At 40.7% G+C, this 136,508-nt stretch overlaps 1 protein-coding gene and 1 long non-coding RNA gene across 5 annotated transcripts; one reads left to right on the top strand and one right to left on the bottom strand.

Moving 5' to 3' along the window:
- Positions 1-4,172: 4,172 nt before the first annotated feature.
- VIRMA (vir like m6A methyltransferase associated) lies at positions 4,173-68,548 on the bottom strand. 4 transcript variants are annotated; one of them, XM_034966360.2, is made up of 25 exons: positions 68,405-68,482; positions 62,807-62,856; positions 58,818-58,933; positions 53,253-53,339; positions 52,098-52,146; positions 49,833-50,001; positions 45,974-46,096; positions 44,023-44,295; positions 41,187-42,327; positions 33,932-34,423; positions 32,740-32,894; positions 29,825-29,907; positions 27,585-27,678; positions 26,777-27,321; positions 26,009-26,244; positions 25,280-25,532; positions 22,071-22,288; positions 15,005-15,137; positions 11,979-12,131; positions 11,383-11,543; positions 10,507-10,603; positions 8,303-8,469; positions 7,226-7,557; positions 5,590-5,733; positions 4,173-4,513 (listed from the first exon to the last, which is right to left on the bottom strand). In XM_034966360.2, exons 2-25 carry the CDS (start codon positions 62,852-62,854, stop codon positions 4,359-4,361), a joined length of 5,424 nt encoding a protein of 1,807 aa, XP_034822251.2. In that variant the 5' UTR covers positions 62,855-62,856; positions 68,405-68,482; the 3' UTR covers positions 4,173-4,358. The 4 variants fall into 4 exon arrangements, with proteins under 4 accessions (XP_034822251.2, XP_003821149.3, XP_054972713.2 ...); XM_003821101.6 differs by lacking the exon at positions 62,807-62,856 and having other exon boundaries at positions 68,405-68,548; XM_055116738.2 differs by lacking the exon at positions 62,807-62,856 and having other exon boundaries at positions 64,798-68,483.
- Positions 68,549-68,686: 138 nt separating this feature from the next.
- LOC134730993 (uncharacterized) lies at positions 68,687-90,143 on the top strand. Its single transcript, XR_010112990.1, has 2 exons — positions 68,687-68,940; positions 83,205-90,143. It is a non-coding gene; the product is annotated as an uncharacterized LOC134730993 (long non-coding RNA).
- The last annotated feature ends 46,365 nt before the right edge of the window (positions 90,144-136,508 follow it).

Below are 136,508 nucleotides of genomic sequence, written 5' to 3' on the forward strand. Positions count from 1 at the left end.
GCAGAGGTTGCAGTGAGCCGAGATCATGCCACTGCACTCCAGCCTGGGTGACAGAGTGAGATTCTGTCTCAAAAAAACAAAACAAAACAAAACAAAAAACAAAAAACTAGTCTTTATGCAAAAGCAATTCCAAAAAGATTTTATACAATTTTAATGCCAAGATTTCCTTTTCTTAAAATACTATTTTAAAAATAGTTACTTTTGAAAACCTACAATAAAATGTTAGAAATGTAATGGTTGGATTATTCAAGAATTCTGAATTGTTCCACATACACTTCATACACTTAAGATCTCATTAACTTTTCTTTTAAAAAAATGATGTGGCCAGGCACGGTGGCTCATGCCTGTAATCCCAGAACTTTGGGAGGCTGAGGAGGGCAGATCATGAGGTCAGGAGATCGAGACCATCCTGGCTAACATGATGAAACCCCCATCTCTACTAAAAATATAAAAAATTAGCCAGGCCTGGTGGGACCCCACTGTAGTCCCAGCCACTCAGGAGGCTGAGGCAGGAGAATCACTTGAACCCGGGAGGCGGAGGTTGCAGTGAGCCAAGATCACACCACTGCACTCCAGCCTGGGCGACAGAGCGAGACTCCGTCTCAAAAAAAAAAAAAAGACGTTTACATAATTGTTTCCTTTATTAGACTGTGAGTTTCCTGAGGGCAAAAAATATCTTAGTCACCCTTATATTCCCCACACTGTACTAGGGTATCTGGAACACAGAAGATGCGTAGGAGACATACTCTAGTTCCTACATTCTCACATTCTCATCCCGCAGGTTTTTGCAATTACTTTTTTAAAAAGAAATAAAGCTAATCTAACTGTGCCTACTACTCCTTCACACAGAATACTACCTGCAACATTCTTTTTAAATAAAGCATAACAATATTTCATAGTATTTTTTCTTATTCTTAGGAAATAAACACAAATCATTCTATCAACTCCTCTTCTACAGATTAAATTTGTCCTCAAAGGAATTCTGCATCTTTCATTAATTTCTAAATGCCGCTCAAAACTTACCCTGAAATAGGCCGGGTGTAGTTGTTCATGCCTGTAATCCCAGCACTTTGGGAGGCTGAGGCAGGTGGATCACTTGAGATCGGGAGTTCAAGACCAGCCTGGCTACCATGGTGAAACCCAGTCTGTACTAAAAATACAAAAATTAGCAGGGCATAGTGGTGGGTGCCCATAATGCCAGCTACTCGGGAGGCTGAGGCAGGAGAATCGCTTGAACCCAGGAGGCAGAGGTTGCAGTAAACCGGGAAAGCACCACTGCACCCCAGCCTGGGTGACAGTGAGACTCTGTCTCAAACAAACAAACAAACAAACAAAAATTTTCCCTGAAATGTCTTCTTTGAGGCTCACTTCTGAAATAACTAAAATACAGTGTTGGGTCTCTGAAACTCCACTGCCTTATGATGAATTACTAATTTTGATCTCTAACACACTTAACCTGAAAAGTCGCTTCTTCTCCAAGATGGAGAGGTAAGGAATTAGGGGCTAGCCAACCTGATTTTATTATTATTTCTTAGAGATGGGGGTCTTGCTCTTGTTGCCCAGGATGGACATGAACTCCTGGGCCTAAGCAATCCTCCCACCTCAGCCTCCTGAGTAGCTGAGACCACAAGTGCCCACCACTGTGCCCTGCTCCAATCTGATTTTTTTTTCCACTCTGTCACCCAGGCTGGAGTACAGTGGCGCAATCATGGCTCACTGCAGCCTTGACCTCCTGGGCTTAAGTGATCCTCCTGCCTCAGTCTCCCAAGTAGCTGAGACTACAGGCATGCACCATCACACTCAGCTAATTTTTTCTTTATTATTATTTTTTGAGATAGAGTCTTGCTCTGTCCCCCAAGCTGGAGTATAGTGGCTTGATCTCTGCTCACTGCAACCTCCACTTCCTGGGTTCAAGCAATTCTCCTGTCTCAGCCTCCTGAGTAGCTGGGATTACAGGCGCGTGCCACCATGTCCAGCTAATTTTTTTTATTTTTAGTAGAGACAGGGTTTCACTATGTTGGTAAGGCTGATCTCAAACTCCCGACCTCAGGTGATTCGCCCGCCTAGGCCTCCCAAAGTGCTGGGATTACAGGCATGAGCCACCACGCCCAGCTTCACTCAGCTAATTTTTAAATTTTCTGTAGAGACAGGGTCTCACTATATTGCCAGGGCTAGTCTCGAACTCCTGGGCTTAAGTGATCCTCTTGCCTTAGCCTCCCAAAGTGCTGGGATTACAGGCATGAACCACCCAACCTGATTTTAAATCCTGTTTCTACCATGCTTGAGTCAAGCTCTTCAACTTTCTCCATCTGTAAAATTAGGATAATACCACCTATGCTGGATTGTTATAAGGACTAAGTGATTTTTGCATGTAAGGGCTGGTCAACATGGTGGATTCCTTCCCTTCTCATTTATCTAGGACTTGTAGTCACTCAAGACATTTTAAATTTGCCTGGCATTAATTTGTTTCTACACTAATAATTTATTACCTTTATTGGCCTGAATTACTGGGTATTAACTCAAACAGCAAAAACAGCTTTCTGATATTTCTCAAAGATCATATCCAGCCTAATGCTAAAAAACAAACCAAGAAATTACGTTTCTATATATGGCCATGTTCTTATTTAAGAAACACAGTTACTTAAGAAACATTAACTATTTTTTACATGTATTTGTGTCAGACATTGGGGCAAATTTCGAATTTTACCTAATGTGTAAAATATATCTTTGGGGAAAATGAGCCTATTAGGTTTCAGGATCAAAGGGGATTTAAGTTATCTTGATGCAATGAGCTGGGTCTTGTGTTTCCCTAAATTCATATATTGAACTCCTAACCCTCAGTGTGGTAGTACTAAAAGGGTGGGTCCTTTGGGAGGTACTGTGATTTAGATTAGATCATGAGGATGAGACTTGCATGGTAGGAACAGTGCCTTTGTAAGAAGAAAAAGACCCAAGAGCTCGCTCTCTCTCCAAGCAAGCACCAAGGAAAGACTATGTGAGCACTTAAGAAGGTAGCTGCATACAAGCCAGGAAGAGAGCCCTCACTGGAACCCAACCATGCTGACACCCTGATCTTGGACTTCCAAGCCTCCAGAACTTTGAGAAATAAATTTTTATTGTTTAAGCCACCCAGTCTATGGTATTTTCTTACAGCAGCTCAAGACTTGGGTTTTTCAAGGCCACTAGTTATGAAAAGATTGCCATAACCTTTCACCTAAACCTCTGATTCTTTACAGCTAAGCTTTTCTTCAAAGTGTTTTCTTAATGAAGATTGTATTCACTCACAAATAGTTCTCCAAAACAGAGATTGATAAAAGGATGGAATGAGACTCATACACTCCTTTTCTGATTAAGATAACTCTATATTTTATGCCACTTATATAGACTCAGTGTGTTAAGACGTATCTTGGGGAAAATATGGCTACTTTCTCAAAGTTGTAAGCTTTATTTCTATGTATAAAGTCCGGCTTTATTAGATGTTTCTGATTCCCAAAATAATAGTATTAGGATATTCCTTATTTTAGGCTTTAAATAATTTGTATAATAAAATAGTGTCAGTAGGTCCAAAGCTGAAATGCAAAGTTCAGATTTCTAATACAAAGGAGAGGAGTATTTTGTTTCTTTTGGTACAGCCATGGTTCCCAAACTGTGTAGCAGGGCACCTTAGCAAATTAACATGGGTGCCACACAATATTTTAAAATTTTTGAGAAAAACACAGCAACACCTGTTGGACATCACATAAACTACTACTTTGAGGTAGTTTACATTTTCAACATTAAATAGCATTATATTCCTTTCTATAACAACATATCTTTACAAAACTGGGTTTTCAGCAGTTTGATAAAAAGTACTGTGCAAGAAGCAGAGAGGAAAAGAAAATCATACTGATTCCAAGGTTTGAGACATGCAGTGTCCACAGTTACTAGTAGTGATGATGTACATTCTTATTAAGCTGTTGGATCTAACTGCTTAATAAACACAAGTATTAGATATTTCTTTTGGACCAGGTATGCTGTGAAAAAAGTACTGAGGCACTAAATAGTGTCATGAGCTGAGAAAGTTTGAGAATATCTGTGCTATAGGCAAGAAAAATACAAAACATCATTTAGTTTTTCACCTAGAAATTTTCTAAATAAATAGTCATACAAAAAAGGGAAAATATATACAAACGTACATACAAAGTTTGGATTTTTATTGAAATCTTGTTAGGTATCAAACAAAATCTGCTTTCTTCAGATAAAAATATTCTCTCAGATGTCTCCAGATAACTGCTAAGTCTAAATTGGTCCTTCAATGTCTTATTTTTATTGTCCTCGTGAAATGTTCATATACAGTTAAGATGTTCCCAAAAGGATTTTTATCGTGTAAAGGAGCGTACATGACGACCTCTACCACTGCCTCCACTAACAAACTTTCCTCTTGAGCCTCCACTGCCGCTATTTGCACTAGCCCAGGAAGGTCCAAGTCCCCCACGACCTCTAGAAGCACGGTCCCGAGGACTTGGGCGGTAACCTGTAAAAGAAAGAATACAGTTTTTAGTTCCAATGTCCTTTCTTTTCCAAGATTATAAATACTAATCTACGACAGTGAGCTCAAACCAAGAATTACTCTATTCTCTTTTAAAGCTCACGTGCAAGCACGGTGAATGGGCCAAAGATTTTTTAATTATACATTTTAAACAGGTAAACTATATGGTATATGAGAATTATATCCTAAATAAAACTATTATTTTTTTAAAATGTGCATTTGAAACCAAAAGCTACTTCTGATAAGTAAAATTCTGGACTAGATAAATGTTTTAAAAAAAAAGGTTATGTGCTTACACACCTAAGACAATACTATAACCAAAAAAAATATGCTGTATAAAGGTATCTCTGTTATTAAAATACTTTGTGGTCAGAAAGATACCTTAAGCATTGGCTTTCATTACTGAAACATAAAAATAAGCGCACATCACCATGAAACTGTTCAGATTATACAAACAGTTCAGAAACTAAACATTTGATTATTTTTATAGAAGATGTATATTGGGCATTCATTCAAGGATATAAACTTTAGAACTTTAAGTCTATACTCTAAAATATTCTCTTCCAGAATGAGAGTACAGTTGACCCTTGAACAACATGGGTTTCAACTGCCTGGGTCCACTTATATGAGGATTTTCTTCCACCTCTGCTGCTCCTAAGAAAGTAAGACCTCCCCTCCTCTTCCTCAGCCTATGGAATGTTATGACCTTTATGAAGATCCACTTCCACTTAATAGTAAATGTATTTTCTCTTCCTTATGATTTTCTTAATAACATTTTCTTTTCTCCAGCTTATTTAATTGTAACACATTATATAATATATATATAACATATAAAATATGTGTCAATCAACTGTTTATGTTATCTGTAAGGCTTCCAGTCAACAGCATACTAGGAGTAGTTAAGTTTTGGGGAAGTCAAAGTTATACTTAGATTTTTGACTGTGTGGAGCAAGGAGATGGGGAGATTAGCACCCCAGCCCCCTCTGTATATGATATCAACAATTTTAAAGGAGGAATTTACTCCCCTTCTCTCAGCAATATCAAGTAGCAAGGATGTATACCTGTAGAACTAAGGGGTCGTAATGGTGGAAGAGGGCCTCTGTTAAAATTGCTCTGGCCTCCACGACTTTCATTGTAATTTCCTCGAGGAGTATTCTGAGCACTCCAACTGGAGCCTCTTGTTCCTTCCCGACGACTGTAGTTTCCTAAACACAAACAGCACAATCAAAATCACTTTTATCACAACTTCAGTTGGATTCTTTTAAATGACAGATTTTTCTTAATCTTCAAAAGAATGGAAAAGAAACTGAAATTCTGCAAACTGACTGTACTATATAGTGGCAAGAGCAGAGGCTCTAGAGCCAAACTGCCAGGGATCAAATACTGGTTCTACCACTTGTATTTATGTGCCCTGGTCAGCTGACTGACAATTTTCTCTTCTGCAAATTGGGAGTACTAAGAGAACTTGCCTCATGGGGTTGACGTGAGGTTATAATATGTAAAGTGCTTATAACAGTTCCTGACACACCTAATCTAAGTGTTTGTTATTAATATAAACACAGATTCTCTTTCACTCTCACCCTCCTAACTCAGCAGGTATGAAAACACGTTTATCAATCCACTACTAAAGTATAATTTCTGTAAGTATCCCTAGTTTCTAAAATCTTGTAAGGCCAGGTGCAGTAGCTCACGCCTGTAATCCCTGCACTTTGGGAGGCTGAGGTGGGTGGATCACCTGAGGTCAGGAGTTCGAGACCAGCCCGGCCAACATGGTGAGACCCCGTCTCTACTAATAATATAAAAATTAGCCGGGTGTGGTGGCGCATGCCTATAATCCCAGTTACTTGGGAGGTTGAAGCAGGAGAATCGCTTGAACCCAGGAGGCAGAGGCTGTAGTGAGCCGAGATTGCGCCATTGCACTCCAGCCTGGGCAACAAGAGCGAAACTCTGTCTCCAAAAAAAAAAAAAAAAAAAAAAATCTTGTAACAATTTCAAACAGACTAAATAGAACACTAGAAAACAAGCAGATTAGGCAGATTAATGGTGAACTGCACAGAACAATCTTAAGAAAACTGTTAAGTATAATTGTGAAAATAATGTAAGGGTATTACTCAGAAAATGTATAATTCTCAATGTAAAAAGGAAAATAAGGCTGAGCACGGTGGTTCATGCCTGTAATCCCAGCACTTTGGGAAGCCAAGGGGGGTGAATCACTTGAGGTCAGGAGTTTGAGACTAGCCTGGCATACACGGCGAAAACCCGTCTCTACTAAAAATACAAAAATTACTTGGGCATTGTGGTGCATGCCTGTAGTCCCAGATACTTGGGAGGCTGAGGCAGGAAAATCACTTGAACCAGGGAGGCAGAGTTTGTAGTGAGCTGAGATCACACCACCGCACCCCAACCTGGGCGACAGAGCAAGACTCTTGTCTCAAAAAAAAAAAGGCTGGGGGGAATAATTAGCCAAGACTTCTAAACTCATTATTAAAAGTACAATGCATGAAAGGTTCATTGAAAAAAAGTTTCTTTCTTCTATCCAATAGAGTACTCTGCAAACAGTACCACTAGTCCAGAGGTGGCTCAACTGCAGCAACAGGAAAACGGTTTATCTGAATCTCTTCCATCTAAATCACTTTCATTCAATATTTTAACATTCCAATATTCTAACCCATTAGAAAATACATACTAATTAGTTACCTTTTGAAGCAGGTGGTGTGAAAAACCTATTCTGACTGTGGAAAGCACCCCGTCCTCCTCTATTGCCTGAAAACCCACCACGGGAAGAAATCTTCTGTGATACTTTGAGTGGCCGTTTTGGTGGAGGTATTCCATCTTGAGGAACCACTTCTTTACTTTCAGCAGCAACAAAGTCATCCACATGCATAGATGGTGGTCTACTTGTGTTCTGTTTTCTCTGACGAAAAATATCATGAGGTCGTATACCCTGTCCAAATCCTCCCCTGCCCCTTCCTCTTGGTGGTGGCACAACATGAGCTCTTTTGGCAGGTTCAATGTATTCAGATTTTCCACTATTAAAACAAAAACATGCCATAAAACATTTTTCTTTCAGATTTCTAGCAAAAATAATCTTTATAATACCCAAAATTATATTTCAATTTTTTTGTACTCCAATTCTGTTAACTTTGCAAGTATCTATCATACTTCTGGGATAATATAACAAACTAGCTAAGAAAGGTACTCACATTTCATTGTTATGAATAACAATGTTTTAAAATAATCCAGTTCACTTCTTATTCAAACCTTCCAAAATCTTGTAGAAAACAATATAACAAATGTACTGGGTATATCCTGGCCAAATTATTATGTTTAAATTTAAAAAATCCAAACAATGTTCATGATTCGAATGCTATGTTAATTTCCTTTCTAGTTTAATAGCATGTGTCTTTTTTTTTTTTTTTTTTGAGAGATAGAGTCTTGCTCTGTCGCCCAGGCTGGAGCGCAGTGGCGTGATCTCGGCTCAATGCAATCTCCACCTCCCGGGTTCACACCATTCTCCTGCCTCAGCCTCCTGAGTAGCTGGGACTACAGGCACCCACCACCACCACCAGCTAATTTTTTATTTTTTATTTTTAGTAGAGACAGGGTTTCAACATGTTAGCCAGAATGGTCTCGATCTCCTGACCTCGGCCTCCCAAAGTGCTGGGATTACAGGCGTGAGCCACCGCGCTCGGCCGCATGTGTCTATCTTAAAATACACTAAAATACATAAGCTTATATGATGACATTTGAGATCTTCAGTGGAATAAATTTTACCTTGACGTTATAAAGGTCTCATGCTTGTGCTTCCCAAGTTTGAATCCTTTAGTAGTCTTGGTTCTTCCTGGAGATGATGGTTCTGACAAAAATGAGCGCTCTAATTCTGAGTGCAAATCAAAGTCACTACAGCATTTTTCAGAGAGTTCAATTAAGTCAACCTTTACCTGCAGTCATAATAATGAAACAAAATACATGTTAAATGTAATTATTAGCATAACATTTGACTACAGAAATTCTTATTACCTATAAATTATATTTGCCTCTCATAAGAAATAAATTATAGATCTACCTCTTTCCCTCATCTTTTCAAAAAGCAAATGCCATTGGTAGTTTAAAAACAAACACACACACACACCTTAGTAATGCTACTTTTTTTGTGTGTGGCATTCTTCAAAGCAGGGCTATTAATCCAGGAGACCTTTGATGCCTGAGCAGGAAACTCAGTATTTGTCTATATAAATTAACACTGTAATATCTCCTGAACTTTTCCAAAAAAAGAATCTGAAAATAACATACTCTGCCAGCCTTATATAGTCAACATTTCTATTACAAAAAGATTCTGTGCCACAGATTCCCAAAAGCTCTATGCATTTAATGAGGTTCCCATCTAAGTTTAATTTCAGGGAAATCAACATTCAGTTTACTTAGGTTTTATTCAAATTTATCAAATGTAAGATACCTAAAATTTCTCTAATCCAGAGGGTTACAATTATCATCACAAGACAGTTGTGATTCAACTTAAAGTTAAAAAATTAGTAACTTTTAACAAATATTTTATACCTGTGCTGCCCAACGTGGTAGCCACTAACAACATGTGCCTATCTAAATTAATCAAAATTAAATCAAAATAAAATTCAGTTCCCTAGTCATCCACATTTCAATTGTACAACAGGAACATGAGGCTACTGTTTTGGACAGGGCAGACTACAAAATATTTGCATTATTGCATAAAATTCTACTGGAGAGGACAGTTTTAAAGAACCACTGAACAGCTTGCACTAAAAAGAAATTAATTTTTAATGCACTTTTAATTGAATTGTATGTGGTTTTTTAAAAAAGGAAAAGCAGCCCTCAACACACTAAATACAAATGTGAAGCAAATCATTCTCTTAGTTTTATTGTACATGATGAACACCAGTATGTTTCTTTGATAAAGAAAAGGAACAATGTACTGTATAATAAGATGTGGCTAAAATAATTCTCCTTACCACATCTCTGAGAAGCATAGAACAGACTGCAATAAATTTTAAATAGTTAATTATACTCTTACCTATTCAGCATTATGTTTAAGAATGTCAATTCCCATTCATACTATACTATAACAAATACATTCTTCACAAGTTTCCAAACTGAGAGCCACACCATAGCACAACCATTCCTCTCCTTGAACCCAAATGCAAGAATAAACTGTTGTTTTGTGGGATACTTTTCCCTGTTCTATACCCCGTCAATGTAAGAAAACAAAGTGCTTCATAGAACTTATGCAAAAGTGTGATTTTTCCCTTAAAAAAGTCACATTCTCTGGCCAAATGTGGTGGCTCACGCCTGTAATCCCATCGCTTTGGGAGGCCAAAGAGAGAGGATTGTTTAAGGCTCGGAGTGAGACCAGCCTGGGTAACAGAGTGAGACTTTATCTATATTAAAAAAAAATTTTTTTTTGGCTGGGCATGGTGGCTCACGCCTGTAATCTCAGCACTCTGGGAGGCCAAGGTAGGCAGATCACAAGGTCAGGAGTTTGAGACCAGCCTGACCAACATGGTAAAACCCAGTCTCTACTAAAAATACAAAAAAATTAGCCAGGCGTGGTGGCGCACGCCTGTAATCCCAGCTACTCAGGAGGCTGAGGCAGAAGAATCACTTGAACCTGGGAGGCGGAGGTTGCAGTGAGCTGAGATTGTGCCACTGCACTCCAACCTGGGTGACAGAGTGAGACTCTGTCTCAAAAAAAAAAAAAAAAAAAAAAATTAACAAAAAAGTCACAACCTCAAAATACAGATCACTAACTAGAAAGAAGCAAAAAAAGCAGGAGAAAAAACTTTCTGGATGCCATAAAGTGGGCAAGTGGCATAAAAATAATGTAGGACTTGCTTCCAAGTAGACTTTAACAGCCATAAAATATGGAAACTATTATAATGCTAACAATATATAAAGAAACAGAAAAAACAATAATGTTTTTCTAAATATTTAGTAATAATTTATACCAAATCCAGATCTGTATCAATCTCTTCAGCCTGAAATGGAGTGAACCACATAGATTTCAACTGATCATCCATGACATCAGCAAGCACATAGGCAGTCCTGGAACAAGAAAAGTAGCTGGTGAAAAGCAGAATTCTAAAATCAAATTTCAATTTTTTTTTTTTGAGACACAGTCTTGCTGTTACCCAGCTGGAGCGCAGTGGCATGATCACAGTTCACTGCAACCTTGATCTCCTGGGCTCAAGTGATCCTCCCACCTTAGCCTCCCTAGTAGCTGAGACCACAGGTGTGTACCACCACACCCAGCTAATTAAAAAAAATTTTTTTTGTAGAGATAGGGTCTCCCTATGTTGCCCAGGCTAGTCTCAAACTCCTGAGCTCAAGCTATCTTCCTGCCTCAGCCTTCCGAAGTGCTGGGTTTATAGTCGTGAGCCAACACGCCCAGTCTTTTAGCTTACCTTCAAGTAAAATCTGTGGAAGGTACAATTAAAATTATTACTTTCTGAAGTATTATTAAAAGTAGTACCTAAAAAAGAAACTCCCAAAAGCAATTAAAAATTAAGTATCCTCAAAAACAAATAACTTGAAAACTAATTCTGCTGTAACAAGTTTTGACCTTTCAGTAAAATAAAACAATGCCCTGATTTTATCTGCTAGCTTGTTTCTGTACAGCCTGCAAGCTAGCATGGTTTGTATAAATTAAAAAACAAAAACAAAACTAAACTAAAGAAGAATACTCAACAGAGGCTGTATGGCCTGCAAAGCCTAGAATTCTTACTATCTGGCCCTTTATAGAAAAAAACGTTTGCTGGCACCCCCTAGACTGCAGCCATTTTAAAACCAACAGCTATTCAATCATAAAACATTGTGTATTTTACCTATTGTTAAACAGATTCTGAAGAGATTCTGGAGCTGAAAGTACTGGTTCTACATCCTGGTCACTGAGAGGTAAAGGGTCACCTGATGACTCCAGCATCTGCTTAAGTCCAACTACACTGTCCAACAAAGAATCCAGATTGTCATCATCTTTTGAATGTTCCTAGATACAAATAAAGGCAGAATAAGAAGGTGCAGGTAAAACTTATGTCTGTAAACCTACTGACTCTTTAGTAGAAAAGGCTATATGTATTATTACTAAGAAATTTGGAACACTGTCGAGAAATTATTAACATTAAACACATTAAAATAAAACAAACACCAAAACACTTGTCATTTTATTTCTAAACAATAGCAGCAGAGGGTACCCTGCTTCCAAGGAACAGACAATTCAAAAAGTACTGTCTTCATGTACTCCTTAAAATTCATAACAGGATGGAGGACTTCACTTCAAATTATTAATTCAAAGAGTTATTTGAAATGGTACAAACACCCAGCTAAAGATTCACTATTTTAAAAAAGGTCACTACGAAATACTTGTACTAGTCAAACTGAGAGGAAAATAGGCCTTAGGAACGCTCTGTTTTTTCTTTTTTACCAAAACAAGCTTCTCTAGTTCAAGGAACAAATTTTCTGGACTTTCTTCTTTGCTTTGTAGAAGCTGTTTTAACTCTGCAGCATTAATACTCATCGTCCGTGATGGATGAGCTCCCTCTACTTCCATGAGACCATTATCATCTCCACAGCATCCCTGTAAATGTCACACATAAGTTAAATTTGAGAACAGAGAAATTTACAAAGATGCATCCACACTTATTCATATTATCTAAGCCATATGCTGCAATCTTTCAATGTTTTGATTTTTACATCAGTACAAATGGCTAGTTTTAAGAAGGATTTAGATGAAAGGTGAAGTATGTTTTCTTTGAGTAAGACACACAAAATATTTAAATAAGCAAACATATATTTTACTGGCACCAAGACTTTTCAACAAAATACCGAATGGCAAAACACTGGCAGTTGTAGGACATGTGACACACTGACTGATGCTCAAGAATTAATAAAATGCTTGCTATAACAAAGAACTGATGAAACCTGAAATTATCTTTCTGAAGATAATACAAACAACTAAAGAAAACAGTAACTATCATATTTAAGACTATATTCTGTCACATAGAAAAGTTAATATTTTCTGCTTTAAAAAGTATGCTACATAATAAAGTGAATTCTGGAGTGATAACATTTCAATACCAGAAAATCCTTCTAGCAAAATAAATCTTGCTTCATGATAAGAAAACCATCCATATTGTCACATACACTTATGGTAGAGGGCCGTATGCCTACCTAAACATTGTATAAAATCTTTAGCCTTGTTTTTTTGTTGCTGTTGAGACAGGGTCTCGCTATGTCACCCAGGCTGCAGTACAGGGGCACAATCATAGCTCACTGCAGCCTTGACCTCCCCAGGATCAAGTGATCCTTGCATCTCATCCTCCCAAGTACCTGGGACTGACTACAAGCACGTGCCACCATGCCCAGGTAATTTAAAATTTTTCATATAGATGGGGTCTCACTATGTTACCTAGGTTAATCTCAAATCCTGGGCTCAAGCAATCCTCCCACCTCAACCTCCCAAAATGCTGAGATTACAAGTGTGAGCCACCCTGCCTAACCTGTTTTTCTTTCTTTCTTTCTTTTTCTTTTTTTTGAGATGGAGTCGCACTTTGTTGCCCAGGCTGGAGTGCAATGGCACAATCTCAGCTCACTGCAACCTCTGCCTCCGGGGTTCAAGCACTGGGATACAGGCATCCACCACCAAGCCCAGCTAATTTTTTGTATTTTTAGTAGAGACGAGGTTTCACCATGTTGGCCAGGCTGGTTTCGAACTCCTGACCTCGAGTGATCCACCCACCTTGGCCTCCCAAAGTGCTAGGATTACAGGAGTGAGCCACCATGCCCGGCCTATTTTTCTTATTTTAAGAGACGAGTTGGCCAGGCATGGTGGCTCATGCCTGTAATCCCAGCACTTTTGGAGGCTGAGACAGGTGGATTGCTTGAGCCCAGGAGTTCAAGACCAGCCTGGGCAACATGGCAAAATCCCATCTCTACTAAAAATACAAAAATTAGCCGGGTGTGATGGTGCACATCTATAGTCCCAGCTACTCAGGAGGTTTAGGTGGAAGGATCACCTAAGCCTAAGGAAGTCAAGGCTGCAGTGAGCCATGATCACACCACTGTACTCCAGCCTGGGCACCAGAGTGAGACCTCGTCTCAGGAAAAAAACAGGGAGAGAAAGAGAGCCTCACTCTTTCATCCAAGCTGAAATACACTGGCACGATCATAGCTCACTGCAACCTTGAACTCATAGGTTCAAGTGATTTCCCCAACTCCGCCTCCTGAGCAGCTGGGACTAGAGGCACATGCCACCAAACTAAGTAAGGCAGGCATATTAATGGCTTCTGGAATTGTGCTCATAATATACCATGACTTTGGAAAACACTAATGAGAGAAATCTTAATTAAATTTTAACAATAAGATTTTAGAGTGGGGAAAATAATCTTTAATTCATATTTGTATGATAGACCAAAAATACTAAAGCATAATAAACTTTACAGTTATCCCAAAATCACAACATCCAAAACAATCAGTAAATTAAGTAACAAAAATAAGTAAATAACAAAGAGACTAACAAAACTTCATTATTCTGAGTTGCCCTAGCAAGGTAACTCAATGTCATAAATTTTTTTCTTTTTTGAGACAGTGTCTTGCTCTGTCACCCAGACTAGACTGCAGTGACACAATCATAGCTAAGTTCAGTCTCCAACTCCTGGACTCAAGCTATCCTCCAATCTTAGCCTCTCAAATAGATGGGACTACTGGTGGGCACACCACATCTGGCTAATTTTTGTTGTTTCTAGAGACAGAGTTTTGCTGTGTTGTACAGGTTGATCTCAAACTCCTGGGCTCAAGCGATCCTACCACAGCCTCCCAAAGTGATGGGATTAGAGGCACGTGCCACCACACTCATCTAAGAATTATTTTGAAATGAAGGCACTTGGCCAGGTGCGGTAGCTCATGCCTGTAATCCCAGCACTTTGGGAGGCCGAGGTGGGCAGATCACCTAAGATCAGGAGTTCAAGACCAGCCTGGCCAACATGGTGAAATCCCATCTCTACTAAAAAGGTACAAAAAATTAGCTGGGCATGGCAGCAGGTGCCTGTAATCCCAGCTACTCAGGAGACTGAGGCAGGAGAATCACTTGAACCCAGTATGTGGAGGTTGCAGTGAGCCGAGATCGTGCTACTGCACTCCAGTCTGGATGACAGAGTGAGACTCTATCTAAAATAAAATAAAATAAAATGAACTAAAGTGATCTTTTTTATGTTGGATATTTAATATATAAAGTGATTTAACTTACGGCAAAGTATTTCTCTTTTTTTCGAGACAGGGTCTCACTATTTTGCCCAGGCTGGTCTCAAACTCCTGGCCCCAAGAGATCCTCCCACCTCAGCCCACCAAAGTGCTGAGATTACAGATGTGAGCCACCGTACTTGGCCAAAGATTTCAAATTTAAGAAACACCAAACACATACATACAAATATACACAAACACACACATACTTACAATTGTGTCAGAGTTAAGAATTTGTCTCATAAATTCTAAAAATGAAGATGCAAGCTCTCCTGTGTCCTTACTAAATGTGCTGACCACTCGTTTCAGTAAACTATGCAGAGCACTACTGTTTTTCCTTAAAGAACTGTAAATAAAGAAAATAAAGAGAAGATATTATCTTAAAATATGAGCGTATAAAACTGGTATGATAAATGAACTCACTTCAGACAGAATAAAACTTACTCCATCATTTTTAAAAATGCTAAGAAGTACTTTGGTGTGTCTTTGTACACAAATATAACAAAGAACCGTCAATAGTTACCAACTCCTTTTAAAGCTAAGCTTCAAGATCTTAAAAAAAAAAAATTCCCCCAAATAATCATTTTATAAAATTTAACACAAGAGGCTGGGTGTGGTGGCTCACACCTGTAATCTGGGCGCTTTGGGAGGCCGAAGGTGGTGGATCACTTGAGGTCAGGAGTTTAAGAGCAGCCTGGCCAACATAGGGTAACCCGGTCTCTACTAAAAAAAAATACAAAAATTTACTGGGGGTGGCAGCACACACCTGCAATCCCAGCTAGTCGGGAGGAGGTGAGGCAGAAGAATCACTTAAACGATTGGGAGGCAGAGGTTGCAGTGAGCCGAAATCACGCCACTGCACTCCAGCTTGAAGGACAGAGTGAGGCTTCATCTCAAAAAAAAAAAAAAAAAAAAACTTAACACAGAAAACTTGCCAGTTCCCTATTTATAAACCTTTTGGCCAGGCGCGGTGGCTCACACCTGTAATCCCAGCACTTTGGGAGGTCGAGGCGGGCAGATCACGAGGTCAGGAGATCAAGACCATCCTGGCTAACACAGTGAAACCCCGTCTCTACTAAAAATATAAAAAATTAGCCAGGCGTAGTGGTGCACGCCTGTAATCCCAGCTACTGGGGAGGCTGAGGCAGGAGAATCACTTGAACCCAGGAGATGGAGGTTGCAGTGAGCCGAGATTGCGCCACTGCACTAGGCCTGGGCAACAACAAAGAGAAATAGATTAAATTCAAAAATAAAAATGTTAATGGAAAAAGCATGGGTTCAAAATTGGACTATACCAATTACTAACCACTACACACAATCTTTAAGTGAGTCATACTTCCGTGGTCTATCAAAAACTGGGGACCTATTAGAATGCCTAACATTTAAAAACTTGCAATACCAAGTTCTGGGGAGGATGAGGAGCAACTGGGGCTCTAATACACTGCTAGTGGGAATGAAAAATGGTATCTCTACTTTGGAAAACAGTTCGGTAGTTTCTTTTAAGGTTAAACACACACCTATCATACAACCCAGTAACCCCACTCCTAAGTGTCTACCCAAGAGAAATGAAAACTGAGATTCACACAAAAACCTGTGTGCAAAGCTTTATTCATAACCACCAAAATTTGAAAACAACCCAGATTGCTAGAAAATTAGTCACCAATAAGAACTACATGACTCTAAGCATCTGTCAAAACACATAGAACTGTACACCATAAAACATAAATTTGACTAGATATAATTTTTTAAAAAATCAACAAGGGGTTGGGCGCAGTGGCTCATGACTGTAATCCCAGCACTTTGAGAGGCCGAGGCAGGCGGATCACGAGGTCAGGAGTTCGAGACCAGCCTGGCCAACATAGTGAAACCCTGTCTCCACTAAAAAAACAAAATATATACAAAAAATTAGCCAGGCATGGTGGCAGGCGCCTGTAATCCCAGCTACTCGGGAGGCTGAGGCAGGAGAATCACTTGAACCCAGGAGGCGCAGGTTGCAGTGAGCCGAGATCGCACCATTGCACTCCAGCCCAGGGAACAGTGTGAGATTCCATCTCGAAAAAAAAAAAAAAAAACAACCAATAAGGATATGAGGGAAAAAATAAGAATGCAGACTATGACCAATGAATCTAACTATATTACAAATGAACCATATAACCAAACTGAAGGAGACAGGGAAGAAATAAGCTGACATAAATAACTCTGAAAAACAGTTTTTTGACTAGATACACTAAGGCTAAAGACAAAAAGAACCATATACAAACACTGTACTCCCATTGCTCAATTTGTTTCCCACTGGAGTACGGTTTAGTAATGAGTTTGAGACTGCTACTTCATTTGTAAACTAGGGCTAAACAAATAAGCAAATATAGATAATGAGAGCTGAATTTCTGTTAGAGAATAAAATAATCAAGAAAGGGAAAAGGCTAGAATTCACTTCTGGTACTGGATCAAAGTCAAAGTATTAGTATGGGCCAGGTGTGGTGGCTCACGCCTATAATCCCAGCACTTTGGAAGGCAGAGACAGGTGGATCACTTGAGCCCAGGAGTTCGAGACCAGCCTGGGCACCAGGTGAAACCCCGGCTCTACAAAAGATACAAAAATTAGCCAGGCATGGTGGCTTGTGCCTGTAGTAGTACTTGGAAGGTTGAGGCAGTGCACGAAATTTCCATGCACTATTCAGTAGAATGTATATTCTGTGGTTGTTGGATGGAATGTTCTGTATCTAACTGTTAAGTCCGTTTGTTCCAAGGTATAGTTCAAATCTGTTGTTTCTTTGTTGAGTTTCTATCTTGATGACCTCTCTAATGCTTTCAGTGGAGTATTGAGGTCCCCCACTATTATTGTGTTGCTGTCTATCTTATTTCTTAGGTCTACGATTAATTGTTTTATAAATTTCAAAGCTCCAGTGTTAGGTGCATATATGTTTAGGATTGTAATATTTTCCTATTGGACAAGGCCTTTTATTATTATATAATATCCCTCTTTGTCTTTTTTAACTTGCATGAAATATCTTTTTCATGCAAATAAAGGAGGATCAGGAGAAGTGCTTGAGCCCGGGAGGCAAAGGCTGCAGTGAGCCGAGATCATGCCACTGCACTCCAGCCTAGGCAACAGAGTTAGACCCTATCTCAAAACAAACAAACAGACAAAAAAACCCACCAAGTATTAGTATGAATTAATTTTCTCAAAAACATATATATAAATTAATAAATTTATTGTTTTAAAATAAATTTTATAATTAACAGAACTTTTAATATTTAAATAAATTAATTTTAAAATATGTATCTGTTTTATGTAGATAAAATGTAAAAAGAAAGTAAATGTATGTAAATGTGTGATGAATTAGGATACATACGTATATTTCCCAGCTCTATCCAATGAGACACACCAAAATCAGTGACATCCTAAGAGCAATAAACACACCCAGAGCCCAGATCCTGGTTTCTAAATATTCCCCAATAAAAGGAACCAGGGGCTCCTTGGAGAACAAGTCCATCTTGGCTGGAACAGGGAACATACAAGCTGATCCTGGAACACCTTGTGGTACTAGCAATAGGAAGTACTTAAAAAAAATTTTTTTTTAAGTCAGAGCTATGTAACAAACCGGAACGTTCTGCACATGTATCCCAGAACTTAAAGTAAAATTTTACAAATATATAAATTTAAAAAGTCAAGAGCATATGAAAAGGGCACAGAAGCCAACCTGAAAGATCCCTAGTGGCCAGAGTTGGAATAAGATGAACAACAAAATAAGTAAGGATAGTATTGAATTATATACAATGAAAAAAATTAATGTCTATGAATTCACATTGATATAAATATCTGGATAAACCAATGCAGGAGAAGCAACAACTCTTCCTTATGGAAGGAAAATTAGTAAGTAAAAAGGAATGAAGGGAATAGAAAATCACCATTACACCACCACAGTAATAACTGCCATATCTTGCCAAGATCTACACTGACAGATACTAAAAATGGTGGATGAAAGTTTTTGGCATAAATAGGACATGTGGATATCATAATATCTCAAAGTATAGTCTCCAAAATATTTAGTAATTAAAAATGGGAAATTAATAAGTTTTCAGTGCAGAATCCTAGAAGATAGCACTTCAGCCAAGTGATCAAGGTCAGTATCATCAGTAATATATAGAAACATCATGTATTTCCTGATATGATGCACTGAAAAAGGCACATTGCCTCTGTAATATCCCTATCAACAAAGCATAATGTCAATCTAATTATGAGAAATTATCAGACAAACTCAAATTGAGGGACATTCTACAAAACAAGTGAGCAGTACTCTCCAAAAATGTCAAGGTCATGAAAGATAAGGAAAGGGGAGACAAAGGATGCAATGCAATGTAAGATCTTACATTGGATCCTGGAACAGGAAAAAACATAGTAATAGAAAATTCAAATAAAATCTGTATGTTAGTTAATAGTAGTATGACAACATTAATTTCTTAGTTTTGGTAAGTATTATACAGTTATGTAAGAGGATAATACAAGTGTAAGGTGGGTGAAGGGCACACCTGAACACTACACTATTATTTTTGCAGTTCTTCTGAAAGTCTAAAATTATCTCCAAAAAAACTTTTTAAAAAAGTGTAACCTGCCACAGGACTATATAAGAAAAAGTATATGGTGACCTGTTAATTAAAAAAAAACAAAAAAACAAAAAAAAAAACAGGTTGGGCACAGTGGCTCATGCCTGTAATCCCAACACTTTGTGAGGCCAAGGCAGGAGGATCACCTGAGGTCAGGAGTTCAAGACCAGCCTGGCCAACATGGTGAAACCCGCTCTCTACTAAAAATTCAAAAAATTAACTGGGTGTGGTGGTGCATGCCTGTAGTCCCAGCTACTTGGGAGGCTGAGGCAGGGGAATCGCATGAACCCGGGTGGCAGAGGTTGCTGTGAGCTGAGATTGTGCCACTGCACTCCAACCTGGGCGATAGAGCAAGACTCCATCTCAACAAAAAATAAAATTTAAAAAAAAAAAAAAAACCCAGGTCATGCTGTATCTCTGCTCAAAACCTGACAATGGCCCGTATCATAAGCCTAAAGGCCCTTGATGATCTTTCCCCCATTCTGTACCCCCATTACCTCCATAACCAGACATCCTATCATTTTTCTCCTTGCTCACTCTGAGGGCTCTCACTGTGGCCTCAGAGCTGTTTCTCAGACATATGAAGCATGCTTTTGCAATTGTTCTCCCCAGGATATTAGCATGTTTTGTTCCTCACCTCTTTCAGGTCTTCATCTTTGTTCAAGGGTTTTTAATATCCTGGTGAGCCTTACAGATCATTATAGAGAGTTTGAATTTTAATTGAGGTACAATAGAAAACCATTAGAAGGATTTCAGTAGAAATCCTGTTTAAGTTTTAAAAGATTACTTTGGCTTCTGAGAGAACGAATTTTAGAGAGCCAAATGGTGGAAGCAAGGAGACCAATTAGGAGGCTATTGCAATGGGCTATGCAAGAAATGATAGTGGCCTGGATAAAGGTAATAGCTACGGAGGTGGAGAAGAAGGATCAGATTCAGGATGTATTTTGGAGAAATAAGCCACAGGACTTAATGAGATGCCATTAGATAGTCAAGTAGAAATGTCAAGTAGATTAATGGGTTACTTGGAGCTTAGCAGAGAGATAAGGGCTAAAAGGGAAAAAGGGAATAGGTTAAGAGGACTTAGGACAAGGTTACAGATAAGAAAAAAGGACCAGAAACATTAAGTCTAGGAAACCCAACAAAATCATAGATAATACGATAGCACAGGTATACAAAAAATATTTGTGGGAGTACCTAACCCAACTAGGAAAGCTTTTTGGCTTTTTTGGAAGTGCAGTGTATGAGGTGAGTTTCAAAGGACATGGAGTAAATATCTTGGCAATAGGAAAAAGGTTAAAGGCTTTGGTGAGAGACTGGATGGGGGCAGAGCATGAGGAATGGATGTGAAGCAGGTGCCATCAACTGAGAGCGAATACAGAAGATGCAGGTACATCAGGACAAGGAGATGGAGAAAGGAAGAGCCAGCACCAAACACAGTACCTGCAATGTAAGTTTTCAACCAATGCTGCAAGAATTAATGAGAAAGAGGCAAAAGTATGTTTCCTCCTCCTTACTATCTCATAATCCCATGTAGTTTAATAAATCTAAGCACTAGCCAGGTATCTTCCCTCTTCCTTCTCCCAGCAAAGAAAAACATCAGGGCATGGGCAGAAAAATTAGAGTAGAAATTATACTTGAGACAGTGAGCAGTCTGAGGTTTATATCATTTCTTTTTCTTTTTTTTTTGAGACAAGGTCTCCCTCTGTTGCCCCAACTAGACTGCAGTGGCGTGATCACTGCAGCCTTGACCTTCCAGGCTCAAGCAATCCTCCCACCTCAGCTTCCCAAGTAGTTGGGACTACAGGTGTGTGCCATCATGCCCAACTAATTTGTAAATTTTTTTTATAGAGATAAGTCTCCCTATGTTGCCCAGGCTAAACTTGAACTACTGGGCTCAAGTGATCCTCCCACCTCAGTCTCTTGAAGTGCTGAAATTATAGGTATGAGCCACCATGCTCAGCTATTTATATAATTTCAGATTAATTTTGTCCCAGCCATTCCTCTAGAAAACAAAATATGGTCAGCTCTCCATACCCATGGATTCTGCATCCACGGATTCCACCAACCATGGAATGAAAATATTATAAATAAATAAATAACAATATGAATAAAAAAATACAAATTTTAAGATACAGCAAAAAAATTATTTACATAACATTCACACTGTATTATTAGGTATTATAAGTAATCTAAGGTGATTTCAAGTATACAAGAGAAATACTGTACTGTTTTATATAATGGACTTGAGCACCTGTAGATTTTGATATCCAATTCCCCATAGATACTGAGGAACTGTACACAGAATCTGCATTTTAGCTTTAAGATCTATAAAATCCCTCTAGCATCCATCACTTCTGAGGATACAACAACGAAACAAAGACCTTAAGGCATGAATTACCATCCCTGGAACAGTGAGATTTCCTTCCAGATACTGTACCATGCCCACAGTAATTTGTGTATCTATTCATTTTATATCTTTAATCCAAAAGATTCTATTATTAGCATGACCTTTCATTGCTAATTAATCTTTTCCATACACACAAAATTTCTCCCACGAAAGAAATCATTTCTTCAACTTTCTACAATAGGTATGAATTAATGTGGGGTGAAGGAGCAGTGACAGAATGAAAAAATTAAATCTGAGAGTATATTAAATTAGACAAATCATTACCTTTTTAAATGAAATAATCCATAATCATGCTCTGCAAGAAACATCATTGTTCTGACACATGTCAGTAAACAGTTGTAACTGCTCTCAGAGTTAGCTAGCGTAGCCAACAGACAGTCACAGATTGAGGTCATCAATTCTTTATTTGGTAGAGAATTGGAGAGCTGCTCCAGTTCAGAAATAGAACCTTCAGAAGAGCTTGGTAAGATAAGTGCAATGTCCTGTGGGGAGCAGGGAAAAAAAAATCGATTTTTTAAATAATTATCACCATCACTTAGCACTTTTGAGAAATACATAGCAATGAATATTCAATAACTATCTCATTAAAATATTGTTGCTACTGTCCCATCCCAAACATATAAACACATTAAGAATAATGAAATTACTTTTCCCTTTTAAAGAAGTTAATACAAGGATACACACCTAAAGGAATAAATATTTAAATATTTTGATTTACTTTTACTTTAAAACATCTTTAAAATTTTTTTTCTTTCAGTATTGCAGTAAGTATAGTTTCTGTTTTCAATAGGTTAAAGGTAAAAAGTATTTTGTACTAAAATAATTAACTTACTGTATTATTTATTCATTTGTATCTTTTTTGGTTTATAAAGAAACTTTTCAGAGAAATAAAGTTTTTCTTTTTTTTTTTTTTGAGACGGAGTTTCACTCTTGTTGCCCAGGCTGGAGTACAATGGCATGATCTCGGCTCACTGCAACCTCCGCCTCCCAGGTTCAAGCAATTCTCCTGCCTCAGCCTCCCGAGTAGCTGGGATTATAGGCATGCAGCGCCACACCCGGCTAATTTTGTATTTTTAGTATAGACGGGGTTTCTCCATGTTGGTCAGGCTGGTCTTGAACTCCCGACCTCAGGTGATCCGCCTGCCTCGGCCTCCCAAAGTGCTGGGATTACAGGCATGAGCCACTGTGCCCAGCCAGAAATAAAGTTTAATATACATTAATACTGCAATTTAAGGCTCGGCACAGTGGCTTACACCTGTAATCCCAGCACTTTCGGAGGCCAAGGCAAGTGGATTACTTGAGGCCAGGAGTTCAAGACGAGCCTGGCCAACATGGTGAAACACCCTCTCTACCGAAAATACAAAAATTAGCCAAGCATGGTGGCACACGCATGTAATCCCAACTACTGGGAGGCTGAGGCAGAAGAATCACTTGAACCCAGGAGGCGGAGGTTGCATTGAGCCAAGACTGTGCCACTGCACTCCAGTCTGGGCAACAGAGCCAGACTCCATCTCAAAAACAAACAAACAAAAAAACAAAAAGCCCCCTGCAATTTAAAATATCAGAAAGTTGGATGGATAGAGGAGATGAACATTTAACCACAGTCTTTCAATCAAATATTTCCCTCTACTTTATATATATACATATATGTATATATATGTATATATGTATATACATATATACATATGTGTATATACGTATATACGTGTATATACGTATATACATATGTGTATATATGTATATACGTATATATGTATATATGTGTATATATGTAAGTATATATATATACTTCTAAATTCAAGTTTTCCAGTGCTAAGCAAGTTTAGCTAATGATAACTCTAAAAACTCCCGCTACTCTTTATAGAAGTAAACTGAATTTTTTTTTGAGACGAAGTCTCCCTCTATTGCCCAGGAGTGCAGTGGCGCAATCTCGGCTCATTGCAACCTCCGCCTACTATGAGATTCAAGCAATTCTCCTGCCTCTGCCTCCCAAGTAGCTGGGACTACAGATGCATGCCACCACGCCCAGCTAGTTTTTTTGTAGTAGAGATGGGGTTTCACCATATTGGCCAGGCTGGTCTCAAACTCCTGATCTTGTGATCCACCCATCTCAGCCTCCCAAAGTGCTGGGATTACAGGCGTGAGCCACCATGCCCGGCCAGAAGTAAACTAAATTTTACAAGAGCATTTTTCATTATGTTTTATCATCTTTAATTACTTCAATATACTGCAAACTCGTATTCAACTTGGCTTAAACTATACAACAAGGCTCGAATCAGAAGGAAAACATAGCAAAGTGAGGCCATCAATGAGATTCGTGTGACCAAGGCAGCTAGGATGCCACAGCGCTATTCAATGTAGTCATGCAACCCAAAGTGGATTATACAAGAAATACCAACCAAATGGACACTTTGAGGTACAAGGACTTAGAATACCCTTTCTACCAGGTCCCCTTCTTTGTGAAAACAAGTCATACAAAAAAAAAAAAAAAAAGTTCTTTCTTGCCCTGAGTCTTAAATGTAACCAAACTGAATATTTGTTAAGGTAGAAAAAGACAGTCTTCCAACATGGGACTCTATTCTGCCTGAAAAAAAAAAAATCACATTTGATGACCACTTAGCAAGAGCATTCTGACAAGCTAAAATGCCATTAGGCATAGAAATCTCCAAAGATCTCAATCATAATGGGCTTTAAAAGTTAAAACAATTCTCATTAACCCATGAAACTATAAACTGGAAGTCAATAATATAGACAACAGGAAAAGATACTACTACTTTAGCCAACATCTATAAGCAAAGTAGTCTGAAACACACTAAAAGTGTAGTAGCCTTCAAAGATTGCCCTAACAAGAGAACATATTAATTCAACCAAGCTATGAAATTTAAGAATGACTTGGTGTAGCCAGGCATGGTGGCTCTCGTCTGTAATCCCAGCACTTTGGGAGGCCGAGGCAGGTGGATCACCTGAGGTCAGGAGTTCAAGACCAGCCTGACCAACATGGTGAAACCCTGTCTCTACTAAAAATACAAAAATTAGCCAGGTGTGGTGGTGTGTGCCTGTAATCCCAGCTACTCAGGAGGCTGAGGCAGGAGAATCACTTGAACCCAGTGGGGCAGAGGCTGCAGTGAGCTGAGATCGCGCCATTGCACTCCAGCCTGGGCGACAGAATGAGACCCCATCTCAAAAAAAAAAAGAATGACTTGGTGTGTAACGTAATTGGAAGGAAAATGAATTAGACCCTAAAAAATACAGAAACACTGGCACATAAAGCAATTACCCAAGGTTATGATCTTATAAAGGAAAGAAAAAAGCTCTTCAGAGAAACCCATGAACAATAGCAGGAATAATAAAACATAGATGACAGCTGTTCATTCACAGCCAAAATTTACATCAAGATGCTTAAATACACACACACACACACACACACACACACACACACACAGAGAGAGACTTTATAAAATAACTATAAATACCTGATCACAGAGAGACTGCAAAATGGATGTGACATATTCAACACACTGTTGGCGAATAACACTGTCTCCAGGAGACCGCACCAAAGCTAAAAGATCCTGGAATATCTCTGCATATCTTTCATCACCTTTAATAGTTCCATTAATTAGATGCAAAATAGCTAATTTACAAGCTTTGTGTGAAGCCAGAGCATCAAGAAGAGCAAGCAACCTGGTGGTTTGGCTAGTATACTGTTTTTCTTTATCTTCTGAAGTGCTGAAATAAAATCGATACATTTAGTAAACAAAGTTCTTGACCTTAAGGCATTGTTTAACTAGTATTTATTTCTCAATACACATCAACTTACACAAATTTTGCATAAAACATTTAATTCCTTGGGTATAATGACAAATTCTCTGGAATTTTACAATGACTGCAAAAATTTTATAAATTCAGGTTTCTAATAATATATTTTCTTAAATCAGAGTACTTCTTTAGGATTCACCATTTGAAAATCCCAAATCAAGACCTTCAAGATATCTTGCACATGAAATGATGAAATAAAGCTTTCTAATTTTAAAAGTCTACAAGTATTCATATATACATATGTGTGCATATGTAGGTATATGTGTATATTTACATGTATATATGATATCTGGGCATTCCAAACCCTAGTTTCCAAATTGTAAGGGAAAAAATATATGTGTCAAAAATAATTTGAGGAAAAAATTTTTAATGCAAAATGAAAATACCTTTGCAAGTCTTCTACAATCAAATCCAACACAGTTCTCATAATCAGAAGTGCAGTTGGTGAGGCAAGGTCACACAATTGAACACAAATACGCCGTAACATATGTTGAATGGGCTGGCAGGTTGTGCCAGAGAAAGAGCGAACTATTTCTTGGAGCAACTTTGCTTGAACATGAAGGTGCATGCTCCACAATTTTCGGGTGTTGAGTGCCACTGATATATCATGTGGCTCAATAACCTGTTAAAAAAGTATAATGTGTGTGTATGTAGATTTTTAAATATTTATTTATAGTCACAAAAACTGTTCAGGAAGAAATGTTATGAAAAGAACATTTTTACTGCATGCTTAAAACATTTAATTTTCTATTATACAGTTAAACATTTGCTTGAATTCAATGAGTCTAAAAAATCTTATTGTTCTCAGGTTAGCAGTTAGTTGAGCAGAGTCCATTGGTGAAGCAATCTAGTTATTGGCAAATTCTAACACATGGTAAGGTGCGGGGGAAAGGATTTAAAATAACAGAAATATGTAAGTACAAACATACATAACAGCATAATAAAACTCACTTTAACAAAAATTTATTTAAAATGTTACCCCCATATTTCCTCAATGACCAACTTGTTTCAGTTTTATCTCCCCCTCATCCGGTTATTTTATGTCTTTTTGGGAGGAAGGGAGATGAGGGTTTTTGTTTTTTAACAAAATCACTGGCTTTTTAAAAAGTGTTACTGCAGTCATTTATAAGATGCATGTTATATGGAAGTGATACCTGAGTTGTTTGCATGGGCAATGGAAGAGGCAGCAGCTCTGAAAGGAGTATGAGTCCAGAAAAAAATCCTTCAGGAACCTTCAAGATTGAAGAAAGAACTTCTTTTAACATTAAAGACCAAGTATTATTGGCCAGAGTCTCTTCTGAGATTGTGAGTTTTTCATTAACTCCTTGTGTAAAAGTCAGTAAAATATCAATGATATCATTCTGAATTTTCTGTTCATCACTATCCAAACGACCTGAGAGGGGGATAGAGCACAGGAGCATATGTAAAGTAACAAGCGCTGAAGGAACACGCATGTCCTTAAACTCAAAGGATCCACCTCTCAGGAGTTCCGTTAACATAGTTTTAAGAAGAGTGAGTGTGCAGCGAGCCATTGAAATAGTAGTAACTCTGTGAAGGGTAGTCCCCATGTTGACATGGAGCCTCCAAGGCTGAGTCAGAATACTGTTCAATTTTTGCAGAACTCGAATAAACGTGTCCATTCCTTCAGCAGAAAAAAGCTGAATAACGGCAAGATTCCATTTCAGATCTTTCTGTTGACCTTTATATAGGATAAGGAAAAGAAACAAAACTAATTACTTATATGTTAATAACTGATTAAGAATTATTAATTAAAGTGAATATTTAATATTTATGATAATTATATTTATAATAAATGATTTTTATTATGACAAATATTTAATTACTTTAATTAAAAATGATATTTTTCATTAAATAAATGATGTTTAATAATTAAATATTTAATAAATGATATTTATTCTAGGCTTAAGAATCGTAGTTTTTAAAATATAGTAGCCACATTACCTTCAACAGGAGGTGGTGGGCATGCAACATTACAGAGAACACGTAAGGCAGTGGTAAGGCCAACTCCTTCTGGGGTCATCAAGTTATCGATATTCTTTAAAAATGAAAATGAACAGAATATTTTGTTTCTTAGTACCCATGAGATCAACAGAAAATTCCAGACAAGGAATTACTTGAAAATATGAGCTTCAAGTTAAGAACATACAATATTTTATATTTATTAAGTAAATTTAAAACATGAACAAGGCCCTAGAGTTAAATGAATTTATCAAGATTATTTGATCTCTGGCATATGTTGTACTATATACAATATTATGTAAATAAAAAGAACTGTAATGCACAAATTCACTGAAAAGAACCAACTAGAACAAAGATAACATAAAGAAATATATGAAACTCCCTGTATTATGAGTTTACAATGGCTACTTTCTATATACTCTTTTCATACATCTTCTCTGCCAAAAATGAAGCAATGACTATATTTAAAAAGTCCTGTGGAGGCTGAGTGCAGTGGCTCACACCTATAATTCCAGCACTCTGAGAGGTTGAGGTGGAAGGATTGCTTGAGCCCAGGAGTTAGAGACCAACCTGGGCAACATAGTGAGACCCTGCCTCTACAAAATATTAAAAAATCAGCCAGGCATGACGGTGCGTGCCTATAGTCCCAGCTACTCAGGAGGCTGCGGTGGAAGGATCACTTTAGCCTGGGAGGTCAAGACTAGAGTAAACTGTGATCGTGCCATTGCACTCCAGCCTGGGTGACACAGTGAAACCCTGTCTCAAAAAAAAAAAAAATAAAAAGCGCTGTGAGTACTAAACTTCATTCAAAAGTGAGGAAGCAGCAAGGAATGTTTCTGGCCTACATGGCATACATTTTTTTAAATGCAGATACCAACAGAGTCTAGTATTGTAGCCAAGTGGGGCACAGGTTAGAGGAAAAACAAATACAATTGCCTATGTCCTTAGCACCTGCCTATGCTATGTTTCTAGGTAACAAATAGTTATGTTTCAGTTTTCTTAGCTTTCACAGAACAGCATTATCAATTGTTTAAAAACTTGGGGCTGGGTGTGGTGGCTCATGCCTGTAATCCCAGCACTTCGGGAGGCCGTGGCGGGTGGATCACCTGAGGTTGGGAGTTTGAAAACAGCCTGGCCAACATGGTGGAACCTCGTCTCTACTAAAAATACAAAAATTAGCCAAGCGTGGTAGCACATGCCTGTAATCCCAGCTACTTGGGAGGCTGAGGCAGGGAATTGCTTGAATCTGGAAGATGGAAGTTGCAGTGAGCTGAGATCGAGCCACTGCACTCCAGTCTGGGTGACAGAGCAAGACTCCATCTCAAAACAAAACAAAACAAAACAAAAAAACCTTGGAAGAAATAACATTCAAAAAACGTTACTATCTCTTAGCTCATAGTAGAGTCTAGACCAAAAAAAAAAAAAAAAGTTACTACCTCATTTTAGCTTTTCTTTTATTCTAATCCTTTTCCTTGTAATTCCACAAATTACATAAGGCAGCAGGGAGACACAGAGTGAAGTTTCAGTCTTGGATCAACTTTTTATAGACCATGTTGGGATGAGAACCACTTATAATATCATAATTAATGGGATAAAGATTTACATAAAAATCAACTCTTAACTACAGCATGTAATTCACATTTCTAGAACTAAATTTCTTACTGATTAAATAGTTTTACTCAAACCATCGCCATTTATTGAGCATCTTGTTAATAGTCACTCAACCATGCACAAGTACCCAGAATACATGACCATCTAAATTTACAGGATATTAATTGTACTTCTCCTAAATAAAAGAAAATGTAGTGAAAAGTTCTAGATGTCATTTGAGGTTCAGAGTAAGAACACGGAAGAATATGATGGCACATCATATTCTGAATAGCTGAAACAGTTATATGTTACATGACTACAGCATTTAAAACACTTATAAATGTCATCAAGATGGTAGGTGATACTATTTCCATTTCAGAGGGAAAAAATAGGACAGAATCCAGTAGGGAAAAGTAGTACAGTACACAGGGTTATGTGCACGTGTGTTCACATATGCATATAATCACACGTCCATCTATATGCATATACCAACCTGTACCTACAAAGTCTAATAAATCAATCAAGGACACTTAACAATGTCTACATTATCTACACAAGTGATTCAATGCAGTATCACCATGTACTACCACACAGTTTCAAAAAGTCAAAGCACTTTTAAGTTTTACACTTACCTGCTTAACATACTCAATTAAGTTTGGGATGCAGTTAATTTCAAATCTAAGGTTTTTCAGAGGTTCAAGCCACTTGCCAAGTTCTTAAAAAGAAAAATAATTTATAATATTTTAAAATAGAAGGCTTTATAACAAAGAAAGTAAATATTTTTTCCAAAGAAAATCATTATTAGGTCCATGTTGATTTCAATCATCTAAACTTCATGCAGGGATGGACATGTATCTAATTCTTTTTTTTTTTTTTTTGACGGAGTTTGGCTCTTGTTGCACAGGCTGGAGTACAAAGGCGTAATCTTGGCTCACTGCAACCTCTGCCTTCTGGATGCAAGCAATTCTCCTGCCTCAGCCTCCCGAGTAGCTGGGATTACAGGCACCTGCCACCACACCTGGCCGATTTTTGTATTTTTAGCAGAGACGGGGTTTCACCATGTTGGCCAGGCTGGTCTCGAACTTTTGACCTCGTGATCCGCCCGCCTCAGCCTCCCAAAGTGCTGGGATTACAACTTGTATCTAATTCTTTAAACAAGTTTTTCATTCTGTTGCCCAGGCTGAAGTGCAGCAGTGTGATCACGGCTCACTGCAGTCTCAGCTTCCTCAACTCAATCAATCCTCCTGCTTCAACCTCCAAAGTAGCTGGGACTACAGGCGTGCATTACCACACCTGGCTAATTTTTGTATTTTTTGTAGAGATGGGGTTTCACCATGTTGCCCAGTCTGGTCTCAAACTCCTGGGTTCAAGTGATCCACCTACCTCAGCCTCCCAAAGTGCTGGAATTACAAGTGTGAGCCACCGCGCCCAGCTTAAACAATTTATTTTTAAAATGAAAGAAGTGCCTACTCTTAGTTATCTGGTTTATGCAAATTTAGATGTTTACATGCTTAAATAGTCTATATAATTAAAATGAATTTTTACAACAATTTACAACATTAAAAAATTACAAAATAGGGCTGGGCGTGGTGACTCACGCCTGTAATACCAGCACTTTGGGAGGCTGAGGCGGGTGGATCACGAGATCGACAGATGGAGACCATCCTGGCCAGCATGGTGAAACCCCATCCCTACTTTAGTCCCTACTAAAAATACAAAAATTAGCTGGGCATGGTAGCACGCACCTGTAGTCCCAGCTACTAGGGAGGCTGAGGCAGAAGAATCACTTGAACCCGGGAGGAGGAAGCTGCAGTGAGCCGAGATCACACCACTACACTCCAGCCTGGAGATGGCGCGAGACTCTGTCTCAAAAAAAATGTACATACATACAAAATAGACTGCTTATAAATTAATGTAACATAGTGTTTATTCACCTATCTTTGCCACTGCCTCTCACACCCACCCAAAAAAAGTATAAACAAAATTTATTAATTTCTAAAGGAATGAAACCCAAGGGGAGATATTTTGCTGAGTGCCTTTTCCTCTAACATGAAATTTTAATTCTGTCAACTTCCAAATTTGCCTTTATAAAATTACTATCACCCCAAAAGAATGACAGCAAACTTTGTTTATAGAATAAACACAAATACAATCTGCCATTTACTGCAAACAAACTCAAAACTCTCCCAGAAGCTATACCATAACTCCTATATTCTATCACCAAAAATGTTTCTAGAAAAGCACTCCAATGTAAAAAGTGAAATACCAGTTCCAGATGCCATACAGGAAATAGAAAATAGTAGCCAGGTCTTTCCTTGGTTCTACACTCCTCCACAAGAATTACAGCTGTACAATTTTCCCCATGCATTTTAAAATTAAATCTTTCTTATATATAGAATATATAGCTCAAAGATATAAGAAATAATAATAAAACAAATACCAGAATACCCAACACCCAGAAAAAGTACTAACGCACTAATAATACCTTTGAAGACACTGTGTGCCCTCCTTTTATAAACGCATTCTTCAGGAAAAAAATCTACTCCCAGAATGGAAAGTTGAGTTTACTACCCAACTTTTACTGGAGCTATCACAAGTAAAATTTAGGATTAAAAAGAAAAGAAGAGGCCACATGCTATTTTAAAGCATTTTTACAATATTTACTCAACGTTATCAAATTTTCTACTTGATAAGGTCAGAAAACGAGGAACCAAAATAAAATAATTTAAAACTTATGATTAGGTATATTAAACTTGTCAAGGCTGCCCACATAAGGTTTCCCATAAATGTCATTCAATACACATTTATATACTTTAAAAAATAATATTCATATTTACTATTATTTACTTTTGAGGATAGCACAAATGTGTTACTCCACAACTAGATTTCTAAGTTGTAGTTTGTGTTTCATGTAGAAATACATACACAGCAAAACACACAGAGGAAAACTATACCCAAAACTAAACTTTTGAGTCTTTTTTTTGAGATGGAGTCTTGCTCTGTTGCCCAGGCTGGAGCACAGTGGTGCAATCTTGGCTCACTGCAACCTCCACCTCCCGGGTTCAAGCAATTCTCTTGCCTCAGCCTCCCGAGTAGCTGGAACCACAGGCGTGTGCCAGCACGCCCAGCTAATTTTTGTATTAGTAGAGATGGAGTTTCACCTTGTTGGTCACGCTGGTCTTGAACTCCTGACCTCAGGTGATCCACCCGCCTTGGCCTCCCAAAGTGCTGGGATTACAGGCATGAGCCACTGCACCCGGCCTTGAGTTTGTCTTTAAACTCTTCCATTTTGATTAGAAATTTCAACAAACCACCAATTTTCATGACTTTCCAGAAAAGGTACTTGTAAAAACTATTTTGTTTATATACTAAAACATTTTATCAACCTTTAGTTTTTATAAACTGTCTTCATAAAAAGTAATTTCAGGAAGTTAAAAACAGTATTACTAGGTATATTATCAAAACATGATGAAGGACTAATTACAGATATTCAAAGGTTTGTTCCTTCACATATTACAAATGCTTAAAATAACTTTAAGTACCATACCTTGCAATTTAGCATTATTTTCATCTGCTTTACAAAGCTTCAAGAGAGATGCTGCATGTTGTTCTAGCATTTGAACATCACTGGAAGACTGAACCACCACCAAAATAAGTATGCATGCGTAATTATAAGCTACTGACTTCTTAGATTTGGAATCACTGAAACAAAATAAGGTTTTTAAGTTTTGGATACAAAAACAATTTTTTAGGAACAATTTCTAAAAATTTTCTTCTACTTGGCTTTAAAGAGATCAAGGACATTTACAATAAAACATGACTAATTGTCTGAAGACAAGAAATCAGATTTTACAGTTCATATCCAATTCACCTGAAACCATTACTTAAAAGTATATAAAAAAGCATACATATCACCATGGAAAGTAAAATTCTATTAAGAAATAAGATCAGAAAAACAATGAAATATTAACAAGTATACTTCATTAGTAATGAAAGGTTAGGAAGTATACTTCATTAGTCTCCTTCAAAATATTTGTCCAATCTGGATAAATAAGAACGAGTATGATCACCTGCCTTCAACACTCAGTATTCCACTATAAACCTGTTAAGATACAGCTAGGCATGGAAGTCATTGCTGTTTGCTTTTCATAAGCACCCCACAAAAGATCTGTCACTCAAGGAGTTATACACCCAGTCCTCATAATGAGGGCAGTTATCTGGATGCCATTTGCCTTGTGTGACATGAACCAGAAATAAGGCATGTCTTTCTTCTCATATAATAAAACCCTCTGCCTTACCAAGAAGGCTCTTCAAACCATTATCATTCTCAATTTACCCATCTAGTCAAAGCAATTCTGAATCCAGAGCATGGTTTAGAATGCAAGGGCAGGAGCCAGCAAGAAAGTGTAAGAGGAATAAAAGGAATATATACCTTAAGGTACGTATTCCTGTGCCTTAGAATTCCCCTCTGCATAAAACAGCAGGGGGTACTACAGTTGCAATCTTTAACACCATGGGTTAACTGAAGGAAGGTGCTAAAGAGTCCACTGTATTACTTTATAGCCACATCTTATATTTTAGAGATTTCTGTCACTCTAACCTTTAATTAACAAGTTTTGTGTTATATCAAAACTATAGTTTTTCCCTCTCAAAATAACACCCTCTTTTAAGAAACTAGACCATTAGTTAATCTGATTTTCTAACATCATAGAAAATTTAAGGAGTAAGTAGGAAATTACCCCAAGGCTTCTTTGGAATAGTACTCCATTAGAGTAATAAGACTTTGGAGATTTTTCTCCAGACTAAAAACATGGCCAACAGCTGATCTTCCCACAGGATTAAAAGTAATCAAATAAAGATTGTGCAGGGTTCCCAAGAGATCTGAATGGTCTGTTTCTTCACTGGCTGTACAACGCTGAAAATGGCTGAACAGTTCTGTAATACATTGCAATGTCTGTGTTGAGTCCTGTAGCCACAAGGCAAATGCATCATCAATAACACCATCAGATTGGAGACCTTCCTCCTCATCTTGATCATAAAAGTGACACAGAGCTCGGATCAATAAATTTGTTGCTTCATATTCCGACATAAAAAAAAGAAGACCCTTCTGTGACTGTGCAAGAAACTTCAAAACATCTTTTGTGGCTTGCAGCACACCAGGGTGAGCACTTGTTACTGGAATTGACAGAAGCAAGGTAACCAACTCCAAGAAGTGATGACTGTGAAGATATCTGTGGAAGAGTTAATTGATACATGTCAAGTCAGTGCAAAGCATTCTTCATTTACTCAATATTCAGACAAGACACTGATAAAAATTTTTAATGACCATAATCCTTATCCTCAGTAATATACTGCTTTAACTGAAAACACAATGTGAGTGGCAAGTCTTCTCTAGATGAGGCCAAATAAGAGTGAATGTTCTGTGAGGCTTTGTCCTAGTTAGCACTCAACAGATGTTAAATAAATAATTATTGACAAGCTTTTCTTTAAATTTTGGGCCTTCTTTCCAGGACACTTATCAAATGCTCCTTTTTCACCATGGTCCTACTTTATTCATGGCATATTGGTATATTTAAATTCATGTATCTAGGAAAAATATAGTATATACAGTCAGCACTCCACATCTGCATTTGTGGATTAAGCCAACTGCAAATCGAAAATATTTTTTAAAAGTGCATCTGATGACAGGTGCAGTTGCTCACACTTACAATCCCAAGCACTTTGGGAGGCCGAGGCGGGCAGATCACTTTAGGCCAGGAGCTCAAGACCAGCCTGGGCAACATGGCAAAAACCTGTCTCTACAAAAAATACAAAAATTAGCCAGGTGTGGTGGCGCATGTCTGTAGTCTCAGCTACTGAAGAGACTGAGCCCAGGGAGGTCAATGCTGTGGTGAGCCATGATTGCTCCACTGCACTCCAACCTGAGTGAGACCCTGCATCAAAAAAAAAAAAAAAAGCCTGGGCTGGCTGTGGTGGCTCACACCTGTAATCCCAGCACTCTGGGAGGCCAAGGCTGGAGGATCACTTGAGCGCAGTAATTTCACACCAGCCTGAGCAACATAGTGAGACCCTGTCTCTACAAAAATTTTTTAATTAGCTGGCCATGGCGGCCCATGCCCGTAGTCCCAGCTACTTGGGAGGCTGAGGTGGGAGGATCACTTAAGCCCAGGAGGTTGAGGCTGCAGAAAGCCAAGATCATGCCACCGCACTCCAGCCTGGGCTAGGTGAAAGAGCAAGACTCTGTCTCAAAAAAAAAAGACAGAAAAGAATGTATCTGTACTGACCATGTACAGACTTTTTTCTTACATCATTCCCTACACAATAATAGTATAACAACTATTTACAGAGCATTTATATTGTACTATGTATTATAAGTAATCTAGACATGACTTCAAGTATACAAGAGGATATGCATAGGTTATATGCAAATACTACATCATTTTATATTTTATATCAGAGACTGGAGCATCCTTGGATTTTGGTATCCAAGGGAGGTCTGAGAACCAATTTCGCAGACAGTGAGGGATGACTGTACTATAGAAAAATATAGTATACTCAGATTTACTACAGTAGACTGAATTAGTATCTCTAGGGAAAAAGCTTTCAAATTGTCAATTTGTAACATTTAAGCAGTTAGTATTACCACACATAGCACTCTTTTATGAGACGAAATCTAGCTATGTTGCCCAGGCTGGACTCAAACTCCTGGTCTTAAGCAATTCTCTGGACTCAAGTGATCCTTTTGCCTCATCCTCCCTAAACTCTTTTCCAAAATCTACTTTTTTATCTCTCTTTTTTTTTTTTTTAATTTTTTAGTTCTGGAGTACATGTGCAGAATGTGCAGGCTTGTTACATAGGTAAACGTGTGCCATGGTGGTTTGCTGCACCTATCAACCCATCACCTAGGTATGAAGCCCACATGTATTAGCTATTTGTCCTGATGCTCTCCCCCAACCCTCTGTTCTCCTTCAACAGGCCCCAGTGTGTGTTGCTGCCCTCTCTGTGTCCATGAGTTCTCACCGTTCAGCTCCCACTTGTAAGTGAGAACATGCAGTATTTGGTTTTCTGTTCCTGCATTAGTTTCCTGAGGATAATGGCTTCTAGCTTCATCTATGTCCCTGCAAAGGACATGATCTCATTCCTCAACTTTTTAAAAATGAAACTTAACCAGATTTTAAAGAAAAAAGAACCAAAACATCGTATTTTTTCAAATACTCAAAAATGGGGTAAAAATCTGTCAAAACATCTCTTGACTACAAGATAGAAGCAGCTTAATGAAAACTTAATTTTTAATTAGTAAGAATATCATAATTTTCTGAATGTTAAAAAGAATAAAATTATTTATAATTCTGACTCATTCTCTTCCATTTTAGTCACTGCAAATGGTAACACAATAGCTTTCATAAACCCATCAAAATACTACTAAAAAGTAAATGACAGGCCAGAACTTAATTTTGTCAAAAGCTGAAACTGCTTCTTCAGTCCTATTACTATTTAAACCCAGGCTTCTACTTCACAATAATAAACACCCACCAGTAACTGCTTACTACAAAGGCAAACAGAACCTTCAAGAAGACAAAACTCCAGAATTACTATGCTCCAAGAGCATCCTCCTTATGGACCATTCAGAGAATGGTTAAAATAGCAAGCCTCAGACTGCACATCCTTAGAGGTCTGCTTGCAAGGTTGGCTACTGGCTAACTTCTGGGAACTTAGATTTCGAGAGGGTTCCCGCACCCCTAACTGATAAGAATGGTTCCTTGTGCCTAAATTATTTGTGCAAACAATATGGTTATGCTGAACACCTGCTTTCCTTCTAGGAGTCTGGAATTCTGGTATAAGATAGGCAGTGAGTGCCTACATGACTACCCACAATAAAAAAATTTGCATGCCAATTAGCTTGATATAATTATTCCACAATGTATACATGTATCAAAACATGTCACTGTTGCTATTTAAAAATAAAAAATAAAAAAGCCTGGGTGCCGAGTTTCTAAAGAGCTTCCTCAACAGGCAACACTCCACACATGTCACAACCTGTTGCTGTGAGAATTAGGCAGGCACTATGTGACTCCACTGTGAGAGGATTCTGGAAGCTTGCAACTGGTTTTCCCAACTTCCTCCCAGGTACCTTTTTCCTTTGCTGAGTATTATATGCTGAGTTTTGTGAGTCCTCCTAGAGAATCTTGGTGCTCTTGGGGAACCTGACATAGGACAATAGAGCCTTGCCACCACTTCAAAAACAAACCCTCCAAAGTACAATCATTTTTCCTTTCAAAGTTCACTCTCCTTCCTAATTTACCAGTTTCTGTCAATAAAACCACAGCTCCAATTGCTACCCTGGCTAGAAATCTCTAGCTTCTTCTCACTTTCCTTCGCCTACTAGGTCCTGTTGCCAAGTCCTAGTACTATTATATAATATAATGGCTATTTCACAATCTCTGTCACTATAAGCACAATATTTGCCTTTTCATTACCTGTTAAGGGCAAAGTACTTAAAACCCAGTACCTAGAAACCTCAGACTATCTTATCTTCCTCGTAACTCTAATTTCTTTTCCATTGCAATACATCTTGCAACACAAAATCTGAGAATATTACTCTGATCATATCAGATCTGCTACTCCAAAATATTCAATACCTTTCCGTATTCTACAAATAAAATCCAAATTCCTTAGCACAACCATTCTGGGCCCTTTATTTCCTCTTGTCTGATACCCAAATATACCTCCTCCATATGGTGGGAAAAAAACACTTAGTAAGTATTTAATTACTAGCTTCTTCTCAGTGACTGAAAGCATCACCTATTCTACTAAAAATAAAGTTGTTAGTAAGAAGTATTTAAATTTTTTTACAATCTCCAAGACTACAAATGTATTATATTTGCATACTTACAAGATTCCCTTTCTCCTGCCCAAAACCAAACTCCTACACTTGTACTCTTGTCCTCATCTCCCACCAAGCCTTGCTCCAGGAATTGTTATTGTTTACTCCTACATCATAAACATCTCCCTCTCCACTGACTTTTTATTATAAATGAGTCATTATTCCCAGCCTACAAATATGCTCAAGCCTCTCCCACTCCTAAAAAATAAAAACCTTCCTTTTTGACCCCAACATCTCCTTCTAGCTGCTGCCTTGTCTCTTACTTTTTCTCTTAGCCAAATTTCTTGTTTTGAGACACAGTCTCACTCTGCTGCCCAGACTGGAGTGCAGTGGCACAATCACAGCTCACTGCACCCTTAACCTCGCAGGCTCAAGCAATCCTCCCACCTCAGCCTCCTGAGCAGCTGGGACTACAGGCGCACACTACCATTCCCAGCTAATTTTTTTTTTAATTTTTTATTTTCTGTAGCGGTCTCCCTGTGTTGCCCAGGCTGGCCAAATTTCTTTTTTCTGAGACGGAGTTTCGCTCTTGTCGCCCAGGCAGGAGTGCAGTGGCACGATCTCGGCTCACTGCAACCACTGCCTCCTGGGTTCAAGCGATTCTCCTGCCTCAGCCTCCCGAGTAGCTGGGATTACAGGCATGCGCCACCACACCTGGCTAGTTTTTCTTTTTTTGAGATAGCATCTCACTCTGTTGCCCAGGCTGGAGTGCAATGGCCCGATCTCGGCTCACCAGAACCTCCAACCTCCCGGGTTCAAAGGATTCTCCTGCCTCAGCCTCCCAAGTAGCTGGGTTTACGGGCGCATTCCACCAAAGCCCGGCTAGTTTTTGTGTGTGTCTGTGTGTGTGTGTGTGTGTTTGTTACTTGTTTATTTATTTATTTTTTTGAGACGGAGTTTCGCTCTTGTTGCTTAGGCTGGAGTGCAATGGTGAGATCTCAGCTCACTGCAACCTCTGCCTCCCGAGTTCAAGCAATTCTCCTGCCTCAGCCTCCCAAGTAGCTGAGATTACACCCATGCGCCACCATGCCCCGCTAATTTTGTATTTTTAGTAGAGATGGGGTTTCTCCATGCTGATCAGGCTGGTCTTGAACTCTCGACCTCAGGTGAACCACCTGCCTCAGCCTCCCAAAGTGCTGGGATTATAGGCGTGAGCCACCATGCCCGGCCGGTTTTTGTTTTTTTTCTTTTCTTTTCTTTTCTTTTTTTTTGAGACAGAGTCTCACTCTGTAGCCCAGGCTGGAGTGCAGTGGCCAGATCTTGGCTCACCGCATGCTCTAACCTCCAGGTTCAAATGATTCTCCTGCCTCAGCCTCCCAAGTAGCTGGGATTACAGGCACCTACCACCACACCCGGCTAATTTTTGTATTTTTAGTAGAGACAGGGTTTCATCATATTGGCCAGGCTGGTCTCGAACTCTTGACCTCAGATGATCCGCCTACCTCAGCCTCCCAAAGTGCTGGGATTACAGGCGTGAGCCACCACACCCGGCTCTAGTTTTTTATTTTTAGTAGAGATGGGGTTTTGCCACGTTGGCCAGGCTGGTCTCAAACTCCTGACCTTAAGTGATCCGCCCACATTTCTTAAAACAGTGGCCTACACTGTTTCAAATCCTTACTGACCAGTGGTTTTTCATCCACACTTCCTCTCCCACTGCTACATTAAACTACTTTTGCCAGAGCCCCAGTTGCAATCTATGTTACAAAATATATGATTTCCTATCCTTATCTTCTGAACCTCTGCACAGTATCACAACAAACCATTCACTGGTTCCTAAAACTATTTGCTTCCTTAGTTTCTATTCTCTCCTGCTTCTCATTTTGTCTTTCTATTCCTTCTAAGTATCCTGCCTAAATGCATTCTCTGCCCATCTCTTACATATTACTGCTCCCCAACCTCCCATCACTGACCCATTGATTTCCCAGTACACAATCTGTGAGGGTTGCCAGTATCTGTCCTCAAGTGTTCACTTTGGGCCTCTCTACCTTTCTTTCTCAGGGTTTCCCCCAAAGGGATTAAAGGGTGCTCGGACCACAAGCAGCAACAGCTCAGAAGCATAAAAGAGTTAAAAGTTTCTTGCGGGCATCCTTGAACCAAAGGGGAGAGTTGGTAGACAAATGCCCAGCCTGAATGTTTTAGGAGGATAAGCAGGAGATACACTTTAACCAGTTCTTCGGAGGATCCCCAGTAGGATGAGCCCCAGCTGTCCACGGCAATAAGTATAATAACACTTCCTTTACTGGTTTTTCTCCTTATCTTACTTTCTTCATGCATTTCTGCTTCCTAGGATAATCTTTCAAAGAACCTGCACCCAAGACTTTGACTCAAGTTATCCTTTTAGGAAACTCAAAACTAAGACAAGGTGTAACAGTTTCAGCTAAAAACAGGAACTTGGATAAGTGGAGGTTTTAGACTGGACACATATCCCATCCCCTGGGAATGCACTATGCTCCATCCAAATCAATGAAAATATTAATCACAAAAATAAGTAATAAAATAATTCAAATGCCATTTTTCCATTTTTATGTTAGGAAATTATTTACAGGCAAATGGTAAGAAAGAAAGTCTCAAAACAAAATAAAAAATCTACTAGGGATGCTGGTCCTAACAATGGCAAAACTGTATCAACAGATGAGAGAGGTAGATGGCAGAAACAAGTAGTAATGGAAACTTAAAGACATCTTTAACCAGGACTGTAAAATTAAGCTAGTAAAATATAATTTTAACTTACAATGTATTAAGAGTAGTAAGTATAGACGGGTTCACACAGAAGAGCTCTCTTTCCTACACCATTCCTTTGTACCACCTTCCCAGAAGCAAGTCAACAGTTTCTCATTTATTCTTGCTCATAGACATGCTTATACAAGCATCACTGTTAATTACTAAAATCTTTCACTGAAGTTCCCATTTTCGCTTTAAGAACTAACACAATATAAGCTCACCCACAGTAACATACTTCTCAGTTCCACTACTAAATAACCGTTTTGAAATATCAAGTATCCTTACACATAAATAAGTTACCTACAATCAGATAAAAAGCAAAATCAACCACATAAAATTGTCTCCAATGATTTGTGAAATTTATTTCCCAAAAGGCAAACATGTCTTACCTAAAGAGAACAGGGTACGGATCATCCCTCTCTGGAGGTCCAGTAATTCGTGCCATCGTTGGGAAAGACTTAACAGGTTGTTGGATCATTGTATGAGGGGCAGTTTCCATTAAATGAAAAACTTCTTCTAGGAGGTTAATAAGCCTTTCTATTTCCCCTTCACTTATATTTGAGGATTCCAAAAGATCCATATCCATAGAAGCTTCCACCTCATTTTCATATTCTGGGTTTGTTCTCTCAAGTCCAGCATCTGTGTCGTGATCAGGTTCACTGTGGTTAGGAACAGATGAAGTCTTCTCTGCTAAATGGTCACCAAGTCTTTTAATCTCTGACAAGACTTCATAGAAATGGCATTTTTGGAGAATAGCTGAACCAGCAGTAACAACCCTCACAGTCTGATCTAAAAGTATGAGTTCCAGAAGCTTTTGATAACCACTTTTTTCATTCTGCCTACCTCTTAAAAAAGCTTCCATTCCTTCTGTCATACTAATGACACTGTCCAAAGCTTTAAAAGCATTTAACTTAAGAGAAGATGATACGTGATCAGCAAACAGAAGTTCAAATAATCCATTGATCACTCCTGCTTGTAGCAGTCCCATAACTCCTTGAGCCCCACATTCTGCTAGTGAGGACACTAATTTGGTCCCAGCTTTGAGCTGTCGAACATTTAAGGCGATAGGTTGGCGAAGCGCTACTTGTAAATTTAAAGCTTGCATGGTCCAGTCTACCAACTGGCCAAGGGAGTCTTGTTTTGTGTTTTTCAATTGCAAATAGCTTAACCCTTTTATTATTAAACTTGGAATTTCTTCTAAAGCTGTTACCCATTTTGCACCTCTATCTTCTCTATACAAATCTAAGAGTTCTGTTAACTTCACTGAGGCTTCGACTGCCCCTGAATTTTCTTTATCTGGACCTTGATCCTTCATTCTACTGATTTCAATTTCAAAAGTAGTCTTGTATGGACAACTGAAGTATAAGAGTGGTACAAGCTCCCTGTCATATGGATCATATGTCATAGGAGGAACTGAAGCTAAGTCTTCAGCAGTGTATTCAACATCAAAGTTTGGATACTTAAATGTTTCACGTTCCAAGTCAGCAATTCCATCTTCATCACTGGAAATTTGTTCATAACCATCATCCCCTGAAAATTAGTATGAATAATATTTAAGTATTACATCATCTTTGTCTAATACATAAATTCTGATTGAACAAGAAATAGTTTTAATAAAACATTAAAAATGATTTCCTCAACAAAACCAACTTCTGCCCCAACATCTTACCCACAATTTTACAACATTTTATAATTTCTAATAGAATTATGGACAAACTTCTTTTTTTCCTGAAAGGGGTGAGACCTGAAAACTGGACAAACATTTTAAGCAAATTCCTCTGTATCTGTTCAGTTTTACAACTAACTGTAACAGATATCTTTTCCTCACAGAAATAAAATTAGAAATGCCTCAAAGTAACAAAAATATCTATCTCAGGAGGAAAGAAATTATGCTTGTCCTCTTGAGAGATTATTTTTAAGACCAAAAAAAACTGGTTGTTTTAAGTAAGAACTAATATCATCAGGTTAAACCAAATACTTTCAGCAAAACCATTGTAGATTCGTTTTATAACAATTTCACATTCCAGAATTTTTATTTCTCTGCATTTACCTATCACACAGTTTTGTAGGTCTCCATTATATTTTGATAGAAAATGTGTTCATTTAAAATATGGCTGTGCACAGTGGCTCATGCCTGTAATCCCAGCACTTTGGGAGGCCAAGCCGGGCAGATCACTTGAGGTCAGGAGTCCGAGACCAGCCTGGCCAACATGGAGAAACCCTGATCTCTACTAAAAATACAAAAATTACCTGAGCATAGGGGTGGATGCCTGTAAGCCCAGCTACTCAGAAGGCTGAGGGACGAATCACTTGAACCCTGGAGGTGAAGGTTGCAGTGAAACAAGATCGCACCACTGCGCTCCAGTCTGGGTCATGGAATGAGACTTTGACTCAAAAAAAAAAAAAAGAAAGAAAAAAAGAAAACTGCCTGCCTAACATTTAACTACTTTTGCCAAATACAATAAATCTAGAAATAATTATTTGATAATCTGCGAATGGGGAAAGTTAAAAAAAGTATCACGATAATCTAGCTATTTGATATTTTTTAAAAGAGCCCCTGTGATTCTCAAATGACATTCATTTTTACTATCTGTAGAAAAAAGCCAAGGCAGATTATCTGTTATTCTGCATAAATGCTGTAACATTAAATGCCATTTCTTGGGCAAATTAAGAGCCAATTAGCTTGAATATCTCTCACTTTTTGCTTTCAAAGGAAAAATAAAGCCTAATTAAAGGACTGTATCATACTGCCACATGTACTTGTGTAATTGAGATTTTTCCCTTGAATTTTTAAAAATAATGTAGCATTTGCTAAAATATCTAGGTGGCAGACATCTTTAGGAATTCCACCTAGCTTTACCACTCCTTACTCTGAAAACAGCCACCAAATCCCTAACCAACATGTATTTGCTACATGACCCTGTTTTCCTGGCAAAAGCTGATGCTGTCAAAGGGAAACTCATATTGTAGCAAGTCAAGCAGAAAACTGAGATACAGTCAGGCAGTTTAGGCTGGTTGGTTAAACAGGGGAGATTAAAGCAAACACACAAAGCAGAGGAGAGATGGAAATCTCATTTCTAGTCATGCCTTGAGGCCTAGCTACATTCTGACCCTGGGTTTCTTGGAACCCATTTGTCTTTGCTAGAAATTCTTTTGCATTTTTCAAAGCGGTATCGAGTTAGTTTCTAGTACTTAAACCCCAAAGTCCTAGCTAACATAACCCACCTTCACCTTCTTCATCCTCTTCACCTTCTTCCTCTTCATCTTCCTCTTCCTCCTCAGGAATACTGTCGACTGTATGTCGATCATCCTCGTCCTCATCCTCTTCTTCCTCTACATCCACATCATCTTCATCTTCTTCTCCTTCTTCTTGTTGTTCCTCTTCTACTTCTCCTTCATCAGAATATTGCCCTTCCTGGGGAACAGAATTCCGATCAGGAGAAATGGGCTCAAAGTAATCTTCTCTATGAGGAGCATCCTCTTCCTTGTCACCAGACACTGAAAAATTGAGATTTAAAGCACAGACTATTTTAATGGTTTAAATGACACAAGGCAGCAAGACTGGATATGGCAACTACTTAATATTTTGGATGATACAGTTTATAAATACCCTTAAAAAAAAGAATTACTCACTTTAAAAAATATTGAGTATACACTGTACAACTTCTACAGTGAGCAATAATAAAGTATACTGTTAAGCCATTCCCTTTCTTTTTAGCTTTTAAGTAACTATACACGTTTTTGTCTTTTCCAGTACATACTTATTTTTATTTTATTTTTTATTTTTATTTTTTTTCTTTTTTTGAGACAAGAGTCTCACTCTGTCGGCCAGGCTGGAGTGCAGTGGCATGATCTCGGCTCACTGCAACCTCCGCCTCCCAGGCTCAAGCAATTCTCCTGCCTCAGTCTCCTGAGTAGCTGGGATTACAGGCGTCTACCACCACACCCGGCTAATTTTTGTATTTTTAGTAGAGATGGGGTTTCACCATGTTGGCCAGGCTGGTCTCGAACTCCTGACCTCAGGTAATCCGCCCACCTTGGCCTCCCAAAGTGCTGGGATTACAGGCGTGAGCCACCACGCCCGGCCTACTTTTGTTTTATTTTATTTTTATTTTTAATAGAGACAGGGTCTCCCTATGTTGCCCAGGCTGGTCTCACACTCCTGGGCTCAAGAGGTCCTCCTGCCTCAGCCTTCCAAAGTGCTAGGATTACAGGCATGAGCCACCACACCCAGCCCAATACTACTGATTTTTAACTGGTACTCTTTTGTACATATCACTACAGCAAACTAACACTTTATTTTGGCACAGCTTCAAATGAGTTAACAAATTTTTTTTTAACAAGTTAACTGGCTGACAGAAAGAAAAATACAATTAGTGGCCAGGCACTGTGGGTCACACCTGTAAATCCCAAAACTGTGGGGGGCCAAGGCGGGAGGATCACTTGAGTTCAAGACCAGCCTGAGCAACATAGGAAACTTCTTCTCTATAAAAAATTTAAAAATTAGCCAGGCGTGGTGGTATACACCTGTGGTCCTAGCCACTGGGGAGGATGAGGTGGGAGGATTTCTTGAACCCGGGAATTCAAGGCTGCACTGAGCTGAGATGGTGCCACTGCACTCTAGCCTGGGTCACAGAGCAAAAACCTGTCTCAAAAAAAAAAAAGAAAAAGAAAAAAGAAAGAAAGAAAAAAGAAAAAGAAAAACACAAGGAAATACTGCACAGCATGGGGGGAGACTGCATCAAGATTTGATTACTAGCACCTGATTTCTTTTCTTAATCAAAAAGCACTATTAGCCAGGCACGGTGGCTTATGCCTATAATCCTAACACTTTGTGAAGCTAAGGCAGATGGATCACTTTAGCTCAGGAGTTCCAGCCTGGGTAAAATAGTGAGACCCCATCTCTACAGATATTTCAAAAATTAGCAAGGCATGGTGATGCACACCTGTAGTCCCAGCTACTTAGGAGGCTGAGGTGAGAGGATCACTTAAGCCCAGGTGGTCAAGACTGCAGTGAGCCATGAACACTGCAAGACTGCAGTGAGCCACGAACACTGCAAGACTGCAGTGAGCCACTGTACTCCACCCTGGGCAACAGAGTGAGACCATCTCAAAACAAAAACAAAAATGTACTATTAACTAGGGGGGAAAACCTTAGCACTGGTTTTATTTATACCTGGCAGAGGCACAGGATCATCTTCATCATCATCAGGTGGAGGGGGTCCTGGAGGAGTTCTTGGTCCCCTTGGCTGTGGTCTTGGAGGGCTTCCATTAAACTGATCTTCTTTCTCCCCATCAGCTAGTGTTTTATGGGAGACAGAAAAAGAACTTTCAAATTACAGATGACCCCCGAACAACATGGCTTTGAACTGTGTGGGTCCACTTACATGTGATTTTTTTTAAAGCAAAGAGAGATCTAAAATATGGTATTTGAGGGATGCAAAATCTGCATATATATAATGGGCTGACTTTCTGTATATGCAGGTTCCTCAGGGCCAACGTCAGGACTTGAGTATGCACAGATTTGTGTATACACAGGCAGTCCTAGAACAAATCAATCCCCAAGTAGAACAAAGATAATCATGTTAAAGTATAAGGAAATGAACGGAAAAAATACTTTTCATCACTGGGGAGATTTTCATCTTCAGAATTAACTAATAAACTTTTCCTTCCTGGTGTCTCAGAAATTTTGCTAATTAATCTATATTAATAACATCGGAATTTCTGACTTCCCACATACTGAAAAAATACTTGTCATCATTTCAGACTTTCATTTTCAGAATTAACTGATTATAAACTTTTCCTTCCTGGCATCTTAACAGAAATTTTGCTAATTAATCTATATTGGTAACATTAGAATTTCTGACTTCTCACGTACCAAAACATAATGTATACACTCTTAGGCTTGGGCATAATCCCAGAGAATGAAGATTTTGTTTTCATGCCAAAAAAATAAGGGAATGTTCAGCTTTATTTGTGATAGCCAAAAAACAGAGACTACCCAAATGTCCTTCAACAGGTGAGCAGTTAAATTTTGGTACATCTATATTTTGTAACAACCACTCAGCAATAAAAAACAACAAACTATTTATATATAATATGTTGAACTTCAAGGAAATTATGCTGAATGAAAAAAGTCAATCTCACAAAGATACTGCATGATTCCATTGATGTAACATGTGTAAAATAATATAACTATAGAAATGGTGAACAGATTAGTGGCTGCCAAAGGCTAGAGATGGGTGGGATGAATATGGCTATAAAGGGGTAATAGGGAATCTCGGGGCAATGGTGTAGTTAAGTATTTTGGGGTTTTGTTTGTTTTTATGTTTTGTTTTGTTTGAGACGGAGTCTTGCTCTTTCGCCCAGGCTGGATTGCAATGGCACAGTCTCGGCATACTGCAGCCTCCACCACCAGGGTTCAAGTGATTCTCCTGCCTTAGCCTCCCAAGTAGCTGGGACTACAGGCATGCACCACCATGCCCAGCAAATTTTTGTATTTTTAGTAGAGATGAGGTTTCACCATGTTGGCCAGGCTGGTCTCAAACTCCTGACCTCAAGTGATCTGCCCGCCTTGGCCTCCCAAAGTGCTGGGATTACAGGCGTGAGCCACGGCATCCAGCCCAGATAAGTATTTTGATCATGGTGTTGGTTATGCAAGGCTGTACACATGACATAAAAACGCACAGAGTTACACATACACAAACAAGTGCATGTCTATCTAGTGAAATCTGAATAAGCTCCATAGATTACACCAACACCAATTTTCTGGTTTTGATATTGTACTATATTTATTAAAGATGTTATCACTGGGGGAGGCTAAAGAGTACACAGGACTTCCCTGTACATTTCTTTGCAACCTCCTGTCAATCTATAATTATCTCAAAGTAAAAAGTTAAGGGGCCAGGTGTGGTGGCTCACACCTGTCAACCCAGCATTTGAAGGGCTGAGACAAGAGGATCACTTGAGGTTAGCAGTTTGAGACTAGTTTGGGCAACATAGTGAGACCCCATCTCTACAAAAAAATGAGTTGGGGTGGAGGGTGGCACACGTCTATAGTCCTAGCTACTCCACAGACTGAGGTGGAAGGACTGCTTGAATCCAGGATTACGACGTTACAGTGAGCTATGATCAGGCCACTGCACTCCAGCCTGGGTGACATAACAAAATCCTGTCTCTAAAAACAAAAAAATTAAATTAAAAAAAATTTTTAAATAAAAAGTTAAAAACACATGTATATATATGTGCTTGTCAATTTTAAAACAAATCAGTAAATTGAACAAATTTTTAGAGTAACCACTACATATGTCAGACACTATGATAAGACTGAAAACACAAATATATGTAAAACATACTTTCTATCCACAAGGAGCTCACGGTTTGGTTAAAAAAAAAAGCACAGAAAAATGAAGGACTGAAAGAAAAAGAAAACTGAAAGAGTAACTATGCTTAGCAGGTAAGATATAAGAAAAGTACAGTGTATGACCACCATCAGAAAAAAAATAGCTCACACCATATTACTATATCAGGATTCAGAGAAACAAAGGTTATTTATAGTCACAAACATGCTAATTATAAAGCAAAATATTATTCCTTAGTGACTTTAATTACAATTTCAAAATGTATTCTTGAAACTCCTTTTATTTATTTATTTTGTGTGTGGGTTTCTGTTTTTGAGACAGGGTTTTGCTCTGTTGCCTAGGCTGGAGTGCAGTGGCACGATCATGACTCATTGCAGCCTCAACTTCCCAGGCTCAAGAGATCCTCCCACCTCAGCCTCCAGAGTAGCTGGACCACAGGCACATGCCATCGTGCCCAGCTAATTCTTTCTTTTTTTTTTTTTTTTGGGAGGGGCAGGTTCTCCCTATGTTGCCCAGGCTGGTCTCACACTCCTGTGTTCAAGCAAGCCTCCCAAAGTGTAAGGATTACAGGCATAAGCCACCATGCCCAGCCTATTTATTTATTTTTACAGATGGGAGTCTTACTATGTTGCCCAGAATGGACTCGAACTCCTGGGCTCAATTGATCCTTTTGCCTCAGCCTCTTGAGTAGCTGGGAACACAGATGCATATCACTGCAGCTGGCTATGAATCTCATTGTGTCAACTTCTTTTTTTTAAAATAGACATAGGGTCTCCCCATGTTGGCCAGGCTGGTCTTGAATTCCTGACCCCAAGCAATCCTCCCACTTCGGCCTCCCAAAGTGCTAGGATTACAGCCATGAGCCACTGCTCTCAGCCTTGTGGTCAACTTCTTACAGTGATTAACACTGGAGTGAGGAGAAGAGATTCTGAGAAACATGAGTCCAGCTGCCTATCTTCTGAAAGAAAGCCACTGAAGTTCTTATTTTTCTTGTTTCCAGTTAATGAGCAAAAGGTTCTCAAAAGTGGAAGAAATCTACATTAGTTAAGATGTATATACCTAATAAATTTTAAATGCACTCTTGAAAAAAAAAGTCATTTATATCAGTATTCCACGAATATGTAACAAACTCCCTGCCTATTTTTCAATTCATTTACAAATAATTTTAATAGTAAACCATGAATAGTCACTAGATTGCATTATCATTAAGATACTTTAAATGGGAAAAAATTCCCTCAGATCAGTTTTAAAAGTTCTCTAGGAAAACAGAGGAAGAAAATAAAATGTCACCACTTCAACATAAAAAGAAACTCTTATAGACAAGAATGGGAGACTAACAGATAGCTATCTTGTCAAGTCTTAAGCAAGGTTCAAAAGGTGAACGAGGTGTGCTTGCTCACTCTCTCCCACCCCAATCCCTCACTTTCCCTCCTCTCTCTCCCTCCCCTTCTCCCTCTTGCCTCTTCTTTCTCTTCCTCCTATCTCCCCCTCTTCCTCCTCCTCTCCCCCTCTGCCCCTCTGCTTCTCCCTCTCATCTCCTCCCTCCCTCTCTCCCCCTCTCTTCCTCTCAAGAAATAAAACAAAAACAAAAGGTAAAAGAGCGCTATTCGAATTTTTTTTTTTTTACACCACGGATATAAGTTTCACTTGCAAAAGCAAATTTAAAATTCTCACCATGTTTTGGATTCCTTTTCAAACTTGGTTGTGGCTGGGGAGGTGGTGGAGGTGGAGGTGGTGGTGGTGGAGAGTCTCTGTCATGACTTATCACTCTATCCACTGATCCATATATTGCCAGTGTCAGACAGTTATACCAGCCTCTTAGCACCAGACCATCAGTATTCACCTGATTTTCAGGGAGGGCAAAAAAAATCTTTCAAAGTCATGTTTTAAAATGCTAGAAGTTAGCTGATACCAAATTAGATTGTGGTTCAACTAAAGTCTTTAAAAGTATGCTGAAAATGCAAAGTCAACACAAAGTGAAATTTACCTAGGCACAGCTTTTAGTGTGGTTCTCCAGAGCTACCATAACTACACCTGCACCTGTCCTAAGATTACATCTCCCAGTCCTATGCTTTATGTCAACCTTGTTCAAAAAGTATAACCAGACTCCCATCCAAGAGAAAACAAATGAGAATAAAATTAAGTAGGAGTTATTGCTAATTAATAAATTAAACCCCAATAGGTACAGGGGTCGTAGAAGGGACCAAAAGCACAAATGATGCTCAGTCTCAAGAATGATAAAGTCCATAAAACTGCATAGCATTCTTCTCACAAGCCAAATTCATAAATGCAGGTATATTTTACGTACCCACATTGTACGTTAAAAAGTAAGGGAATTGGCCGGGTGCAGTGGCTCACGCCTGTAATTTCAGCACTTTGGAAGGCTAAGGTGGGTGGATCACAAGGTCAGGAGTTGAAGACCAGCCTGGCCAAGATGGTGAAACCTCGACTCTACTAAAATTACAAAAATTAGCCGGGGTGGTGGCGGCACCCGTAATCCCAGATAATCAGGAGACTGAGGCAGAGAATTGCTTGAACCCAGGAGGCGGAGGCTGCAGTGAGCCAAGATTGCGCCACTGCACACTCTAGCCTGGACGACAGAGCGAGACTTGGTCTCAAAAAAAAAAAAAAAGTAAGGGAACCCAGAGGCATTAAATAAATTGTTTTTGCAAAGAAACTTTCTCCTAAAAAGATTAAAGGCTTTTGCCAATGCCATTAACCCTCAATATTTCCCTATAAGAAAAAATAACTTTATGCTTTCTAGAGCTTATCTACATTAATAGCTACATCTTCACAATTATGAGAGCAGATATTGTCATTCCCTTTTAAGAAATAAGAAAACCAGAGCATGTGAAGAAGAGCCTGCATGAGAAACCAAAGGCCCTGACTTCTGAGTTCTCTTTCCACCCCACCATATTGGGTAAAGACAAAGTTATAAGTGTTACCAGGGCCCCTTCTGGAGGCACAATAAGGAAAAAAGAAATTAATATTTCTTTGTTAGACTATACAGGGAAACTGGGGACCAGAGGAAGGGTTCAAAGACTGGCCAAGGATTGATAGACTGAACAGAAATCCCACTGGAAGGAAGATAAACAGATAACAATGATAATTTTTAGTCTAAACAGGATGCAAAGGATTTAATACCCATCCCCCCCAAAACCAAACAGCAAGCTGAGTAGTCCCATACCAGGTCATAATTATTTTTGCATTTCAAATCTGCCACTAAATGCTTCCAGCATGGCATCTGGCATATCAAGAAAAAAGGCATATTTTTGATAAGAAAGGAGAAATATGAAATATGTACTTTTAAAAGAAACTTTAAGGCACAGTAGTGTCTAATAACAATTTGCCTGCCTGTCGTCTTCTGAACTTGCCTATCTAAATGAAAGATGGTAAAGCACAAATGCTGGCCTCTTCTTGACTCGAAAGAGGAAGAAAGAGCTTTATAGGTAGAGAACGGCATTACAATGTCTTTACTGCATTATAAAATAGTGTCTAGGTGCTAGAAGAATCAGATAAGATATGACACTCTGAGCTGGGCGCGGTGGCTCACGCCTGTAATCCCAGCACTTTGGGAGGCTGAGGCGGTTGGATCACGAGGTCAGGAGATCAAGACCATCCTGGCTAATATGGTGAAACCCCGTCTCTACTAAAAATACAAAAAATTAGCCGGGCATGGTGGCGGACACCTCTAGTCCCAGCTACTCGGGAGGCTGAGGCAGGAGAATGGCGTGAACCTGGGAGGCGGAGCTTGCAGCGAGCCAAGATTGCGCCACTGCACTCCAGCCTGGGTGACACAGCGAGACTCCATCTCAGAAAACACAAAGAAAAAAAAAAAAGATATGACACTCTGCAACACTGATTTATGTGGATCAAAAACTTTAAATGGAGTTGAGAGCAAATAGTAATGACAAGCTGAAAACTGACTTCCAGAATTACCTTTGAGTTAGGTCTAAAGATGATGGAAGTATTCTCATCATATTCCAGGCTGTCAAGAGAGTAGAAATAAATATGTAAGCTCAAACACTGAACATCACAGTTCATGAAGACGTCTCTCTAGATTCAAATATTTTAATATAATCAAATGTTAGATTTTTGTTTTGATTCAATAAACCACAAAGTTTGAGTTTAATGTATTGTCCCCAAAATGTGATTTAAAAAAATCAATCCCAGATTCTGAATTAATTGCTTTGGGATGAGTATGGACATCAATAAATTTTTAAAAGCACACCAGGTAATTCTAATGTACAGCCAGAGTAGAGAACCATTGCATTACAGTCATACAAAAATGTAGACTACAACCAAAATTTAAGAAAAGCACCTGTTTTTATTAAGTAGGTACTGACATAAAAACACCCCCAAATACTAAAAATTACCTGCTTCAAATTATCTAAGGTTTCCCTTCATTTAAAAAAAAAGTTAAATTATTGACATAATTTAATAATAAATAAGAGAGGGGTCAATAACAGAATGAGTGATGTCTAAGAAACTGTTAATTCCTGACAGAAAGACATTTTCTCATTTTTAAGCTGCCTTTAATTTTTTTTATTTTATGAGTTCTAAGTAAACCCATTGAATGGTCATTTGTTTGCAGACATCATAACAACAGGTTTAATAATACCTAACCTGAAAAAAACTACCTAGCATGTACTAAATAATCAAAAAAGGGGGTATCTACTAACAAAAGTTTCATTTTACAAAATGTGGCTATGGAATTATAAATTGCACAGTAGTGTGATATGAAAGACACACATAAAATATTAGCTCTCAATGTGTCTATATAATTTAAGAATCAAAGATATTTTCCAAATTAGAAGGTTACTATCATGTGTGAAAGTATCATGTATATAAGAAACACATGCACGAGTCACAAGTTAACAAACAATGGCTATTTCACACATTAAAATTTTTATTTTATAAACTTAGCATCTCCTCAGGAGTTTGACATTTCTTTAATACCACCTTGACACAATTAAACCCTGTGTCCTTGGGTCTACCAGCAGATACATCCTTTTCTTCTATCTAAAGAATCAATCAAAAGGTGTTGCTTACTAACTCCTGAGTTTCTGGTGAAATTACCTAGCAGGTACATACCTTCCCAACCTATCGAAAACAGGGGCACTTGGTTTGCTTACATTGTTGAAGAACAGGTCTAATTGAAATGTATGGGGAGATGTCTCTCTGTAAATGAAACAAAATTGAAACATCAGCCTTTGTAACAAACACTTCCTAAATTAAAACAAATAACATAGTAAGTACAAAGTTAAGAGCAATTCTAGAATTAGAATATGATGTTCCTAAGATTTAAATAACAAAAATATAGTTAACTATGATATTGTATGTAATTTTATTCACATCCAATCTCAAGTAGCCAACAGCTGATTTTAAGTATTACTGAATATCAAATTTTAATCAAGTACTTTTTGCATGCTATCACTATTCATTTTTTTTTTGAGACGGTGTTACAGAGTTTCGCTCTTGTTACCCAAGCTGGAGTGCAATGGCAGGCATGATCTCGGCTCACTGCAACCTCCACTCTTGGGTTCAAGTGACTCTCCTGCCTCAGCTTCCTGAGCAGCTGGGATTACAGGCACGCACCACCATGCCCAGCTGATTTTTTTGTATTTTTAGTAGAAATGGGGTTTCGCTATGTTAGCCAGGCTGGTCTCAAACTCCTGACCTCAGGTGATTCGCCCGTCTCAGGCTCCCAAAGTGCTGGGTGTGAACCACTGTGCCTGGCCTCCCCTTCTTTTTGGAGACAGAGTCTTGCTTTCTTGCCCAGGCTGGGGTGCAGTGGTGTGACTACAGCTCACTGTAGCCTCGAGCTCCCAGACTCAAACAATCCTCCTGCTACAGCCTCCCAAGTAGCTGGGACTACAGGTGTATGCCACTACACTGGGCTAATTTTTTTTTTTTTTTAAGTAGAGATAAGGTATCACTATGTTGCCCGGGCTGGTCTCGAGCTCCTGTGCTCAAGTGATCCTCCCATGTCAGCCTCCCAAAGTGCTGGGACTCAGGCATGCCTGTTCCCTTTCATTACCAAAAGAATCAGGGATTAGCTAACTTCAAGTTGTGTAATTACAATTTCAACTTAATCCACATTAATACAAGACTATAATAGTAACTTTAGCATCACAGCCCTAAGTTGTGACTTAAAGCCAATTGATATTTGTACAGCAGCAATTTACAAAAATATTTTGGGGTTTCTAAAAATAGATTATTTGGTTAATATCAGAGCCTATTTAATTTGCATTAGACTAAAATCTTACTACACTTTATGTAAAAGATACCATACCATAGCACCCTTGGTTGAAATTCCTTAAATTCAACTAAAATCTTGACTTTGAAAACCACATACTTTATTCTTGTTCATTTATATAAAAATCCAAATGTTAATAACTATAATGTCTAGAGTACTATCAAAGAGATTCCTGTATGCACTTCTGGTAGAAGCACAAACAGGCATCATCATTCTGAAAAGCAATGTGGCAATAAAATTCAGGAGACTAAGAAAATGTTCACATCAAGCCACCGTTTGAACGTACCCCACAAAGTCCATGTCCTGGAAATTTAATCCCCAATGCAACAGTGTTGGGAGGCAAGCCTAATAAGACATGACTGGATCATGAGGACTCTGCCCTCATGAATGAATGAATGTTGTTATCTGGGGAGTGGATTAGTTACTGTGACAGTATGCTTGTTAACAAAGCAAGTTCAGCTCCCTTTTGCTCTCTTGGGCTCTCTGGCTCTTGCTTTCCACCATGAGATGAAGCTGCAAGAACGTTCTTGCCAGATTGCTGGCACCTTGATACTGGACTTCCCAGTCTCCAGAACTTTGAGATATAAATTTCTTTATAAATTATCCAGTATGTGGTATTCTGTTAAAGTAACACAAAATGGACAAAGACACACCATTTGATGCACTTTTTTCTAGAAAGTGTTTTTACAGAAACTTTGATATGCGAACAGATTTTTTTTCAAGAGGATATTCATCATACTATTACTTGTAATTTGAAAACTAAAAATCATCTAACAGTCCCCACATAGGAGACTAATCAAATATATTTATAGTATAGTCATTCATTAGACTATGTAGCTATTAGAAATCATAAAATCAAGTAATATTTAATGATGTAAAAGTACTCCTGATATATTATAAATGAAATAAAGGAATACATAAAACACTAAAAAGTAACAGCAAAATAACAACATACATTTGCCTTACCCAAATTCAATCATATGCACCCAACAACTCTAGTCTCTTCCTCTTGCCCTTCTTTACTTTTTTTTCTTTTCTTTTCTTTTCTTTTTTTTTTTTTTTTGAGACGGAGTCTTGCTCTTGTCGCCCAGGCTGGAGTGCAGTGGTACGATCTCAGCTCACCACAACCTCCGCCTCTCAGGTTCAAGTGATCCTACCTCAGCAACCCAAGTAGCTGAGACTACAGGCACGCGCCACCAGGCCCAGCTGATTTTTGTATTTTCAGTAGAGGCGGGGTTTCACTATGTTGGCCAGGCTGGTCTCAAACTCCTGACCTCAGCTGATCCACCCGCCTCAGCCTCCCAAAGTGCTGGGATTACAGGCGTGAGCCACTGCACCTGACCCCTCCTGGCCCTTCTTTAAACTAGACCCTGGACTTCAGTATCTCAAGAAAAGGAAAAAGAGCTAAAATACAAACTCTTTCTTTACTTTTGAGACCCTAAAGGCTCAGGTCCTGGTCACTGAAAAACGATTTAAAGAATCAAACGAAATCTGACTGCACTAGCCAGTTATCTTACAACTCGGTGACTCTAAAAAACCTAACCTTACGTAAGGTATTATATTTACAAAAAGTAATAATAAAATACATATATAAGCATACATATATATGTATGAACACACACACACATACAAACACACACACATTAAAAATATATATCAAATGTTAAGATGCTCTTGGAATAGAGGAATTATAATTATTATTGTTATTACTTTTTTTTTTTGAAACACAGTCTTGCTTTGTTGCCCAAGCTGGAGGGCAATGGCACAATCACAGCTCACTGCAACTCTTAACTCCTGGGTTCAAGCAATCCTCCCGCCTCAGCCTCCCAAGCAGCGAGGACTACAGGCATGAGCCACCACGCCCAACTAATTTTTAAATTTTTTGTAGAGACGAGGTCTCCAAACTCTTGGTCTCAAGTGATCCTCCTGCCTCGGCCTCCCAAAGTGCTGGGATTAGAGGCCTGAGCCACCACACCCTACCAGAATAAAGGGATTAAAGGGATTTTAATTTTATCTAAGCATTTCTAAATTTTATAATGAGAAAAAACACTATTATAAAGTATGCCCACAAATATCACTTGATCTCTAACACTGCTTTCAACTTTCAGATTCGGTCTTCCTGGCTCTTTTTTCTTTTTTTTAAGGTGGAGTCTCGCTCTGTTGCCCAGGCTGGAGTGCAGTGGTGCGATCTCAGATCACTGCAACCTCCACCCCCCGGGTTCAGGCGATTCTCCTGCCTCAGCCTCCTGAGTAGCTGGGATTACAGGTGTGCACCACCACAGCTGGCTAATTTTTGTGTTTTTAATAGAGACATGGTTTCACCATGTTGGCTAGGCTGGTCTCAAACTCGTGACCTCAAATGATCTACCTGCCTCAGCCTCCCATAGTGCTAGGATTACAGGCATAAGCCACCGTGCCTGGCCCTCACTCTTACATTTGTTTTACTGCGTTAATACTTTATTTTACTGTTCTGTAGCATACTAACCATGTATAAATTTGTTTCTGATACCTTATGTTTAGAGTTATTACAACATGAAAAGCCACACATCTCCAGCTAAGAAAAAGGAAGAGGGTTAAGATAACGGAAAATGCAACAAATAATCCTACCAATGGCAGCTAATTGCCGAAATCCAGTTTGCCTGCTATGGTAGCCAGTCCCTAAGATGACCCCAATGACACTTGCTTCCTGGTATTCACACCCTATGTGGTAAGGTGTACACCCTATGTAGGCCCCTCCCACACTATAGCAGCAGAATATGTAACCTACAGAATATGGTAAAGATGATAATATGTCACCTTCTGATATTAAGTTATAAAACACACGGCCTGTGGCTTCTTTCTTGGGCATGCCCTCTCACTCTTAGATCACTCACTCTGGAAGAAGCCATGTCATGACACGAATAAGCCCATGGAGAGGATCTCCTGGCAAAGAAGTGAAACCTCCTGCCAGCAGCCCCATGAATGAACTACCAAGCAAATTCTTCAGCCCCAGTCTATATCTTGACTACAACTTCATGAAAGAACCTGAGCCAGCTAAGCGACTCCCAGAATCCTGACCCTCAGAAACAATGTGAGATAATAAATGTGTAGTTTTAAGCTGCTATATTTGCTATAATTTGTTATGGAACAATAAATGACAAACTTTTTTTGGCCAAAAGCAGTACAATTAGAGAAGACTGTTGGATATACACTATCATTATCCAATCTTCCTCATTCTACACAAAGCTCCCTTTACAGGAAAATCAGGAAGAAACGTATAGGGAAACTTGAGTTAATTTTCTTAAACATGGAAAAAAAGATATGAAGTCACTTATAATGATCCTTCACTATAAACATTAAAGATCTTTCTTGTGTATCTTTTAATTTTTGAAAGATGCCTATGAAGACTTTATACCTATTTCTACAAATAATGAACTATTTTCCACAATTATGAAGAAATGAGCCCTTAACTTTGAATCTGTCCCATAACACCCACCACAAAGTAGCTAGTTTAACTCTTTTTCTTTTTTTTGAGACAGTTTCACTCTTGTTGCCCAGGCTAGAGTGCAATGACGCAGTCTCAGCTCACCACAACCTCCGCCTCCCAGGTTCAAGCGATTCTCCTGCCTCAGCCTCCCGAGTAGCTGGGATTACAGGCATGCGCCACTATGCCTGGCTAATTTTGTATTTTTAGTAGAGACGGGGTTTCTCCCTGTTGGCCAGGTTGGTTTTGAACTCCTGACCTCAGGTGTTCCTCCTGCCTCAGCCTCCCAAAGTGCTGGGATTACCAGTCCCAAAGTGCTGGGTCAGACCAGTCTGACCAATATGGTGAAACCCCATCTCTACTAAAAATACAAAAAATTAGCCGGGTGTGGTGGTGGGGTAATCCCAGCTACTCAGGAGGGTGAGGCAGGAGACTCACTTGGACCCAGGAGGCAGAGGTTGCAGTGAGCCAAGATTGCGCCATTGCATTCCAGCCTGGACAACAGGAGCAAAACTCCATCTCAAAAAAAAAAAAGGAGTAATAATAATAATAATAATAGTAAGATACATTTATAAATATTTCAACTAATTCCCACTTATTTTCAAGAGAAAAATCAGGTTAAAAATACTTCATCTACCTGGTTACACCACCCCAGGATATTTTAGAAAACGTAAACCTAACACCATCAGTTAAAAAAAAAAATGAATAAAGAAAAATCTTACCTAGTACACAGGTCAAATAATTACTGTTTTCAGGTTTAAGATGATATATGCATTATACAGAAAATATAGAGCCAATTACAATGCAGCATAACCATAACTGAATAGCTTCAGGATTTTATTACTTGTAAAATATTCCCTTACATTTTTGCATTTAAGAATATGTTTCTAAGACAATCTTTAACCAAAAAATACTTTTAAAAAGAGAGTTGACTTACCCATATGCTCTACTGTCTGGCAGACTGCTATGGGCTCTTACTCCTGGGGGTATGACTCGGACTTCATTGATATAAACCACACATGGAAAACGAACCACATCTATATGAGAACTTTGCTGTAACAAAAAAAAAAGCCGGAGGGGAAGGGGTTCGGAACATTCTGTAAAACAGTTTCTCTATTCAAATTTTATTCATTCACAATGTCACATGTAAACTTAACATTCCATATCATTAAATATCATTAAATATATTATATTATTTACAGTGTTGTATAAATAGCTGATAAGATGTACTTACTCAAGTTTCTCAATTTGCCTAACATTTTCTGCCATGCATTTACTTCCCTGCTGATGTTTTGCTTAGACTAATATAGACACAGAGTCCCTTATCTGAAATCTCTGGAGCCAAATGCCTTTCAGAATCCTGACTTTTTGATTTCTAGAAAGATAATATAATCCAAATATTGCATATTACTTTAGACCCCCAGTGGCTTCTGCAGCAGCACCCTGTAATCAAAACATTAATATTCTGCAGCCACACGTATCAACATTCACACTAAATAAAGATTATGGCCGGGCGCAGTGGCTCACACCTGTAATCCCAGCACTTTGGGAGGCTCAGGCAGGTGGATCACGAGGTCAGGAGATCGAGACCCCGGTGAAACCCCGTCTCTACTAAAAAATACAAAAAATTAGCCGGGTGCAGTGGCGGGCACCTGTAGTCCCAGCTACTTGGGAGGTTGAGGCAGGAGAATGGCGTGAACCCGGGAGGCAGAGCTTGCAGTGTGCTGAGATCGCACCACTGCACTCCAGCCTGGGTGACAGAGCGAGCGACTCTGTCTCAAAAAAAAAGAAAAAAAAAGATTATAACAAGCACCATATCAGTTCAGATTAGACTGCATGGCCAAATGAATTCAGGGTAGGGTTTTGTGTTTTTTGGTGTAAGTTTTTTGCCATTTTTGAGTTTCTGAATTATAGATAAGAAACTGCAAATCTGTACTTAGATCAGCTTACTTTGTTAAACTTACATACCAACTAATATCAAGGGATCAGGGAAAGCATTTAGGTACTGAATAGCCGAGATAAACCCCTCCTAAAATTAAAAAAAAAAAAAAAACCACAAACTAAGAGTTTATTATATAGAAAAAAAAATAGAAGCAGAGGTGCATGCCTGTAACCCTAACTACTCAGGGGGCTGAGGTAGGAGGATCACTTGAGCCCAGGAGTTTGAGGCTATAGTTAAGTTATGATATGATTGCCTCACTGCACTCCAGCCTGGGTGACAAAGTAAGACTCCATCCTGGGGAAAAAAGAAAAACAAACAAAAAAAGAAACAGCATAAATTATATCTAGTATATACTTACATCTATCATTTGACACAGGATTAGGCAAATATAATTCTTGTTTTCAATAATTAAAAAGAGAGTTTTCACATTGTTTTTGGACAATTTTATGTCAACTTTTCCTATTACTTCAGTCAACTGTTATTACCAAGTGGTCAAAGTCCATCATGAGAAGAATGGCTCACATTATTTGCATCTAGAAAGACTGAGTCTCGCTATAAAGAATATCATGCTTATCAACAATGAATTTAAGGATTTACAAATAGCCTTTCAAAATCTATTTTGTTTGTATATAAAAGAGTTTCTGTATTTGCTGCTACCAGTTCTGTTAAATATTTATTTCTAAATATTTATTAAATGTCGACTGTGTTCCAAAGTATGCTAGTTCTGAGGCTACAAAGACAAGACATAATCTCTGCCATTACGAAACAGACAATCTGTTGTGGTAGACAAGCAGATAAATTGCCATGATACAGACTCACAAAGGATGCTATGAAAATTCAGAGGGGTATCTAGGTCCCCAGCCCAGGTTGTAGGCAAACAAGGGAGAAGGCATGCACAAAAGGAATGCAAAAGAGAACATGGAACATTCACAAAAGTGCAGGCTGGGAGCCATGGCTCACACCTGTAATCCCAGCACTTTGGGAGGCTGAGGCAGGAGGATCACTTGAGGGCAGGGTTCAAGAAGATCAGCCTGGGCAATATAGGAAGATCCTGTGTCTACAAAAAATTAAAAAATCAGCTGGGCATGGTAGCACATGCCTGTAGTCCCAGCTACTCAGGAGACTGAGGTGAGAGGATCACTTATGCCCAGGAGGTCAAGGCTGCAGTGAGTCATGATGGCACAACTGCACCCCATCCTAAGCAACAAAGCGAGACTCTGTCAAAAAAAAAAAAAGGGAAAGAAAGAAATTGCAAACATAGTTCATCATAGCTAGAGGGCAAAATAGCAAAACAGGGGAGGAAAGCAGAGAAGAGTAGCTAAGAACAACCAACAGAATTACAAAAACAAGATTCTCATCCACAGCCAGAGGACAATTCCCAATCTGTATCTCCATCTAGGACCTCTCTCCTGAGCCCCAGGCTACTATATCCAACTGCCCACTCAGCCTCTCCATTTCAATGTCCCTTGTGCACCAAACTCAACAAATCCAAACTGAATTCTCCTACATTAGTGATGGCATCACCATCCACATATTGCCCAAGACATTATTATCCTGGACTTCTCATCCTCTCTCATCTATATCATCTATCTATTCAAACACCAAGTCCTATTGATTAAAGCTCTCCTCCATTCCGGCTGTCACTCCTTTAGTTCCATATACTACATCACTCCAATATGAATTACAGCAATAGGATCCTAACTGATTTTGTGCTTCTTTTTTAATTTTTGTTTTTTAAATTTTTATTTCAATAGTTTTTGGGATACAAGTGGTTGTTTACATGGATAAGTTCTTTAACGGTGATTTCTGAGATTTTAGTGTACCTGTCTCCCAAGCAGTGTGCACTGTACCCAATATGTAGTCTTTTATCCCTCACCCCCGTTCCAACCTTCCCCCTCCAAGTCCCCAAAGTCCATTATATCATTCCCACGCCTTTGCATCCTGTGCTTCTTTCTTGCCTCCCATCAACCCATTCTCCTACTGAAGTATGGTCTTTCTAAACTATAAATGTACCACTCCCCTGATCTTACTGCTGCCAAGCCAAATTCCTAGGTCTTATAAACAAGACTGGCTTCTTTATTGCTGCAAACTTATATCCCTAGCTTACCATGCTTTTTCTCATTTTTATGCCCTCACTCATGATGTTCTCTCTGCTTGAAATCTATCACATCCTTCTGCCCCAACTCCTTTTACAGGTAAACTTTCTCTTGAAAGCTGAGCCAGATCAAATCTAGATAGGTGCCTCTCCTCCTAGTGCCTAAAGTCCTTTATCTAGCTGAATTGTAATTGCCTCTTATCTCTCCCATTAGACTATGTGTTTAAAGAAGACAGACCTATGTCTTAGTTTACTGTATATTCATAGTGTCTAGCATATTCATTTAATAAATGAATTTTTAATAGGCACTTGATTAATGGTTATTGAATTGTGTTTTCAGAGAATTAAAAACAAAGCCTAGGAAAACAGGTTAACAATGGGAAATCATGGAAGGTTCATGATCAGGAAAGTAACAGGAATATGAAGAAGACTGGTCAGATTCCACAACTCTGAGCCACAATTATCTTTGGAAGGAGTCATTTACCTGCATGTTTAAAGGTCACAGCATAACTGTTTCCCTTCCTTATTCTTCTATCCCTGCAATTATCTTCTCTTTCTACCCTCTCCTTTAGCTATCACATCTACTGCTACCACTTCCTTTTTCACTTCTGCAGATGAGTTCCTAATTGGCTTCCTACAGTAATTTTTAAATGACCTCTAAAATACAGGATTTTCCAGTATCGACCTAGTCTCCTAGGACTGTATTTTAACCCAGCACTTCCACACTGGAAAGTACTATTAAAAAAATAACTAAAAATGTGTAAAACAATTTAGCTTCAAGAATATTACACACCACTGTAAAGTCAGAAACCTAAATGTATGAGAATTTAGTATATAAATAATAGCATTAATATCGTAGCACTTTGGGAGGCCAAGACAGACAGATCACCTGAGGCCAAGAGTATGAGACCAGCCTGGCAACACGGCAAGACTCCATCTCTACAAAAAAAAAAAAAAAAAAAAACTTTAAAAACTAGACGGGCATGGTGGTGTGCACCTATAGTCCTAGCTACTCAGGAGGCTGAGGCAGGAGGATTGCCCAGGTCAAAGTTGTAGTAAGCCATAAGCACACCACTGCACTCCAACCTGGGCAACAGAGCAAGACCCTGTTTCAAAAAATATATATAGCATTACCACTTAAAGAATATTACACAGCCAATAAAAAAGGATATTATATAGAATATCTAAGGAGAGAAACAAGATGGTTAGGGGACAGTGATGAGACTTACTTTTTACCACATACTCTTTTGTACCTTTTGTATTTGTACCTCATACATGTATTACCTAGTCAAAAAAAAAAAAGAAAATTTAAAAAAATAAGCTTACTTTTGAAATATTATATAGGTGTATTACTTCTTGATTCACAAAGATGTACAACACGTTGTTAGGTGAAAAACGAAACCACAAAACAGTATTACAGTATTGTAATATTAACGTGGGCAATGGGTGTATACATTTAAGCATAATATTCACTAGAGGATTTGGAAAAATATTAATATAAAGACAGCTGTTAATTACAGTGTAAAATACAAAGTAAAAGCTGATTACGATAGGGAGAGATACAGAAAGGAAATTAATTCACTCATCAACAGGAATATACAAATACAATAGCTTTCCACTCATACACTTGTTTACCATATAATCTTGCTTAAATCTGATTTTAACTTAAACAACTTTTCTAATATTGTATATGTTAACATCAGAGATATAGTTTGCTTTTTTATATTTTTTTATTATTTATTTATTTATTTTGAGAGAGTCTCGCTCTGTCGCCCAGGCTGGAGTGCAGTGGCACAATCTAGCCTCACTGCAAGTCCCACCTCCCAGGTTCACGCCATTCTCCTACCTCAGCCTCCCGAGTAGCTGGGACTACCATCTACTAAAATTAACCATCACGCCTGGCTAATTTTTTTTGTATTTTTAGTAGAGACAGGGTTTCACCAGGTTAGCCAGGATGGTCTCAATTTCCTGACCTTGTGATCCCCCTGCCTCAGCCTCCCAAAGTGCTGGTATTACAGGCATGAGCCACCGCGTTTGCTATGTTGCCCAGGCTGTCCTCCAACTCCTGGGCTCAAGTGATCCTCCCACTTCAGCCTCCCAGGCTGGGGCTACAGGCACACATGCTACCACACCTGGCTTATCTTGCATCCTTGATTTGTAATGTTAAGTGTTTTTTCATTCACGGGAACACTATTCCCTCACAATCAAATTGTCTTTTAATAAGTTTAACTGCTTATCTTCTGAACTCAGTGGATTGGCCTTATAAATGTGTATCAATTCTTTATGTGGAGAAGAGGAAATTATTGGTAAAATAAATACAATACCAAAAAAAGAGCTGTTAATGGCAGCTGGCAATAAAGATTCCCTGTGTGAAACTAATAAATGTCTCTTCTCTACCATATTACAAATTCCTTTGAAATCAAGGGCAATGGGTTTTGTTCTGACTTGTATTGCCCCTCCTAAAGCCATACCCTCACCTTCAAAAGTGTTTTTCATAAATAATTGTTAAACAGATTCTCAACTTCCTATGGGGCAAATTAATCTGGCTAATTATCCCGTTCCCATCAAACTCACTTCCACACTCTTACCATCATTAGTCCCACTAGTTCTCCTGTCTCTAAAACTAGAATTTTATCATTTTTAACTACCCTATCTCCTTCACATAATCAGTTGCCATCCTGTCAATTCTATACTCGAAATTTGTACATATCCAAAACTTGTATAAATCCTCTCCTACGTAGTTCCACTGGGACACAGCATAGCACTGCCTTAGAGCCAGAAAAATGTATGATGGTGGATCTTAATCTAGCTATGCTATTTTAGGAAAGTCACCTCATCTCTCAGGCTCAGTTTCCTTATCTATAAAATGTAGATGACTACCTTTGAAAACTCAGCATGGGCCCTGCAGTGGCTCACGCCTGTAATCTTCGCACTTTGGGAGGCTGAGGTGGGAGAATCGCTTGAGCTCAGGAATTCAAGACCAGCCTGGGAAACATGGCAAAACACCGTCTCTACAAAAAAATATGAAAATTAGCCAGGCGTGTTGGTGCACAACTGTAGTCCCAGCTACTCGGGAGGCTGAGATGGAAGGATCGATTGAGCCCTGGTGGGAGAAACTGCAGTGAGCTGTGATCGCACCACTGCACTCCAGCTTGGGTGACAGAGCAAGACCTAGTCTTAAAAAAAAAAAAAAACTGATGGAAGGACCAGAGATGATTTACTTAAGTTATCAAAGCCCACTGTGCCTGGCACAAATTAAGCATTCAATAAATGTTAAACAATGCTTACTGCCCCTTGGCTAACTCAGGTTTTCATAACATCTCACTTTTTCTCTCTGATTTTGTCACCTCACCTCTATTTTCTCTGAACCATTTTTTTTTTTTTTTTTTTTTTTTTTTTTTGAGACGGAGTCTCGCTCTGTCGCCCAGGCTGGAGTGCAGTGGCACAATCTCGGCTCACTGCAAGCTCTGCCTCCCGGGTTCACGCCATTCTCCGGCCTCAGCCTCCTGAGTAGCTGGGACTACAGGCACCCGCCACCACGCTCGGCTATTTGTTTGTATTTTTAGTAGAGACAGGGTTTCACCATGTTAGCCAGGATGGTCTCGATCTCCTGACCTCGTGATCTGCTCGCCTCGGCCTCCCAAAGTGCTGGGATTACAGGCATGAGCCACCGCGCCTGGCCTTCTCTGAACCATTTTAAGTATTATTGACCAAGTAATCTATCTAATGTATCTTACTAATTGTATGATTCGCCTGCTCAAAAACTACCCATTTCCTACAAAACAAAGTCCATAATTTTTATTTATTTATGTATTTATTTATTTTAAAAGACAGAGTCTTGCTCTGTCGCACAGGCTGGAGTGCTGTGGTGTGATCTTGGCTCACAGCAACCTCCTCCTCCCGGGTTCTAGCAATTCTCCTGCCTCAGCCTTCCGAGTAGCTGGGACTATAGACGCACACCGCCACGCCCAGCTAATTTTTTGTATTTTAGTAGAGACGGGGTTTCACTGTGTTACCCAGGCTGGTGTCGAACTCCTGACGTCAGGCAATCAACCCACCTCAGCCTCACCAAAGTGCTGGGATTACAGGCGTGAGCCACCGCGCCTGGCCTAAAGTCTGTAATTCTTTGTTGAGCATTCAAGGAGCTCCATGATCTGTCTTTGAATTGCCTTGGGTGCCACTTCACACTGCTACTTCAAGCATACCCTAACAGACGACTGACTACCCCAGTAGAATGCCTTCCTTTCCTAACTACAACTGTGAAATATTGCCCCTTTCACCAAAGACCAAGTTCATAAGCCAAACACCTTGATGAAGTCTTTCCTGATACACTCAAATGAAAAGTTATCTCTGCCTCTTCTGAAATCATGTATCTTTTATTTATACCCACAAAGGGAGCTAGTTCTAATACGTCACATACTGATGGGCATTTTGTAAACTAAGATGATAAACCCCAACGAATTCACACTGTGCTTCTTTATGTGATCATCACATTCTAACTCAAATCACAATTTTGTGGATCTAATCTCCAATACTGAGTTATAACTTCTTGAAAACAAACATTTCAGTATTTCGTATCACCCACAAACCCCTATTTCCTCCTTCAAGACTTGATTTAAATGTGATCTCTGCTAAGCCTTCCCCAATCACCCCAGAAGAAAGCATTTACCATCTGCCCTATGCTCTCAAGGTACTCAATGTTTACCTAAGAATGAATAAAAGAATAGAAATACATGATAAACTAATGAAGGCCAATTTTCCTAAACTAGAATAGTACTAAACTAATTCATCACATGCCTCTTTCTCTTTTTCCTTTTTCTCTTTCTCTTTCTCTCTTTCTTCCTTTCGAGACAGGGTCCCACTCTGTTGCTCAGGCTGGAGCACAGTGCTGTGATCTTAGCTCACTGCAGCCTTGACCTCCCAGGCTCAAATGATCCTTCCACTTCAGCCTCCCGAGTAGCTGGGGCAACAAGATCAAACCACCACAACTAGTTAATTTTCTTTTGTAGAGACAGGGGTTGCACTATGTTGCCTAGGCTGGTCTCAAACTCCTGGACTCAAGCAATCCTTCTGCTTCCGCCTCCCAAAACGCTGAGATTACAGGCATGAGCCACTGCGCCAGGCTCTTTCAGTTTTAACTGTTCTCTATTTCTATACACATGATAAGTTTGTTCTGATCCAACTACTGCCTCCATTGAGGGTTTTCTAAATCTCGGCTGGAATGTCAGATATAGTCATTGAACAAACAGTGCTAACTGACCCACATTAAATGTGAGACCATAAATTAATTGTCAGTAAGAAATGCTAACTCAAAGTTCTCCAACTTTTGACTTTTACAAACCTATAAACCATTCGTTAAATTAGATCACAGCTGTCAACTTTTTATTTTGCCAAGTAAAGCATTATGATACAATCACTACCCACTATCATTACCATCTCATAAAAGAAAGAACATTTTAAACATTTTCCATTCAAATATTTATTGAGCACCTATATTTTGCTAATACTGTCCTAGGCACTGGAGATACAGCTGAGAAAAAGAGAAATTATATCTGTCCTCAAAAAGCTTGATACAAGAGCACACTTGATAAAAATAAAAGGAAAAAAATAATCTCCAAAGAAAGAACAGTTCTCTAAGCTTACATTAAGACAGAAAAATGTGAAGTTCTTTTTTTTTTTTTAACAATTTCTCCGTAGACTTCATTCAAGTTCATTTTTGGTCTGCTTTCAGGAATCTTTAGTTAACCAGTTATGTTTAATCTACATATTGCAGGGCCAATTGTACATTAAGGGGCGCTCAAGTAGTTTTGTACAGAAATATTACTCCACAACATTCCACCTCCAACCTCAAAAGAGATGTCTGCTGATGAGTTTAACTATAATTCTCTCAACTCTCCCCTCTTCGCAAGTATTCTCCGTGAATGCATCTCATTCCTAATGTGTGAAATCTCTCCGAGAGACAAGTATTAAAGTTTCAGGCCAAATCGGAGAGCACCGTAATCCTAAACCAAGTAAGTGTCACAACTGGGGAACATAACTCCCGACAGAAAAGAGGCCAAAGAGAAAGGATTTAGAAACATCGTGATTCGGAAACCACGAAGCCAACGAGAACTGCTCAGACTCTGGCACTACTGTCAAACACTACTGTCAAACCAAGACCCCTCCCAAACGCCATCTGAGGTAAACCTGAGAACCCTGATCCTTCTCAAGGCCCAAACCTGACAGGAAAAATAAAAAATAAAGCCATGCAAGCAGAAAAGCCAACTCGACCAAAGACACGGAGGGCCCAAGTTAAAGCAAGGAAATGAAGGGGCTGCTGCAGCCCTCCCTCAGACGCGATGCTCACACAGCTCGGGGGAGGGTGTCTGTGTGTAAGCGAGAAATTAAAGAAGCAATCTGCAGAAGGAAAAGTCGAGAACGCCTAACGGTTTTTTGGTAAAGATCCCAAGTCAAGAAGCAGCGTCAGAATCAAGTCGCCAAGCCTTACCTCAGCGCTCGGGTGTTTAAAAGTATCTAAAAATAACAGCTCCATCGCCGAGTCCACCGCCATGTTTGCCGCGGGCGGGGAACAGGGGGGAGGACTTCCGGGGCAGCGCTCCAGCCTCCGCGACAGCGACTCAGGAGAGGAAGAAACAGCGGGACTTCCGGTGACCAGAGCACTAGCGCCGCAAACCTCGGCCTATCCCAACGCATCTTGTTGCCCGGAGTTGCCGGCCCCGCCTTTTCCAGCGCGGCGGAGGGCGCCCCCTAGAACGCAGAGGGGGGCAGAGGGAAGTGAGATGGGGACTACGGGGTCGCCAGTGGTTCAAACCCTGTCGTTCCTCCGCGTTACAGAGCTACAGCGGTCTCCGGGTGGCGAAGTGCGGAGACGGGGTTTTGGAGACGGGGTTTTGGAGACGGTGGATGGAGGAGGGGGAGGGAAAGCTGCCAACTTTGGATACCAACCCCGTACACCCATCGAAGGGGATGTCCCACTTTTTCCAGCGCTGGGAGCAAAAAGATAACAGTGAGCGAGGTTGAAAAGTAAGACATTGATTTAAATAGAAGAAAAACTGTTGTTTCAACAAACGAAGAGATTCTTTGTTTTCTTATCTGTAAAATGTGAAAAATCGTACCTAACCCACAGGCTGATTGTGAGGAGTAATTGAAATAAAATTCGAGGAATTGTATAACGTGAAGTACCATGAACAATAAAACAGAAGGCAGAATGAAAAGTAAGCCTCTCTGTCGGGTGTTGATGAGCTTTGGAGCAACGAGATAAACACAGCGGGTTTGGTAGTCTAAATGGCACAAACCCTTAGCAGAGCAACTAGGAAATAGCTTGTAAAATTACACGTGCCTACCACTCTTCTAGGAAAATTCTCGCCCACGTATCTACAAATACAAGAATATTCATAGCAAACTTTATAAGTTGCAAAAGAGCAGGAAACATAAGTGCCATTGACAGAAGTAATAAGTAAACAGTGGCGTATTTATATAATAGTATATAGCAGGTACGAAGAATGAACCAGTGCTATATTTACTAGCATGAAAAACCCAAAAAACAGGGTTGGTGGGCGCTTTGGCTCACGCCTGTAATCCAGCACTTAGGGAGGATGAAGCGGGAGGATCGCTTGAGCCCAGGAGTTGGAGAACTGCCTGGGCAATATAGCGAGACCCCGTTATTCACAAAAAGAAAAAAAAAAGACACAAACCAAAACAAAACAAGTTTAACTCCCCTCATCGCAAGCCGGGTGCGGTGGCGTGTTCCTGTGGTCCCAACTTCTCGGGAAGCTGAGACAGGAGAATCTCTTAAGCCCAGGAGTTGGAGGCCAGTGGGGACACCCATCTCTTAGAAAAGGAAATTAAAAATATATAATGTAAAATAACATCTATATATTTAAAAACGTGCAAAAGAATATAAAATTTTAGGAGTATACATATGTCATGAAATTATAAAGTCATGTATTGGAGTAACTAAAATTTCAAGATAGTGGTAAACTGGAGGGAGATGTAATGGAGAAGAACAGAAAGGCTTCACATGCCTTGGTAATGTTTTGTTATTTAGGTTAATGTTAATTTCACAAGCATGCCTTATATTATTGTTTGTACCTTCTGGTATGTCTGAAATATTTAATAATAAATGAATTTCTAGAGTAAATCTCCTATCCACATCCTTCCTCAGCCATCCAGTTTCCTCTATTAGCTAGCTATAGTTTATCTTTTATTATTTGTTCTTGCATTGATATTTATTGCTTTTAATATTTTTCTGTTTTCTGATTCTTGCCTTTTTTTTTTTTTTTAGAAACAGGGTCTTGCTTTGTTGCCCAGCCTGGTCTCAAACTCTTGGCTTCAAGCAATCCTCCTGCCTCAGCCTCCCAAAGTGCTGTGATTATAGGCGTGAGCCACCGTACCCGCCCCCCCTTCTTCTGTGTTTAGGCTTATATGCTGTTCTCTAATTTCTACCACTGATGTTTATTTTTATTCATATTTCTTATTTATTACTATATGTATTTATATAAATTTTCCCCTAAGCTCTCCCTTAACCAATGTACTATATAGTGCTTTTATAGTTGTCATTTTTACAGTCTGATTTTCTTAGCATTGATATCCTTTTTTTTTTTACATTTTTATTTTTATTTCAACAGTTTTGAGGGAACAGGTGATGTTTGGTTGCATGGAAAAGTTCTTTAGTGGTGATCTCTGAGGTTTTGGTGCACCCATCACCTGAGCAGTGTATACTGTATCCAATGTGTATGTAGTCTTTTATCCCTCACTCCCTCGCCCACCCTTCCCCGCCGCCAGTCCCCAAAGTCCATTATATAATTCTTATGAGTTTGCATCCTCATAGCTTAGCTCCTGCTTAATAGTGAGAACATGCCATGTTTTGTTTTCCATTCCTGAGTTGCTTCACTTAGAATGATGGTCTCCAGCTCCATCCAGGTTGCTGCAAATGCCATTATTTTGTTCCTTTTTGTGGTTGAGTTAGTAGTATTCCCATATATATTCCCATATATATATATATGTGTATATATATATGTAGTATTCCCATATGTATATATATATATACACCACATTTTCTTTATCCACTCGTTGGTCAATGGGCATTTAGGCTGGTTCTGTATTTTGGCAACTGTGAGCTGTGCTGCTATAAACGTGTGTGCAAGTGTCTTTTTCATATAATGACTTCTTTTCCTTTGAGTAGATACCCAGTAGTGGGATTATTGGATCAAATGGTAGTTCTACTATTAGTTCTTTACAGAATCTACATACTGTTTTCCATAGTGGTTGTACTGGTTTACATTCCCACCAGCAGTGTAAAAGTGTTCCCCTTTCACCACATCCATGCCAACATCTGTTTTTTTTTATTTTTTAATTATGGCCATTCTTGCAGGAGTAAGGTGGTATCTCATTGTGGTTTTGATTGGCATTTCCCTGATAATTAATGATGTTGAGCATTTTTTCATTTCTTTATTGGCAATTTATATATATATATATAGGTTGTTGTTGTTTTGTTTTGTTTTTTGAGACGGAGTCTTGCTCTGTTGCGCAGGCTGGAGTGCAATGACTCGATCTTGGCTGACTGCACCCTCTGCCTCCCTGGTTGAAGCAATTTTCCTGCCTCAGCCTCCTGAGTAGCTGGGACTACAGGCGTGCACCACCACCCCCAGCTAATTTTTGTATTTTTAGTAGAGATGGGGTTTCACCATGTTAGCCAGGCTAGTCTTGAACTCCTGGCCTCAGACAATGCTCGCCTCGGCCTCCCAAAGTGCTGGGATTATAGGCGTGAGCCACTGTGTCCGGTGAATTTGTATATTTTCTTTTAAGAATTGTCTCTTCATGTCCTTTGCCCACTTTTTGATGCGATTATTTATTTTTTTCTTGCTGATTTATTTGTAGATTCTGGAAATTAGCCCTTTGTTGGATACGTAGTTTGTGAAGATTTTTCTCCCACTCAATGGATTGTCTGTTTACTCTGCTGATTATTTCTTTTGCTGTGCAGAAGCTTTTTAATTTAATTAGGTCCCATCTATTTACCTTTGTTTTTGTTGCATTTGCTTTTGGATTATTGGTCATGAACTCTTTGCCTAAGCCAGTGTGTACAAGAGTTTTTCCTATGTTATCGTCTAGAATTTTTAGTTTCAGGTCTCAGATTTAAGTCTTTGATCCATTGTGAGTTGATTTTTGTATCAGGTGACAGATGGGGATCCAGTTTCCTTCTTCTACATGTGGCTTGCGAATCATCCCAGCACCATTTGTTGAATAGGGTGTCCTTTCCCCACTTTATGTTTTTGTATGCTTTGTCAAAGATCAGTTGGCTGTAAATATTTGGCTTTATTTCTGGGTTCTCTATTATGTTGCACTGATCTACATGCCTACTTTTATACCAGTACCATGCTGTTTTGGTAACTATAGCCTTGTGGTATAGTTTGAATTCAGAGGGTGTGATGCCTCCAGATTTGTTCTTTTTGCTTAGTCTTGCTTTGGCTATCTGGGGTCTTTTTTTGTTCCATATGAATTTTAGGATTTTTTTTTCAAGTTCTGTGAAGAATGATGATGGTATTTGAATGCAAATTGCATTGAATTTATAGATTGCTTTTGTCAGTATTGTCATTTTCACAATATTGATTCTGAAGCAGCATCGTTGTCTGGGGTAATACCCAAGGCTTGTTGTCTCACACCAAGGGAATCGAGGACGTGGACACACACATGAAGTGAGGTTTAATAGCACAAGAAAGAGAAAGGAGAACAGCTCCCTCTCTTGAAGGGGGGGAGGGAGAGAGAGGGAGAGAGACAGACAGACAGACAGACATGGGGGCAGCTCCCTAATGGGAATTCTAGCCCACGGGGGAGTGCACCAGATTTTATAGACAGGCTTGAGGAGGCAGTGTCTGATTTACATAGGGCCCACAGATTGGTTGGACCGGGTGTGATGTTTACATAGTGTGCGAGGAAGCTGGCTGCCCTACCCTAATCTTATTATGCAAATAGGCTTTCCACTTGGTCAGTACCATGTTGTCTGCTCCCTACTGCACACACGGTTGGAAAAGAAAAGGGAAGATGGAGCCACCATTTTGAACATGCCTAGTCCCAGGTGGCCTTTTCCTATTGGCACAACTGCTGGCATTCACCCATGCAAGCTTCCAGCTTGCTTGTACATGTGTGCAGCTCCATTTTACAGGCTGCTCTTTGTTAGAAACAAGATGATTTGGGGGCTGCTTTTCATTAAAAGGAAAACCTTACTGAGAACTTCCTCACCCTCACTATCTGCCTAAATAATTTCTCTTTAACTCCTATATCAAAATTCCGGCCCGGGCGCTGTGGCATATGCCTGTAATCCCAGCACTTTGGAAGGCTGAGGCGGGCAGATCACTTGAGGTCAGGAGTTCAAGACTAGCCTGGCCAACATGGCAAAACCCTATCTCTACTAAAAATACAAAAATTAGCCAGGCGTAGTGGCATGTGCCTGTAGTCCCAGCTACTTGAGAGGCTGAGGCAGGAAAATCGCTTGAACCCAGGAAGCAGAGGTTGCAGTGAGCTGAGATTGTGCCATTGCACTCCAGCCTGGGTGACGGAGTAAGACACCTCAAAAAATTAATTAATTAATTAATTAAATAAATAAAATAAAATTCTTCCCATCCATGAGTGTGGGATGTGTTTCCATTTGTTTGTGTCATCTATTATTTCTTTCAGTAGTGTTTTGTAGATTTCCTTGTAGAGATCTTTCACCTCCTTGGTTAGGTGTATTTCTAAGTATTTTATTTTATTTTTTTTGCAGATGCTGTAAAAGAGGTTGAGTTCTTGATTTGATTCTCAGCTTGGTCATTGTTGATGTAAAGCAGTGCTACTGATTTGTGTACATTAATTGTGTATCCTGTCAGATCTAGGAGCTTTTTGGATGAGTCTTTAGGGTTTTCTAGGTATACTATCATATCATCAGCGAACAGCAACAGTTTGACTTTCTCTTTACTGATTTAAATGCCCTTTATTTCTTTCTCATCTGATTGCTCTGGCTAGGACTTCCAGTACTATGTTGCATAGAAGTGGTCAAAGTGGGCATCCTTATCTTGTTCCACTTTGCTGTGGGAATGCTTTCAACTTTTCCCCATTCAGTGTAATGTTGGCTGTGGGTTTGTCATAGATGGCTTTTATTACCTTGAGGTATGTCCCTTCTATAATGATTTTGCTGAGGGTTCTAATCATAAATGGAGGCTGGATTTTGTCAGGTGCTTTTTCTGCATCTATTGAGATAATAATGATTTTTGTTTTTAATACTGTTTGTATGATGTATCACATTTTATTGACTTGCATATGGTAAACTATCCCTGCATCCCTGATATGAAACCCAACTTGATTGTGGTGGATTATCTTTTTGATATGCTGTTGGATTTGGTTAGCTAGTATTTTGTTGAGGATTTTTGCATCTGTGTTCACCAGGGATATTGGTCTGTAGTTTTCTTTTTTTGTTATATCCTTTCCAGGTTTTGGTATAAGGGTGATACTGGCTTCATAGAATGATTCAGGGAGGATTCCCTCTTTCTCTATTTTTTGGAATAGTTTCAATAGGATTGGTACCAGCTCTTCTTTGAATGTCTGATAGAATTCAGCTGTGAATCCACATGGTCCTGGACTTTTTTTCCATTGGCAATTTTTAAATTACTGTTTTAATCTCACTACTTGTTACTGGTCTGTTCAGAATTTCTGTTTCTTTTTTATTTAATCCAGGAGGGCTGTATATGCAGGAATGTATCCACCTCTTCTAGATTTTCTAGTTTGTGTGTGTAAAGATGTTCATAGTGGCCTTGAATGATCTTTTGTATTTCTGTGGTATTAGTTGTAATACTTCCTGTTTCATTTCTAATTGAACTTATGTGGATCTTCTGTCTTCTTTTCTTGGTTAATCTCACTAACTGTCTGTCTCTTTTGAAAGAACCAGCTTTTTGTTTCATTTATCTTTTATATTTATTTGTTTCAATCTTATTTAATTTGGCTCTGATCTTTGTTATTTCTTTTCTTCTGCTGGGTTTGAGTTTGGTTTGTTCTTGTTTCTGTAGTTATTTGAGGTGTGACCTTAGATTTCTATTTGTACTCTTTCACACTTTTTGATGTAGGCATTCAATGCTATGAACTTTCTCCTCTTAGCACGACTTTTGTTGTGTCCCAGAGTTTTTGATAAATTGCATCACTATTATCATTCAAATAATTTTTTAATTTCCATCTTGATTTCACTGTTGACCCACAGACCATTCAGGAGCAGATTATTTAATTTCCACGTATTTGTATAGTTTTAAGGGTTCCTTTTGGAGTTAATTTCCAATTTTATTTCACTGTGGTCTGTGAGGGTACTAATATAATTTCAATTTTCTTAAATTTATTGAAACTTGTTTTGTGGCCTATCATATGGTCTCTCTTGGACAATGTTCTATGTACCGATGAAAAGAATATATATTCTGAAGTTGTTGGATAGAATGTTCTATAAATATCTGTTAAATCTTATTTGTTCTAGGGTATAGTTTAAGTCCATTGTTTCTTTGTTGACTTTCTGTCTTCATGACCTGTCTAGTGTTATCAGTGGAGTATTGAAGTCCCCCACTATTATTGTGTTGCTGTCTGTCTCATTTCTTAGGTCTAGTCGTAATTGTTTTATGAATTTGGGAGCTCCAATGTTAGGTGCATATATATTTAGGATTATGATATTTTCCTGTTGGACTAATCATTTTATCATTACATAATGTCCCTCTTTGTCTTCTTTTTAACTGTTGTTGCTTTAAAATCTTGTTTGTCTGATATGAGAATAGCTACTCCTGCTTGTTTTTGGTTTCCATTTGAATGGAATGTCTTTTTCCACCCCTTTACCTTAAGTTTATGTGAGTCCTTATGTGTTGGATGAGTCTCTTGAAGATAGCAGATACTTGGTTGGTGAATTTTTATCCATTCTACCATTCTGTATCTTTTAAGTGGGGCATTTAGGCCATTTACATTCAACATTAGTACTGAGAGGTGAGGTACTGTTTATTCATCATGCTAGATGAATAGAATAGGGCCAATGGGGTTATGTTCCAGAGGGGATTATGGCTGTCTCTGTTGCCAGGGAAGTGGGAGAAAACCAGTAGTGATAGGCCTCACCCAGCTCCCACTCAGTTGACGGGGCCAGTCTCATTTCTACTGTGTCCCTGCTAACAGCACCAACTTTATCTCCAGGCAACCTTCAGGCAAGAGTCAGACCTAGCCCCAGGCTGTAAGTTTCCCCACTGAGAAAGCAAATATGGCTTTCAAGCCATGCCTCACCCCACCTGCCCACACTCTCCACCATAACTCCTGCTCTCCTATCTGCAGCAGTTTTCGTTTGCCCCTGGATTCTGCTCAAGAGAGTTCACGCCCAGTCAAAATTATTACAGAGTTCATTTAGAAGCTTCTTTCACCCTGTGACCCCTCCCAAATTCCACCAGCTACTTTCCCTGAGGGCCCCTATGAGATATAGTCGGGGTTGTCTTCCCTGGGCTTGAACTGGAGAATGGCAGTGCCTACTTGGCTCTTCCCACTGCTGCTTCTACTTTTATATTTCACGCTAAATCTGTTTCAGCTCTAGGTACGGTTAAATCCCTCTTCCATAATCTGGATTTTTGGGTTCCCCAGTGGGGATGTGTGTCCAGAGGCAGGTTTTCTACCTCTCACACTTTGGGAACTCACAGTTTTTCACCAGTCTTGAAGAATTGGCAGCGGCCTGCCACTTCTTTCAAAGGATCTGTGATTTCTTTTGGTCTTCCTGGTTCACTTCTGCAGTGGTTCCTGGAGCAAGTGTCCATGGTGTGAGTCTTCACACGCTGTTCTGTCCATCCAAGTGGGAGCTGCACATCAGCCCTGTCTCCTATCTGCCATCTTCCTTGGTCTTCCTGATATCCTTTTTGACCCAAAAGTAGTGTGAGTTAGCTATTTAAAATTAATAGACTAAGTTTAGAGCAGTTTTGTTACCAGAAAGTGGTCCCGATCTAGACCCCAAGAGAGGGTTCTTGGATCTCTTGCAAGAAATAATTCAGGATGAGTCCATAGATAGAAGTGAAAGCAAGTTTATTAAGAAAGTAGAGAAATAAAAGAATGACTACTCCATAGACAGATCAGCCCCAAGGGCTGCTGGTTGCCCATTTTAATGTTTATTTCTTGATTATACACTAAACAAGGGGTGGATTATTCTTGCCTCCCCTTTTTACACCATAAAACAAGGGGTGGATTATTCTTGCCTCCCCTTTTTACACCATATAAGGCAACTTCCTGACGTTGCCATGACATTTATAAACTGTCATGGTGCTGGTGGGAGTATAGCAGTGAGGACAACCAGAAGTCACTCTTGTCACCATCTTGGTATTGGTGGGTTTTAGCTGGCTTCTTTACTGCAACCCGTTTTATCAGCAAGGTCTTTATGATCTGTATCTTGTGCTGACCTCCTATCTTATCCTGTGACTTAGAATCCCTAACCGTCTGGGAATGCAGCCCAGTGGGTCTCAGCCTCGTTTCACCCAGCCTATATGCAAGATGGAATCTCTTTGGTTTAAACACTTCTGACAGTTTTACTGTATAAAAAATTGAGCAGATAGTACAGAGAGTTCCCATATACTCTCTCTTTCCCCATTTAAAGATTCCTCTATTATTGTCTTGCAGTAGCTTGGTACTTTTACTACAATTGATGAACCAGTAGTGATACATTATTATTAAATAAAGTCCATAGTTTACATTAGGATTTACTTTTAGTGTTGTACAGTTTCAACAAATATATAATGCCATTTATCTGCCCTTACGGTCTAATACAGAATAGTTTCACTGTCCTAAAAATTCCTTGTGCTCCACCTTTTTATCTCTCCCTCTGTCCTCACAACCACTGATCTTTTTTACTGTTTATATAGTTTGCCTTTTTCAGAATGTAATATAATTAGAATCATACAGTATGGATCCATTTCAGACCAGCTTTTTTCCCTAAGTAATATGCATTTGAGTTTCCTCCATGTATTTTCATGGCTTGATAGCTCATTTGTTTTTATTGCTGAATAAAACTGTCTAGATATAACATAGTTTATCCATCCAAGCAAGACCTTGTCTCTAAGAAAAAGAAACTGCTCTAAAAAGTAAAACCTATTAATTTTTAAAAAGGTAAGAACCATCAGGAATGGTGGCTCATGTCTGTAATCCCAGCACTTTGGGGGACCGAGGCAAGAGGATTGCTTGAGCCCAGGAGTGCAAGACCAGCCTTGGCAACATAGCAAGACCTTTTCTCTACAAATAATATAAATAATTAGCCTGATGTGGTGGTGTGCACCTTTGGTCCTGGCTACCTAGGAGGCTGAGGCTGGAGAATCACTTGAATCCAGAAGGCGGAGGTTGCAGTGAGCCAAGATCATGCCACTGCACTCCAGCCTGGGTGACAGAATGAGACCCCATCTCCAAAAAAAATACAAAAATAAAAATAAGGCCCAACTATATGCTATCTACAAGAAATGCACTTTAAATATAAAGACACAAATGAGTTAATGAGTTAAAAATAAAATATTGGAAAAATGTATACCATGCCAACACTAATCAAAAGAAAGCTGAGTGACTACATTAATATCAAAATAGATTTCAGAGCAAAGAATATTACCAAGGATAATTAACCTTATGTCATAATGATACAGGGGTCAATTCATCAGGAATTTGTGACAAGCCTAAATCTTTATATATCTAATAGCAGAACTTCAAAAAACTTGAAGCAAAAACTGATAAAACTGAAGGGAGAACTAGACCAAAAAAAGAGTTTAGAATAATGTGCATAGCATGCTATTTTTTATGCAAAAATACTAATGTATGCTTGAATTTATAGGCTACCTATGAAAGCATTATGTAAGAAACTGGTAATACTTGTTGCCTCCAGGAAGGGGAGTTTGATGGCTAGTGTACAGAGAGAGAAGGGAATCTATTCCCATGTATGTATATTACCTATTAAAAATAACCATCCTGGCCAACATGGTGAAATCTCGTCTCTACTAAAAGTACAAAAATTAGCTGGGTGTGGTGGCAGGTGCCTGTAATCCCAGCTACTCAGGAGGCTGAGGCAGGAGAATCGCTTGAACCTGGGAGACAAAGATTGCAGTGAGCCGAGATCACGCCATTGCACTCCAGCCTGGGCGACACAGCAAGACTCTGTCTCAAAAAAAAAAAAAAATAGAATGTTTGCCAGGCACAGTGGCTTATGCCTGTAATCCCAGCTGTTTGGGAGGCCAAGACAGGAGTATCACTTGTATCCAGGAGCTTGAGACCAGCCTGGGCAACATAGCAAGACCCCATCTCTACAAAAAATAAAAAATTAGTTGCCCACAGTGGCATGTGCCTGAAGCCCCAGCTACTCAGTAGGCTAAGATGGGAGGATCACATGAACCTAAATCGAGGCTGCAGTGAGTCATGATCATGCCACTGCACTCAGTCTGCGTAACAGAGTGAGATCCTATCTCAAAAAATAATAATAATAGGCCAGGTGTGGTGGCTCACACCTGTAATCTCAATGCTTTGGGATGCCAAGGCAGAAGGATTGCTTGAGCTGGACAACATGGTGAAACCCTCATCTCTACAAAAAATACAAAAATTGGCCAGGCTTGGTGGTGCATACTTGTGGTTCCAGCTACTCAGGAGGCTGAGGTGGGAGGATTGCTTGCACCCAGGAGGTCAAGGCTGCAGTGTGCCAAGAACATACCACTGCACTCCAGCCTGGGTTTCAGAGCAAGACCCTGTCTCCAAAAGAATAAATAAAAATAGAATTTTTTTTTTTTTGAGACAAAGTCTCGCTCTGTTGCCCAGGTTGGAGTGCAGTGACACGATCTCAGCTCACTGCAAGCTCTGCCTCCTGGGTTCACACCATTCTCTTGCCTCAGCCTCCCGAATAGCTGGGATTACAGGCACCCGCCACCATGCCCAGCTAATTTTTTGTGTTTTTAATGGAGACGAGGTTTCACTGTGTTAGCCAGGATGGTCTCAATCTCCTGACCTCGTGATCCACCCACCTCGGCCTCCCAAAGTCCTGGGATTACAGGGGTGAGCCGCCGTGCCTGGCAAAAAATAGAATTTTTACAGATAAATAAGAACCGAGGAGTAGAGAAAAGTTGTATAAATAACTCTTTCAAAAAACTTTTGTTGGCTTCCTTTCCAATTTGGGCCTGGCAGAATGGCTCCTGCAAAGAAGGGTGGCAAAAAGAAAAAGGGCAGTTCTGCCATCAATGAGGTGGTGACCCGAGAATACACCATCAGCATTCACAAACACATCCATGGAGTGGACTTCAAGAAGTGTGCCCCTCGGCCGAGTGTGGTGGCTTATGCCTGTAATCCCAACACTTTGGGAGGCCGAGGCAGGCGGATCACAAGGTCAGGATTTCAAGACCAGCCTGGCCAACATGGTGAAAACCCATCTCTACTAAAAATACAAAAATTAGCCGGGCGTGGTGCTGGGCGCCTGTCATCCCAGCTACTCGGGAGGCTGAAGCAGGAGAATCGCTTGAACCCCGGAGGCGGAGGTTGCAGTGAGCTGAGATAGTGCCACTGCACTCCAGCCTAGGTGACAGACCAAGACTCCATCTCAGAAAAAAAGAAGCATGCCCCTCAAGCACTCAAAGAGATCCAGAAATTTGCCGTGAAGGAGATGGGAACTCCAGATGTGCGCGTTGATACCAGGCTCAACAAAGCTGTCTGGGCCAAAGGAATAAGTATAAGTAATGTCCCATACCGTATCCATGTGCAGTTTCCAGGAACGTAATGAAGATGAAGATTCACCAAATGAGCTCTATACTTTGGTTACCTATGTACACGTTACCACTTTCAAAAATCTACAGTCAGTATGGATGAGAACTAACTGCTGATCATCAAACACATCAAATAAAGTTATAAAATTGCAAAAAATACCACAAACTTTTGTTGCATAGAACAAAGAAATGTGATGGTTGTTGGAGGAGCCTGTCAGGTCAAGAAATAGTGTTTTTAAGATGAGGGATAACAGAGTGTGTAGAATTATGGGAATAAAGTAATGAGGAGAGTAACCATGATGATGAAGAGACAGAGGGGACATCTGAGACAGCAAAGTATTTAATAGGTAGAGGTGGTACCTGGTGACCAAATAGTGACCTTTGCTAAAAGGAACACCTACTCTCTGGTAACCAGGGGAAGAAAGAGTCCATGGGTACAAATGCAGATGAGGATATACTATGTGGAAAATGAGGGAGTTCCTTTCTGATGGCTTCTGTTGTCTCAACGAGGTCATTAGCTTGTCAAAAAATAGATGAGGTAGGCCAGGCACAGTGGCTCACACCTGTAATCCCAGCACTTTGGGAGGCCGAGGCGGGCGGATCGCGAGGTCAGAAGATTGAGACCATCCTGGCTAACACATGTTGAAACCCTGTCTCTACTAAAAATACAAAAAAATTAGCCGGGCTTGGTGGCCTTCCACCACGTGATGATGCGGAAAGAAGGCCCTCACCAGATGTTAGTGCCTTGATCTTGGACTTCTGGGCTCTGAAACTGTGAGCCAATAAATTTCTGTTTGTTATAAATTAATCATTCTTAGATATTCTGTTATAGCAGCACAAACAAACTAAGACAACAACCTACAGAATGAAAGTATTTACAAATTATATATCTGATTAGGATCTACTCCATAGAATATAGAAAGAACTCTTACAACTCAACAACAAAAAGACAAACCCCCCAATTTTAAAATGGGCAAAGGACTTGAACAGACATTTTCCAAAGAGGGTGTACAAATGACCAACAAGCACATGAAAAGATGTTCAGTATCTTTAGTCATTAGGGAAAGGCAAATCAAAACCACAATGAGGCTGGGTGCGGTGGCTCATACCTGTAATTCCAGCACTTAGGGAGGCTGAGGCAGGTGGATCACTTGAGGTCAGGAGTTTGAGAACAGCCTGGCCAACATGGTGAAACCCTATCTCTACTAAAAATACAAAAATTAGCGGGGTTTGATGGTGCATGCCTGTATTCCCAGCTACTCAGGAGGCTGAGGCAGGAGAATCACTTCAACCTGAGAAATGGAGGTTGGAGTGAGCCGAGATCACACCTCTGTACTCCAGCCTTGGCAACAGAGCGAGCCTCTGTCTCAAAAAAAGAAAAACAAAACAAAACAAAAAAACCACAGTGAGATACCACTTCATATCCATTAGGATGGCTAGATTTTTTTTATATAACAAGTGTTAGCAAGGACATGGAGAAATTGAAACTCTTGTACATTGCTGGTGGGAATGTAAAATGGTGCAGCCACTGTGGAAAGCAGTGTGATGGTTCCTCAAAAAGTTAAGCATAGAATTACCATATAACCCCAAGTCCAACTGCTAGGTATATACTAAAATACTCGAAAATGGGTATTTATTTATTTATTTATTTATTTATTTATTTATTAAATGAGGCAGGATCTTGCTCTGTTGCCCAGGCTGGGGTTCAGTGTTATGATCATAGTTCACTGCAGCCTTGAACTTCTGGGCTCAGGCAGTCCTCCCGCCTAAGCCTCTTGAGTAGCTGGGACTACAGGCACATGCCACTATGTCTTGCTAATTTTTTAAATTGTTTAGAGTGGGTGTTTGTGTGGTGGGGGTCTCACTATGTTGCTCAAGCTTGTCTCTAACTCCTAACCTCAAGCAGTCCTCCTGACATGGACTTCCAAAGTGCTGGGATTACAGGTTTGAGCCACTGTGCCGGCCTGAAAATAGGTATTTAAACAAATACTTATATGTGCATGTTCATAGCAGCACTATTTACAATGGCCAAAAATGTACAAACAACTCAAATATCCATCAGCAAATAAATGCATAAACCAAATATGGCATATACATACCTACTTCCCCCCAATGGCTCCTCCTATCCCTCAGTAGATTTGATGTTCTCTCATTTGTGACTTCAGAGTATATTCCACAGCTTAAGCTTTAGTACCCAACTTGTTTGTGGCCAGAAGAGGTCAGTGTCCCTCTTCTAACCTCTGAGCTGCTTCCCATGTAGTGATTGTATCTCGTTCATTAATACATCCCTAGTACATGGCACATACTAAACACTAAAAATACTTATTGAACAAATTAACTTATTTTGTCCTATTTCAGATCCCATATAGAATTATATATTGCACATCATTTATATGTCAAATGCTTATATTGTACTTTTCTGTTTTTGTTCTTTCATTTTTGCCTCTCTTGCTCATCAGATTATAAAGTATCCCAGGACAGTGCTCTGTAACCAGCCCATAGTAGCTACTGCTATTTTACCAGCTACTGTATCTTTCCTTCTTTGATTTCCAGCACCTGACAGTGAAAAGAGCAATTTGAAGAAAAACAAAATTTATCTTCAATGTGAAAAGCAATTTATAAAAATCCGAATACTTGCCAGGAGCAACTTGACAAAAAAGACAAAGGTGGTAGGAGAAATGTAACCAGCCCACAATTCCAATGTTGATAACAGATGAGCTCCCTTTCAAGGTGACTGACATTTACACAAGTATACAGAGCAAGAAGAAGGTCTGAGTGAACTGCCAAGCATTTTAACTTCTCCTGAGACCAAGTACATCAACAGTTCTCTTGGAAAAGAACAACTGATTTGGGAGTCCAGCAGACTGCCAGCTGCAAGACATTCATCCAGCATCAGGAACACAATGGGCCTTCATTTGCCTGCCTTTCTGAGGGCACCAATCAAAAGTAACAGCTGCCACCTTTTTCTATGAGACTTGATTATAATTTTCTATGGCCAAGGGTTTGCTGTGACACTTCCACATCATTCTTCAGTATGTAGTCCAGAGATTAGCTACAGATTCAAGAAACACAGACTGTAAACTATTATATACAGACATATCTCAAAATAAGCATACCCATTAGTGCCAGCTGCCCTGAAAGACTGAATGACCCCAGCTATTTTCCAAATGTTTTTTCAGAAAGCCATGAACACACCTTTCTGGGATCCTATCTATTTCAAAGACAGGCAAAGCTCTGTGGTTCAGTTCCACCACCCAGTACCAAGCCCACAGTATGCAGACCATACGCCTTACACATGGCCTTTTCTCTTTATGTAATTGCTGTACCATATTCAGCAGATCTAGACTGACTCAAAGCATGTTCCCTCAAGAAGCTCCACAGAAAAAAAGGTTTCTGTGATCAAAAATCATTTGGGAAATGCTGCAAACCCTATCTCCCTCTTAGAGCTTAACCATGCATGTCGGGGCATAATATAAACCTTTTCCAGTCTGGGCCACAGAGTGAGACCCCACCTCTAAAATAATAAATCAATAAACTCTTGAGAAGTACACAGAAAAGAAACTTCTGTAACTTTTTAGGTCTTAATTACAAGCAATTGTAGCTTAATCTAAACTTGCTCTTCACTTTATTTCTATACTCTTGAAAACTAGTGACATAAGCCTTATGAATTTTTTGTTTGTTTGTTTCTTCTTTTTTTAAGAGAGAGACAGGGTCTCATTCTGTTGCTCAGGTTGGAGTGCAGAGGCACAATCATAGCTCACCGTAACCTTGAATTCCTAGTCTCAAGTAATCCTCCCATCTCAGCCTCCCTAATAACTAGGACTACAGGCACATACCACCACATCTGGCTAGTGTGTGTGTGTGTGTGTGTGTAAAGACAGGGGTCTCATTATGTTCCCCAGGCTGGTCTTGAACTCCTAGGCTTAAGCGATCCTCCCACCGCAGCCTCCCAAAACTTTGGGATTACAGGCATGAGCCACTACACCTGGCTGGATTATTCTTTCTTTAAAAAAATTTTTTTGGCCGGGCGCCGTGGCTCACGCCTGTAATCCCAGCACTTTGAGGGGCCGAGGCGGGCGAATCACGAGGTCAGGAGATAGAGACCATCCTGGCTAACACGGTGAAACCCCGTCTTTACTAAAAAAAATACAAAAAATTAGCCGGGCGAGGTGGCGGGCGCCTGTAGTCCCAGCTACTCGGGAGGCTGAGGCAGGAGAATGGCGTGAACCCAGGAGGCGGAGCTTGCAGTGAGCCGAGATCGCTGGGCTCCAGCCTGGGCGACAGCGAGACTCCGTCTCAAAAAAAAATAAATAAAAACAAAAATTTTAAGCATAAATACAAAGGTTAAGTAGATTTAAAGATGGCCAGTAGCATGAAGTGAGCTGTCTAAAAAGTTGCTTTTACATAAGAACTTTATGTTACTTGATGAGCAAGTATTAACTGGGCTCTCTGTCTCTTCTTCTCTCTCCCTCTTTCTCTTTCTCTCTGGATCCACTTTCCCTCCTGCATCAGGGAGTCTACTCCTATGTAAATCTTCTGCAGGTTGTGCAGTGGACTTCACCTAGTCTCCCATCTCCAGCTAATTTGGCCAAGAATAGTCACCTGGCGCAAGGTGGGGAGGGAGCTCTCAATTGGCCAGCAACTTCTGACGTGTGGCCTGACTGAACAATGAGAGGCTCGAGTGAAATTACCAGCTGGTAGTAGGACAGAGGATATAGATACATGGAATGGAGCTGAGCCAAATTAATGACAAAGGACTAGACAAGAATGACTGTTGATGATCACCTATGCTGAGATCACAAAGCTGCCCCGAGTCCAGAAGTAGGTTCACTGAGGGAGGCTCAACCATGTTACCGATCTTGTTTGAGATTAATGTTCCTTGTTGTAAACCTCAAGTCTGTTTCTTGCAATCAAACCATTCTAAATTGAAACAACTACTTAGAAAGTGTTTCTGTGGGTTCAGTGGGACATTTCAACCAAATGAAATATGATAATTATCTTAAATGAACTAACAATAGTGTTGCAGAAATAAAATACAAATACCAGAAAGATAGCCAGGCACAGTGGCTCACGTCTGTAATCCCAGCACCTTGAGGGGCCCAGGCAGGAGGATCCCTTGAGGCCAGGAGTTTGAGACTAGCCATGGCAACATAGCAAGGCCCTGTCTCTATTAAAAAAATAATAATAATAATTTAAAAATTCGCCAGGCACAGTGGTGTGCGCCTGTGGTCCCAACTACTCCGGAGGCTGAGGAGGGAGGATCACTTGAGCCCAAGAGTTCAAGGCTGCTATGAGCCATGATCACACCACTGCACTACAGCCTGGGCAACAGAGTGAGACCTTGTCTCTAAAAAAATACAAACAAAATACAGATTTAACCAACTCATGCCCAGCTTAAGTACAGAGTTTAAGAGTGTGCATTTAGAAACTTCTTAAGTGTTTGGAATCCTTGAGTGTTTTATTTTGCTTTAATTTTGGTCTTCAGATTCAAAGGGTTTTTGTTTGTTTGTTTGTTTGTTTTGAGACGGAATCTCGCTCTGTCACCCAGGCTGGAGTGCAGTGGCGCGATCTCGGCTCACTGCAAGCTCCGCCTCCCGGATTGACGCCATTCTCCTGCCTCAGCCTCCCGAGTAGCTGGGACTACAGGAGCCCGCCACCACGCCCAGCTAATTTTTTGTATTTTTAGTAGAGACGGGGTTTCACCGTGTTAGCCAGGATGGTCTCTATCTCCTGACCTCGTGATCCGCCCGCCTCGGCCTCCCAAAGTGCTGGGATTACAGGCGTAGCCACAGCGCCCGGCCGATTGACGGCCATCCCGTCTCTACTAAAAATAAAAAAATTAGCCAGGCGTGGTGGCGGGCACCTGTAGTCCCAGCTACTCGGGAGGCTGAGGCAGGAGAATGGCATGAACCCGGGAGGCGGAGCTTGCAGTGAACCGAGATTGCGCCACTGCAGTCCGGCCTGGGCGACAGAGCCAGACTCCGTCTCAAAAAAAAAAAAAAAAAAAAAACAACTTTCCTAATGACCTCTTTGCTTCTAGTCTCGTATTTCAATTAGTTGTAAACACCATGGGAAGAGTAAACTTTCTGATAAATCTTTTCTTTAATTTTATTCTTCTTTCAAAATAGTCAATGCTCAGTTTCCTTTTCTGAACAAAATTTAATTAATTAATTAATTAATTTTGAGATGGAGTCTCTGTCTCCCAGGCTGGAGTGCAGTGGCACGATCTTGGCTCGCTGCAACCTCTGCCTCCCGGGTTCAAGCGATTTTTCTGCCTCAGCCTCCCAAATAGGTGGGATTACACGTGTGTGCCACCATGCCTGGCTGAGTTTTGTATTTTTAGTAGAGATGGGGTTTCGCCATGTTGGTCAGGGTGGTCTCGAACTCCTGACCTCAGGTGATCTGCCCGTCTTGGCCTCCCAAAGTGTTGAGATTACAGGCATGAGCCACCACACCTGGCCTCTTTATTTCTTTTTAGTTTTTGTTTTTGAGACTAAGTCTCGCTCTGTCACCCAGGCTGGAGTGCAGTGGCATGATCTTGGCTCACTGCAACCTCTGCTTCCCAGGTTCAGGCAATTCTCCCACCTCAACCTCCGGAGTAGCTGGGACTGCAGGTGTGTACCACCATGCCCAGCTAATTTTTGTATTATTTGGTAGTGACAGGGTTTCACCACGTTGGCCAGGCTGGTCTTGAACTCCTGGACCTCAAGTGATCTGCCCATTTCGGCCTCCCAAAGTAAGGGGATTACAGGCATGAGCCACCGCGCCCCGCCAGTGCTCAGTTTCAATTCTTTAGTTCATTCCCAGGTTACAAGACACATTTCACAGTGGAATTCAAGGCTTTCCTCCATCTGACCCCAACTGACCTCTTCCGTTTTGTCTTTAGCGCCTTCATTTAAAGTCATCCACTCACTAAACATACTAGGCTTTCTGCCTTGGCTCAAATTGTTATACTCTTGAATGTGTTGAACTCTCTCTCGTCTTCTCTGACCATCTTAATTCTTATGTATTCTTGAGAAACTATCTAGTTCAGATTCTTTTCCAGGCTGGGCAAGATGGCTCATGCATATAATCCCAGCACTTTGGGAAGCTGAGGCGGGTGGATTGCTTGAGCTCAGTAGTCTGAGACCAGCCTAGGCAACATGGCAAGACCCCATCTCTACAAAAAAATACAAAAATTAGCCAGGTGTGTGGCTGTACCAGTAGTCCCAGATACTTAGGGGGCTGATGTGGGAGGATCACTTGAGCCTGGGAGATCAAGGCTGCAGTGAGCTGGGATCACACCACTGCCCTCCAGCCTGGGCAACAGAGTGAGAACCTGTCTCAAAAAACAACCAACCAAGCAACCACAAAAAAACACCGCCTGCACAAAAACAACAAATTCCATTTCCATAAGGAGTCATTGACCATCCCAATTCTCATTTATTCACTCATTCAACAAATACATAAAGAGCCTATCATATCCAGCTACTGTTAGGCAAGGGAATACAACCATGAAAATGATGTAGTCTCTTCCTTCAAAGGGTCTGCAGTTTCTGGAGGAAAGGTTAATTATAATACAAAAATAAGTGACATGATAAAATACACAGTAATAGCATACAGGAACCCCTATCTCCTATTCGGTGTGGTGAACAGGAAAGTTTTTCCAAGTTCTGAAAGATGAATAGAGTTAGCTGGCAAAGAGGAGACAAGGGTATTTCAAACAGAGGACAAGAACATTATTAGAAGCACCACTGCACTCCAGCCTGAGTGACAGAGCGAGACTCTGTCTCACAAAAAAAAAATGATAATAATAAAAAATAATTCATAGGAGGTGGCTAAAAGTCTGGATTTGGATTTTTGACAGTGGAAATGGAAAAGAAAGGAATGAGAATACACATTATAAGGAAGGAGGTTATGAAATTTTGGTTAATTAATGGTCTCTAATGATTAGCATGAGCATGTAGAACTCGATGTTTACTGATTATTTGACACTCTAAAATTCTGGTCCATACCCATAGCAGAAATAAAGGGTGAACAAGATGATGAGTTTAAAAATTCAGCTGTTTTAATAAAGTTCATTGTTAATTTTTTTTAAGAAATGAGGCTTTCAGCCAGGCGTGGTGGTTCACACCTGTAATGCCAGCACTTTGGGAGGCCAAGGTGGGCGGATTGCCTGAGGTCAGGAGTTGCAGACCAGCCTGGCCAACATGGCAAAACCCCATCTCTACTAAAAATACAAAAAAAAAAAAAAAATTAGCTGGGCCTGGTGGCACAGGCCTGTAGTCCCAGCTACTCAGGAGGCTGAGGCAGGAGAATCGCTTGAACCTGGGAGGCAGAGGTTGCAGTGAGCCGAGATTGCACCACAGCACTCCAGCCTGGGCAACGGAGCAAGACTCTATCTCAAAAAAAAAAAAAAAAAAAAAAAAAGGGAAATTAGGCTTTCAAAAGTCATCTTGAAACTTTATAGCAAGACCTCATTTCTCCAAAAAAAAAAAAAAAAAACAAACATTACCCAAGTGTAGTGGTGCACACCTGTAGTCCCAGCTACTTAGGATGCTGAGCAGGGAGGATTACTTGAGCTGCAGTGAACTGTGATCTCACCACTGCACTCCAGCCTGGGCAAAAGAGGGAGACTTTGTCTTAAAAAAGAAAAGAAAAGAAAAGAACATTTAGATGCCAGGCAAATGTTTTATTAGTACAAGGCCAGAAATGAAAATCTCAGGCAATTTCAAGGCCCAGTTGCAATCTACTGCCACCTACTGGGGAGTCAACTGGAGGCTGGAGGGGAAATGTATACTTTATTAATTATTAATTGCTAAACCTATTATACAAACTTATAGTTAGTTTCATAAGGTCATCTATTCTTTCAGATCTTTACTATAAACTGGAATTGCTGTATCACTACCAGATCATGGGCCCTATAGCTTTATTACTGACTGATCAAGCTTGATGCCTTATCCCATTTTAATTCTACTGCTTAGTGAGTGGTTTTAGGATTTCCTTAGGTTAAGAATTTCTTCACTTCTTAGGTTAAAACAGCAGCCAGGTGCAGTGGCTCATGCCTGTAATCCCAGCACTTTGGGAGGCTGAGGTGGGAGAATCATTTGAGCCCAGGAGTTGGAGACCAGCCTGGGCAACAGGCAACAAAGCAAGACCCCATCTTTACCAAAAGAAAAAAAAATACACCCGGCATGGTGGCTCACGCCTGTAATCCCAACACTTTGGGAGGCTGAGGCAAGTGGATCTTGTCAGGTCAGGCATTCGAGACCAGCCTGGCCAACATGGTGAAACACCCTCTCTCCTAAAAATACAAATTTAGCCGGGTGTGGTGATGCAGGCCTGTAATCCCAGCTACTCAGGAGGCTGAGGCAGGAGAATCACTTGAATCTGGGAGGCAGAGTTTGCAGTGAGTGAGATCACACCATTGCACTCCAGCCTGGGCGACAGAGTGAGACTCTGTCTCAAAAAAAAAAAAAAAAAAGAAAAAGGAAAAAAATAGTTACGGTGGCATGCGCCTAAGGTGCAGCCTGGGTGACAGAGCAAGACCCTATCAAAAAAACAAACAAACAAACAAAAACCCCACAGTAAAACTTTGCTAGTTGCTTTTACAAGGATGTTGTAAGAAACACTGGCAACACCAAATGTTGGTGAGGATGTGGGGCAACAGGAACTCTCATTAACTGCTGGTGGAAACACAAAATGGTACAACCATTTTGGAAGACAATTTAGCAGTTTCTTACAAAATTAAACATAGTCTTACTACACAATCCAATATTCCATGCTTATTAGTATTTACCCAAAGGAATTGAAAATTCATATCCACATAAAACCTGCAGATGAATGTTTACAGCAGCTTTATTCATAATTGCCAAAACTTGGAAGCAACAGAGATTTTCTTTAGTAGGTGAATGGAAAAATAAACTGTTATATCTAGATAATAGAATATTACTCAAAACTAAAAAGGAAGAAGGTATTAAGCCATAAAAAGACATGGAAAAAACTTTGATTCATATTTCTAAGTAAAATAAGCCAATCTGTAAAGGCTGTATACAGTATGAGTTCAATTATATGACATCCTGAGACACTAATGGCCCTCCTAGACAGGAGGCTCACGAGAGTGGTAGGGCTAAAGCCTAAAACCATGCAATGTCTGGGGTTTCCTCTGCTTTTTCAACTCATCATCTTGTTCACCCTTTATTTCTGTCATTGATATGGACTAGAATTTTAGACTGTCAGATAACCAGTAAACATTGAGTTTCAGGCACTCATGGTAATCATTAGAGACCATTATTTAACCAAAATTTCATAACTTCTTTCCTTTTAATGTCTCTTCTCATTCCTTTCTTTTCCATTTCCACTGCCAAAATTCAGACTTTTAACCCCCTCCTATGAATTATCTTAATAAGTTTTCTAATGAACTCTTTGCTTCTAGTCTCCTCTTATTTCTTTCACTCTTTTTTTTTTTTTTTTTTTTTTGAGACAGGGGCCTCATTGTGTCAGCCAGGCTGTAGTACAAATGGCTTTGAACACCTGGGCTCAAGCTATCCTCCCTCCTTAGCCTCCAGAATAGCCGGGACTATGGGCTTGCACCACCATGCCTGGCTAATTTTTTAATTTTTAATTTTGTAAAGACAGGGCCTTGCTATGTTGTCATGGCTATTCTGGAACTCCTGGCCTCAAGGGATCCTCTTGCCTCAACCCCTCAATGTGCTGGGATTACAGGCATGAGCCACTGTGCCTGGCCATCTTTCTTATATTTGTATTTTATTTCTGCAACACTATTGTTGGTTCATTTAAGATCATTATCATATTTTACTTGATTGACATGTCCCACTGAGCTTATAGGAACACTTTGTAAGTAGTTGTTCAATTTAGAATGGTTTGATTACAAGAAACAGAGACCCACTTTGCATCAGTATATAATGCTGTTGATGTCAAACTCAGTTCTTAATAGACAAATCTATCCAATCTTAATCAGTTTGACCATAAAGTAAGATTCTCATAAACATTTTCTAATTTTTTACAGTTTTTTTGTTTAAGACCAGATCAATGTTCCAATAAAACTCTGTTGTGCTTTTATCCAAATGTTTAATTTACAGATAAACTGAATAATACCTCTTTACTTTTAGCCAATATGCTTACACAGAATTTCTTTTACAAGATTAATCTTTCACAAACCTTCCACAACTTGCTTAAACCTTTAGCTTTATCCTATCTAACTAAAACAATCATTTAGCCTTCTAAACTAGGCAAAAAAATCCACATTCCCATGCCTTCGTATACTCTTTTACCAAAATACATTCTACTTTCCCTACACACGTTGCATGTAAAACTGTTTTTCCAATACTCTCAAGTACATGTTACATTGTTAATGCTTAGCAACTTTTACTTTTGATGAAAAACCCGGTAGGTACTAGATGTGGAGCCTAGGAAACTAGACAGAAGTGCAGATAAGACTCTTTGCAGCATAGCTAGGGGGCATGGCTAATTCTGTATGTCCCCAGGCCTTACCTAGCTTTAAAGCAGGCAAGTTGCACAGTTAAGAGTCATAGTAGCAGTTTATGAAGGCTTTAGCAGGCCTAATGCCCTTTAAAACTACATTTTAAATAAATTCCCTTTCGCAAATCTCCTCATGACTTACATAGACCATCCATGACATGCCTGGACCCTCTGACATATCCCAAACATCTCCCCCATTTAAACAACTAGTCATTTTACTTTAGGACAAGAATGCATCATACAAGATCCTCTCTCACACAAAATCTCTTTTCTTTATAATGTTCCTTACCAAAAATACCTCTTTACCTTTTAACCTTTAAAGTAGACAAGAGTCATTTTCTGGCCAGGTGCAGTGGCTCACGCCTGTAATCCCAGCACTTTGGGAGGCCAAGGTGGGCAGATCACTTGAGGTCAGGAGTTCGAGACCCAGCCTGGCCAACATGGTGAAACCCCGTCTCTACTAAAAATACAAAAATTAGCCAGGCGTGGTGGCGCATGCTTGTAATCCCAGCTACTTGGAAAGCTGAAGCAGGAGAATTGCTTGAACCCAGGAAGCAGAGGCTGCAGTGAGCCGAGATTGTGCCACTGCACCCCAGCCTAGGTGGCAGAGCGAGACTCTGTCTCAAAAAAAAAAATAGTAATAAGGTTATGGTTTCACTACATGTTGCTGTGCAAGTTCTGTTGTGAAGGGGAGCAGATAAGGAGGTTATCTATATACCATAGAAGTTATCCCCCGCTCAAGAGATTGCTCAGTTAGATTTTTTTTTTCTAGAACTTGTCTGAATAAGTGTGGGCTATTTCTAAACCCTGAAGTAGAACTATCTAGGTTGAAATTATTGGTTAAAGATTTAGGTAGCCTTCCCAGGAGTAATAGGGCTATTAGAGGGAAACATGAATTTAGAGGTCAGGTAAATATTAAGCAAGCACCATCTTGACCCAAAGTGGTGTGAATCTTTTCTTTTGGAGGGAAAGGGCACCATTTGCCCCCATTACCCGAAAGGATTTGGAGGAGAGTTGCTCAGAGGAGGTTAGCACAGAATAGGCAGCTTTTTTTTTTTTTTTTTTTTTTTTTTTCCTGAGACAGAGTTTCACTCTTGTTGCCCAGGCTGGAGTGCAATGGTGCAATCTCAGCTCATCAAACCTCTGCCTCCCGGGTTCAAGTGATTCTCCTGCCTCAGCCTCTGAGTAGCTGGGATTTCAGGTACGTGCCACCATGCCCAACTAATTTTGTATTTTTAGTAGAGATGGGGTTTCGCCATGTTAGCCGGGCTGGTCTTGAAATCCTGATCTCAGGTGATCCGCCCACCTCGGCCTCCCAAAGTGCTGGGATTGCAGGCGTGAGCCACCACACCCGGCCATAGGCAGCTCTTGAACCCAAAAGAGAAATTTATCATTTTACTTGCTGCCTCCAGAATTTCCCTTGGCTTTCTTTTGTTGATGGTGATGTCTGATGTGCAAGCCAGCCAAAATAGAGAGCCCCTTCAGCTCAAGGTCATCAGGGGTTGGGATTCTGCCCCAGGGACCATTTGGCCCTCAGAGCAGTCCTGTTTCCAGTGCCCGAGCTTGTAGCAGAGGGGGCAAGCCATGTGGGGTTTTTTCCCATTTACCCCATTGGGGCAGTTTGCCTTCTAGTGCCTGGCTTCCTGCACCAATGGCAGTGACCAGGGAGGGTACTCTGAGGGCAACCTGCGGGGGGCTGGAGAGCTTGTAAAGTGGCCAATAGTTGAGCCTGCCTCTGGTCCCTCCTCTTTTTAGCCCTGTCTTCCTTGTCCTGATCATGGTTATAAAAACTGCGGAGGCAAACTTGAAGATTTCCTGCATAAGGGCATTGGGTTCTAAGGCTGACTTTTGTAATTTTCTCCCAGTCTATTTTTAGGCCAAACAGTATTCCAAAGGAAAATTAGTTTTTTTTATTTTAAGGTTTGGGGGAATCAAACTTTTCCTGGTTTTTGGGAATGCATCTGAGGGGCATGTCCTGTGATATGGAGATGTGACTACCCACCTGCAAAGAGAGAACAGAGGAGGAAAAAAGGAAAAAGGAAAAAGAAGATGTCCCCTCTTATTTTCCTGTTATCCTGAATAGAATGTCCCCCATTCATCCTTCAGGTTCTGGAATGAACCAGTCTTACTGTGTACTCTTAACCTTGGTCCCATCTCATCACAATTACCCACTTGAGAACAGAGGAGATACTGGAGTGAACAGTGGCTCCCCTGTCCATCCTTGGGGTTCTGGAATGAACCGGTCTTTCCGTGGACCCCTAACCTTGCCTTCATGTCTGTTCTAATGAAAATGTGTTAGCCTGGGACCAACTTTCACCTGTGTCCTATGGGTCTCTTGTGCCTGCAGCCTTGGGCCAACCTATATCCTTGTCTCCATGACCTTATAGTGACTCTCGCTTGGAGGATTTTTTTAACAAAATGATTATCTCTGTCCTCAGATTCCCATTTCCCATGCTCATTAAGTAGGCAAGCAGCCTTTTTTTTCAGCTAACTGCCAAAGAGGGTTGGACTTCTCTCCCTGCTCCCTTCTAATATGACCTTGAAGGTCTTGATGCATGTTGGGAAGGGCATGGAAATGATTAGAGAAATGAAATCTATAGGAGGAAGTGGGAGGAAGCGAGAGGAATACTTATGGAAAGCCTTTGTAAAAGGAAAATAAATCTTGGGGCCTCAAAATCACTAAGCTAAAGTGAAAAGTCAAGCTGGGAACTGCTCAGGGCAAACCTGCCTCCCATTCTATTCAAAGTCACCCCTCTGCTCCCTGAGATAAATGCATATCTGATTGACTCCTTGGGAAAGGCTAATCAGAAACTCAAAAGGGCTGGGCGCAATGGCTCACACCTGTAATCCCAGCACTTTGGGAGGCCAAGGGAGGTGGATCACTTAAAGTCAGGAGTTCAAGACCAGCCTGGCCAACATGGCGAAACCTCATCTCTACTAAAAATACAAAAATTAGACAGGCATGATGGCATGCACCTGTAATCTCAGCTACTCGGGAGGCTGAGGCAGGAAAATCACTTGAACCCTGGAGGCAGAGGTTGCAGTGAGCCAAGATAACGCCACTGCACTCCAGACTGGGTAACAGAGTGACACCCTGTCCAAAAAAAAGAAAGAAAGAGAGAGAGAGAGAAAGGAAAGAAAAAAGAAAGAAAGAAAGAGAAGAGAAGAGAGAAGAGAAGAGAGAAGAGAAGAGAAGAGAAAAGAAAGAGAAACTCAAAAGAATGCAACCATTTGTCTCTTACCTACCTATGACCTGGAAGCCTCCTCCCTGCTTTGAGTTGTCCTGTCTTTTCCGGACAGAACCAGTGTTCATCTTACATGTGGTGATTGATATCTCATTTCTCCCTAAAATGTATAAAATCAAACTGTGCTCTGACCACCTTGGGCACATGTCAGGACCCCCTGAGGCTGTGTCACGTGCGTGCATTCTCGACCTTGGCAAAATAAACTTTCTAAGTTAACTGAGACCTGTCTCAGATGTTCAGCGTTCACAATAATAATCTAACCTGTTATAGTGCTGCGTATGATTCTTTGTTCTTTTCCTGACTTCTCACCCTACCTTTCTCCTAATTCTCCCCATTTTGACACCTTGGTCTTCTGTTATACATTCATATAAAACTCTAATTTCACACTAAACTGGTTTCATGAACTCTTCAAAACATATCAACAGATCAATCAACAAGTATTTATTGTGTGCATACCATGTGCCCAGCAAGGTATATAATCTTTTATAGGCAATGACAGCTACAGATTTGCTTATTTCCTGCACTGAGTGTTACTTAGTTGATAGACCATCTGGCTTCAGTTTTTTGTTTTTTGTTTTTTTTTTCTTTTAGTTGCAATGATTGAAAACAATGCTTTAAAATCTATATTCCAGCCAGGCGCAGTGGCTCACACCTGTAATCCCAGCACTTTGGGAGGCCAAAGCAGGCAGATCACCTGAACTGAGGAGTTCGAGACCAGCCTGGCAAACATGGTGAAACCCCATCTCTACTAAAAATACAAAAAGTTAGCTGGCCACGGAAGCACATGCCTGTAATCCCAGCTACTTGGGAGGCTGAGGCACAAGAATCCTTTGAACCTGGGAGGTGGAGGTTGCAGTAAGCCAAGATCGCACCACTGCACTCCAGCCTGGGTGACAGAGCAAAACTCTGACTCAAAAAAAACACAAATAAAAATAAATAAATAAAATAAAATCTATATTCTTATCCACATCTCTTGATCCAGGAAAAAAGCAAAGTGTGGGAAAGAGCAATAAATATTTGTGGAATGAATTATTATCATGTTAGACAGATTTTCTATTTTATTTTATTTAGCACTATATATACTTTTGCTATATTTTGTACAAAGTACTTACAGAATTGTTGTCTAGAAGTCCAGTATGCATTAAAATGGTCATTAGAAATGTGGTTCTAAAGCCAAAAGATGGAGATTTCATTAGAATGTAGAAAAGGAAACATAAATTTAACTCAATTAGTAAATATTATTTTAGCTCATTCCTTATACTAGGAATTATAGCCGGCACTGGATATACAAAGATAAATATCACTGGCTTCATCAAGTTCAATCCCTTCTCACTATATATATATATATATATATATATATATATATATATATATATATAAATTTTTTTTTTTTTGAGACAGAGTCTCGCTCTGTAACCCAGGCTGGAGTGCAGTGGTGTAATCTCGGCTCACTGCAACCTCTGCCCCTCAGGTTTAAGTAATTCTCCTGCCTCAGCCTCCAGAGCAGCTAGGATTATAGGCACGCACCACCATGCCCGACTAATTTTTGTATTTTTAGTAGAGATGGGGTTTCACCATGTTGGCCAGGATGGTCTCAAACTCCTGACCTCGTGATCCGCCCGCCTCAGCCCCCCAGAGTGTTGGGATTACAGGCATGAGCCACCGTGCCTGTTCCCTTCTCACCTTTTCATCAGATTATTTCATTAGCCTCTTGACTACACTGCCTCCCTCCAGTCTTGTCCCTCTTTAAGCCATCCGCCACCTCACCACAGTAGACTATCTAAAATCTAGTACTTTTTACATTTTTTTTTTAGAGACAGGGTCTTGCTCTGTTGCTCAGGCTGGAATACAGTGGCACAATCATGGCTCACTGCAGTTCCAACCTCCTGGACTCAAGCCATCCTCCCACCTCAGCCTCTGAGAGTACCCAGGACTATGGGCACGTGCTACCACACCTGGTTTTTTGTTTTGTTTTGTTTTATTGTTTTGTTTTTTTGAGATGGAGTTTCACTCTTGTTGCCTAGGCTGGAGTGCAGTGGTGCGATCTCGCGTCACTGCAACCTCCGCCTCCCAGGTTCAAGCAATTCTCCTGTCTCAGCCTCCCGAGTAGCTGGGATTATAGGCCTGAGCCACCATGCCCGGCTAATTTTTGTATTTTTAGTAGAGATGGAGTTTTGCCATGTTGGCCAGGCTGGTCTTGAACTCCTGACCTCAGGTGATCCACCTGCCTCAGCCTCCCAAAGTGCTGGGATTACAGGCGGAAGCCACCACGCCTGGCCACACCTGGCTAATTTTTAAAATGCTTTTGTGGAGACGGAGTCTTACTATGATTCCCAGGCTGAACTGGAACTCCTGGGCCCAAGCAATCATCCTTCCTTGGCCTCTCAAAGTGCTGGGATTACAGGCATGAGCCACTAGACCTAGCATCTAAAATCCTTTTTTTTTTTTTTTTGAGATGGGGTATCACTCTGTCACCCAGGCTGGAGTGCAGTGGTACAATCTCAGCTCACTGCAACCTCCATCTCCCAGCTTCAAGCCATTCTCCTGCCTCAACCTCCCAAGTAGCTGGGATTACAGGCGTGCACCACCACACCTGGCTAATCTTCGTATTTTTAGTAGAGATGGGGTTTCACCATGTTGGCCAGGCTAGTCTCGAACTCCGGACCTCAAGTGATTCGCCTGCCTCAGCGTCCCAAAGTGTTGGGATTACAGGCGTGAGCCACCACACCTGGCCACCTGGCTTCTAAAATCGAAATCCAACTTTGCTTAAAACCAACCCCAGCAGAAAGTCCAGGTTCTTTAGCATCATAGATAAGAACATCAAGACATTCCTGCCTCTTTTTGTCTCCTATCACTCTCTGCCTTGACATTTATGTTCTAGTTCTATCCAATTTCTTAGGCTTTCTGCACACATACCGTATTAATATATATTATAGCGATATACAGACCATATTAATTTACACTTCTGAGCCTTTGCCCAGGGCCTGAGCTCCTGCCAGCCTTGCATTTCTTAGTGTCTTTGTCCAGCCCAATTTTATTCTTTCTTCAAAGCTCAGCTCACTTCTTCCCTGAAGCCTTTCCGGAATTTGCTGAGTAAGTAATGTAAGTTCTTCCATACGCCTGAGCTTGCCTCTAACATTGCACCTAGCATATTATATTAAAAGGACCTGTGTATGTGTCTTTCCTCTCACCGCTGGCTCTTTTGAGGACAGAGACCATGTCCTTTTCATCTTTGTATTCCCAGTATCCATCAGGGTCCCTGGCCCATAGTTTATCCTTAACTATTTTTTATTGAACCAGATGAAACTGAATTGATATTCTTTAAGACAATTACCCCTTCTTTGACTTTTATATTTGTCAAATGAAATTAAATTTTGCTAATACATTTTTAAACTAATACAACCTACCAAGTCTTGGAGAAGATGTGTCATTTTCATCTATTAATATTTTTTTTTAATGTTGGCCAGATGTATGTGGCTTATGCCTGTAATGCCAGCACTTTGGAAAGCTGAGAAGGAAGGATCACTTGAGCCCAGGAGTTTGAGACCAGCCTGGGCAACATGTCAAGACCCTGTCTCTACAAAAAATACAAAAATTATAGGGGCATGGTGGTTCGCACCTGCAGTCCCAGCTACTTGGGAGGCTGAGGATGGAGGATTGCTTGACCCCAGAAGGTCAAGACTACAGTGAGCTGAGATCGTGCTATTGCACTCCAGCCTAGGCAATAGGGTGAGGCTCTGTCTCAAAAACAAAAACAAAAGAATAAAAATAGCAGGAACATGGTGAATTTGGGACAAATAACCCAAGGAGAAGGAGGGGGAGGATCTGGAGAGAGGAGGTGGGCCATCTAGCATTTTTGACATCATGAGTGGGTTTTTTTTTTTTTTTTGAAATGGAGTCTCGCTGTGTCGCCCAGGCTAGAGTACAGTGGCGCAATCTCAGCTCACTGCAACCTCCACCTCCCGGGTTCAAGTGCTTCTCTCATCTCAGCCTCCCAAGTAGCCAGGATTACAGGCACCCGCCACCATGCCTGACTAATTTTTGTACTTTTAGTAGAGATGAGGTTTCAACAAGGTTTCACTGTGCTGGCCAGCCAGGCTGGTCTGGAACTCCTGGCCTCAACTGATCTGCCCACCTCAGCCTTTCAAAGTGGATTATTTTTAATAATCAAGAGATGAAATAGGTCAGGCACAGTAGCTCATGCCTGTGTAATCCCAGCACTTTGAGAGGCTGAGGTGGGAGGATCACTTGAGCCCAGGAGGTCAAGATTGCAGTGAGTCCTGAGATTGCACAACTGCACTCCAGCCTGGGTGACAGAGCAAGACCCCGTCTCAAAAAAAAAAAAAAAAGAAAAAAAAAGAAGTGAAATAAATGACTATAATGACCAGAGAAGAAATAGAGACAACGAAAAGTTACCTTTACTGAACTTTATATATATGTATACTAGTATAAAAAATAAAAATAAATATTATAGTACAAAAAAGGAAAACAGCACAACTGTTGATATTCAAAATATCTCATACCTACCTTCCAGTTTGAACTTTGATCCATCGGTTACACACTGATACTATAACATTTTATGTAAATAATTGTCCAGTAACTAATAAACACATTTTAATAAAAGCAAACCACCTGCAAAAGGTACAATTTAGGCAACTACTAAATTGTACCACTGATTTAACTTTGGATTTTCTTAACTCCTTTTCTAGATTTAAAACTATTAAAAATTTTAAAAGAATACTACATTTAATTGTAATGATGTATTCAAATGTGGTAAAATACTTCATATATGAACTAACACTTATACTTACCAAATCAAAATATCACAACTTGCAGTTTATGTTCTATCTCACTGTTTTTTTGTGGGATTATTTGTGTGTGTGTGTGTGTTTTTTTTTTTTTTTTGGTTTTTTTGAGAGAGTCTTGCACTCTTGCCAGGCCGGAGTGCAGTGACACAATCTCGGCTCACTGCAACCTCCACCTCCTGGGTTCAAGCGATTCTCCTGCTTCAGCCTCCAGAGTAAACGAGACCACAGGTGTGCACCACCACGCCCAGCTAATTTTTGTATTTTTAGTAGAAATGGGGTTTCACCATGTTGGTCAGGCTGGTCTTGAACTCCTGACCTCAGGTGATCCGCCTGCCTCGGCCTCCCAGAGTGCTGAGATTACGGGTATGAGCCACCATGCCTGGCCTCCTATCTCACTGTGTTTTAAATTTTAAACACAAATTTAAAAGTCAGGTGGTCATACAGAATGTCAAGAATGAAGTAATTCAAATTCTATTTCTTCTATACAAGAAACATTATGCTATCATATCATATTACATATTACTATGCTATAATTGTTTATATCAAATCTGCTAAAACTCAAACTATATATAATAACACAAGGGTCGGAGACATGAACTATGACCTAAGTGAGCTTGAATCATTCTGAATCTTCATGAACTTATTCCTAAAATGAATGTGTATAGCTGAGTTCATGTGTGACAGGAACCAAGTGTTTACACTGGAGCTTTGCCAGTTAACTTCCAATTAGAATACCATGTTTATTAAAGGATAACTAATAAAACTGTGTCAATTTGAAAATATTAAAACTCTCAACAATCCAGTCACAGTGTCGTCGTACACTTGCAGTCCCAGCTACTCGGGAGGCTGAGGCAGGAGAATTGCTTGAGCCCATCAGGTTGAATCCAGACTGGGCAATACAGCAAGCCCTCATCTCTGAAAAATAAAACATTTTTTTAAAAAAACACCTCTTAAGACCTGGTGCAGTGGCTCACACCTGTAATCCCAGAAATTTGGAAGGTCGAGGTGGACGATCAAGGTGGGCGGATCACTTGAGCTCAGGAATTCAAGACTAGCCTGGGCAATATAGTGAGACCTTGTCTCTACAAAAAAAAAAAAAAAGGACAAACATCCAAACTATATCAATTGGCTAAAATTTCTGGCACATAGCGATAATGAAAATCATACCAAATTTGTTTTATTTAGCCAATTTTTGTGCAAACAAATAGAAATAATAACATTTTAACTTGTTTGTTCTGTTGTACATTTAAGCCTACTCACTACAAAACCTTTACCAAAGATTTAAGAGCAACAATTGGGAAATAGAGAGTACACATAACTAAAGGGTCTACAGAATCTCTGAAGCGCACAGCACACACTTATCCAGCTCATCCTCTGCACCCATGGTGAGTTCCACCTCTGCCCTTGATGGAAACGGTGGCTACAATCAAGGGGGCTATTTGATCCATGGCAAGGAGAGCAAGGACTTCTGGGAAGGGAGATGGCTGTGGACCTGGTGAGATGGACTCTACTGAGGAGAGGGGCATGAGAGTAACTCCTATACTTCCGTGCCATCTTTTCTTCACCCCCAATTTATGAACAGGTCTCTGTGTGTGGGTATGCACACACACCACATCTTGTCATTTTACTATGCTCCAAGTCTCTTTGGAATTCAGACTTTTGTTTTGTTTTTGTTTTGTTTTTGTTTTTGTTTCTGTTGCCCAGGCCAGAGTGCAGTGGTGCAAACTCGGCTCACTGAAACCTCCACCTCTCAGGTTCAAGCAATTCTCTTGCCTCAGCCTCCTGAGTAGCTGGGATTACAGGCACGTGCCACCACGCCTGGCTAATTTTTTGTATTTTTAGTAGAGACGGGGTTTTACCATGTTGGCCAGGCTGGTCTTGAACTCCTGACCTCAGGTGATCATCCTGCCTTGGCCTCTCAAAGTGCTGGGATCAAAGTGCTAGGAGTGAGACACGGCGACCGGCCTGTTTTTGTTTTGAGACAGGGTCTCATTCTGTTGCCCAGGCTGGAGTGCAGTGGTGTGATCTCAGCTCACTGCAACCTCCACTTCCTGGGCTTAAGCGATCCTCTCACCTCAGACTCCCCAGTAGCTGGGACTACTAGGCACTTGCCGTCACACCAGCTAATTTTTTGTATTTTTTTGTAGAGACAAGGTCTTGCCATGTTGCCCAGGCTGGTCTTGAACTCTTGAACTCAAGTGATCATTCGCCTTAGCCTCCTAAAGTACCGGGATTACAGGCATGAGCCACCATGCCCAGCCAAGACATTTTAAGTATAAAGTGAGTATCAGAAGAATGAAACAGGAGGCATAAAAGAGAATAGCCATAAAAACAAGCAGAGAAGGAGAGCAGAACAGAAAGAAAAGGGAGCAAATTAGAAGATGAGAAGAAATGTTGGCAGAAACACAGAGTAAATAGTGTAAATTCCCTACATTCACATCAACTGGCAAAAGGAGAGGTGACTAAAGAGTCAACAGGGTCAAGAAAAATTCAAGTAGAAATTTTTTTAAGTTACATTAATTTTCATTGGGAGAAGTCGAATAAACGGGAACTCAGTACTGTTTTTGCAACTTTTTGTGAGGCAAAGTATTTCAAAATAAAAAGTATATGCATATTGTCTTAGCCCATTTGTGCTGCTATAAAGGAATAACTGAGGCTGGATAATTTATAAAGAAAAGAGGTTTTGGCCAGCGGTGGTGGCTTGCACCTGTAATCCCAGCACTTTGGGAGGCTGAGATGGGCAGATCACTTGAGCCCAGGAGTTCAAGCCCAGCCTGGGCAGCATAGCAAGACCTCGTCTCTAATTTTAAAAAAAATTAACCAGGCAGGGTGGCTCCCACCTGTAGTCCCAGCTACTCAGGAGGCTGAGGCTGAGGCGAGAAGATTGCTTGAGTCCAGGAGTTCAAGGCTGCAGTGAGCTGAGATCAAACCACTGCACTCCATCCAGCCTGGGTGACAGAGGAGACCCTGTCTCAGAAAAATAAGTAAATAAAAATAAAAATTTTCAGTTAATTGTAAAACAACCTGAGGCAGGTCCTTCAGGAGTTTTTCCAGAAGAAGGCATTGTTATCATAGGAGATGAGAGTTCCATGTGTGTTATTTCCCTTGGAGACCATCAAGTGGGATAAGATGTGGAGGAGAAAAACAGTGATTTTGATGATTCAGATCCTGTGTAGGTCTAGACTAATGCGTGTATTTATGTCTTAGTTTTTAACAAAAAAATTTTAAAAGAAAAAAATTTAAATAGAACAAAGAATAAGGATATAAAGAATAAGGTAATAAGGATATAAAGAAAGAAAAAAGAATAATAAGGATATAAAGAATAGGGTAATAAGGATATAAAGAAAGAAAACATTTTTTAGACAGCTGTATAATGTGTTTATGTTGTACGCTAAGAGTTGTTAAAATCAAAAAGTTTTGTTGGCCAGGTGCAGTGGCTCATTCCTGTAATCCCAGCACTTTGTAAGGCCAAGGTGGGTGGACCATTTGACTCAGGAGTTTGACACCAGCCTGGCCAACATGGTGAAACCCCGTCTCTACTAAAAATAGAAAAATTAGCCAGGCAGGAGTGGCATGCGCCTGTAATCCCAGCTACTCAGGAGGCTGAGGCAGGAGAATCACTTGAGCCTGGGAGACAGAGGTTGCGGTGAGCTGTGCACCACTGCACTCCAGTCTGGGTGACAGGGTGAGACCCTGTCTCAAAAAAAAAAAAAAAAAATTAGCTGGGCATGGTGGCAGTCACCTGTAATCCCAGCTACTCAGGAAGCTGAGGCAGGAGAATTGCTTGAACCCGGGAGGCGGAGGTTGCAGTGAGCCGAGATCACGCCACTGCACTCCAGCCTGGGCAACAGAGGGAGACTCTGTCTTAAAACAAAAGAGTCAAAAAGTATTTTTTTAATTAAAAACTTTATAAAGTAAAAAAGTTACAGTAAGCTAAGGTTAATTTATTATTGAAGAAAAAATATTATTTAATAAATTTAGTGTAAACTAAGCATACAGTGTGTATAATGTCTACAGGAGTTGAATGTCCTAGGCCTTCACATTCACCCACCACTCACTCACTGACTCACGCAGAGCCACTTCCAGTCCTGCAAGCTCCACTCATGGCAAGTGCTCTACACAGGTGTACTGTATTTTATCTTTTATACTGTATTTGTACTGTACCTTTTCTATGTTTAGATATGTTTAGGGCCGGGTGTGGTGGCTCACACTTGTGATCCCAGCACTTTGGGAGGTTGAGGTGGGCGGATCACTTGAGCTCAGGAGTTCGAGACAAGCCTGGGCAACATGGTAAAACCCCATCTCTACAAAAAATACAAAAATTAACTGGGTGTGGTAGCATGCGCCCATAGTTCCAGCTACTAGGAAGGCTGAGATGGGAGGATCGCTTGAGCCCAGGAGGCAGAGGTTGCAGTGAGCTGAGATCACACCACTATACTCCAGTCTGGGTGACAGAGCAAGACTGACTTAAAAATAAAAATAGACATATTAGGTACACAAATACTTACCATTGTGTTACAGTTGCCTTCAGTATTCAGTACAGTAACATGCTGCACAGGTTTGTAGCCTAGGAGCCATAGGCTTTGTATAAATAAGATGTTTGCACAACGACAAAATCACCTAACGACACATTTCTCAGAAAGTATCCCCATCGTTAAGCAAAGCATGACTGCATTTCTTTTCCTGCAGAGCTGCCGTTTCTGTTTTTCATAGTTCTGCATTTATTGATTCACATTGGCATCATTGATAAATGCCCCAACTATTAACTATGTTTTATTCACTGGAACCTATAATTTCTCTTTTATTCTTGTTCATTCTGCTTTCAAATTAAGGTGTTAACATTATTCCCACTTCTAGGACAGATTTCTTGAACCAAAAGCAAAAGTCTTAAAGCTCTGTACTCTAGTGGTATAAAGAACTCCTCAAGTGGGGAGGGATAGCATTGGGAGATATACCTAATGCTAGATGACGAGTTAGTGGGTGCAGCACACCAGCATGGCACATGTATACATATGTAACTAACCTGCACATTGTGCACATGTACCCTAAAACTTAAAGTATAATAATAATAAATTTAAAAAAAAAAGAATAAAAAAAAAAAGAACTCCTCAAGAAGCTGCCTATGTAAAGGGCAGGGAGGGAGGACCGAATTGTAATTTGCAGATTACTCTACTGACTGTATGTGACCACCAGGGGGAGGTTAAACTGTGAGGCTCTATTTTAGAGGTGGAGCCCCCTGCAACATTTTTCTTCAGGTGTAATCTTTGCCTTTGACCTGCTCCAAACCCAAATATGTATCCCAGTTAGGGGACCAAATTGGTCAGACAGCTCAGTGCTGTTTTCCTTATATAATGTAATGCCTGGGGCCTTTTTCCACTTATTTGTTGCTTCACCAAAGTGCTTAAGAGGCCAGTGTGACAAAGCAAGTGTTCTAAGCAGAAGTGAGGTCCTGAGGATCCCAGTTCTAACCATTACTTTTGTGCCCAGGAGCTCCAGTAGATCACATAGCAAAAAAAAAACAAAGTGAACTCAGCTTTTCACAAAGATACGTGCTTCTGTTATGATTCAAATAGATCACTCTCAGCCGGGCACAGTGGCTCACGCCTGTAATCCCAGCACTTTGGGACGCCGAGGCAGGTGGATCACTTGAGGTCAGGAGTTTGAGACCAGCCTGGCCGACATGGCAAAACCCCATCTCTACTAAAAATACAAAAATTAGCCAGGCGTGGTGGCGTGCGCCCTGTAATCCCAGCTACTTGGGAGGCTGAGGCAGGAGAATCGCTTGAACCTGGGAGGCAGAGGTTGCAGTGAGCCAAGATCCCGCCACTGCACTCCAGCCTGGGCAACAGAGCGAGACTCCGTCTCAAAAAAAAAAAAAAGCAACAAACAAACAAACAAACATAGATCACTCTCAAAGGTGACTGAAAAAAGAATTTAGGGATCCTGAATACTGAAAAGATAACAGGATCTCCGCCATGACACAAGCTACACTACAACCACGAAGAAGTCCAACACAATCTGAGCACTACTTGTCCATTTCACAGATGAGAAATTCAGAGGATAACCTTATAAACAAAAGATCCAGTCAATAGTGCAGTCATTTGTCACTGATCGGCAACAGGAATATTCCAGCATTTATAATTTATAAGAAAACAGAAGTGGGCCGGGTGCGGTGGTTCACACCTGTAATCCCAGCATTTTGGGAGGCTGAGGTGGGTGGATCACCTGAGGTCAGGAGTTCGAGACCAGCCTGGTCAAGATGGTGAAACCCCGTCTCTACCAAAAATACAAAAATTAGCTGGGCATTCATGCAGCCTGCAGAACCATGAGTCAAACAAACCTCTTCTCTTTATAAATTACCCAGCCTCAGGTATTCATTGATAGCAACACAAAATGGACTAATACACTAATCTGAGCAAAAACCTTCTCCTCCTCTAGAAAAAAATCTTTTGTTGCTTTAAGTTGTAAAGAATTGCCAATCACTTCTCAGCCTTTTAGCTACGATTAAAAAAAAAATCATGCCTAAAGAATCCCTCTGCAGTTAGTTTTGAGAGGTGTTTTTGTTTGTTTGTTTGTTTTGAGACAGGATCTTGCTCTGTTGCCCAGGCTGGAGTGCAGTGGCACCATCTCGGCTCACTGTAGCCTCTGCATCCTGGGTTCAAGCAATCCTCCCACCTCAGCCTCATGAGTAGCTGAGACTACAGGCACACACCAACAAGCCCAGCTAATTTTTTTTTTTTTTTGTAGAGACAAGGTCTCACTATATTGCCCAGGCTAGTCTTGAATTCCTGGGCTCAAGTGATCCGCCCACCTTGGTCGTCCACCTCGACCTCCCAAAGTTCTGGGATTACAGGTGTGAGCCACTGCGCCAGGTCTTAAGAGGTGTTTTTTTTTTAAAAAGTGTTTTATTTTTCAGAGATGAGGGCTTGCTGTATTGCCCAGTCTAGATTCAACCTCCTAGGCTCAAGCAATTCTCCTGCCTCAGCCTCCCGAGTAGCTGGGACTACAAGTGTACGACGACACTGTGCCTGGATTGTTGAGAGTTTTAGTTATTTTCAAATTGACACAGTTTTATTAGTTATCCTTTAATACACATGGTATTCTAATTGATGTAGGACTTCAGCCCTAGGGGCATTGCCAGAGCGTTTCAAAGAGGTTGCTACCGGTACTACAACAAGTACATCAACGTGAAGAAGGGGAGCATCTCTGGGGTTACCATGGTGCTGGCAGGCTAGATGCTCTTCAGCTACTGACTTTCCTACAAGGAGCTCAAGCACCAGCGGCTACTCAAGTATCACTGAAGAAGAAGGCACGCTCCGCACTCCCCCACACGACCTTCTTGGCCCGAGCCCCTCCGTAAGGGAGACAGTCTCGATAGTTGCTGAATCCTTTCATATTCTAATGGGAATTAACCTCCAAGGAAAAGATGACTGGTATGTGAAAAATAAATAAATAAACAAACAAACAGATAAATAAATATGTAATACCATGTACCTGCTGTTGACCTGACTTTTCTATAACATTGCTCTCAACTTCATTCATTCATTCATTTAGGAAAGATTTACTCGGAAGATGTTCAGTTTTGTGAAAAAGATATAAAACACTGTCCTAATTTTGTGAAAGAGACAGATATAAAACAACAAGGCTATTTTTGTGGGTAAACACATAGAAATATCATTGTGGAAACGTTCTCAGAATTAAAAATCCAGTATAAAATTCCAGATCCACTTTTTTTTTTTTTTTTTTTTTTTTTTTTTTTTTTTTTGAGTGGGAGTCTCACTCTGTTGCCCAGGCTGGAGTGCAGTGGCACAATCTAGGCTCACTGCAACCTTCGACTCCCGGGTTTGGTCAACCGGTTCTCCTGTCTCAGCCTCCCAAGTAGCTGGGATTACAGGCACGTGCCACCATGACCAGCTAATTTTTTTGTATTTTTAGTAGAGACGGGGTTTCACCATGTTGGCCAGGCTGGTCTCAAACTCCTGAGCTCAAGTGATCCTCCCACTTCGGCCTTCCAAGGTGCTGGGATTACAGGCGTGAGCCACCGTGCCCGGCCAGATCCACATTTTTAACAGACATCAGTTGTAAGTACCACAATATATGTGTTATATTCAACGGTATTTAATATTTAAATCAAAATAATAATACATGATTATATGTATTTTATTTCTACATTTATAATTTTAAAAATCATACTTTTGTCAATGTATAACTCTTTTGCACTTCTCCTAAGTCTTGTGTTAGGTCAATCTGTTTCACAGTCATCACATTTGGGAAAAATCAGAAAAAAGAAGAAAGGGGAAAGCAAGTAATTTGGTATTTCTTAGTCTGTCATACTAAGTAGTTAAATGGTAACTCTGCCAGTCTAGGGCAAAATAGAACAGATTATTATTAATTTCTCAATGCCCCAAATACCTAGTTTGGGAATGTACATATATATATATATATATATATATGCTAAATATATTTTATATATATATGCTAAATATATTTTATATATATGCTAAATATATTATATATGCTAAATATATTTTATATATGCTAAATATATTTTATATATGCTAAATATATTTTATATATATATACTAAATATATTTTTATATATAGTATTTGTTTTTTAAATAGAGATGTGGTCTTGTTATGTTGTCCAGGCTGGTCTTGAACTCCTGGGCTCAAACAGTCCTCCTACCTCAGCCTCCCAACGTGCTAGGATTACAGACATGAGCCACCACGCCTGGCTGGCAATGTGTATTTCAACAAATATTTCTCCTTATAATCCTGTGGTTCTCAATCCTGGCTGCACATCAGATCCTTAAACAAACTAAAATGTTTTTCAGCCCAGCCTTCTAACATTCAGATTCAGAAGGTGGAGGGGATTTGGGCTCAGACATCTAAATTTTTTTTTTTTTTTTTTTGAGACAGTCTCGTTCTGTTGCCCAGGCTGGAGTGCAATGGCACGATCTCGGTTCACTGCAACCTCTGCCTGCCAGGTTCAAGCGATTCTCCTGCCTCAGCCTCCCAAGTAGCTGGGATTACAGGCATGTGCCACCATGCCCAACTAATTTTTTTGTAATTTTAGTAGAGACAGGGTTTCACCATGTTGACCAGCCTGGTCTGGAACTCCTAACCTCAGGTAATCCACCCGCCTCAGCCTCCCAAAGTGCTGGGATTACAGGCGTGAGCCACCGTAACTGGCCAGACATCTGAATTTTTAAAAAGCCACAGAGATGGATTTGATTCATAGTCAGACCTGAGAAATAATGATGTAGTCTGTGGTGTAGACACACTGAACTTACAATCCCTGAAAAACTCTGATCTTCCCACCTCCATGTGTCCAAGCCTAGCCCACTTCTTTCACTAAGCATTTCTAGCCTCCTGAATGGACTCACTCTAGCCCTTTGTTCCTTCTAATATAGTTCCTGTCATTTGCCCTGCACTATTGGGATTATATATCCATATCACCTCTCTTAGTAGACTGAGAACTCTTTGGGAGCAGGGCTACAGCTTCTTTATTTTTAAACACTCTACAATATCCTGAAAGTATTAGATATTCTAAAAAATACTTGTCTTAAGTGCAATGTGGTATCTTATGTTGGATCCTGGAACAGAAAAAAGAGATTAGTAGAAAAACTAGTAAAACTCAAATAAAGTTTGCACTTTAGGAACGCACCAATATAAATTCCTTATTTTTGATAAATGTGTCATGGTTATGTAAGATGTTAACATTAGAAGAAGTTGGGTGAAGGATTTATAGAAACTCTCTGTACTATCTATTGCAACTTTTAGAATTATAAAATCCTAATTTGATCATTTTAAAAATTATAAAATCCTAATTTTATAATTCTAAAAGTATTACAAAATAAATTACTTAAAGCCAAAAAAAAACCTCTTGATAAAATAAATTTAATTCAATAATCACAAGTTTTATCCAAATCTTTCCCCACAAAAGTGGCCGGGCACAGTGGCTCATGCCTGTAATCCCAGCACTTTGGGAGCCCGAGGTGGGCAGATCACTTGAGCCCAGAAGTTTGAGACCACCCTGGCCAACAGGGTGAAACCCCATCTTTATTAAAAATACAAAAATTAGCCAGGCATGGTGGTGCGTACCTGTAGTCCCAGCTATTCGAGAAGCCAAGACAGGAGAATCCTTAGAAAGAATTGCTTGAACCCGGGAGGCGGGGGTGCAGTGAGCTGAGATCGCGCTACTGCACTCCAGGTTGGGCGACAAGAGCAAGATTCCATCTTAAAATAAAATAAATATAGCCTGTGCGACAGAGCGAGACTCCATCTCAAAAAAAAAAAAAACAACATAATAAATAAATCTTTCCTAACAAAAGATATTTTAACGATAAATGATAAATTGTTAAATTAAAGGCAGTCATATACATATATATATAGAGAGAGAGAGAGAATTAATTGAAAAGATACACAACAAAATGTTAGAATGATTTCTCTTCAGGTGGTAGAATTACAGATTATAGGTGATGTTTATGTCCTGATTACCTTTATTTTCTAAATTTTCTATAGTAAACAGGTGTTTTTTGGTAATAAAATTTTTTTTTAATTTAATGTTCTCCAATATGATAACTCTAGAAAGTGCCATGTCATGAACAGTCACAATACATAGTTGTGGGCTTTCTCCAAGGTCCTAGTAGAGCTTTCTAGGAACTGCTCCACTTGACAGGAATTCCCATTTCAGACAGAAGTCAGGGAAGACAGATTCAGTCTCCTGTGCATCGTAGAATTAGGGCAGACACAGAGCTGTTCAGAAAGCCCAAAGTTGACTCTCGTTAGACGATGCTCTGTTTTATTTTTTTAGAGACAGGGCCTCACTCTGTTGTTCAGGCTGGAGTGCAGTGGTCAATCACAGTTCAACTGTAACTTTGAACTCCTGGGCTTGAGCCACCCTCCCACCTCAGCCTCTTGAGTAGCTAGAACTACAGGTGTGTGCCACCATGCCTGGCTAATTTTTTTTTTTTAATTATTTGTAGGCTAGGTGCAGTGGCCTGTAATCTCAGCACTTTGAGAGGCTGAGGTGGGAGGATCACTTGAGGCCAGGAGATTGAGACCAACCTGAGTAACAAAGTGAGATCCTGTCTCTACAAAAAACTGTTTAAAAATTACCCAGGCGAGGCAGAGGTTGCAATGAGCTGAGATCATGCCACTGCACTCCAGCCTGGGTGACAGAGCAAGACTCCATCTCAAAAAAAGAAAAAAATTACCCAGGCATGGTGGTTGTGTGCTTGTAGTCCCAGCTACTCAGGGGGCTGAGGTGGGAGGACTGCTTGACCCAGGAGACTGAGGCGACAATGAGCCACAATCACAGCACTGCACTCTAGCCTGAGTGACAGAGTGAGACCTTGTCTCTAAAAAAAAAAATTATTTGTAGAGATGGGGGTCTCGCTATGTTGCCCAGCCTGGTCTCAAACTCCTGGCCTTAGTGATCCTCCTGCCTTAGCCTCCCAAAGCAATGGGATTACAGACGTGAGCCACCACATCTGGCCAGAAGATTCTTTAGTGGAACCCAGTCTGGGCTGGCAACAAACCACTTACATAAAGTGTGTGTGTGTGTGCGTGTGCGCGTGGGCACGCACATTAAAATAACACAACATAAAACTTATCCTTGCAATCATTACCAAAAATTATTTTTCTTTTTACAACAACCTCTTGTCCAACAGACCTTTCAATCATTTTTAAATGTACAATTTAGTGACATTAAGTAAGTATATTCACAATGTTGTACAACCAGTACCACTCTCCACTTCCAAAATTTTTCATGATTCCAAACAGAAACTCTGTACCCATTAAACAACAACTTCCCATTTCTCCTGCCCCTGGTAATCACATTCTACTTTCTGTTTTTATGAATTTGACTACTCCAGGTACCTCACGTAAGTGGAATCATACAATATTTGTTCTTTTGTGTCTGGCTTCTTTCATTTAGTATAATGTTTCCAAGGTTCATCCATGTTGTAGCATGTATCAGAATTTCATTTTTTATGGCTGAATAATATTCCATTGCATGCATATGCCACATTTTGTTTATCCATTCATCCATAAATTGACATGGGTTGCTTTCACACTTTTGGCTATTATGAATAATGGTGCTATGAACATTGATATACAAGTATCTGTTCAAGTCCCAGTGTTTAATTTTTTGTAGTATATACCTAGGAGTGAAGTTGCTGGTCACAAGGAAATTCTATGCTTAACTTTCTGAGGAGCCACCAAACTGTTCTTCACAGTCGCTGCATCATTTTACATTCCTACCAGCAGTGCATGAGGGATCCATTTTTCTCTACATCCTTGTCAACACTTGTTATTTTTCTTTCTTAAAAAATAATAGTCATCCTGGCAGGGTGCAGTGGTTCATGCCTATAATCCCAACACTTTGGGAGGCCAGAGTGGGTAGATCACTTGAGGTTAGGAGTTTAAGACCAGTCTGGCCAACATGGTGAAACCCCATATACAAAAATTAGCCGGGCATGGTGGTGGGTGCCTGTAATCCCAGCTATGCAGGAGGCTGAGGCAGGAGAATCACTTGAACCCAGGAGGCAGAGGTTGCAGTGAGCTGAGATCGTGCCACTGCACTCCAGCTTGGGTGACAGAGCGAGACTCTGTCTCAAAAATAAATAAATAAATAAATAAATAAAATAGTCATTCTTATGGTGTGAGAGTCACTCACATTTTATATGTCCTCTGTATCCTTAGCAAGCACACTACAAACACTTGTACTTGTTTGTTAAGATTTGCCACACTGGCCAGGTGCGGTGGCTTATGCCTGTAATCCCAGCACTTTGGGAGGCCAAGGCTGGTGGATCACCTGAGGCCAGGAGTTTGAGACCAACCTGGTCAACATGGCGAAACCTCTTCTCTACTAAAAATACAAAAATTAGCCAGGCGTGGTGGTGCATGCGTATAATCCCAGCTACTTGGGAGGCTGAGGCAGGGAGAATCACTTCAACCCAGGAGGAGGAGGTTGCAGTGAGCCAAGATCATGCCATTGCACTCCAGCCTGGGTAACAGAGCGAGACGCCATCTCAAAAAAAAAAAAAAAAGAAAAGAAAGAAAAGAAAAGAAAAAAGAAAAAGATTTGCCACACTAATGAATATTTGACCCAGAGCAGTTGAAATGCAAATTTACTCTGTTTTCCTTTCCCAACCCAGGACACCTCCTAAACACTTTACATAGAAAAACAGGCATGGAACTAGAGGGCCATGGGAAAGCATGACAGTGAGGGCAGAAAGAGTTCTGAGGGAGAGGCTGGGGAGGGCAAGCACAGAGTCCAAGGAAACCAAGCAGAGCCAAAGGACAGAAGAAAGCGATGAGGCCGGGCACGGTGGCTCGTGCCTGTAATACCAACACTTGTAGAAGACCAAAGCAAGGGGATTGCTTGTGCCCAGGAGTTCAAGACCATCCTGGACAACATAGGGGGATCCTCCCATCTCTATAAAAAAATTTTTAAAAATAGCCAGGCATGCTGGCATGTGCCTGTAGTCCCAGCTACTCAGGAGGCTGAGATGAGAGGATCGCTTAAGCCAGGGAGGTTGAGGCTGCAGTGTGCTGTGACAGAGTGAAATCCAGCTTGGATGACAGAGTGAGATTCTGTTGGAAAGGAAGGAAAGGAGAGGGGAGGGAAGGGGAGGGGAGGGGAGGGAGAAAGGAAGGAAATAAAAGGAGAGAAAAAAATTAAAGAGTTAAGGGGTGGGAACAAGAGACCAAAAATTCAATGGACATTTTACCCAAATGGAAATATTACCAACTGTCACTCATCTGAACAAAGCCTGCCAGAAAAGCCAGTTTGGCCGCTCGGAAGAAGGAGAGGGTAAAAGTCAAAGCTTCTGACTTGAGCCTTGAAAACATATCTGGACATGACTCTTACATTTTGATCTTTTTGGGTTACTTTGCTAATCCCCACCTTGATTTAAGTGATTTCTGAAATTAACTTCAGCATTACATAATCACAAAACTATTCAGGCCTCTACGATGAAACGCCTTTCACTAGCTTTTGAAAATAGATGTCTGGGTGTGTGCAAGCAGGCAATTACCAAACTGGCATGTCTTGTATGCCATTCCACCCCACAAAGCATTTTGTGGATCAACAACAGTCTTTAACTGTTAAAAGAAAAAAATTATTTCCATTTTTTAATTTTTGCTAGAATTGTTACATTTTATAAGAAGACTTATACTTTAACTTTTTTTTTTTTTTTTTGAGATAGGGTCTCACTCTGTCATCCAGGCTGAAGTGCAGTGGTGTGACGTGGGGTCACTGCAAGCTCTGCCTCCGGGGCTCAGGCAATCCTCCTACCTCAGACTCCTGAACAGCTGGGACCATAGGTGCATGCTACCATGCCCAACTAATTTTTATTTTTTAATTTTTTTTGTAGCGACAGTGTTTCGCCATGTTGCCCAGGCTGGTCTCAAACTCCTGACCTCAAGCGATCTGCCCTCCTCGGCCTCCCAAAGTGTGGGATTACAGCCGTGAACCACCTCGCCTGGCCTTAACTCTTTTTTTTTTTTTTTTTTTTTGAGATGGAGTCTTGCTCTGTCGCCCAAGCCGGAGTGCAGTGGCATGATCTCGGCTTACTGCAACCTCCGCCTCCTGGGTTCAAGTGATTCAAGTGCTAGGATTACAGGTGGGAGCCACCATGCCCGGCCCTGGCCTTAACTCTTAATAATTAACTTCTAAGCTTCAAGTTTAAAAATTTAAAAATTGTACTTTTTTTTTTTTTTTTTTTTTTTGCTTATTGTTGCTAAAATTAACTCCTATTCCTAAAGATGCATTTCTTCAGTTTCACATCTAGGCTTGGTGGTCTGAAAGATTAAAAAAAAAAAAAAAACCTGAAAATCGAAAACAACCCTTGTGAAAAATATTAATATTCTTCCTAAGAAAAATATTTTAAATTCTCTTGAAAATTTTTTTATAAAAATGAACATATTTTTAATAGAACTCTGATCCATTATGCCACTCTCCCAAACTAATTTCATTTCTGATTTCTGGGCATGACTAACTGATGTCTTTGGAGACCTTCAGGGAAACCCTTGTGTGCTCAGAGACGTAATACAGGTGACTAAGACAAATGTTCATCTGAGTCAGTGCTTAGGTGATATTGTTTATACAACATTTAAAATGACACACATGGCTGGGTGCGGCAGCTCACACCTGTAATCCCAGCATTTTGGGAGGCCGAGGTGGGCAGATCACCTGAGGTTAGGAGTTCGAGACCAGCCTGGCCAACATGGTGAAACCCTGTCTCTACTAAAAATACAAAAATTAGCTGGGCATGGCAGCACGAGCCTGAAATCCCAGCTACTCGGAGGCTGAGGCAGGAGAATCATTTGACCCCAGCATACAGAGGTTGCAGGAGCCAAATTGCATCATTGCATTCCAGCCTGAGCAACAAAAGTGAAACTCTGTCTTAAAAAAAATTAAAAAATAAAATAAAATAAAATGACATATATGGCATACCAGGAATTTCAGGCTGAAATTTTAAGGCTCCAGGTAGTCATTATCTCAGCTGTTGCTGTAGGACATTTCAGGAATCTATTTACAACCCATCTTCTCTCTCTTAATCTCTGCTAAGGCTCCTTTTTCATACCTGTCAATTAATTTATATATACCAGAGAGTCAACCAAATACTTATTGAGCCTCTTTTGTAAACACCACATGACAGGGATCATGAAGGGTGGAGATGATTCTTGGTGATTCTTGATCTTTAGAGAAGTGACTTTTTTTTTTTTTAAACAGAGTCTTGCTCTGTTTCACAGGCTGGGGTGCAGTGCACGAGCTGGGCTTACTGCAACCTCTGCCTCCCCGGCTCAAGTGATCCTCCCACGTCAGTGTTCTGAGTAGCTAGGACCACAGGCATGTGCCACCACGCCTGGCTAATTTAATTTTTTTTCTAGAGACAAGGTCTGTCTATGTTGCCGAGGCTGATTTCAAACTCATGGGCTCAAGATATCCTCCTGCGTCAGCCTCCTAAAGTGCTGGGATTACAGGTGTGAAATCTTATTCAAAAAAAAAAAGTCACTTCATCAGGGTCAATGGCTCATGCCACTGTTGGGATTACAATCCCAACACTTTGGGAGCCCAAGGCACAAGGATCACTTGAGCCCAGGAGTTTGAGACCAGCCTGGGCAACATAATGAGACTTTGTGTCTCCAAAAAAAAATTTAATTACTTGAGTGTGGTGGTACGTTACTGCGTCCCAGCTACTCGGGAAGCTGAGGTGGGAGGATTACTTGAGTCCAGGAGATGGAGGCTGCAGTGAGCCATGATCAGGCCACTGTACTCCAGCCTGGGTGACAACGCTAGACCCTGTCTAAAAAAATTCACAACATACCCTCCTTCTTAAAAAAGCTATGTTCATTATATATATAGCCTTCTATCATAATTAGTTATTTAAATGCCTGTCTCACTAAAAGAAATATATAAATACTGGAGGACAGGAATAAAAACTGTCCAGGAAGCAGGTTTTATTCTTCCATGATCTCTCACAGTGCAATACATATTTGTTGAAATATATAAACAGAAGGACCACAAGAAGTATCATACATTTCTATAGTTTATTCATTTTCAAAACTCGGCACAAGATTTCCAATAGAAACTCTTTTAAATTAGTGGTTCAATTTTCAAGCTAGTGGTCCAAACTGATAAAAATGGAGGTTTAGTCACCAAACCTACAATACTGGAAGTTGAATTTTTAATGCTATATTGGTCTCTCTTCTAGAAAGTGAGGTCTAGGAGAGCAGGAGGCATGTGTATCTTGGTTTATCAGTAAGGATACTTTTGCTACAAGCAACAGGAATCAGCTCTGGGGAGCCTGATGTGTAGTTTGGTCAATAAAGCAGTATGACAGAGGAGCACAGAGTATACTGTAGGAGGACAAGATGGGGAAGGGAGATAGAAGATTTCAAAGAGATTGTTTCATTTAAGGTGAATCTTAGAGAACAAGCACATTTCCAGGCAGACAAGAAGAGAAAGGATCATTCAAATGGAAGTTAGAGCCCGTGCAAACAAAGGCTGGGAAATGTGAGATGTCTTAGTCCACTTGGGCTGTTAAAACAAAATACACTAGACCAGGTAACTTACAAACAACAGATTTGATGGCTCACAATTCTGGACGTTGGGAAGTCCAAGATCAAGACACTGGTAGATTTGGTATCTGGTGAAAGCCCGTTCCTCATAGACAGCATCTTCTTGCTGTGTCCTCACGTGGCAGAAGGGGCAAACAAGCTCTCTTGGGCCTCTTTTATAAGGGCACTCAACTCATTTATGAGGGTGAAGCCCTCATGACCTAATTACCTCCCAATGGCCCCATCCCTAATACTATTATATTAGGGATTAAGTTTCAACATATGAATTTTGGGGAGAACAAACATTCAGCCTATACGAAGAGGTTATTTGAGGCATCCAGTGAATGGCTGTAGTTTAGCACAGTAGGAAATAAAAATTTTTAGTATTCATTCATTGATTCACATGTTAAATATTTATTGTTTGCTATGTAACTAGTATAGTAGATGTTCTCAAAAAATTAATTGACTAATTAAAAATAATTGTTTTTGAGACAGTCTCACTCTGTCACCTAGGCTGGAGTGCAGTAGCATGATCTCAGCTCACTGAAACCTCCGCCTCCTGGGTTCAAGCAATTCTCCTGTCTCAGCCTCCCGAGTAGCTAGGACTACAGGCATGAGCCACCATGAGTTGAGGTGGGCAGATCGCCTGAGGCCAGAAGTTCGAGACCAGCCTGGCCAACATGGTGAAACCCCATATCTACTAAAAATACAAAAATTAGCTGGGCGTGGTGGCCCACACCTGTAGTCCCAGTTACCTGGCAGGCTGAGGCACAAGAATCACTTGAACCCAGGAGGTGGAGGTTGCAGTGAGCCAAGATCGCACCACAGTACTCCAGCCTGGGTGACAGAGCAAGACTCAACCTAAGAAAAAAAAAAAAAAACAGAAGAAGAACAAGAAGACATCACAGAAACAAAAAAAAGTTGTTTAGAAGAGAGATAACACAGGCATTAACTGAAAAAAAAATGTAGTTAGAGGGACTGATTCCAGAAATATTCAAAAGGTAATTGACAGACTTGAAATCTCTTGGCTGTGGGAACTGAGGGAGAGGTAGCACAGTCTAAGATAAGAGCTAAATCACTGGATAATTGGCACTATCTAAGATGAGGGAAGGAGCAGTTTTGGGAAAATATAATGTGGCACCTCCAGGAGGATATGTCTGCAGTCAGATCTAGAGCTCAGGAGATAAGGATGTAGCAGTCAGCCTGAGCCGGTAATTAAAGGAATGGAAGCAGATGAAATTGCCTGGGAGAGTACGTAGAATGAGAAAGAAAGAAAAGAGCCTAAAATAGAAGTGTGATGTTTAGCAAGTCTCCAATGAACCACACCTCCCACTATTTGTGCCATTCCCTTTCCCTCCCACATTGAGTCTGGGCTAGCAATGTTTTTTTGGTTTTTGTTTTTTTGTTTTTTCCTTCCTTCCTTCCTTCCTTCCTTCCCTCCCTCCATCCCTTCCTTCCTCCCTCCCTCCCTTCTTTCCTTCCTTCCTTCCTTCCTCCCTCTCTCTCTCTCCCTTTCTTTCTTTCTTTCTTTCTCCTTCTTTTTTTGACAAGGTGTTGCTCTCTAGAGTGCAGTGGCATGATCACAGCTCACTGCAGCCTCAACCTCCAGGGCCCAAGCAATCCTTCCACCTCAAACACTAGAGTAGCTGGGACCACAGGACCACAGGTGTGTATTACCATGCCTGGTTAATATTTTTTAAATTTTTTGTAAAGAAGAAGTCTCCCAGGCACATGCAGTGTCTCACACCTGTAATCCCAACACTTCGGGAGGCCAAGACGGGCGGATCACTTGAGGTAAGAAGTTCAAGACCAGGCTGGGCAACATGGTGCAACCCTGTCTCTACTAAAAATACAAAAATTAGCCAGGTGTGGTGGCATGCCCCTGTAGTCCCAGCTAGTCGGGAAGCTGAGGCAGAGAATTGCTTGAACCCAGGAGGCAGAGCTTGCAGTGAGCCAAGATTGAGCCACTGCATTCCAGCCTGGGTGACAGAGCAAGACTCCATCTCAAAAAAAAAAAAAAAAAAGAAGGGATCTCCCTACATGGCCCAGGCTGGTCTCAAACTCCTCAACTAAAGTGATCCTTCCACCTTGGCCTCTCAAAGTGCCAGGATTAGAGTCATAAGCCACCCTGCCAGGTTGGCTGGCAATGTTTTGTATTTTTATTGTGATAATCGTGACAAGACCACACACATTTAAAAACCTTAACAAATGGTACACCTAAAATGGTATATTTATATGTCAATTATACTTCAATAAACCTGAGTTTTATAACAAGGAGGAATAAAGCAAATGAAAAATTATATAATATTCTCATTCTATTATAGCCAATGACCTTGAGAACTAGAATGAAAGTATCAGTATGACTTAAGATGTACTTTATTAAAAAGAAAAAAGAGGCCGGGTGCGGTGGCTCACGCCTGTAATTCCAACACTTTGGGAGGCTGAGGCGGGCGGATAACTTGAGGTCAAGAATTCAAGACCAGCCTGGCCAACATAGTGAAACCCTGTCTCTACTAAAAATACAAAAATTAGCTGGGCGTGGTGGCATGTGCCTGTAGTCCCAGCTACTCAGGAGGCTGAGGCTGGAAAATCGCTTGGACCTGGGAGGTGGAAGTTGCAGTTAGTCAAGATCATGCCACTGCACTCCAACCTGGGTGACAGAGCAAGACAAAGAAAGAAAGAAAGAAAGAAAGAAAGAAAGAAAGAAAGAAAGAAAGAGAGAGAGAGAGAGAGAAAGAAAGAAAAAGAAAGAAAAGAAAAAAGAAAGAAAGAAGGAAAGAAAGAAAAGAGAAAGAAGAGAAAGAGAGAGAGAAAGAAAGGAAGGAAGGAAGGAAGGAAGGAAGGAAGGAAGGAAGGGAGAAACAATGACCAATCCAATAGCAATAAACAACTCTAACATCCAAACAGTGGTCTTGGAACCCACAGAATGGGAGAAAATCTTCACAATCTATACATCTGACAAAGGACTAATATCCAAAATCTACAGTGAACTCAAACAAATTAGCAAGAAAAAAACAAACAATCCCATCAAAAATTGGGCTAAGGACATGAATAGAGAACTCTCAAAAGAAGATACACAAATGGCCAACAAACATGAAAAAATGCTCAACATCACTAATGATCAGGGAAATGCAGACCAAAACCACAATGCAATACCACCTCACTCATGCAGGAATTGCCATAATCAAAAAAAAAAAAAAAAATAGATGGTGATGTGGATGCGGTGAACAGGGAACTTCTACACTGCTGGTGGGAATGTAAACTAGTACAACCACTATGGAAAACAGTGTGGAGATTCCTTAAAGAACTAAAAGTAGAACTACCATTTGATCCAGCAATCCCACTACTGGGTATCTACCCAGTGGAAAAGAAGTCATTATAAGAAAAAGATACTTGCACACGCATGTTTATAGCAGCACAATTAACAATTGCAAAAATGTGGAACCAACCCAAATGCCCACCAATTGAGTGGATAAAGAAACTGTTTTATATATATATATAATATATATTATACTATATATTATATATATAAAATATACATATATATTATATATATAATATACTATATATAATATATAATATACTATATATTATATATATACTATAGTATATTATATATATAATATACTATATATTATATATATAATATACTATATATATTATATATATATATGATGGAATACTACTAAGCCATAAAAAGGAATGAATTAATGGCATTTGCAGCAATCTAGATGAGACTGGAGACTATTATTCTAAGTGAAGCAACTCAGGAATGGAAAACCAAACATCATGTATCATCATATGTTCTCACTCATAAGTAGGAGCTAAGCTATGAGGATATGAAGTCATGAGAATGACACAGTGGACTTTGGGGACTCAGAGGGAAAGGGTGGGAAGGAGTTGAGGGATAAAAGGCTACAAATTGGGTGCAGTGTATACTGCTCAGGCGATGCGTGCACCAAAATCTCACAAATCACCACTAAAGAACTTACTCATGTAACCAAACCTGTTCCCAAATAACCTATGGAGATAAAAAAATTTAAAAAAAACAAAACTGTGGTCTTAGAATACCATTTCCCGCTGAAAGAACACAAAACTTTTTTGGGGAAAAAAAAGCTGGGGATCAAGGCAGGAACTGTATAAGATGAATCATGTCATACCAGAGAAGGGGAAAAAAATCTACCAAAAACTGATAGACGCTGGGTGTCATAGCTCATGCCTATAATCCCAGCACTTTGGGAGGCTGAGGCAGGAGGATCACTTGAGGCCAGGAGTTTGAGACAAGCCTGGTCAACATAGCAGGACTGTCTCATTTAAAGAAACAAAACAAAAAATGGGTAGAATGATGTTAAAAGGATTTGGGATCAATGGCAGACTAGATAAAGAAAATGTGGTACATATACATCATGGACTGCTATGCAGCCTTAAAAAATAATGAGATCATGTGCTTTGCAGCAATAGGATAGAGCTGTGGAGGCCATTATCATAAGCAAACTAACACAGACACAGAAAACCAAATACCACATGCTCTCACTCATAAGTGGTAGCTAAATAACAAGAACACGTGGGTATTAGGAGGGGAACAACAGACACTAGGGCCTCCTTGAGGGTGGAGGGTGGGAGCAGGGAGAGGATCAGAAAAAATATCTATCAGGTACTATGCTTATTACCTGGGTGACTAAATTATCTGTACATCAAACACCTGTGACATGCAGTTTACCTATATAATAAACGTGCACGTGTACCCCTGAACCTAAAATAAAACTTTAAAAAAAAAAGGATTTGATAGCTAATTTGAAGATGTTGCCATTGGCCATTGATGAAACAACTTGACTGTCAATAAAAATTAAAATATGGCCAGGCGCGGTGGCTCACACCTGAAATCTCAGCACTGTGGGAGGCTGAGGCAGGCAGATCACTTGACGTCAGGAGTTCAAGACCAGCCTGGCCAACATGGTGAAAGCCTACCTCTACTAAAAATCCAAAAATTGGTCAGATGTAGTGGGGGGCACCTGTAATCCCAAGTACCTGGGAGGCTGAGGCAGGAGAATCGCTTGAACACAGGAGGTGGAGGTTGCAATGAGCCAAGATTGAACCACTGCACTTCAGCCTGGGCTACAGAGTAAGACTCTGTCTCAAAAAAAAAAAAAATGTTTAAGTTCATATGTTCATAATGATATCAAGGAAAAATTCGATCTTCATGGCAGGATGCTTGGGAATCAACTCTATATTTTGAAAACTGGTAAGTGAAAGGAAAGACTCAATAATTTATCTTGCCTTTCCTATGAATATACCATGGAGTAGTCAAGTAAGTGATGAGGGGAAGTTTCTTCTTATGGAAGCATTCCAACAATAAATGAAGAAGGATTGATAGAATTGGAATATCATCATTTTGCAACTGTTATGAATTGCGCTACAATGGAAGCTAGCAACACAAAAAGAGAACCAGCCAGATATTATATGCTTCTCGAAGAAGAAGACAACACCTACGCAGGAGTCTTTTTTCAAAAAAATCAAACCTGAATCTGATAAAACCTCTGGATTCCATTATCAATTTGCAGGAAGTACAGCAGGCAGAGAATAATGATAAACAAACTATATTATAAGGTTGCAATTAAGCTGGGCACAGTGGCGTAGGTTTGTGATCCCAGCACTTCAGGAGGCCAAGGCAGGTGAATCCTTTGAGCCCAGGAGTTTAAGACCAGCCTGGGCAACATGGGCGAACCCCTGTCTCTACTAAAAATAAAGAAAAAAAGTAGCCAGGCGTGGTGGTGGATACCTGTAGTCCCAGCTACGGGGGAGGCTGAGGCAGGAGAATGGTGTGAACCCAGGAGGCGGTGCTTGTAGTGAGCAGAGATCATGCCACTGCACTCCAACCTGGGTGCCTGGGTGACAGAGCAAGACGCTGTCTCAAAAAAAAAAAAAAAAAAAAGAAAGAAAGAAAGAAAGAAGGTAACAACGAACATAAAAGTCAGGACAGCAAATAGTTTTTGTGGTGAGGGGATTTGTGTTTGGGATAGGTGTATGAAAATATGAATGGCTTCTGGAGTGACTGGCAAGATTCTGTCTTCTTTCATGTAGAAAGAAAGAAGAAAACTAACATACAACTTAATAAATTATATAAAGCAAAGTGTTTGCCTTATTTCTGTATTTGTGCTATGTTTTAAAAATTAAAAATCAGGGCCAGGCGCAGTGGCTCACGCCTGTAATCCCCATACTTTGGGAGCCCGAGGCGGGCAGATCATCTGAGATCGGGAGTTCAAGACTAGCCTGACCAACATGGAGAAAACCCATCTCTACTAAAAATACAAAATTAGCTGGGCGTAATGGCGCATGCCTGTAATCCCAGCTACTCAGGAGGCAGAGGCAAGAGAATCGCTTGGACCCAGGAGGCTCAGGTTGCAGTGAGCTGAGATCGCACCACTGCCCAGGCTGGAGAGCCTGGGCAACAAGAGCGAAACTCCGCCTCAAAAAACCCAATGCCAAACCAAAACCAAACCCAAAACAAACAAACAAAACAGGTTTAATATGTCTCCCAAAATGTAAAATGATACAACCACTTCAGAAAACTGGCAATTCCTAATGAATTTAAATGTATACTCTATGATGCAGCAATTCTACTCATCAGGTAATTTCCCAAGACAAAATAAAATGTACAACTATGAAAAGAGTTGTACACAAATGTTTATAGTAGCTTTATTCAAAGCTGCCTGAAAAAAATCTGGAAACAGTCTAAATGTCCATCCATATGAAAATTAATAAGCAAATTGTGGTATATCCATACCGTAGAATACTACTCATCAGTAAAAAGAACTATTACATGCAACCAGGTGGATAAATCTCAAAAACTTGCTAAACAAAATAAGCCAGACACAAAAAAACACATGTTATATGATTCCATTTATATGAAGTTCAACATCAGGCAAATCTAATCTATGGTAATAGTACTCAGGATAGTGGTTAACTCTGGATGGCAAAAAATTTATACTTCCCATGAAGTTTGGGGGCTTGGAAAATTACATTATAAATCCCTTAGTTTGAGTCATTTTTATTAATAGAAAACTAGTTTCTCTTCACCCTCACTAAGGAAATGTCGAACAAACACTGACAGTATAGCTGTTAACTAGAAGGGGTATCAAATTTTCAATCTGGGGCCAGGCACCGGGGCTCACACATGTAATCCCAAAACTTTGGGAGGTCTAGGTGGGCGGATCACCTGAGGTCAGGAGTGTGAGACCAGCCTGGCCAACATGGTGGAACCCTGTCTCTACTAGAACTATAAAAATTAGCTGGGCGTGGTGGCAGGCCCCTGTAATCTCAGCTACTCCGGAGGCTGAGGCAGGAGAATTGCTTGAACCCTGGAGGTGGAGGTTGCAGTGAGCTAGGATCATGCATGCCACTGCACTCCAGCCTGGGCAACAGAGTGAGACTCTGTCTCATAAAAAACAAAAAACAAAAAAATTTCTGCCAGGTGCGGTGGCTCACGCCTGTAATCCCAGCATTTTGGGAGGCCAAGGCAGGAGGATCACGAGGTCAGGAAATCGAGACCATCCTGGCTAACACGGTGAAACCCCGTTTCTACTAAAAATACAAAAAATTAGCCCGGCGAGGTGGCGGGGGCCTGTAGTCCCAGCTACTCGGGAGGCTGAGGCAGGAGAATGGCGTGAACCCGGGAGGCAGAGCTTGCAGTGAGCCGAGATCGCGCCACTGCACTCCAGCCTGGGCGACAGCGAGACTCCGTCTCAAAAACAAAAACAAAAACAAAAAAACATTCTGTCTGTCCCTGGGAGTATCTGTCGTGAACACAGGCTATGGAGAAAAGAAAGGAACATACCGTTGAGGGGGTGAGGTGGTGGAGAGTGTCGCTTGAATGCAGAAATACCTTGCCTTCACCATGCCACAGTTCTCTTTCTAGCCAGTTCTCCTGAGCGCCCTTGAGTTAAGAGACTGTCCACCATTTAAGTTCCTCCTGAAAGGGTAGCCAAGGAAGGAGGGAGCTGCTAGGCGAGTGCCGTCTTTCCAGTCAGAGATGTGTCTTACTGTATTATTTAACTTAATTATTATTTTTTATTGTTATTATTATTATTATTTTGGGATGGAGTCTTGCTCTGTCGCCCAGGCTGGAGTGCAGTGGCGTGACTTGGCTCACTGAAACCTCCGCCCCTTGGGTTCAAGCCATTCTCCTGCCTCAGCCTCTGGAGTAGCTGAGATTACAGGCATACACCACCATGCCTGGCTAATTTTGTATTGTTAGTAGAGACGGGGTTTCACCATATTAGCCAGGCTGGTCTCAAACTCCTGATCTCGTGATCCACCCGCCTCAGCCACCCAAAGTGCTGGGATTACAGGCGTGAGCCACTGCGCACAGCAATTATTATTATTATTAGAGACAGAGCCTCACTCCAGTTGTCTATTATGGAGTGCAGTGGTATGGTCTCAGCTCACTGTGGCCTCGACTTTCCCAGTTCAAGCGATCCTTTGACCTCAGCCTCCCAAGTAGCTAGGACTACAGGCATGCACCACCACACCCGGCGAATTTTTTAAACTTTTTGTAGAGACCGGGTTTCACCATGTTGCCCAGGCTGGGCTCGAACTCCTGGGCTTAAGCAATCCTCTGGCCTCCGCCTCCCGGCGTGAGCCCCCACAACCGGCCATGTTAATTGTTATTATTTTTAGAGACAGGGTCTCCCTCTGTCGTCCAGGCTGGAGTGCAGTGGCGTAGTCACGGCTCACTGCAGCCTCGACCTGCCGGGCTCAAGCAATCCTCCCGCCTCAGCCTCCGGAATAGCTGAGATGATGGCTCCTATAGCGGCTGGCTCAGACACGTGCATTTCCAGTTTCAGCTACTAGAGGGCAGAATTGTGGCAGCAGCAACTGTGAAATGTTTCCAGAAATGGAGACGCTGGAGGTTGAATTAGGCATCTCGCCAACTAAAAAGCAAGAAAAAATACGGGCCAGAAAAGGTATGGGAAGCAAGGGCTGGGCACAGCTGGTAGGCGGAATAAGGGTGTGGACGGACCGGGAGCATAGCGCTGAGGTGGCAGCAGGCTACTGAAAACTGCTGAGCTGCCGCATGAAAGAAACTCAGCCCCCACTCCCACTTCCCCCACACCCTCCCCACCCCCGACCCTGACTTTGCCTCTGACAAGGATATCCAAGGTGTGGCTACTGCAAAATAGGATCTGTAAGCCTGGACGTTTACACATCTCTTAGAGCCGGGTGAATCCACCCAGTGAAGAACAGTCTACGGAGGGATCCTCCCAGGAAAGTTGGAGGGAGACCAGAAGCAAGTACAGACAGAAAATGGGGGTGGCCTGTAGAAATGGAGGTATGATTTTTCAGGGGAGTGGTGGAGAAATTCTCCTCAGTCAGTAAATTAATGTTCAAAATCTTACCAGGCTGCGCTTTCCTTACCTTAAAGCTTTGATCCCAGTTAAAATGAAATGCGCAAGAAAAATGGAATACTGGCCGGGCACGGTGGCTCACGCCTGTAATCCCAGCACTCTGGGAGGCCGAGTGGATCACCTAAGGTCAGGAATTCGAGACCAGCCTGACCAACATGGAGAAATCCCGTCTCTACTAAAAATACAAAATTAGCCGGGCATGGTGGCGCATGCCTGTAATCCCAGCTACTCAGGAGGCTGAGGCAGGAGAATCGCTTGAACTCGGGAGGCAGAGATTGCAGTGAGCCGAGATCACGCCATTGCACTCCAGCCTGGGCAACAAGAGCGAAACTCTGTCTCAAAAAAAAAAAAAGAAAAGAAAAATGGAATACTTGGAGTCACGTATGCTATGGTGTGAATGACTGATTTATTAAATACATGTTAATAGAGCATGTGCTTTGTGGAGATGGGGTTTGATGCTAGTGGGGCTAGACCAACAATAAACAAGCAAACAAATACATAAGTAAAAAATCTCAGGCCAGGCGCGGTGGCTCACGCCTGTAATCCCAGCACTTTGGGAGGCAGAGGCGGGCGGATCACGAGGTCAGGAGATCGAGACCATCCTGGCCAACACAGTGAAACCCCGTCTCTACTAAAAATACAAAAAATTAGCCGGGCGTGGTGGCGGGCGCCTGTAGTCCCAGCTACTCGGGAGGCTGAGGCAGGAGAATGGCCTGAACCTGGGAGGCGGAGCTTGCAGTGAGCCGAGATTGTGCCGCTGCACTCCAGCCTGGGCGACAGAGCAAGACTCCGTCTCAAAAAAAAAAAAAAAAATCTCAGATAGTGAAAGGGCAATGAAGAAAATAAATCAGGTGACAAGAAAGAAGAGAGTCTTTCTTGTTGGTTGGAGGACTCTTCAGATTAGAAGCTCAGGAAAAGTCTCTCTCAGGAAGGGTGATGTTTGAGCCAAGGCTCCACAACCTTGAAATGCCACGGAGTCTGCAATGCAATGATCTGTGGGAATAGGAGCCAGCATTGTGGGGGCTCAGAGATATATTGTCTAGACTTTGTAGGCTTCAAAATAAGGGGCTGGGCTGGGCACAATGGCTCATGCCTGTAATCTCAGTACTTTGGGAGGCTGAGGCTACAGGAGTGCTCGAGCCCAGGAGTTCAAGACCAGCCTGGGCAACATAGCAAGACCTTGTCTCTATGAAAAGAATTTTTTTTAATTTAAAATAAAAAATAAAAAACAAAAACAAAATAAGGGGCTGTATCTTATTCTATTTGCTATGCAAAGTCATTAGAGGGTTTTAAACAAGAGAGTGGTCTGACCTCATTTATATATTTTTTCTTTTTTAAGAGACAGTGTGTTGCTCTGCCTACTCAGCCTGAAATGCACTGGCACAATCATGGTTCACTGCAGCCTCCATCTCTCTGGCTTAAGCAATCCTCCTGTCTCAGCCTCCTGAGTGGCTGGGACTACAGATAGGCACCACTACACCCTGTTGCCCAGGCTGGTCTTGAACTCCTGGCTTCAAGCAGTCTCCCTCTTTGGGCTTCCAAAGTGCTGGGATTACAGGTGTGAGCCACCACACCCAGACTACATTTTAAATAGTGCTCAGTGGAGCATCAGCTCTAAGGAGGCAAGAATGGAAGCAGAGAAACCGATTAGGGAACAGTTGCAATAGTTTTAATGAAAGATGATGGTGGCATGGACTCGAGAAGTAGCAGAAAGACAGTGAGAAGTGGAAGGAAGATAAGAGCTACATTTTTCTCTTGAACAACTGCCTGGATGGTGGCGCTGTTCAATTAAATGAGGAAGACTGTAGAACCAGGCTGGTGGTGTCGATGGGGGAAACAAGAGTTCTATTTTTGGGCTGGGCCTAGTGCCTCATGCCTGTAATTCCAGCACTTTGGGAGGCCAAGGAGGGAGGATCACTTGAGGCCAAGAGTTCAATACCAGCCTGGGCAACATAGCAAAATCCTGTCTCTTAAAAAAAAAAAAAAGAAGTTCTATATTTGTTGTCGTGTTTTTTTGTTGTTGTCTTTTGTGTGTATGTGTGTGTGTGTGTCTTTTTTCTGGAGACAGAGTCTCACTCTGTCACCCTGGCTTGAGTGCAGTGGTGGGATTAGGGTTGACTGCAGCCTTGACCTCCCAGGTTCAAGCAATCCTCCCACCTCAGCCTCCCAAGTAACTGTGACTATAGGCGCATGCCAACATGCCTGCTGATTTTGTTGGTTTTAGTAGAGACTGTGTTTCACAATGTTGCCAGGGCTGGTCTCGAACTCCTGGGCTCAAGCAATCCATTTGCCTCAGCCTCCCAACTTGCTAGGATTATAGCACTTTGCCAGAAGCCACCATACCTGGCCAAGGGTTCTATTTTGAACTTGATGAATTTGAAATGCTGAGTAGATATCCAAGGGAGATGTCAAGCAGGCAGCTCTGGAAGAGGTAGAACTGTAAATGCTGTTAGCATATGGATAGTATTTAAAGCCAGCTACCTAAACAGGAGCACCTAGGAACAGAGTACAGACAAAGCAGAAGAGAGCCCAGCCAGGGCTCCAGGATCCAGGACCCTGAAGAGTGAGGCAGGGGAGGTGGGGCCAGTAAAGGAGCTGAGAAAAAAGAATTTGAGAGATAGGAGAGTCTAACATTTCAGAAATAAGGGTTGAAGGTATTTCAGGTCAAGAGGATATGGTCAACAAAGTCAAATGCTGCTGCGCTGTTAAGAGGAGAGAGAGAAGTGATCATGACGTTGACAAGGGTGGTTCCAGGGGAGGAAGGAAGTTGAAAACCCAGTGGAACTAGGTTTTGATAGAAAGGAAAACTTCCATAAGGACAGATTTTACAGGAAAGAGAAATACCCAGATATGTCAGGAAAAGTCCATGAGAGGGCACTGAAGAAAAATCTCAAATAGAAGTTTCCAACCTGGCCGACATCAGAATGACCCAATGAACTTTAAAAAACAAAAACAAAAACCAGTTTCCCGGTCCTATGCCAAACCTATTAAATTAGTAGGAGAGGAAATTGGAATCTATATTGGAATTCTCAGATAATTCTGGTTTACCTGAATTCGAGTAGAAGATGAACCCATGAGGCAGAGGTTGCAGTGAGCCGAGATCATGCCACTGCATTCCAGCCTGGGCAATAGAGTGAGACTCAGTCTCAGAAGAAAAAAAGATGAACTGGGCAGAAACATTCCCACCAGTACCTTCTCCTTGTTTGAGAAAAGAAAAAAGGTTAATAAGTAGAATTTTCTGATTTTAAGTTTATCTCCCCTAAATTTTTTCTTCAATCTTTAGAAGTTATCACTTGTCTTCTAGTGAGCTCTAGTAGGATGTAAAATGAATATTTACAGAAAAACTCAAAAAGAGATAACCACACTTAGACATCCTGCTCTTTTTCACAGATATGTGTGTTTGTGAATGTGATTTTAGGCTGCACACACAGAATTAGAGGGATTTTTTTTTCTGCCTTATAAATTGGTTTTGTATGTAATAATGGAGTTGTTTTGATCAATTTGGATGCTGTTGTGCAAATCACACAGAGTATCCTGCAATCAGAATGGGTTTGAGAATAATTGAAAAGAGCCCTGAAAGCTTCATGCTTTCTCTCTCTCTCTCTCTCTCTGCGGCAAGTAAGCAGTTTCCTCAAGGGAAGCCTGAAAGTCAAATCCCTATTCCCCTTCGGTTTAGCTGGCTGGAAGAAAATCCCAAAATGGGAATAATTTGATATGTCTGGAAGAAGCAGGGAAAACAAAATTTAAAACAGGAGCTTCCTTTATGGGAGGACCCATAATAAGGCCATTATCATAACATTATACATGTGTTGTGCACAGTTCACAACGCATCATTATGCTTATCATCTCATTTGATCTTTATATCAATCCTGGGGAAAACTATACTATTGTCAATTTCCCATCATTAAAACAACAACAACGGCCAGGTGCAATGGCTCACGCCTGTAATCCCAGCACTTTGGGAGGCTGAGGCAGGTGGATCACTTGAGGTCAAGAGTTCCAGATCAGCCTGGCCAACATGGTAGAATTCTGTCTCTATTAAAAATACAAAAATTAGCCGGGCGCAGTGGCTCACGCCTGTAATCCCAGCACTTTGGGAGGCTGAGGCGGGCAGATCACCTGAGGTTGGGAGTTCGAGACCACCCTGACTGACCAACATGGAGAAACCCCGTCTCTACTAAAAATACAAAATTAGCCGGTTGTGGTGGCACGCACCTGTAATCCTAGCTGCTTGGGAAGCTGAGGCAGGAGAATCGCTTGAACCCAGGAGGCAGAGGTTGCAGTGAGCCGGAGATTGCGCCATTGCACTCCAGTCTGGGCAACAAGAGCAAATCTCCGTCTCAAAAATAACGATAATAATACAAAAATTAGCCAGGCATGGTGGTGCATGCCTGTAGTCTCAGCTACTCTGGAGGCTGAGGCAGGAAAATCGCTTAAACTCAGGAGGTGGAGGTTTCAGTGAGCCAAGATTGCACCACTGCACTCCAGCCTGGGATACAGCCTCCGTCTCAAAACAAAACAAAACAAAAAAACAACAAACAGATGAATAAATGGAGGCTTAGGTGGGTTAAGGTAATTTCAAAGGCCCTACAAGTAGAAAAGCACAAACTCCAAAGGTAGTTGTTTACAATCACAGAATAAAAAAGTGAATGAGGGCCAGGCACCGTGGCTCATGCCTGTAATCCCTACACTTTGGGAGGCTGAGGTGGGAAGATCGCTTGAGCTCAGGAGCCCAGAGACCAGCCTGGGCAACATGGCAAAAACCCATCTCTACTAAAAATACAAAAATTAGCAGGGTATGGTGACACACACCCATAGTCCCAGCTACTCATGGGGGGCTGAGGTGGGAGGATTGCTCTGGCCCAGGAGGTTGAGGCTACAGTGATCTGTGATCACACCACTGCACTCCAGCCTGGTCAACAGAACTAGACCCTGTCTCAAAAAAAAAGCAAATGAACTCAGCAATGAAATGGAACAAGCTATCCATACATGCAGCAATTTGGATGACTCTCCAGGAAATTATGCTGAGTAGAAAAAGCCAAGGCCAAAAGGTTCCATACGCTATGATTATTATATGTATATACAATTTTTGAAGTGACAAAATTTTAGAATTTGAACATGGTTGCCAGGTGTTAGGTATGGCGGGAGGAAGTGGGGCAGGAGGGAGATTCATATGGTTATAATAGGGCAGCATAAATAATCTTTATAGTGATGTAACTGTTCAGTATCTGGACTTGATGGATACATGGACCTTCACTTGTGATAAAAGTGCATAGATCTGAATAAACACATACATGCAAATGAGTACAAATAAAACTGGAGAAGCCTGAATAACGGATTATATCAATATTAATAGCTGCTATGATACTGTACGACAGTTTTGCAAAATGTTACCACTGGGGAAACCTGAATAAAAAGTACACTGGATTTCTTTTTTTTTTTTCTTTTTTTTTTGAGACAGATTCTCGCTCTATTGCCCAGGCTGGAGTGCAGTGGCTTGATCTTGGCTCACTGCCAGCTCTGCCTCCCGGGTTCACGCCATTCTCCTGCCTCAGCCTCCTGAGTAGCTGGGACTACAGGCGCCCGCCACCACGCCCAGCTAATTTTTTGTATTTTTAGTAGAGACAGGGTTTCACTGTGTTAGCCAGGATGGTCTCGGTCTCCTGACCTTGTGATCTGCCCACCTTGGCCTCCCAAAGTGCTGGGATTACAGGCGTGAGCCACCGCACCCAGCCCAAAGTACACTGGATTTCTTTGTATAACTTCTTACAACTGCATATGAATCTGTAATTATCTCAGTAAAAAATTCTATTAAAAAAATGAATAAGTCAGGTTGTATCTCTGGCTCCTGGTTCTTGCCTGTGCATTATAAACTTTCCAAAGGTGATATGGTTTGGCTGTGTCCCCACACAAATCTAAACTTGAATTGTATCTCCCAGAATTCCCACATGTTGTGAGAGGCACCCAGGGGGAGGTAACTGAATCCTGGCGGCCAGTCTTTCCTGTGCTATTCTCGTGATAGTGAATACGTCTCATGAGATCTGATGGGTTTATCAAGGGTTTCCGCTTTTGCTTCTTTCTCATTTTCTCTTGCCGCTGCCATGTAAGAAGTGCCTTTCACTGCCCACCAAGATTCTGAGACCTCTCCAGCCATGTGGAACTGTAAGCCCAATTAAACCTCTTTTTCTTCCCAGTCTTGGGTATGTCTTTATCAGCAGCGTGTGTGAAAACAAACTAATACAAGAGGGTAATGAAAAAAGATCCGGCCTTGCTCTTACAGTCCCCAGGTTGACTCACTGTGCTTTGAGTGAGTTAGAAATGGAGTATATCTATATTTGACCCTGGAAGGTTTAATTAAATCAGCCAAGCAACGCATTCCCCAAAATAAAATCTCAAGAGTGTCTCCTACCTTGAGAGGCAGTAGAACCTAAATTCTACACTGAACATTGCAACATTTTTATATTTCTGAGCCAACAATTCCAACACAGACCACCATGAGTTTTCCCTGACTCTTTTGGACTAGCTATTGATGGGGGACAGTATTAAAGAGAGGCAGGCTGGGCTTGGTGGCTCACGCCTGTAATCCCAGCATTTTGGGAGGCTGAGGTGGGTGGATCACTTGAGGTCAGGAGTTCGAGACCAGCCTGGCCAACATGGTGAAACCCCATCAAAATACAAAAATACAAATTTTGTAAAAATACAAAATTTAGCTGGGCATGGTGGTGCATGCCTGTAATCCCAGCTACTCTGAAGGTTGAGGCAGGAGAATCGTTTCAACCAGGGAGGTTGCAGTGAGCTGAGATCATGCCACTGCACTCCAGCCTGGGTGACAGAGTAAGACTGCATCTCAAAAACAAAAAGGTGGGGAAGGAAAGGAGTGAAGAGTACTAGTGCCTTAGGTCTGTGGGGTGGGGCAATTGGGATTAATGGTGGGTATGGTGATGTTCTCCACATGATTATGGCTGCAACAGAACCAGATGGTAAGGGTGGCCTTTGACCAACAAAGCTGATACACAACGCTTATGCATTCCACACCTCAGATTTTATTGCCCTTTTCCTTCTCTCTTCTTGTCGCATACTTTTGGTTGCTTCTCTCCCCCACCTTCTTTTCTGTCCCTTTCTCTTGATTTTTCTTCTTTTTAAAAGATTTTTTATTTTTATTTTTGAGACTGAGTCTTACTCTGTTGCCCAGGCTGAGTGCAGTGGCAAATCATGGCTTACTGCAACCTCCACCTCCCAGGCTCAAGGGATCCTTCCACCTAGGCCTCCCGAGTAGCTGGGACTACAGGCACATACCACCACGCCCAGCTAATTTTTGTATTTTGAATAGAGCTGACGTTTCGCCATGTTGCCCAGACTGGTCTCTTACTCCTGAGCTCAAGAAATCCGACTGCCTCAGCCTCCCAAAGTGCTGGGATTACAGGCGTGAGCCACAACACCCAGCCCCTTTTCTTATTTTTCTATATGTTCCTACTATGATCACATTTTAATTAATACACAATCTTTTTATTTTATTCTATTTTATTTATTTATTTATTTAGAGATGGAGTCTCACTCTGTCATCCAGGCTGGAGTGCAGTGCCTCAATCTCAGCTCACAGCAACCTCCACCTCCTGGGTTCAAGTGATTCTCCTGCCTCAGCCTCCTGAGTAGCTAGGATTGCAGGTGTGCACCACCACACAACCCCTGGCTAACTTTTGTATTTGTTTGTTTGTTTGTTTTTGTTTTTTGTTTTTTGTTTTTTTTGAGATGGAGTCTCGCTCTATCACCCAGGCTGGAGTGCAGTGGCATGACCTCAGCTCACTGCAACCTCCACTTCCTGGGTTCAAGTGATTCTCCTGCCTCAGCCTCCTGAGTAGCTGGGACTACAGGCACACGCCACCATGCCTGGCTAATTTTTGTATTTTTAGTAGAGACAGGGTTTCACTGTGTTGGCCAGGCTGGTCTTGAACTCCTGAGCTCAGGTGATCCACCCACCTTGGCCTTCCAAAGTGCTGGGATTACAGGTAAGAGCCACCACGCCCAGCCTATTTTTGTAATTTTTAGTAGAAACAGAGTCTCAATATGTTGGCCAGGCTGGTCTCAAACTCCTGACCTCAAATGATCTGCCTGCCTTGGCCTCCCAAAGTGTTGGGATTATAGGCATGAGCCACTGCAACCAGACGGTTTTATTTTATTTTATTTTTTAAGAAATGAGGTCTCGGCTGGGCACAGTGGCTCATGCCTGTAATCTCAGCACTTTGGGAGGCCGAGACGGGCCAATCACCTGAGGTCGGGAGTTTGAGACCAGCCTGACCAAGATGGAGAAACCCCATCTCTACTAAAAATACAAAATTAGCTAGGCGTGGTGGTGCATGCCTGTAATCCCAGCTACTCGGGAGGCTGAGGCAGGAGAATCGCTTGAATCTGGGAGGCAGAGGTTACAGTGAGCCGAGATTATGCCATTGCACTCCAGCCTGGGAAACAGGAGCCAAACTCCATCTCAAAAGAAAAAAAAAGAAAAAAGAAATGAGTCCTTACTATGTTGTCCAGGCTTGTCTAGAAAACCTGAGTTCAAGCAATCCAGCCACCCTAGCCTCCCAAAGTGCTGGGATCACAGGCGTGAACTACCACATTCAGGCCAATAAAGCAATTATTTATTTATTTATTTTTGAGACAGAGTCTCGCTCTGTTGCTCAGGGTGGAGTGCAGTGGCGTGATCTCGGCTCACTGCAACCTGTGCCTCCTGGGTTCAAGCTATTCTCCTGCCTCGGTCTCCTGAATAGCTGGAATTACAGGTGCCCACCACCACGCCCAGCTAATTTTTGTATTTTTAGCAGAGACGAGGTTTCACCATTTTGGTCAGGCTGGTCTCGAACCCCTGACCTGAAGTGATCTGCCTGCCTTGGCCTCCCAAAGTGCTTGGATTATAGGTGTGAGCCACTGTGCCTGGCCAATACACAATTTTTAAATATTAACAAAAATAGGCTGGGCATGGGGGCTTATGCCTGTAATTCCATCACTTTGGGAGGCTGAGGTGGGAGGATCACTGGGGCCCAGGAATTCTAGACCAGCCTGAACAACACAGCAAGACTGAGTGTCTAATAAAATTAAAAATATATATATCAAGAAAGTCACTGAGGCCCAAAGAGACCCGTAAGTTGAAGACTAAAATAGATCTTGCTTTAAGGTTCCATGGACACCATACAAGACTGCAACTCTAGTCCAGGGCTGTCTCCACTGTGAAACAGCTTCTTGATGCAAGAGGGCTTTGCAGAAGGTAAGAAAACCTGTCTTATAGTCTGGACTCCATCAGCAACTTGCCAGTTAACCTAGAGCTATTTGCTTCCTCATGTACAAAACGAAAGACATGGGTACAAAATTCCCTCTCTAGGCTGGCACGGTGGCTCACACCTGTAATTCCAGCACTTTGGGAGGCTGAGGCGGGCAGATTGCTTGAGGCCAGGAGTTCGAGACCAGCCTGGCCAACATGGTGAAACCCTGTCTCTACTAAAAATACAAAAATTAGCCAGGCAGGTGTGGTGGTGCCTGCCTGTAATCCCAGCTATTTGGGAGGCTGAGGCACAAGAATCACTTGAACCTGGGAGGTAGAGGTTGTAGTGAGCTGAGATTGCACAACTGTACTCCAGTCTGGGCAACAGAGTGAGACCCCCTTCTCAAAAAAAAAATCCCTTTCTAAAGTTCCTTTAAGTTTTATATGAGTCTAGAGAAACAAGCCTTTCTAGCCAGGAGTGGTAGGATGCTGAAAAAGAGGCTGGTTAATCTAGGTGGAGAATGAGAAGTTAGAGGGTCACTTCATTTGGACCCTTTCCTGGAGGCTGGGAGTTTATTTTTGAGACAGGGTCT

The sequence above is a fragment of the Pan paniscus genome, chromosome 7 (assembly GCF_029289425.2).
Source record: "Pan paniscus chromosome 7, NHGRI_mPanPan1-v2.0_pri, whole genome shotgun sequence".
Taxonomy (NCBI): Eukaryota; Metazoa; Chordata; class Mammalia; order Primates; family Hominidae; genus Pan; species Pan paniscus.

Excerpts from the sequence above, each read along its gene's own strand:
- VIRMA (XM_003821101.6), bottom strand. The coding sequence starts at position 68,467 with ATGGCGGTGGACTCGGCGATGGAGCTGTTATTTTTAGATACTTTTAAA. Across the intron at positions 26,245-26,776 it reads TGCCCATGCAAACAACTCAG|GTTATTGAGCCACATGATAT; the intron begins GTATCACTTCCA and ends CTTTTTTAACAG. Across the intron at positions 10,604-11,382 it reads CAGAATCTGTTTAACAATAG|GACTGCCTATGTGCTTGCTG; the intron begins GTAAAATACACA and ends TTCTTGTTCCAG.